The sequence below is a fragment of the Poeciliopsis prolifica genome, unplaced genomic scaffold (genome assembly GCF_027474105.1).
Source record: "Poeciliopsis prolifica strain line A6 unplaced genomic scaffold, Auburn_PproV2 SCAFFOLD025, whole genome shotgun sequence".
Lineage (NCBI taxonomy): Eukaryota > Metazoa > Chordata > Actinopteri > Cyprinodontiformes > Poeciliidae > Poeciliopsis > Poeciliopsis prolifica.
In genome coordinates this window covers 5,777,356-5,889,531 of record NW_026562400.1, presented here as the reverse complement: position 1 = coordinate 5,889,531, position 112,176 = coordinate 5,777,356, and the positions used below count along the sequence as shown (strand labels likewise).

The 112,176-nt window shown below is 37.8% G+C and overlaps 4 protein-coding genes across 8 annotated transcripts; 2 read left to right on the top strand and 2 right to left on the bottom strand.

Moving 5' to 3' along the window:
* Window positions 1-3,730: 3,730 nt before the first annotated feature.
* thrap3a (thyroid hormone receptor associated protein 3a) lies at window positions 3,731-22,016 on the top strand. 2 transcript variants are annotated; one of them, XM_055047358.1, is made up of 11 exons: window positions 3,731-3,994; window positions 9,805-9,933; window positions 13,651-14,529; window positions 14,743-15,423; window positions 16,314-16,486; window positions 16,941-17,052; window positions 17,357-17,441; window positions 19,798-19,955; window positions 20,052-20,235; window positions 20,504-20,647; window positions 20,750-22,016. In XM_055047358.1, exons 2-11 carry the CDS (start codon window positions 9,818-9,820, stop codon window positions 20,939-20,941), a joined length of 2,724 nt encoding a protein of 907 aa, XP_054903333.1. In that variant the 5' UTR covers window positions 3,731-3,994; window positions 9,805-9,817; the 3' UTR covers window positions 20,942-22,016. The 2 variants fall into 2 exon arrangements, with proteins under 2 accessions (XP_054903333.1, XP_054903335.1); XM_055047360.1 differs by lacking the exons at window positions 3,731-3,994; window positions 9,805-9,933 and adding an exon at window positions 11,265-11,339.
* A 4,454-nt stretch (window positions 22,017-26,470) lies between these two features.
* Window positions 26,471-40,853, top strand: sh3d21 (SH3 domain containing 21). Of its 2 annotated transcripts, XM_055047361.1 has the most exons (17): window positions 26,471-26,625; window positions 27,200-27,366; window positions 27,460-27,517; window positions 29,428-29,537; window positions 30,148-30,238; window positions 30,314-30,375; window positions 30,459-30,498; window positions 31,004-31,098; window positions 32,936-33,037; window positions 33,303-33,354; window positions 36,418-36,468; window positions 36,574-36,688; window positions 37,466-37,634; window positions 38,892-38,966; window positions 39,772-39,971; window positions 40,156-40,219; window positions 40,356-40,853. In XM_055047361.1, the coding sequence occupies exons 1-17, from the start codon at window positions 26,622-26,624 to the stop codon at window positions 40,386-40,388; spliced, it is 1,488 nt and encodes a 495-aa protein (XP_054903336.1). In that variant the 5' UTR covers window positions 26,471-26,621; the 3' UTR covers window positions 40,389-40,853. The 2 variants fall into 2 exon arrangements, with proteins under 2 accessions (XP_054903336.1, XP_054903337.1); XM_055047362.1 differs by lacking the exon at window positions 36,418-36,468.
* Window positions 40,854-47,461: 6,608 nt separating this feature from the next.
* Window positions 47,462-62,559, bottom strand: eva1ba (eva-1 homolog Ba (C. elegans)). 2 transcript variants are annotated; one of them, XM_055047365.1, is made up of 4 exons: window positions 62,285-62,559; window positions 51,526-51,674; window positions 49,464-49,555; window positions 47,462-49,374 (listed from the first exon to the last, which is right to left on the bottom strand). In XM_055047365.1, the coding sequence occupies exons 3-4, from the start codon at window positions 49,528-49,530 to the stop codon at window positions 48,950-48,952; spliced, it is 492 nt and encodes a 163-aa protein (XP_054903340.1). In that variant the 5' UTR covers window positions 49,531-49,555; window positions 51,526-51,674; window positions 62,285-62,559; the 3' UTR covers window positions 47,462-48,949. The 2 variants fall into 2 exon arrangements, with proteins under 2 accessions (XP_054903340.1, XP_054903341.1); XM_055047366.1 differs by lacking the exon at window positions 62,285-62,559 and adding an exon at window positions 53,354-53,496.
* Window positions 62,560-91,574: 29,015 nt separating this feature from the next.
* stk40 (serine/threonine kinase 40) lies at window positions 91,575-109,320 on the bottom strand. Of its 2 annotated transcripts, none has more exons than XM_055047363.1 (11): window positions 109,095-109,320; window positions 105,411-105,537; window positions 104,876-104,961; window positions 104,564-104,707; window positions 102,966-103,190; window positions 102,682-102,734; window positions 98,063-98,178; window positions 96,509-96,653; window positions 96,101-96,220; window positions 95,853-95,937; window positions 91,575-95,511 (listed from the first exon to the last, which is right to left on the bottom strand). In XM_055047363.1, exons 2-11 carry the CDS (start codon window positions 105,526-105,528, stop codon window positions 95,293-95,295), a joined length of 1,311 nt encoding a protein of 436 aa, XP_054903338.1. In that variant the 5' UTR covers window positions 105,529-105,537; window positions 109,095-109,320; the 3' UTR covers window positions 91,575-95,292. The 2 variants fall into 2 exon arrangements, with proteins under 2 accessions (XP_054903338.1, XP_054903339.1); XM_055047364.1 differs by lacking the exon at window positions 109,095-109,320 and adding an exon at window positions 108,020-108,086.
* Between the last annotated feature and the right edge of the window lie 2,856 nt (window positions 109,321-112,176).

Below are 112,176 nucleotides of genomic sequence, written 5' to 3'. Positions count from 1 at the left end.
CTCTTTTATCCAGTCACAGAGGGAGAAAGTGGTGTCAAAGGGATTACCCGAAATAGCCCAGCCGGTGTCTTGACAACAGCGATATGATGGAGAGTTACATGAGAGACGGATGAGAAGAAGGCAAAAGGCATGTTCCAAAGCAGAACCTCCCCATGTCAGGCTTTCAGCAGACATTAACAAGGGGTTGCATGAAAGGAATATGCTTAGTTTCAATGCAGAGATATTTAAATGTGTCAAGTATATGCAGAACCTTTTGAAAATATAGATATTCCTTTAACTTTCAGTCACATTACAACCACAATGTACAAAGTAGTATTTCAGACATTTCATATGATAAACACAAAGTAAATCATACTAACAAATGAGATGCAAAAAACATTACATGTTTCTTAACTAAATTTTGAAAAGTGTGATGAGTAGCATATGCTTGTTTTCCTGGGTGTGTCATTAAATTACAGTAGAAATACAGTTGTCAGAAAACATTTAAGAACAAACAGCAGCAATGAAAGCTGTTAAAAGCATTGCTGGATATGAAGATATTTCTAATACTTTTTCACCCACACACAAAATGCAAATGTGTTGATCCGATGGTTGGAGAATGAATACAAATGCATTCCACACTTTTCATATTTTGAAACTCATTTATCCTTTCCCTTTCATTTCACAACTGTGCTCCTCTTTAAACCCTCTATGAAATAAATAAAAGCTTGTGGTTGCAATGGGACAAAAAGTAAAAAAATAAAGGTTGAAGTATATGTGAGACAGGCTGCTAGCCATTAGTAAAAACAGAAGCTCTACGAAGGGGGTTACAGGTACTACTCTTGTGGAGGGGATAACGGACTTTACAGTTTGTTGGGATGCACAGTGTAATTGTTTCATTGCTGCATTGAAAACTGACACGGAATGCTTCCCTTTTCAATTTGGTAAAACAATATGACATTATGGGATGGTTAAAGTTGAGCTAGTTGAGCTCTTCTCCAAAAAAGAACAGGCATGAAACGTTCACCATTTCTGTAGTTCTCACTTTTCCTACATTACCCACCACAAAATGACAAACACACATTGTGTTTTACTTCAGCTTGTTTGATATGTGCATAAACAAAGCATATTCTATATTCTATCTACTTTTTGCGTAGAATGTAAAGTAGGTATCTTATTGAAATATTTTGTAATTAAACTATTTAAGTACTGACATTATCCTTTTTAAAATATACTTGACAGTATCCAAATAATAATAAGCCAGACTGGTAAATTACTTCAAATATTATAACATCACACAAAGCAAAAGTCTCACTAATACTCAACTTTGCCTAATTTCTCATTCTGGTAGCTTTATTTCATTAGTTTCCTGGAAGTAGTGAACTGTGTACCTTTGTGCTGAACAGGAAGGAGGTGGGAGTTATAAGTATGACTCTTTTGATAGGCATGATTTCCAATATACACTACTGCAGCTTGTTATTGATACTCTGTATTACCAATTTATGTTGAGTTGTTTCCTTAAACTTCAGGGGGAAAGCAAAATGGAATGAATGGAATATTTACAGAGTACACTATGAGTTCAGATGAGCCATTTATGTTTCTATGTATTTTTACAACCATTAAAGTGTTTACAGTATTCCACCACAGTAATCACAAAAACTGCCACGACAGTTGTATTCTCGATCATATAATGCCACTGCCTGTCCTCTGACTTTAAAAAAAAAAAATGCTAATGTCTTTCAGTATTTTTTCCCAGGAAGATTAATTTTGAATAAATAAATTTAGCAGGACATCTTGTATGAAAGAAACTGATTTCCATTGCAAATGTTCACTAGACAAAGGAAACCGAGACTCTTTTCACCTGCTTTTTGTGTAGGAAAAAACTGCCCTGTGTCACGATCCGTGTTTTCTGTTGTGTTTATTTGAGTTTTCTGTGTCCTGAGTTCTCCTCGTTGTCCTGTCTTCCCCTTGATTGTCCCCAGGTGTGTCTTGTTCCCTTGATTACGCTCAGTGTATTTAGTCCCTCCTGTGTCCTTTGTTCCTGGTCGGGTCCTTGTCGTATTTTGTTGTTTGTTTGTCGTTGTTGGTTGTACCCGCCTGTTAGACCAGTTGCTACCGGTGTGAGCCCTGGCTTCCGCTCAGCCATGCTGCCTGGCTGCGGACTACCTTGTTATTAAATTACCACCATTCACCTTACCTGGGTCTCCAGCGTCACCCTCACCACCTCCACCTCACCACTTCATGACACCCTGCTTGGCCATTCAAATAAGTTTGCTATATTCTATCTACTTTTTGCGTGTTAAATTAGCTTCAGTTGCAATTTCTTGGTTATGCCATGTCTGAACCAAAATAAGGAGAGTTTATGACTCCAGATACATGTAATTCCTCTCTGCTGTAAAGTATCATGAAAGACGTATTTAAAAACTATATAACATGTAGACATTTACAATGATGATTAATTTTTGTCAAAAGTTCAGAAATCTTTGTTGCAAATTTTACAACATTCTAGTAAAATTAGTGGTTTGGTGCTTCAACTCATGGTAGTTTCTCCATTTAGCTGCATGCAACATGCAACCAACATTCTGGCTGTGGGCACCCCCTTCAGCTAGAGGCACATCGGTTCAGTGTCTTTACTTACTGATTTTACTGCCTCTCTGCATGGTGTTACTTCTGTGGTACTGTTGAAAAGTTAAAGAAGCCTGGATTGCTAACTGCAGTCTTGAGCCCTCTTCCTGGTCGGGTCTTCTGTCTCATCTTTCTATTGATGACACTCCACAGATTATAGTTTACTGTCCAGTCAAGCACAATGATACCATGGTTATGAATCACGGAATAGGTACTACTGGCAGTGTAGACAGGTGCTAAGTCCAACTGGAAAAGGAAATCAGCATGCAGAGCTCTCATATTTCTTAGTAGACCTATTTTGGATTTAGTAAAACTCAGTAGACGCAGATGCAGAGGCTACCCAAAATCATCACTGATTATAGAAACATTACAATGCCTATCTCTAGCATCTTAAATTTCTTGGCTTTCCACCTCAATCTTAAATGCAGAAGTAGCATTACTATTTTTAATGAAAACAAACAGTCTGATCTGTCCAGGATATACTTCACCTCTTACCCAATGACCTCTGGACCACCTTCCTCCATACAACCAAGGATAAGTAAATATATAAAGTGAATGGATGAAACAGTCATTTTATATTTATTTAAAAGTATTTTAATATTTTATTGAAGTGCTGACTGTATGCAGTGACTGACTGACTCAGTCACTCATTTACTCAATTTTCAAATAAATGTATGGGGATACAACATTATGTGCAGCCTGCTTATTTCTCAACCTGTGGAGTTTCCTCTGTGACTTATGGACACTGTAAAGTCACCAGCCTTCTCTATTAACATCGTCATATCATGACTTTTTTGTATCCAGAATCATTGTTCATATCAATCTCATTTAATATTCACCAGGGAACCTGAGTTTAGGGGTTTTTAACAGCTGTCACACAGAATCAAAAAATGAACGTAAATAAAAGCTTGAGGCATTTCAAGTGTGCAATAAACCTATTTATTCAGTCTCTCATTTCATATTGAATTGCCTACATTCTTTCAGTGGTTTTCTGATTTGCTTTCATGTACTTGTCTTATTTAAAAGGACTGATCAATTGGGAGCTCGTGGCTTACGCTCGTGCCCGCTGTGCTGCCCAGGTCGCGTCACGCCAGTGAGGTAAAGAAAGGCGAGGTGTCGGTCTGTCGGTCAGACGGAGAGAGAGCGCGGGTAAGGCGGAAGGAAAGACGAACCTACGAGCAGCAAGGAGCTGTCACTGTTACACCCCCTTTTTTACTTTGAGCACCGCAGACCTCAGCCGAGTCAGACACACCGAGAGGTTGGTTTCAGGAGCACAAACTCGCCCAGAGACGGAAAGAAACGGGCTTTTTACACATTTCCACCATTCTACCATTTCCACCAGGAGGGCTGAATGTGAGGCGGCGGGTGCAGACCGATAAAACGCCGACCGGTTGGTGATATTTTATTTTCTTTACTTCACGAAAGCGAAATATAATGTCTTGTTACATATTAGGCTTTACTATAAAAATGGATATCGCGCTATGTTTTTATCATTCATGCAAGGTAGTGATGAATTTTTGTCAGTTTATTTGGGGATGTTAGATTTTTGGGACAACTGAAACAACAAAAAGTTGAATCTACCATAGCAGAGTGTGTTTATTTTATGTACACGTTATGACAGGGTGTCATGGCAATAATTAGCCTCCCTGGACACCAAAGAAGAATTTTTGAGGCATTGTAAACCATTTATAGGTTTTGGCATGCCCCCTAATACGATTCATTCAGCAGTTTCCACAGCCTGATCATTTGAGGATGCAGTTGAGAGCTTCAAGAAAATGGGCTGTTTATTTTAACTAGTTACATGCCTTTTGTTCTTGGTGGTTAGCCCAGTAAAGAACGTTGTGATTACAGGCTTCAACAAGTTTTTCCTCCCCCTACAGTGAACAGTTTAAATCCTTAACCAAGCCAGCCAGAAGAATTGCATAAAATGCTCTTCTTCTTGGGTTTCCCCGTGTCCAGGCTGAATCTGCTTCTGGAGGAAAACATTTGAAAGCTTTACTCATCCTTATGCAGCAGGATATGGTCTTGAGGTTGATCCTCGTTGGCAAACATCATCTGCACAAAAAGTACACACAGAGGCACTATGAAAGGGCGTGCCTGGCTCCAGTGAAATGGCACAACTCATTTAAGTTTCTTTTTTTTTTTTTTTCCACATATGCACTTTGGAAGTACATGTGGAATATTTCAGCTTGAAAGGGAAACTGGTAGAAGTGTTACTACTGTAGTATTCACCATATTTGTGGTATTCTTTGACAATGTACCAATGAATTCATTGGAGGTTGGAATTTTTTTCTTGATCAGTATATTGGATTTTAGTAAGATTTTGCAATGTGGTACCATGCTCAAATACAAAACCAAAAATTGGTATCAGTCAGTAAAAGGCTTAATCTCTTGCCTGTTTTGATATGTTGTCTTTTATATGTTGTCTTTGTTTTAAAAAAATATAACCAAATTAACCAAAGACCTCAGCGATAACTTGATATTAGTATCTTCAAGGAAAGATACTAAAATCTTCTGGAAAATGATGACTGATGCAAACAGCTATTTTAGAGAAAATAATTACATCCCCTTTTCTTTTTTCAATTATCATTGCGGGCCTTTCGTAACACAACATGTTATCTCCTTTATGGTGAAGGAATTTGGTTAAATACTCAAATTATGCCACTCCTAAACAACCATAAACAGCTATGATGTGTATCTGCCATTATGCAAAGACACCAAGCCACATGAAAGCAAACAACCAAGTGTGCTTTAGAAACATATAGAAGTCATAAATTTGACAGACTGTTCCTCGCAGACCAAAATAGATTGGACCTTCAGCCGATGAGCTCCACCTTCTGTGCAGAAGAGGTCTGCAAATGTGGTGCTGACAGACAGCTTAGGGGTATGTCAGTGTAAGGATGCCTCTGTTACTCTCATAGGGGCTTTAAAAAAAACTATGTAGCAGCAGTAAACTCTTGATTATTGTCATAAAAATGAAAATAGATTGTAAAAGATCCGCACGTCTCACTGCAGTCAGAATGTTGCTGAGGTAAAGGAAGATTCTGACTTTTTTTCTTTTTTCTTTTGACCGACACTCCTGTTGATCTCCCAGTTGTCTATCTTGAAACTACTGTAACTCCCTGAAGAAAAGAGGATGTTAGCTGTTCTCAGAAATCATTAATTTCCAGCCAAGGGAATGATATTGTGCCACATGCAATGCTGCCAGTGGCTTTGTTATTTATTAACCGCTCCAGCATGTACTGAAGTGTCTTCAGGGAATACCAAGAGTCTGCTACATTTCAACAACTAAACATTGCGCCAGTGACAGTTGCTGTGGCTTTTCTGAAATAGCGAGCAGGGTGTCTCAGGGGCACATATAGATAGCAAATGTGATTTCAGCTGCCACTTTGGCATCCCAGTCTTAATGATAGGCTGGCTGATTGAGTGGAGCGTTTCTCCTCAAATGCTTTGAGAGGCGTATCGGGTTGCAATGTCATTGTTGATCAGAGCTGTTTTTGCTCTTACATGAAATAAACAGCTGATGGGGATTACACAGCTGTTCTTGTCTTCTCTGAGGGGAGTCCTAATTAACTGTGCAAATATGTGTGTTAGTGTATCTTGCAGAAAGACTTTTCTTCAGATATGACATCCCTGATTGCGCATTGCTTAACTAGCCATTCTGTGCTTCAGACCTGCTTTTCTAGTTTCATACCTTGTTCCTGTAAAGTTATTTGTTCCTGTTTTCCATTTGCACGTGGCTGTATCTTCCTTCTATGTTTTTATAGTATTGATGACAAATTCAGAAAAACCACCCAAAAGAACCTGGATTGAAAACTTGACAGTCAAATTCCACTTGTGCTTTTTCTTCAGAGAAACAAATGATACTGGCAGGGGGACAGCATTGTGATCTGAGTTCGGATATGGGAAACATTTCTCCTAAAATTAGAAAAATGATACTCAATGAATGATTCTCAGACATGTAATACAAATAAGTTAAGTAATTCTATGTCAGTGTGCTTATTGGTTTCTGAAAATGAAGTTGTGAGTGATGAAAGACCCAAGCTATCCACAGCCTAAAATCTCAGTGACCAGACTGCCGACCACACAGGGAGGAGCACCAAGACAGCTGCAGCCTGTTATCAATGGAGCAGTCGGACTGAAACACTGACTGACAGACTAAAACAAGTTTTGAAACCTGTTGCTAATGCTTCAATTGGCATGATCAAGTTAATCAAGTTTCCACACAATTTGACAGCGTTGACAAGTGAAAAAATTGTTATGTTGGGTTATAAAAGTTGTACAAGTGGACAACCTTATTGCACTTGAAATAAATTCAAAAGCTTTTCCACCTCTGCTCTATGCTGACTGTTAGTATGCAGAACAGGTTAAGAATCAGATTTAGGTCATGAACTTCAGCAGTCAATACAGTCTCTTTTTAATTGTGAATTTTGGAAAATAAGGTGAAAAAATATCCAAGTTATCAGTGGAAATTGTAAGAAATTTATAAGAACAATAATTATGATCATGACTTGTATTGCAATTTGCAATCTGTGTAATCAATTTGCCAAATTAAATTGGCTTTGACTTCAGTTAAATAGCAGCAGCGACTTGGAATTGTGTGTTGTTTTTTCAAATGATTGGACTCAGGTTCTATCCTTCCTAAATTCCAAAATTTCCACAATTTTCTTCCTAATTAAGAAAATTGCAGCAGTGTCACAATCCTTCTCTTTGCCTCACCTGGTTAGCACCTCCATCAACAGGCTTCCATCTCTAATCACACCACATTATGTGCATCCTAACATGCCTGTTAGCTTGCTGCTTCTTCAGTATTTGGACATGCAAATCATCTTTTATATTATGTAAGAGAGAATAATGGATATATTTGGGCTCTATGATTTCCTCAAGAGATGACCGAATTTCTCAAATAGAACATAAATTATTTGCAATGAACTTGTAAGATTTATACTGGAACTAATTAATGCACGTTGTTGTTACATGATGGGATTGTTGTGATGTTGCACAATGTATCTATGCATAGTGCAGTGAAAACAAACCCACAGTCATACGGTTTTCTTGTGCTTCCATATTTTATAGCATTTAAAATTATTCACACCAAAAGTATGTTAAATTCAGATTAAGATTCCATTAAAAATGTCATCGATTGGCAACCTCTTAGACAAGAATCACCGCAAGAAAAAGCACAAAGAACAATTTTTAAATGCCTGGACTTGCCTAGTGAAAGGATGGACATAAATTTGCTTGAAATGCTGAAATTTAAACGTTAAACAGTTTATTCAAGCTCTGAAATTCTTCACTCTGGCTAAAGAAAGAAAGGAGAGTTCAGCAACTTTTTTCTAGATTGATAAACAATTGCTAGTGATAGGAATGCTTAAAAACAGATGTATCTAAATGTGCCCCAACCAATTACTAGGGTGGGGCACATAAGGTCATTTTTTCTGACCTTATGCAGAAAAAATGCTTTTTCTGCATAAGGTCAGATATCCTTTTTTTCTATTGATCAATCAATCATCTGAAAACTGGATTCTCAATTTGTTTATATTTATTTAATGTTAAAATTTGTTGGATTTGAATGTGGTTCTGTAGTATGAAGAAATATTTGGTTCTGAATGGCACAAAATAGGACATTGTTGAATTATTTCGTTACATTTTCCAAAAGCATAGCAAGGTTCAGTCTGACAGAATTAAAGATGTACAGGCAAATAAATGTGAAGTTTCCCTAAGACTCTAAATTGTTTCACAGTCTAGTACAGAGCAGATTGTTCATGCTTATTTGTTTAAGAGAGCATGTTTTGATTAGTGGCGTATAAACAGTATAGAAAGGGGTGATAGCAAAGGGTGAAATTGCATAAAATAGACCAAATGATGATTACCCTCCTAAAACAATTATATGCACAGGAGTCCATAAAAGATAAATTGCTGATTTACCTCTTTGTCAGATAGAAATGCATAAATTAGGAAATTGGCCATTCATAATGCAAAGGGCCACATCTGACCGCCTGTCTTGAATTCTGCAGTTGACTAAAGAAACGGTCTGTTGAGGCTCTTCTGCAGGAAATTGCTCTTCTAGAGCCAAAAACAACAAACCTCAACGTACAACAGGAGTGGAAAGTTCACTGAGCATGAGCTGGAGGCAGGAGACAACAAAACCATTTCATTTTTTTACCTAAATAGTAACGAGAATGCACCACAGGACCACCATGCAATTGTGCGTGATGCGCTTAAATTCCCCGTCACGTGTATTCTGCAATATCCTCCCTCCAAAATCCCTGAAGATGGCTCTAATAAGAAGAGATCAATTATTTGATCCCTGGCTTGCATGTACACTCAATTGTTCCAAACAAAAAATGCCCTATAGACATTGGCAAGAAATAGAAAGTCTTACTGTACTAAAGTATAACTTTAGGGGTCTTAAAGGGAAGTCATGAGATAAAAATTTATAGTTGAAAGTTTATACAGACCTGTTTTCTTGCAAGTTCAGGAAAACTCTTTTCTGGTGTCTAAATAACAGATTATTAATTTACAGAAGACCACTTGGCATTGTCCAGTGGACAAGCATTTTTTGTCCACTGGACAAGCATTATTTGCTGGTAAAACTGGTAAAAGTTAAACATTTACCCGTGGCCTTGTCAGACCTGATTTTAACAGTAACCTTTAACCTTATCTGATGACTAACCAGATTAGCCCCTTTTTTTTGGGACAGAGAGGTATATTTCTATTCTTTTCTATTTTTTAACCAATATTTTAGAAATGGGCAATTTACAGTGTCAATACAAGTGGGCAGGCTGGAGAAATCTAATTCATATATATGTTGACATTAAATGAATATAAATTATGCAAAATCCATGCAGCATGTTGTGATATTCCAAGTTTTGTAGACCAACAATATAAGGAGTCAGATGACTGACAGGAGACGGCCCTCTATGCAAATGATCAGCAACTAAATAAAACCGCCTTTGTTTGATCTGCTCGACATACTGCCTTCTTCCTTTATACCAGCTGCTCAACATGGACTTCAGATCATGCTTTTTACATGCAACGTGGATGATTGGAAGCTTTGTTTTTGAGGAATTTAATCTTCAGAAATGCTTTATTTTCTTTTTGCTGCAACTTCAGATGTGAAGAGGCCTTTTTAATAAACTTTACAGATATTTTATTTATAGAGTGCCCTGATTTCCCCACCATCCTTCTGTGTGACAGCTTGAGCACAGCAATGTCCAGGTCGACAAGATCCATGTCGAGATCTCGGAGCCGTTCAAGGTCCCGATCAAGGTCCCGTTCGTCATCACAGTCCAGAAGTCGTTCCCGGTCCAGGAAGCACCGGTACAGGTATGAAAGGTCACTCTTGTGTTTGTGGTGAAGGTCAGCTGTTTATTTTTGTGATTGTTGAATGTACTGACACACTATTAGCTTTAACATATTATGACCTCGTGAAGAACAACAATTACATTTAAATACATGAGCGAAGAATGCACTGATTTAAGTGTAATTTTAAGAAAAAAGAATCACAAGAAGCGTGCACTAAATTTCCTGATGCCGTCTTTACCTTTTATGTGCTCAAAGTTTTATATTCTGTTGTAATTTATGTAGTAGTGGCAAAATGATTTGGATTTGTAGCTTTTCTTGTTGTCCGGATATTGAATTTCTTTCATGGAGTATTTTCAGAGCATGACACCCATATGAAAAGAGCAAGAGGAAATTAATGTTTAAGAGAGTCTAGCTGCTGATAAAAGCTCTTACTCAGGCCCAGCTGCACTGGCATGACTTTGAAAATATTCTGGAAATTACTTAAACTGATGGAATAATCTTAATGTTTGTCAAACTTTAAATTTAAAAGCTAGTGTTTGTCTGTGCTCCCGGAGCAGAGAAAGCAGTAAAGCCCAGTCAAAAGGGTGAGCTGTGTGTGTCTGGAAGAAGCTGTGAACCTTCACTGATGCCTTTGCTGTTTCTGGCAGAATGACTGCCACTGCAATAAAAAGGCAGGGTTGCTAATTTCCTGGCAGCGCCGCAGCTTGTATTAAAATTAGCCTAAAGAAGAGACATGGAAGGAATCTCATGCTTTATCCTGTCTTTCTACCTCAAGCTTTAACAAACAGGAACTGAAAATGGATAGATGAATTTATATATTTACAAAGTTAAGTCTAATACATATATAAACAAACATTCTTTTGAAATATCTGTGTTTATATATATAAACTGTGTATTTTAATTAAAATGCGGAGAAATATTTTCTCACATTGTTTTACTGCATATATTCCACAAGTCAACTTAAAACCCCCCACAGATTCAAAAAACATCGAAACTAGAGTGTTTTGTGTGGAAAAAATGTATGGTGAAAATATTTTCACAAGCTGTCAAAGTTGGCAAAAGGATCTCCGCTATGAACTCTCACCTCTAACAATTTTATATATTAAACACCATCACTTCAGTCAGCGACCAGGTAGGGGGGTCACTAACTTGAAGCATTAAGAAGATCCAGAAGACATTAGAAGTTTTGGTGGAAAAAACATTATTTCTTAATAACATTTTAAAACTTTAGGAGCCTTTGTGAGGCACACATAGAGTCAAACAAGGATAAAAGTAGTTTTTTTTTTTCTTCCTTTATACGGTCCATGTGACTCTGCTGTGCTCCACCACAGCTGTCCAGAGTATCTGTAGCTTGTAAAGTGTGCAGTACTGCTCAGAGTGCTGCCTTCTCTCTTTCGCTCTCTTAATGCAATGACAAAACATGCAGGGTGAGTTATATTCTTTTACAGATTATATAGATTCAGAATGTATTTGCATGTTCTATGGATCTGCTTTCCCCGCCCATTTTGACATTGTGCTCTGCGGTATCTTGCATGCGTTTATTTGGACTTAGATGAATTTCAGCATGGTTTTACTTATTATATTTAGCATTGAATGCTTGGCTGTCACTTCCAATTATAGCAGCATAAAAAGGCTACAAACAATTCTGCTGATTAAATCTCTGAGTCGCTAAAGAAAGCTGCTATCTGTCTAAAATGTTAAACTTTCGTAGTCTAAAATATACAACTGAAAAGATGCAGATAAGCTTTCTAGTTTATACGCAACTAGAAAGCTTGTGGATAACTAACTACTTTTTTATAGAGTAAAAAAGTTGTTTCATCTCAAGAAAGCATGTTTTGCATGAAATTACTGCTTTAGGATATCAAGAAAGGCATAGAAACATAACCCCAAGACTGTTAAAGCCTCAGGTTTGTGTGCTGCACATTTGGAAATGCAGCAGAGCCCCCTTGTGGACATGTCGGGCTCTGCAGCGTTTCTTAGAGGAATTCTGCCTCTCTCCTATTGGACCCTCTCCCAACATGAAAACACAGATGTTACATACCAACATGTGTTTTGTCACTTTTAGCTAACACACAACACAACAAATTTTAATCACATCCTGCAGTTTAAAGTTTTAGGAAGGGTGTTTGTTTTCATGCCAATGGTAAACATCTTGAGCCTGTTAAAGCTTTTATTTGACTAGTTTTACTCATTTTATGTCAAAGCTGTTGTCTTTAAGAGTACGGATGTGTCAGTCAGCAGTATCCAATTTAGAAATATAAAGCTTTGATGTGCTAATACATAATTTTGTTAATTTGGATTTCTGTAAGAACTATACATAAAAATGTATATATTTTTCCACTCTTCAAGCAAACTTAAACTTTAACTACATTAAGAATAGAATGTTTATAGTCAAATTAAAATAATAATTTCTGAAAAACAGCCCAACATGTCAGAGCAACACGTCTGTTTACATCACCCCAGGTTATGGTATCAACTCCGAGGAATTCATAAAGATAAAACCTCACTAACCAGCTTTACAGCAGAGCTCCTTTTTATGTCTGCTAGGATTTGGTGCTGTGTGAATAATTTGAATTTATAGATTTTAGCTGACTCTTTGCACACTCAAAAGTGTGATATTCATGACATAAGATCATTCAGTTACCTTACAGGTGACTATCGCTCAAAAATAAGAGTAATCGTTTTGCAATCTGAGCGCCTGGGCAAGGCTCTTAACCACAAGTTGATTACCAATCCATATATCAGTGTATAAATGTGTGTATATTTGCAAGTGCAATTAGGTTAGCGTGGTCCTTGTAGAGCAGTCAGTCATGACTAGAAAAGTGATATAGATAAATCTTAGATTAGATGGGTTGTTAATTAGTCAGGCCATGAAAGCCTGCAGTTGGCTAAATAAGAGACAAATCCAACAAATCTTATGCAGAACAGGAGAATATGCCTCTAATTCTGCAGTGACTCAAAAATAAGGCTATTTTTTGCACTGGGAAAAATGCCATCTTCAAAACAAGTTTAAAAATACAGAAAACAATAAGTTCAATGTTATGAGAAAAATATATTGCCAATAGAACAATATTGACAATATTGTTCTATTTTTAAAATAATATTCAATAATTATTGACCCAAAACAAGCTGCTATCTTGCTATCTCCAGTTTTTCATATTTCATGCATATACAAAGATAAATACTTGATAATATTTTGCGTTTTTGGAGTGTTGCTTACCAGTTTTGGCTTAGCAACGGCATTTCCTTTATAAGATTGATTGGTTGCACTGGATTCGTTTTAGCACCACGACTGTCCATTTTGGGATAGAAGTATTTTCAAAATGTGGATTTTGTGTAGGTATGGAAAAGTACAGTTATTTTTTTATTTTTATTTTTTTCCATCCATCTGATCAGGAGCGCATAGCAATATGTAGGGTATGGGCAGTGCTATGCTAATTTATGATACAGATAACTCTTGCCAATTGAGCCTGGAAAATTGGAAATATGAAAATTTACATGACAATAAAATGTAGGAACAGCATGACAGAAATTCTTGTTTTTTTAAAAAGTGCTGGTTCATTCCGATTAACAGAGCAGCTGCTTGTCTTGACTACTGTAATAAGTGGATCCAAATATAGCTGGGAAAATACTTTCAGCAAACCCATTTGTCCAATCTGTTTAGTCAAAGAGTTCAAAATCTTCATCATGAGAAAAATGTGTTTCCTTATGCTGTCTTTTCTCTCTACTTTTTCATAGCTCTAGGTCTCGGTCAAGATCTCATTCTCCATTTCACAACCGGGAGAAGAAATATCCAAGGGCATACCAGAACAACAGAGAGTTCAGAGGGTATCACCGTGGTTTTCGGAGGCCCTACAACTTTAGGGGTCGAGGAAGAGGCCACTTTAACCGTGGACGCTACCACCGTGGGGGTGGTGGCTACAACAACAATAACTTTCGTCCGAACTGGAAAAATTTCAAACAATACCCTCAAAAACAGCAGCAGTATCAACAGCAGCAGCAACAGCAGTTAAATCATTCAAGAGGACGATCACACAATGTGCAAAAACGCTCAGGAAGTCCCCCTCAGGGTCACGCTCAACAATCAGACAGATCGTCCTCTCCCTTGTCCAGACACTCACAGCATTCTTCTTCCTCGTCACACTCCTCCTCTCCAAAACGCAGGGCGGCCTCACTGCTGAATAATCAAAACACCAAAGATGTCAAGGAGAAGCATCTGGCTTCCAATGAAGTCCAAAAAGGAGGAGGGGGAAATGACGAGCCAGTGGAGCATGTTGAGTTATTGGCAGGAGATGCTAGAGAAGGTGCAGGCTGTGGGAAAGCTGAGAGGACCTGGCATAGCCTGACAGACTGCAGTAGTCCAAAGAAAAGCAGTCCGCTTGTCAACACTGAAGCTAATGTTGGGCAAGGCAACCAAACTGTTAATCAGCCAAGTCCCATCAAAATCACAAATGACACCAGAAATGGCTCTCCTATGACAGATGTGGCATCAGGTTCCTCCTCAGTCAGAAAGGCCTCTACTGATGGTCTTAATCCCATGCTTTCCAGCTTTGACTTCTTCTCTACTGAGGAATATCTGGATGGAGATAAAACGGCCCTCTCTATTGCTTTTAAGAAGTAAGGCTCATCTTTAAGTTGTATGTGTAATCACACAAATTTATTTTGTTCCGTCTTCAAACTTGCAACAGATTGCATCAATGTTTGATGAGGTTTAAGCATTTAAATGTTTAATTTAACCTGGTTTTGTTCCATAGATCAAATGCATACTTTTCTACTAATTTAATTGAGTTATTTTTTTGTATGCAACATTTTATCTTTTTTATTCCTTAGGTTTTTGGAGGAGCACAGCAAAAAAGCTAGATCTGCTTCGGAAAATGGCAAAAACAAAGAAGCCAGTGATGTGGATAATGAAAAAGGAAAATCGAACGGGAAAGCTTCAGTAGTTACCTCTGACACTTTCCCAAAACAACGCAAGGAGGACCCTGACAGGGAAATGTCCCTGAGAAGCTTTTTGAAGGCCTCCCCATTTTTGTCTGCTGACTTGGAAGACCAGGATGATGAGATGATCATCAGGCCACCTTCAAAGTCATTCCAGAAAGAGTGGCAAAATGGAGATGAGGCTTCAAAGCCAAAGAGTAAGGCCTCTCATTCAGCCCAAAAACTCTTTGAAAAGTGGCAAAATGCAACTTGTGCACAGTTTGGGCAAACAGAGGTTGATGCCATAGTAAGGGAGATGTATCTCAGTGGAAAACTGGATAAATCAGAAGCTACTGCTGCTGCACTTGGTAAAAGGGAGCCAGCAGGAGATTTCAAGGACATGTCTTCAGATATAAGCTTTAAAATAAGGAAGACAGTCAAATCTCCCTCTTTTCAGTGTCCTGAAACACCATTGAGGCAAAATTCTGACAGAGAGTTGTTTATGGTCAGAGGAGAGGACAAGCCTCTTATGTTAAGAAAGCAGGAACCAATGTGCAATGTAAGGATGGATTTTCTAAGAGATGACCCTATAAGGTGAGTGTTCACAAACAGATTCATGTATTATGTGTTTGACTGATGAATATTTATGCTCTCTGAACAACTGGTCTCTTTGCCATGGTTTGAAATTTAAATGGTTTCAGATAGAGATGTGAACTGCTGGTAAGCCAATTTGGTAAAAGGGTTGTAGTTATTCTAGTTGGCATAACATTATGACCACTGGCAGGGGAAGTGAAAATGACTGTCTTCTCGTAGCACATATTATTTAGTGGCAACTAGTGAGCACTTTGTCGCCAAACTCGATGTGTCAAAAGTAGGAAAAGATGGAAATGCATGTGGTTTTGAAAGGTTGTTACTGGGGTCAAATTGTGAAGGCTCGATAACTGGATCAGAGCAGGGCCAAAAGTGCAGCTCTTGTGCTGTTCCTGGTCTGCAGTGAACTTAAATGATCTGCTATTAATATATTGATGTCAGGCCACTTTCAGGGATTTAGTAGAGCCCATTCCCTAATGAATCAGATCTGTTTTAGCAACAACCTAGGAACCAGCTCATGGTTTGGCAGATGGTCATAATGTTATGGATAATTACTATACAGAAAAAAGACTTAATAAAAATACATATGCATATCTCAAAAGTGGTAACAATTTTCCACTCTGAAAGGTCAGTATACTTTGGGTAGTTTTTTTCATACCCAGTAACTTCACAAACCTCTATAATCATCATACAAATGATGAGAGAACCTATAAAATTATGATTTGAAATAAAAGATTAAACTTGTTTTCATTTGCATTTTGAATTGCTTTGAATTGCTTTTTGTATTTAGGTTTTGCTCACAGTTCCTTTGTTTGGAGACTGGTGTAGTCAGATACATCGGGCTGCCTTTTCTGAGAGAACACCTCTAATTGACTGCGTTGTTGTCATTTCAGCTCTTCAGATATTTTAGCTGAAGAGCGGCAGTTGTCTCAGGACTTGGTGCAGTCATCGAAAAAGCATCAAGAGTTTCGCTCCATCTTTCAACACGTTCAGGCTACTCAGTCACAGAGAAGCCCATCTGAGCTGTTTGCTCAGCACATTGTCACCATTGTTCACCACATCAAGGGTGAGTCACATGTCTGCTTTATATTTTATTACAGTTTCTACAACTGGTCCAAATTTTTAAGTAATAAAAATAAATGGACTCCATTTTTTCAGAATTTTACTTGAGTCATTGAAGTTCAGAACATGATGAAGCAACAATGAGATAAGAATACTGTAGCATATTTAAAAGGAACCTAAAACAGCAGCAATGGTCTTGAAAAATCTACTTAGGAGACTTGTCTGGACACACAGTACAAGCTGCATTACCCATCACAACTTTATAAACCCAAACAGCCAAAATGGATTGGGTTGAAAGGCATGTAATTGGAATCTATGTGGTTGGATTATACTGGAATGAATTTGGGTTGATTTTGATTGAACTTTCTTGTCTTGCCTTGTCGTGAACTGGCACTGAATGAGAAGTAAATTGAAATAAATATATATAGCTTCTTCTCTTTGAACCTTTACCCTCTCAGCTCAGCACTTTCCGTCTTCTGGCATGACTCTAAACGAGCGATTCACCTTGTACCAAAGGCAAGCAGCAGAGAAGGAAATGATGAAGCCGAGAAAAAGCCCAGAGATACACAGGTAGAGTCGCCTATTGAGTGACCCTCTCACCTTCAGTGTGCTGTGGCTTCACGTCCTCTTTTAACAGCTGTCAGGTATTTCTTTCACCTTTCCTATCTGATAATCAACAGACTTTCATGGATTTTATTTTCTTTTTTGTTCTCATACTTGGTGGAGGTCAGTTTTGTTTTCTGACAGTTCTTTTTCTCTTTGTTCCATTTTATGTTGCTTTCTTGATCCAGCATAACTTGCTGTTTATTTGGTGGCTATTCTAGTGACCACATGCAATCTTGTTTTTGGTCTTAACTGTGACTCTTTCCTACAGGCGGATTGATGTTTCACCAAGTGCTTTTAAGAAACACCCTCAGCTTTTCGAGGCGATGAAAAGCTCAGAGGATGGGACTTACAAGGTGACTGAACACTTTGCTGTATGACATTTGTTGGAAAAACTGCAGCAGACAAGCGAGCAAGCCAGAAGCCTTAGACTGCACCCTCCTAAAGCCCCTGGCTTTCCATGAGGGAAGATGGTCAAAGTCTAAAAAAAATGAAAAAAAGGCACTTTGGCCTTTTTGTTTGTTGTATCACCTCACATGGTGATTTGTTTGTATTGTGGGCAAAAGCTTGACTGAGGCTAATAAAGCAATATGGTCAGGAATGGAAGTGCCAAAGCCTGTCCAAGGGACTCTTAAGAAATGTCTTTGTAAGTATGCTCTAAAAAATAATGAAAAAAAATATTAACAATAACAAAACAGAAACTAAAATAACCAACATTACAGTGTATTGCAAAAGTACTCGTATCCTTTCACCTTCCCCACAATTTTTTGCATTAAAACTTCAAACCTTAAATGTATTTTATTTGTTTTTTATGTGACCAAAACAAAGTAGTGCATAATTGTGAAGTGGAATGAAAATAATACAGGGATTGTTTTATTTATTCATTTTTTTTACAAATACAAATGTGAAAATGTTTTGTGCCTTTATCTGTCCTGCTAAGTATGTAGCATTTAGATGCAATTACAGATGCTGGTTTTTGGGAAATATCTTGACCAACCAGAGACTTTAGATTTTCTGTCTAAACATCAATTGATCCTGCAACAGATTTTAAATTAGATCCAGGCCTACACCTTTCTTATAAAACTAACATGTTTTTGAATTAACCATATCATTGAGGCTCTGTCTTTATTTTAGAGTTATTGTAGGTGATGATCCACCCAAGACTTTGCAGATTAACCAGTTTTCTTTAAAGATTTCCCTGCATGTAGCCACATAAATCTCTCCAACAATACCAACTTCCCTACTCCTGCTGTGGAAAAGGCACTTTAATAGCATGATGCCACCACCATCATATCTTAGGGTGAGGGTGAGTTCAGGATGTTTGTTTTACTTCACTCATAAAATTTAGCAAGTCCTTCAAAACATCCTGGTGTTATTTATTAAAGAAGAAGAGCATAGCCCCAACCCATACATTTTGTTCTAAACACTGAAGCCTTTTGATGCTAAGGGTCAGGTTTGGGTTTGTGCCTCTAGTGGGAATTCTATTTAGGAATATAAGGATAAAGGTGCTGAATACAAATGCAAGCTCACTTTTCAGCTTTTGTAAAAACATGTTTTAAAGCATGTGCCATTTTTTTCCACTTCCATTTTGTGATCATTTGTGTTTGGTCACAGTAAAATACACTGTTATTTGTAGTCGTAACTTTTGCAAAGTACTGTAAGCGCTTAATATAATTGCACTTCGCTCCACACATGATTGATCACAGTTTCCTTTTCAATGTGCTCTGACACATTGAGTCAGCTTGCAAATGGGAAATGCAAACTTTGTTAGGGTAAACATTAACTATTAAAATTGGAAAAACACATTGAATAGATTTTGTATGAGTTGTGCATTTACACTGTGTGATTTCCTAAAGCTTACATAAACATTGAGAGTATTATGTGGTCTTTATCTAACTGGATCAAATAGATTGAATTGACATAAAGTATACAGTGTTTTCTTGGAATTATTTGTATTGGACCAAACAGAATCACAAACAGAGCCTTGCTTATTGTGAATAAATTGGGTCAAACTTAATCAACTATAATGAACAGAGTTGTATTTATTTGGATTCATTCTTAAGTTGTACTTCCGCAAAATGACTAATGAAACACTGAGAAACCAGTCATTTAAATTTAAACTCCACCTTCCATACAAGCATGGAAGGTGGAGTTGTTAGTTCACCGTTAGTTCACAAATTTAAATAAAGTGAAGTTTAGCCGACAACTAACAGGAAATTTAGCCGACAACTTTCTCTCAAAGCACTTTGAATGTGGCAATCAACATCAGAAAGCACAGTGAAACATAAAAGGCAAGTGAAGTGTGGAAGATATACTGGTGCTATTTGAAGGGTCAACATTTATAAAAGCACAAAAAACTTTGACTAGAAACAAGTTGATTTGAAAAGGTGCATCTGCATCATTTGAAAGGTGCAACTGTGCATCTGAGAGAAATCTTACCCTTTTCCAGTTGATTTCCACAAAATACTGAAAATGCCAAGTCAAAAGCTGCTAAAATAAGTACTCATACTGATTCGACCCAGCACTTACTGGTAGTTTCATTCTGAAGTGACTTGGTCTTATTCACGTCATCTGTGTGAGAATGATGCATTCCTCCCTCCACCTTTTTCTCACCATTTAGTGCACAACCCATTGATTGACAACAGAAAGACAATTATCTTGCTAATCCAAAGTCTGTCCACGACGTTCTGTTCTCTGTTTTGATTTGTCCAGGACGGTGGGGAAAAACTGAAGGATGACCCAATGGATCTTCGTTTGGACATTGAGCGTCGTAAAAAATATTCCATGCATGACAGAGTTACAGGAGAGTCCCAAGATTTTGGTCAAGAGAAATCAGAGAAAAATTGCTCAAAGTACCACAAGACATCAAAGTACGCGCAGATACCTTGTATTTTAGAGTTGTTGTTTAATTCTGGTCCTGGAGATGACAATTTATAAATTTGTGAATGTTTTACTTCTTTTTGCAGAAAAAGTGTCAGGAAACGCTCTCGCTCCAGCTCATCCTCCTCTTCCTCATCCTCCAATTGTCAGAATGATGAAGATTTAATGCGTGGGAATTTAGAGTCTAAAGATGAAATCTTTAGCAAGGCGCGGGTTGGACAGAGGGAACCACCTGGAACAATGGAAGTAGCACGAGCACAAGAAGAATTTGTGAGTTTATTTAGCAGCATGGCTTCAATTATTCCCTCAATAACATTCATTTAATTTTTTTGTAACTCAAAGAACAAGTCAGCCAATCACAGGGAAGTAACTCAATGCATTTAATTGAGTGAGTGTTACCTGCAGAATTTAAAACTGATAATCAGAATGGAAAATACAGGGTATTTAAGACACATTAAACACATTGTGGTTTTTGATGCCAAATTGACCTGGCTAGTGGGTGGGTGTTCCTAGTTTCATATTTTTTTGTTAACTCCAGAAAATCCAAATCCAAAGAAGGAACTGGAACAAAAGCAGCCATCAGGGAAACAGCTTGCACTGCGACCAAGTGAATATGGCAGTAAACACAAAAAATGAAGACTGGAACTCCAAGTTCAGCCCCAAAAGCAAAACATACTTTATGGTAAGGATTCCTCTGTTTCTAAAGTTAAATTTTCCAGTTTCTTTGCTAATTTTCATCACTCATATTTCTTTGTAATATCGTCTTTGCTTCCTAACTTTGTAGCATGACGAGAGAGACAATGAAGCTCCGTGGATAGAAAACCAAGAGCAAGGTCGGGGAACCGTTCCTCCTGGAAGGACACGATTCATCATTCGCAAACCTACTGGCAATGCTTGTACAATTAGTGCGAGATGGGCTGTTAATAAAGAGGCAGATCAGGACCACAGAGTGGAAGAAATCAATGGACAAACTTGAAAGATGGAGAAATCCAAAGACGAATAATCAGTTGTGTGGAATCCATATATGCATCAGCTAGAATGGGTTAATTGATGCTGATTAAAATATTTCAAGACAGCAGGATGCCCTTCTTTCACTATACATTTAACATCTCCTATTTCAGGTTGCACTTTGTGACTATTAGTAGCACTGTTTAAGAAGGTTTCTTATAAACATCACATTTAAATGTCTATTTTGTGAGTTCTTTAATGCAGCCTTTTTTTTTGCAACATTTCATTTCTCATTCAGGCCAATGAAATCTTTGCTTTTTTTATTGATTGTACAATTTAATCAAATAAGTCTTTGTAAAAATAGAAGTAAGTTGACTAAGGTGGAAATATTACACTGCCAGTACTTTCATCATGATAAAAAAAAAAAAAAAAAAAAAACATATTGTTTGCAAATAACCAGAGATGAACATCATGTGACCCTGATCTGACAATGGGACCAAACTGTGCAGGGTTAAAGCTTAAATAGCACAGTATCATGGCATAACATCCAACCAGCGTTACTCCAGTCTTTCTTGGAGTACTGAACATTTAACATGAGAATAATGGTTTCAAGTATTTCTTTACAGTTTGTTTTGGTTGATCTTAAAGACTTTGGATTTGCAAAATGGGCAAATTAAATCCAGTTTATTTAACTGGGAAGGCTGGCTTTTAATATGATGGGAATAGAGAAAATAGTTTTTATTACTTAAGTCTTTGATATATTTCTATGGTTTGTGAATGTCTATTAAATCTATAATATCCAGATATGTAATTTGTGTGAACTTTGCTCACTTAAATATTATAAAAGTAAGTGAATTTGTCCTGCCGGTCATTTGTAACAAACAAAAAAAGATTCAGTGCTTGAATGAATGTATTAGTTCTGTGGATTGTGCCTTTTTTAAGTTTAGATAAAATTCACCGGTCTTACATGTATGTTACAGGCCAATTGATTTAGATGACAGTTTGACTGGTTAAAGGTCATCTTGTTACAGTTTTTTTCTGGTTTTCAATGTGTTTCTTTTTCCTCTGTGGTTCTAAATTAAAGAGACTGATTACCTAAGTGAGTTTGCTGACTTGTCTTATTAAAGTGAGCTTATGTAAAGCAAGCTTTTGTCAATTTAAATTAAAAACAATCTTCCAAGTAACATTTAATAGAATTCATAAAAGTTTTCTTCAATTGATTCTTTTAAAGACTATCATAAGGCCCGATGGCATAATGCTAAAGACTACTTAAACATTTCAACCCTCTTAATTAATTAAATACCTTACAATGAATCGCACTCAATGTGAGTTTATTTTAGCAATCTGTTACTATAAAAAGGTATAACAAACACATTTTATACATTTAACATAGAAAAATATATATTAAAAGTATTCTGATTTTTTTTTTTCAAATGTGAACAAATTTGAAGAAGCTTGAAGAATAAATGTGGGTTGAGTTTTTGCTCAGGACAACAACAAAGTTTGGGACATAACCAGATTAAATAGACAGAAAACTACAGTCAGAGTTGTTTCCAAACATAAATTTGATCAGTCATGTAAGGTTTTTGTCAGGAAATGGTGGTGGTGAGGTGGTGAGGCAGACGCTGGAGACCCAGGTAGGTGTATGGTGAGTAATTTAATGAAAATAAGTCCACAAAAACACAGAGTCAATAAACAATAGTCCGCGGCCAGGCAGCACGGCTGAGCAGAAGCCAGGGCTCACACCGGTAGCAACTGGTCTTAAGGGCGGCACAAAAAACAACGACAATCTGACAAACAACGACAACGACAAGGACCCGACGAGGAACAAAGGACACAGGAGGGACTAAATACACTGAGGGTAATCAGGAGAACAAGACACACCTGGGAACAATCAAGGGGAAGACAGGACAACTAGGAGAACTCAGGACACAGAAACTCAGAATTAAACACAGAAAAACACAGAACCTGACAGTACCCCCCCCTTAAAGGGCGGCTACCAGACGCCCAAAAACAAAATCCAAAACCCAAAAACCAGGGTGGGCGGAGGGGCGACGGAAGGAGGGCCAGAGTCCAGAAAACAAAAAACTACCCACAAAAGGTGGGCGGAAACACAAGGAGGGGCCAAGAGTCCAAAACTAAACAGAAAGAGGGCAGAGGCGTCGAGTGGGGTCCGGAGGGCGTCCTCGGCGCCCGCGGCAGACCCCACGGGGGAGGTCCGGAGGGCGTCCTCGGCGCCCGCGGCAGACCCCACGGGGGAGGTCCGGAGGGCGTCCTCGGCGCCCGCAGCAGACCCCACGGGGGAGGTCCGGAGGGCGTCCTCGGCGCCCGCGGCAGACCCCACGGGGGAGGTCCGGAGGGCGTCCTCGGCGCCCGCGGCAGACCCCACGGGGGAGGTCCGGAGGGCGTCCTCGGCGCCCGCGGCAGACCCCACGGGGGAGGTCCGGAGGGCGTCCTCGGCGCCAAGGAACACTAGGGGACTCGGGAGGAGCACTAGGGGACACTGGAGGAGCACTAGGGGACACGGGAGGAGCACTAGGGGACACGGGAGGAGCACTAGGGGACACGGGAGGAGCACTAGGGGACACGGGAGGAGCACTAGGGGACACGGGAGGAGCACTAGGGGACACGGGAGGAGCACTAGGGGACACGGGAGGAGCACTAGGGGACACGGGAGGAGCACTAGGGGACACGGGAGGAGCACTAGGGATCTCGGGAGGAGCACTAGGGATCTCGGGAGGAGCACTAGGGATCTCGGGAGGAGCACTAGGGATCTCGGGAGGAGCACTAGGGATCTCGGGAGGAGCACTAGGGATCTCGGGAGGAGCACTAGGGATCTCGGGAGGAGCACTAGGGATCTCGGAAGGAGCACTAGGGATCTCGGAAGGAGCACTAGGGATCTCGGGAGGAGCACTAGGGATCTCGGGAGGAGCACTAGGGATCTCGGGAGGAGCACTAGGGATCTCGGCAGGAGCACTAGGGATCTCGGAAGGAGGAGTCGGATGCCCGGAGCGGAATCCGGCGGAGCAGGAGCAGGAGCCGGAGCGGAATCCGGCGGAGCAGGAGCAGGAGCCGGAGCGGAATCCGGCGGCGGAGCAGGGCCGGAGCGGGAGCGGGCGGAGCAGGAGAGCAGGAGCCGGAGCGGAATCCGGCGGAGCAGGAGCAGGAGCCGGAGCGGAATCCGGCGGAGCAGGAACGGCAGCCGGAGCGGAATCCGGCGGAGCAGGAACGGCAGCCGGAGCGGAATCCGGCGGAGCAGGAACGGCAGCCGGAGCGGAATCCGGCGGAGCAGGAACGGCAGCCGGAGCGGAATCCGGCGGAGCAGGAACGGCAGCCGGAGCGGAATCCGGCGGAGCAGGAACGGCAGCCGGAGCGGAATCCGGCGGAGCAGGAACGGCAGCCGGAGCGGGGTCCGGCGGAGCAGGAACGGCAGCCGGAGCGGGGTCCGGCGGCGCAGGAACGGCAGCCGGAGCGGGGTCCGGCGGAGCAGGAACGGCAGCCGGAGCGGGGTCCGGCGGAGCAGGAACGGCAACCGGAGCGGGGTCCGGCGGAGCAGGACGAGGAGCAGAGGCTGGAGCTGGGGCTGGGCTGGCGGAGCGGATGTCTGGCCTGGGAGGCAGAGGTTTAGCATCCCAGGCCGCGAAGGCTGTCTGGCGTATCTCCTCTGCCTCCCGCTGCAGCTCCACCAGCGCGGGGTGCTGGAGACGTGGAACCCAGTAGTCCAGCAACATACCCAGGCGTATGGCGAACCCTAGCCGTCTGAGGGCGAACGTGGACGTGCTCTTTGAATCCTCATACTCCTGGATCGTTCGGAGCAGCTCCTCTACACCCTCTGGGTCCATGATGTTAAAGCGTGCCTCACCGTATTTTCAGGTCGGGTCCTTCTGTCAGGAAATGGTGGTGGTGAGGTGGTGAGGCAGACGCTGGAGACCCAGGTAGGTGTATGGTGAGTAATTTAATGAAAATAAGTCCACAAAAACACAGAGTCAATAAACAATAGTCCGCGGCCAGGCAGCACGGCTGAGCAGAAGCCAGGGCTCACACCGGTAGCAACTGGTCTTAAGGGCGGCACAAAAAACAACGACAATCTGACAAACAACGACAACGACAACGACAACGACAAGGACCCGACGAGGAACAAAGGACACAGGAGGGACTAAATACACTGAGGGTAATCAGGAGAACAAGACACACCTGGGAACAATCAAGGGGAAGACAGGACAACTAGGAGAACTCAGGACACAGAAACTCAGAATTAAACACAGAAAAACACAGAACCTGACAGTTTTTACTTTTTGAGTACTTTGTCAGTGCAAAATGTCTGTTGAAGTAGCTTTAAATCAACCTTAAGCAAAATGGACATACCAGGTAAATGTGATACTTGCACAGTCACTGCATGACCCGATAGTGTAATGTCAGCTTTTCTGGCTATTTTCAATGGAAGAAACATGTCCAATCACGCGGTTGCTGATCACTGCAACAGTGCTGGTCAAAACTAGTGCAGAAATCGCTATCAAAATTCAACCAGAATTTTAGTTTTCAGGTCGAAGAATTGATGGTTAATAACAGAATGCTTTTAAATCCCTCCATAGGTTGACAGTTTGTGCTGATCTCAGTTGACTTTTCTTCTGACTTTTTCTTCCTCACTGGAGAAATTGCCATGTAAATCTTCACTTCATGACCTCAAACTGCAGCTGCAGACTTTGTTTTCACATTTCACATGTTCAGTTGATATTATCTTATGGAGTGAGTTTGGCATTTCAAACATAAATTCATCATTCTTTGGTAATTTTCAGCACCATTCTCAGTTTCTTTGTGCTTGATTTCACAAATGTTTACCACGTGTAGGTTTTGGACAACAATAAAAAAAAAAACTACAGCCCTGAGCACAATTGGAAAAAGAGTTCAAAATACTACCATTATCATGGTTAAAGTGGTTTTTATAAAGTTGCAAACATGTCATAAGTCTATATAATAAAACTGCAGACTCAGTTTTCCAATTTGAATAATTGTAATCAATAGCAATGATCAAAAGTATCATCAATTGGATAAACAGTTGTTGCTTCTGAACTACAGGCAGGTTATACAAACTAGGTAATCTAGGCTTTGTCTTCAGACAATCAAAGAAGGAAATGCAAGTCTCAAAATCTGCTGAGATTGAGGAGGTTTTATAAGAAAAAGAAAGCATACTTCGAAAAAGTATTTTTTCGAAGTATGCTTTATAGTGTTGCTTATGCATTATAGTGTTGCTTCAGCACCAAGTTCAATGCTGTTCCACCTGAATTCATTTAATTTTATTTAGATATTGAGTAAAATGCAAAAACTTATTCTTTTTATGGCCTTACAATTTAAGTTATTGTCATGCATTGAATGGAGCACATATAACTTCTGTTTTTTGTTTTGTTGTTGTTGTTTTTTTTTTTTTTTACTGTAAACCCGTTGTACCTGTTTGTCTTATTTTTTTCTCCTCCAGTACAGCCCCATGTGAAATCCGTCCTACTCCTTGCTGCTGACTTGTCATGACTAGCCTCAGGACAAGTTGCTCAATGTTAATGTTTGACAACGCGGAAGAAGGGCCTTGAGTTCCATTTATCTCAGTCAGACACCAGAACCACAACCTTTCGATTCTGCTTTTTCTTAGCTGCTGTTTTACTGCTTTGTGAAGGAGTTATACAGTTCAGTCGCAGGGAGAACAACAAAAAGACAACATGGGTGAGTCAGCTTTGCCATTTATGCCGATGGGATTTTATATGTTTCTATTTATGTTTAATAGTTTGTAATAGTTTTTCCTGGGGTGTGGGTTGACCCTTATGCATGGAGAACCACAGTTGAGGAATAATAGAATAAAGTTGCTTTGTGCCTTTTAGAAGTATTTCTCATATAAGATAAGCACTTTAATTTGACTAAACTAAAGTCTTTAAACTGTAGGTAAATGCCACTACACCTTATTACATTACCTCAATACACTTGTTTGTTTTTGCCATTTCTTAAACCTTCATTCCAAAGATTATTCTCACTGATATGTTTGAGTATTTAAATGTGTCATTTGCATTAAGTTTTGTTAATGCTGCTGGAGAATAGCGCTGGGGTTAGGGCAGAACGTTAAAAGTGAGTTTTGTAAGTAACAAAAAAGAAACCTACAAACTCTGTCAACTACTCCACACTGACTCCTGTGTAACCTCGAGTGCTTAAAGAGGTTTGTCTAGTTATTGAAGTGTCAGCATGCATCAGTTGTGAGGCCCCAGCCTTTGTGAGACGCCTCTAATTTTCTGCCCCATTTGTGAAGTCTCTACAGAGGTGCTGGTGCTGGTCGACTTTGAGGCCACCATGAGTGACGAGCTAACAGTGAAGATGGGCGAAGTGGTCACAAACGTCACCAAGGCCAACGAAGACGGATGGCTCCAAGGAGAGCTGAGGGGGAAGAGAGGCATTTTCCCAGCAACCTTTGCCAAAGTATGTTGGGTCACTGGAAACTGTCATTTTGTGTGCATGTGTTTTTTTACTGCACATGTACTAAATATTTCTTTTTTGTCTTTTCTAATGCAGGATATACCTGTCTATTTGATGGGAGACACCATGAGGGAACCACGAAGCATCAGAAAACGTATGAAATTAAAATGTTCTACTTTTCTTGCAAACACTTAAATATTAGAAAAATAGAAAGTAGTTTTTTGATTTTCTCTTTAAAATTATATGTCTACATATATTTGCTGTGGTCAAAAGCAGATGAGCAGTAAATTAAAATTGGTATGTTTGTCTTTTAACATTTGAAATTATCAATGTGAGATATGCTAGCAGTGTTTTATATTTATATTGTTTATAATCACCTAATTAAACTGACAATACCACAAGAGTTGTGTATTTATTCTGTACATACAAGAAGCATTGTCTCATAAATGTCTTCATGACAGGACAAAAATAAAAAATATGGAACATAAAAAAAAAACATCTAAATTTATTTTTTGTTAATCTTTTGACAAGGAGCAATTTTTAAAATCCTGCTTTTTGTCAGTAGCAAAAGCAGAGATGGGTCTCAAATGTTATTGAGAACCATCTCAATAACATTTTACTTATAAATTGACCATGTTGTCCAGGTTGAAGCACAGAGGGCATCCGATTATAAGAAAATAGCTCAATTTGTTGTTATGGCTTTATTGTTTTAAAATTGTTTTTTTTTTTTTTTTAAATAGTCAAACCAAAATCAAAGTTCCTCCTCTGAAGTGTTTGCCCCTCAACAAGAAATATGGCTCTGTATCTCAGTCCTATGTTTTGTTTAAATTAAATACTTAGTTTTGATTTTTTTAAGTGGTTCTGAAAGCATCTGTGGCTTTTCTGACTTTAAGTTTTATACTGTGCTTTTTTTGCCTTTTGATCCATTTAACTAACATTGAGTTTTAAAAATGAAAACTATTGCAATAAAAACATAGATATGCCCAATAACCTTGTTTTGAAACATGAAAATTAGGACCTATTACTGTATCACCTGTCTGGTGTGATCAGGTTGCATGTGTTTCCCACTTCCCCCTGTTTTGTCAAATGACAAAAATTGAAAGAAAGCAATTTGTTTAATTCAAATTTACTCTTGGTTAAGCATTTTAACACTGCCAAAACAAAATGTTCTGCTTTCATTTTTGATTTCATAGTGAATCAATCAATTGAAGGTATTTCTACTGTTGATTGAAGTTGGTAGCAGAGCTCCAGGTGACCTAGTTTTTGTTTTTTGAATTACCATCCAGCGGGTTTAGTCAAACAGATAATTAGTTAAGACTTCTGACTGTATTTATCCACCTAGTTTACTGAGACTAGTCAAATGCAAAGGCTTTGAGGATGGAGCATTCCTGTGAGGTTACAAATCTCTTTGTTTGGACACTACCTAGAAATAGTCTCCTGACAGACAAGGCTGACAGACAAACCCAACCGCCTCAGGCACTAATGCGACTAACACAGACATTCAGCAGAGAAAACTTCAAACTTGACAATGGTCAAGTGTAGATATTTGATATTAACTAGTAAAAAATGGATTTCACTTATATGAAGATTTTAAGATTGCTTTAAATGCGAAAATAAACTAAAACAGGGATTTATTGCCTTTACTGCAAGCCCTCTGTGACATATAGTGGAAATATTAGTGATAATTTGACAAAACCTAACTTAACATCTAAACTATCCCTTTCAGACAGTTTTGAAAGATTTAATTGATTTCCCAAAATATGCCAGCTTTCTAAGTTTGTACACCAGTCAACTTAAAATAAACCAAGAAGAAAAAGCAGTAAAGCTGTTTGTCTCTTGCAATCTAAAAACAGACGTGTTAAACACTGTGGTTGCTGCGGTGAAGGATAGTAAGCCATCTGTAAATACATGCAGCCACGTCCGCTCACACAAAGGCCAATTATAGTATGTTGTATAGAGAAGTTTGGAGAAGATAAAAACAATCAGTAACTTTGAAGGATTATTTTTTAAATTAATCTATGATAACTCATATGGCTTCTTGTTTATTATTTTTTTTTTTTTCAGCAAAGAAAGTGGTTCAGACCAGGAAATGTGAGGTTGCCTTTGCATACACTCCCCAAAATGAAGACGAGTTGGAGCTGGCAGTTGGTGAAACCTTGGAGATCATCAGAGAGGTATACTGATGTTTTATTTCTGCTGTTATGATGCATTTAGACTGAAATCGCAGCCTGTCTTTACTGAAAGATATTTTTAAGTGGATGAAACCTTGCCCAAATCTTTTAATTACTGTTTAGCTGCCCAGAAAAAGAACAATTATCAAATGAGTTCCTACAGCAAAATCCTAAGCATTTCATACAAATGTTATGTGTCACTGGTATTCAGCTGTTGATTATTTTCTCTATGGAAGTCCAAAAGTGCTCAATGTAAATAAGTAAGTCCTTTAACAGTGAAGTGGCAAGTGATTGAAAAGTGATAGAGTCAGTGTTTTAAAATAGATTGACGTAAGTCTTTTAAATTTATTTTCAATTCTATAGTAATTATAACATAGGAAATTGTGTATTTGTATTTTAACAGCTTTAAAAGTTGATACTTTGTATTCTTAAGTCAAAAGCATTTTTTTTTTTTTTTTGACGTTTTCAAGTCAAATCTGGGAATCATCAGTCAAACCTGCTGGGACAGATTTTAATCTCTGGAATGCACACAAGATATTTATCACCAATGTGGGTATGTAAGATTGATCAACAACATTTACCTGTTCCCTTTCTTCCTCTTTTTAAATGACAGATTGAAGATGGATGGTGGATGGGCCTGAAAAATGGCAAAGTGGGAGCATTTCCATCAAATTTTGTCAAAGAAATTTTTGTTTCCCCCAAAGGTTTGTAGTAGAACAATTTACCTTGTTTTTTCTTTAACATATACTCTAAATCTAATTTCAATATTTTTCCAACAGACACAAAGCAAAACGAGGCCAAAGCCAGGCCTAAACTGTCAGAAGCTGTGTTTAATAAAGAGGTATGCTTACCACAAGTAAGATCACCCAAACTTTTGTGAACTGTCATTCTGTTAATTATTATATTCCTTCTTTTCCTGCAAAGACATCCCAGCGAGCCAGTGTGAGAAACAAGGCAAAGAACCGTGAGTTCCCACCTTTCCTAAATCTTCCCGGCTGCCTAAAAGCTTTTCTTGAACACACTTTCTATTTTGAACACCATTTGAAAGCAGCTCAGCAGGCTATTTTTTATTTTATTTACCAAAATATTTTATTGAGATTTTCCACTTTAGACATACAATCATGTATCTATCTGAACAGGTTCTCTTTGTTGTTGTTACATTAATTATTCTCACTCAACTCAGGGAATTAAAAACCAAACAACAGGTTATTTTTAGTCAGACACAAAGTTTGACAATAACTTCACCCGTGTGTGATCTGGGTGGAGTCATGAAATATCAGAGACGTTGAAGGTTTATGACGTTTATCTGCAGTTAGTCACCAACATTTACTGCCTGAACTGTGATTGTCATGATTCCGGGAGATAGAGTCAGTCATCACTGCTGAAACTGTCGTTTCCTGTCAAATGATTAAAATAATTCTCAGCTTCCTAGATTTGTGATCACGTTATTTTTCGTGTTTCTCTCCAAGGTGTGGAGTATTGCCAGGTTATGTTTGACTATAAGGCCAAAGCAGCAGATGAGTTGGGACTGAAGAAAGGAGATGTTGTAACCATACTGAACAAGGTTTGAACGATGTGTCCTTTTCCTCGCAGAATGTGAACCTGCAGTTCTCCCTTCCTTGCAACGTGGTTTCCTTTTGCGGTAGCTGCTGTGTTTATACTCACTTGTCATGTTGAACAGGAAAAACCAGTTATGTCTCTCTCAAGGAAATCAAACTGGCATCTTTACACCCAGGCGCAGGATAAGCTTGTGATGAGACAACAAATTCTTCTGAGAGGTCAAATAAGATAAAACAAAATAATACCAAGTTTAATATTGTAGAGAAAAAAAGAAACCGTTTCTTTTTTTATAAACAGGTGTTTTTTCCACAAGTCTTTTTTGCATACTGAAATCATTTTAGGTAGTAACCTTTCATAACTGAAGTACTTTCATATTTTTGGCAATTAATCTAAAAATTTTATGAAAATTTACAGGAACCTTTATATTAAAAAGGAAAACATTGCAGACTGAAGTTTTGATGAGGTGAAGACAAGGAAACAAGTCTGTATATAATTTGTTGTAGTAAGTTGTTTAATAAATACACTCGTACACACACTTTACAGAAAGGTGCTACTTTGTGCTTTCACATAAAATAGATATTTTTAAGTTTGTGGTTGCTATGTGACCAAATATGGAAAAGCATGCACATGTTGGGAAGTGTTTTTTTTTTCCTTTTTTGTTTTATTAATTTTATTACAGACTTGTTCCATAAAGAGTGAATGTCGTCTTTATGTGGAAGACACAAGATACTTCCAGATACTTTTATTTTTTTACATTTTTATTTTCTGTTTCCTCACTTATGCTATTTAGCATTTCCATGGTGACAAAACACATAAGACTCTCTAAGTGTTTCCACTATTTAGTGGTCATCCATCTATGATGTGGGTCTAATGATGAGAAGCAAGAAGAAATATTATTTCCTAAACATAGAAAAGTGTTTGCCCATATTTGTGGGACTTGTCTTATGATGGTGGTACTGGTGTATCGCAATGGTATCATGTAAAATAATTCAGAGAAGAGGAGACGGTGCTGTTATTTAAAATGTAAACAAGATGTAATGGTGAGACTTGATTAAAAATTTTAATGAAGCTAATAGCTCGTTACTTGATAGTATTTAATCAAAAACCAAATAAACAATTCAAAACCCTTTTTACTGCTAAATTTTGAATAGACATACTATTATACCTATTAAGCTTTCAAGAGTTTCAGGAATCTCCCATTTTTTATGCAACTTCTCTGAAAAAATACTTATTTAGAAATTGTTGTGGATACTGACATGGCGACATCTCCACTTGCTGCAACATGATAGTATTTTAGGCTTGAATATCTTCTGTGATACACTAACTCCTTTTTGCACAACTTGCACACAACAATAGTCTTTTCCAGTGTCCTATCATTTTTTTGAAGCAAAACTGAATCCCCAGTGCACCAAGAAAGGCAGCTGTGTTGTTTATTGCCATCATTTATAGATGTAGTTTGGGCATCAGATTTAAAGGCATCTCTGAAACACAATAAACATATTTCAGCCTGGGAGTTTTGTACGTGAAAAAATAAAACAAAAACATTCCGTAAAAGTATATTAACATTTTTAACGGATTAAAATCTATTTAATTAATTCACAGAAATTAAAATTTTAATTTTCTGGACTTAATGAGGAACTTATCATAGTTTTGTTATTTATGATTCTCTAAAGCAATCAGACAATTGATTTGTCAGAACACAGTTTTTGACACAAGGCAGTGAGGAAAGTAGATTTTTCTCCTGTCTCATAAAATAATAAGGAATTTTTATTTTGTGCTCCGCGATTTAACTCCTCAAAGGACACCGGGCTCTAATGTGTTGCTTTAATCTTGTTCTAAAGGAAACAGAAGATGATGGCTGGTGGGAGGGGGAGCTGAACGGCTGCCACGGCTTCTTTCCTGACAACTTTGTCATGATCTTACCACCAAAAGACATTCTGCAAGTGAGTGAACACACCATCACAGCAAGCAGATCACAGCTGGTGTGAATTTTTTGTTTTACATCGTTATTGTTTGCAATTGGTACATAATCTCTTTATTTCCATCCACTAAGTTGCTTTAGCAGGTCTGCAGGCCATTATGACTCAGGCATGTCTTTATACTTACTCACTGGAAATTTCCCACTGCGGAAAAACTGTGCAGCTGCTTCTAATAAACTAAAAGACGCAGAAGTAAACCCGTTTTAAGTTTATGTTTCTTCTATTCTAGTCTGGAATCACAAAACAACCACCTGTACGGGGAAACACTATAAAATTGCCAGGTAAGAAAACAGCATGTTTTCTTTTCTGATAGAACCCTGCTGCACAACAGCAGATGAGATATGACACTTTTTTGGAGAGTTGGCATTGATATTTTTGAATATTTTGGTCTGACTGTGGGTTTATTCTTTTGGACTTGGTTGAACTGTTTTCTGAGCAGATGTTATATTTGGAATCAAGAGCCACGATTTGTCAGGACTGTGAACAAGTCTTGACTAACATAGGTATTGCATTCCTTTATTCTCCTAGGAGATGATGTTTTATAAATGTGCAGATGAGACATAGTGCTGCAAGTTTTAAACTGTTCTCTGTACTGATCTGGTTCTTTCCTGTTTGGAATCATCTATAAACTTTTCTTCCAACAATTAATTCATCAAGTATCAAAAACACCATTTTATTTTTGAAAAAGTATTTATAACCTTTACGCTTTCTGAGAATACTTTCTAGAATTTCAAACACAAACCTCAATGCATTTTATTTGAATTTCTCTGATAATCAACACAAAATAGCACATTGCTGAAGTTAGTGGAAAATGACACAAGGAATATTTGTATATGTATTAATTCAGTCTTTACATGCCCCTATCTGAAATTAAGCAAAAAGAACTTCAGAAGTATGTAGGAGTCAAATTGTATGCAGTTTAATCTCATATTTATACAGCTGTTTTGTGATGGATTAGTTTTGTAAGAGAAGGGAAAGCATTATAATGAGGTTCCATTTCCAATGAATCATAATCTATGTGGGAAGGCCAGAGCAGACATGTGGATTAGGTACCCTGATCAGACGAAGGCAAAATAACTTTCAGACCTATATGCAAAATGCTACACATGGAGAACAAACTTTAACATACCATTCCATTAAGAAACATGATCTTACAATGTGGGGATGATTTTCTTCTGCAAGGACAGGGAGTTCCTCAGTGTTGATGATGATAAATGATGATAAATGTATTATAGTCTGTGGTGGAAAAAATAAAATAAAATTTCAAACGTGATGTATTTAAACAGGTTATATAGGTATTATTTTATTGTTTCGTGTTTAGTGAGTTCAACAAAGAAATGAGAGCACAGTCAGACACATTCAAATAAGCTCATCTACAGATTGCATCAAAGGAACGTCAAAGCAGGATGTGTTACAATTTGCCTGAAGACTGCGGTCTTAGTTAAAAATGTACATAGTTAAAAATGACAAATGTGTTTGCATACAAAACCTTTTCCTATGGTAGCACATAGGAAGACATCTTCTTCAAAACATTTGCTAGGAGACATGTTACTGAGTTGTTTTACTCAAGTTTTACCAACTAACTTCTTAAAATGTCATCAAAATTTTATATCTTGCAAAGTGGTATCACAATTTCACAGGATGTCTCAGACCGTAGTAAGAGTGGGGGATGGTTAAACTGACACAGTTCAGGAGTCTTGGAGGAAACAAGGGGGCGGAGGGGAGACGAGAGCTCTGTCACAGAGATTTTTACAGCCAGCTAAAACCAGCGTCTCAGCCACTACTGCGCTGTGGATGACTTGCTTGAGAAGGAAATGTGGCACAATGCTCTGAGCAGTCAAGGTAGGGCTTTTGTCTTAAAACTGTGCAGTCGTCCGCTTTTTATTTCGACTGTTCTATCTGTAAAGAAGCATAATTTGGTCATGCTCAGCAGCTTTTGTGCTTTTGAGATTAACATTTTTGATCCAGGCCTGTGATTAAGTTCTCACCTGAAGTTGTTGCCCACTTAACAATTTGATAGTTTAATTATTACAATAGTTGTGACATATTTCCTCTTGAAACTTATTCTTCTCTTTTAGATTGATCGTTTTTAATATAAGTGGTGGGTAATGTGGCTCACTACCCAGAGTGCAATTCTATTAAGGGGTGTAGTTGAGTATTTGAAACATAATAGTGAGTGTGAACTGCGAAACAGAGGGTGCGTAGTTGTCCCTTTTTTTTAGCGATTTATTTTTGAAAAATGTGCTGCAACTCTTTTTGCGTATATATCTACCATATATCTTAGTTATTTACCTTTGCTTCAAAGTAACTCAAGTTCTGTCAAATTTGGCTGCGAGTCGAACAACAATTTTCATATCCAGCCACAGACCTCAAATCGAGACGAGCTTGAAAACCAAATTAAGCGGCAAATTATTTTAACACTAAATACAAACTATTACTTACAAAATAATTTTGTCCCTTTTGTCATTTTTGTGAATGCAATAGATTTTTCTCGGTGTATCAATTTCTTCTAAATGCTAAGCATGTTCATTGGTTAACAAATAAATAAATTAATGGAGTCAATCATTCAGAAAATCTTCTCAGTTCTATTGGTTCTACTCATAAAAATAAGTCTTCCCTGCAGTATAACACCTGAGTGCACTGCAAAAGTAGTTAGCAAAACAAAAGAAAACCAGAAACATAGAGAATTTTGAAGAGGGAGGCAGTGCACAACCTGATAATCTTACCATCGAAGCTGTTTTCACTCATTTAAGCTTGCAGTGTGTGAAGACATACCGATGTGACATGCTGTGGCTTGTTTGATCATCTTGTTCACCAAAGGGAATAATAGGGGAATAAATGATACATTTTTAGAAAATTTTCAGAAACCATCTATATAATTATTTTGAGGTTTAGAGTGCATAACTTCGATGGTGTGTGTATGTGTGTGAAGGGGGGTTAAAGGCTGGATTGCAAGGTACTTACCCTTTCATGCTGACTTTTAGCAGCTCCAACATTTACAGTATTAAAGCAGTTAACACATAGGAAGAATGGGGAAACACCATGCAGCATTCTATGACCTCTTTGCTGAAAATGTTGGCTCTGTTGCAAAAACATCCTCCAAATCTGCTGGTGCATGCACAGCAGAAACACACCTGGGAACCTAGGAAGATGGCAGCTGGTGGGGAAATACTGTTGAAATAACTGCTAGCGACAAAATTATTTTAAATAGGGGGTTGTTTTCAAAGAAAGTGTATTGTAGGTAAATCAAAATTAAATTCCAATGTTGAATCTTAGCTCAGATCTGCAATGTTGATAGTTGAGTCCTTCCAGGTAAATTAATGTTTGTTTTTTTATTTTTCCAGCAAAAAAAGAAGCAACTGCAATGGATAAAAATGATCAAAAAAATGCAAAAGGACATGTGACTGAAAATTCAGCTAATATAGGATTAGCCCACATGATTTTTGATGATAGGACAATTACAATAGTTTTTTTTTTCTTTCTTTTTTTTTTTTTAAAAGATGATAAGCCAGAGCAGAAAGACTGGAGAAGCAATCCTCCAACCAAAATAAAGCTGCCAACAATCAAACCCTCTCCTCCGCCCGTCAAAGAAAAACCTCACAAGTTTTTACCAGTGTAAGTAATACAGAACTCGTTCTCTTCCATTACTAATTTCGGTGCTAAGCTACTAGAGACTTTCTACAGAAAAAATAGTGAGTAATTGGCATCTTAGGAAATGTCAGTAAGCCATTCTGCTCTTTGGTCTGGCACCACAATCCCTGCTTTTAGATCCCATTGCAAGTTTTTGGTGGCCACCACCAGTTGTCTTGGAGTCCTTACAGAAGAATTCCAGAGTGCTTGCCATTTAATAGCTCAGTGGAAACTCAGCTGAGTCAAATCAGACCTAAACAGATGAAAACAGCTCATTTCCTGTTTCCTGAACAAAACAACAACAGGCACACACGCTGAAAAGAAAACTAGTTCTGCCTTGAAAATGTTTTGACACCACAAAAATGCATCATTTTATTTCTTTAAGAATCCAGTAGTATTTTCTGCCTATCATTTAATGTCTGTACATTCTGGAGGAATTATTTTTCAATATTTGATCAGATGAATCTACGAGCTTAAAGATAAAATGAGTTGCAATTATTTCATGCACGCAGAGAAACTTAACCACATGCATACAGTGAATCTGACACATATGCAAGAATGAGCAAGATGTACTTTGAACCTCAGCTGGTATCCTCTGTACCTGCAGATTGAAAAAAACAATGTCTTTCAAGTTTAGTTTCCTTTAAAAACATGATGATGTCGTAAACATTTTTGTCCTCTTTATTATTTCAGACTTTACAGTTAAACATTTAAACCTACAAACAAAACCTGACTATTTAAATCTTTATCTACTTTATTCAGTAGCAACAACGGGGATCCAGTTGCCATCTCACAAAAGCAGCCAGAGGATGAGGTGGTTGACCAGTTTGATGGGATGGATGTGCAAACTGAAAAGCTGACTCATCCCACCGCTAATAGAGCCAAACCTCCACAAAGAAGGCCACCAACAAACCTGAGTGCTACATTACAAGTGAGTTTCATATTAGACAAATTTTCGTTTTAACAGCCCTTTGCCTGCTGTTATACAAAGGTTTCACAATGAGGCCTTACGCAAAATTCCACATGGGTCGTGTTAACCGCAGTCTGTACAGATGCAAAAACATTTCATGAATATGATCAGCCTTCTTAACGTATCAGTGATAATGAACAATATGTTACCATTTATGAGAGTTTTTAAAATGTCACCCTGTGGCACTAACTGGATCCAAATCAGATTATTCATTGGCAAAAAAAAAGCCATTTGAATATTTTTGAATAAATTAATTTGAAATGAATAGTTTTCAAGTAAAAGTCTTGAGTTACAGATATTACACTCAATGCACTTCATAGAGGCACCTTTCACTGGAATTAAAGCTAGAGACAGACATTGATCCCCATTCCATTCCACTCTTTTTTTCCCCCTTTTGTTTTCAAAAATATGGAAATATTGTGGATTCTAAATTTATTTTCAGCCTGCACTTTCAGACATTCCAGAACATTAATTCTTTGATCTGAACCATTCATTTTGTCTTTAAACATGACCATGTGTTCAGTTCGTCAACACTGACTATTTTCTCTGTCCTTAAGATGGCAAAGCATCTCCAACACCATAAAATGCCACCACCATGTTTCCCCTGGTCAGAGTTAGTTCTCCTCTACACATTAGGTTTGAATATAGACCAGATGGTTTAAATTTGGTCTCATTTGAACTGAGCACCTTTTCCCATGTGTTTGCAGTATCCTCAACATGGCTGGTGGCAAAATGCAAAAGATATTTCTTCTGATTTTCTACTTTTCAGTCCTCCATAAAGACCAGATTTTGAGAGTGCATGACGACTCGCCATTCTATTTACTGATTTTATAGATCATATAACGGTGGTTATACATGGATATACTTTTTGTGTTTGTTTTTGAGGCACTGTTTTCTTTCTCAATTGCTCTACTGGACAAGTTGTCTTTTACAGCCTCTTTAGGATTCTCATATAAACATTTAATATTGATAAAATAACAAATGAGGCAAGGTGTGATTAGAACAGTAATAGCTGTCTTTTCTTCAACTTTTTATGAGCTGCCAACATTCTGATAGCTTAGAGCAACAAGTTCAAGCACGAGCTCTGTGGGTTGAAAATTAATTCTGGGAAATGAACAAAACATTTCTCTGAAGTATCGCCTGGGTTTTAAGTTGGTTGCTCAGACGACATGCCTTGTTAAGATTGAGAGTGAATTTTGGATCAATTCTCTCTTGCAGAATGCGACAGACGTGACGGATGCAGAACCATCACCAAAAATGCCCCCAACTGACAAACTGCCTGTCTTGCAAAAGGTGTGTAACATTTATTGACACGTCTGGTGGATTCTGAATATTTGAACATTAAATCCAACCAGTTTGAGACTTTTCTTCCTGCACTCGTAAAGCATCTGCACATTTTGCATATTCATATTCTGTCATTATACACTCAGGCTCACTACAATTTGCAGACACTTTAATTTTAACACTAGACTCAAAAACAGCTGTTTTGCTTTGGAGGGTGGGATTATCTTCAGTTTATTGTTTTAAATGTTGCCAAGTATTAGTCATAGTATATGTAGACAATAAAATGCTTTATTAATAGTCAAACATGTTGACTTCTGACCATATCGGTCTTCCACTTACTACTAGATAGTGAGACGTTTAACACCCTCTCAAACAAACAGAGCATCAGAATCTATGTGTAAGTTTAGAACAAATCTTGAACAGCAATCTCTCCTTCCACCATGTACCAAATGCTACTGTAATGAGATCTGGTGACTCTGGAGTATAGACGACAGAGAGCTAGTCCGAGGCTATTTAAAATTTGTGACATGGTGCATTGTCCTGTTCGTTGTCGCCATTATGAAAGATGTCGACACTGGTGTCAGATTAGTAGATGTTTTCAAATAATGTTCAGTGTAAAATTTCTCTGAAATACTCGACCTGTCTGTTAAATGGCCTCTCTTCCTCATTCTGAGGCTTTGTTTGGGCTTCACCATATCTCTATATTTCGTAATGCATTGTCAGTTGGTTTTTGACGTTATCTCAGTATTTAATTAACATAAACGCAGTTCCTATATCTTTACACTGTCATAAGAATCCATTTGTATCTTTACAGGTATCAGAACAACCTCCAGTGGTTTCTGTGAAGCCTGAGCTTCCAGTTAAGATTCAGCTTCCAGTTCGACCAGCTTTGCCGAAAGCAGTTGCATGCAATAAAACTGCAAACCATAAAGACGAAGAACCAACTGTTGCAAGCCTGCAAGCAGAGATCAAAGAGCTGAGAATGGCATTAGAGCTGCTGCAAACCCGACAAGAGTGAGTAGTTTTTATGCTCCATAAAAACAACTAAATCTTGTTTTTTAAAAAAAGTGTTCAAAGATAATCGACAATCTGCTCTTTGTTCATAAGTCAAAATATTTTCAGCAAAGTGAGATCCGTCATTGTTGTGTTATCAACTCGTTTTACATCAATAATCTTTGTTTTTGTCCTTTTCATCAAGACGAGACATGCAGGAAGTGAAAGAAGAACTGAAGGAGGAAAGAAATAAGCGACTGACTTTGCAGGTCAGTAAGGCACAGTTGGCATATTTTGCTCAAGTCTGTTTCTCGCTGGTCAACACGAGACAAGAAAATAGAGAAGTTGTGGTTTGAGGTAACTGTAATTTTCCAAATAACTAACCAACTAATTTTCTTTATACAGGAGGATGTCAACAGATTGAAGACAAAGCATTAAATTCAGATGCTGTTTGAGAACTTTGTTAGACACTGGGAACTTCCTTTGTACTACAACAAAGTTGTTGTTTTTTTCTACTGAGACCAAGTAAAGGAAATTGTGTGAACACATTTAAACTGAAAATATACATGTGATGTCTAGACTGGAAACTGTTGTTGCGGGGTAATGGATACGCTCATTTGTTCTGGACCGAGAAGACAGTATTCACAAAGAGACTTTGAAACAACATGCTGATAATTTACACATCTGAATGCTGCAAATCATAACTGATGGTCTTTTAAGGGTTATACTTGGAAGAAATGTTTTTAGATGTCCTGTTTTGGCTGTTGCACCAGCTATTTTTTATTTGTATTTTTTTACTGTAGGCTACTTTTAATACCTCTGTGAAATTTGTAATATATGCAGCTGTACATAAAAATGAAATATTGTGAACGCTAATAAAGAAAATACTGCTGTCAAAACTTAGACTCAGGAAGGAAGATGATACTTTTTTCCATGTAGCTTAGAGTGACAAGTTCTTCAATGTTGCATGCTGGCACACGGATGGACTACTGTGAAGGGAGAGAGTTAAGTAAATAGATTTAGTTGAATGTCTTCATTTTCAGTCATTTTGTTTTAAATCCTCTAAAACTGAATACATTTTGCTTATAACCATCTATGAAGAAATAGGGTTTCAATCCATTCATTGACATGAATATTGAAGGGTTTTAAAATATTTTTTTAATGCACAGATAAAACCAACCACTACCCTAAAGGATTAACAGATTTTAAGTAAACAAGTCAATGCTTCTGTTTGATTATGATCCATCCGTTCAAGCATCTCTGCTAAGCTTTAAGTGTTTTAGCTCTGTGAATGTTACAAACTTCCTGTGTTTGAAGAGATCATCGTGTGGTTTGACAACTTTGCGTTCAAGCCATAACTTGTCATAACCAAAAGTCATCATTACTGTCTTTGTGTTCTCTCTTCCTCCTAGTAAAGCAACACAGCATCTCAAAATCAGTTTAAAATGTATCACAGCTACAGCTCTGATACAGCATGGCAAAATGCAAGTGACTCTACATGTTAGTAGAGTGACAGAACCATCCCACACTCATCTTTGTTATAAGTATAGCATGCAACATTGAAGAAAAATAAAAAAATCTGACACTTTAAAACAGAAGATACATGAGGTATATTGTCAGACTACATTTTACCATATTGTCTTAATCTAATCTACACTGTTTAAGTATATAAATGCTCAGTAAGACAGTCAGGTGAGAACTGGATGAAATCCTTATTTTTACCATTCAACACTGACAGAGCAGATGTTGGATGAATGCAACAGATGTACAGTAGCTAAAGACGGACCTTAGATGAGCACCAGACAAAAACAAAACCAATGCAATGTTGTTTATAATTTTCCTTGTGTTTGCATTTTAATGTTCACATTTGCCTGTCCACATTTTTGACCCATCCAAGTAATTTGAAAATATATCCATTAAAGCTAGTACCACAACATAAACACACGGCAGTAGTGGGAATATGTTAGACCAACATACTGTCTAACATATGTCAGACAGTAACACGTTAGACATTTTGAATTAAATGTCTCATATATTAAACAACATATGAAACAAAACGATCATTTTGTTTAATGATCATTCAGTCATTAAACAAAAACTAGTCTGTGAGTGTACTCGTCTAGTCTTTTCAAAATGTGTGACGACATTAACGTAAGACGTCAATGGCTTCTTACGTGAAATATCAGAAAGCAACTGTGCAATGCTGCATAAATCCACGAGAGGGCAGTCTAAGTCAGTTGTTCAAATAAACAGAATTTTTGACCTTCAGAGTAAATCTCGGATTGACAACAAGGATCTTGTTGCTATAACCATCCTTTAAAAAAATTATAGTAACATGAGAGGATGTGTAGCTGAGTTAAATCTCATCACAGACTGAAAACAAAATCTGTGGCAAATAATATTTGGAGGTTTGCAATTTTGACCAGTTAGAAAATACAATTTATGACTCTGAAAAATTAAAACAGTGAGTCATAACTTTAGCTCCACCTTTAGGAGAAATATTAAGATTTTCTTTTTTTTTTTTTTTTCACCCATCACAGCATGGGAAAAATGTTTCCCTAACATCAGAGTTGGACCAAATCAGCTTCACCACGAGTTTTAAAGATATGGTTTTGGCTCCCAATAGTAGAAATGATTGTGCTCCAATAAGTACGACCCTCTGCCTAAAGTTAAGCACATATGTGTAACACCTGGAGCTTATCAAATGCAGACCACTTCTAAAATGCCCACAGGAACAGACTGTTCTTAAAGCCCATGTTGAAAGTTGATTATTTGCTGCATATTCCTGTCACTCAAGATTTGGAGAAAATTAGTATAAACGCAAAGCATTTGGAAGGACCACTGTAATTTCATTTGCCTCTATGAAAGATGAAAACCACAAAAAAATAAAAAAAAGGTTATTAAAATTGTATTTTCTTGCAACACATCTCCCATTAATTTGTTTGAGAACATTTTTTTCCAAGTTTAAGAAACGTGTGGATGAAATATAACGGTTGCTAAAGAAGATTTCTGTAAACCTATGATGCGCATCCTCTTCACTTTTAGTGGCAACAAGATAAAGCTGGATCCTTATTCAGTGTCTTTGCAACAGTTTCAGCTCTTTTGTATTTTGTATTGCTTTGACTGTAGATATGAACACATAATAGGTGACTGATTTATTGCAGCTATTTTGGATCAACCATTTCAGATCAACCAAAGACATCTTCTTTGAGTCATATTTACATCTCATTGAATTAAACTAAAGGTTTTTAGGTATTGATCAACTTGAGAGCTTCAGTTTTATTCAACTTTAGAAATTGATAAGAGTTTAATAACCTGTGGCCCCTCAGTATTTGGTCAAATCAATTGTATCTCAGGATGGGTCCTTTCTCCCAAATAAATACTCACAATAAATGCTGAGTTTTAATTATACAATTGCAATTAAAGACAATATAATTGTAAGCTCCTTTTTTTGCTAATATTTGTGAAGGTTGATGTGTAGAAAAAGTAAAATTCCTATAGAACTATATTCTCCTTGGATTTTACATTTCACTAGTTTCTAAGCGGTTTTACATTCCCAGCAATGAGGAATGCTGTTGAGCCAACAGGGACACCAATAAATCACAGTAAACATTTTACACATATTTGGCTCTGTCTGAGAAATACTGAAAGTCCCCAAGGATGACAGTTCAGCAGCGATGAAATGTAAAATATTTCAGACATTTAGAAAAAAAAATAAATAAATAAATTCAAGCTGGAATTATTAATGAAATATCTTTTGTATTCAGAACATAATTTTGAAATATGTTTACATAAAAAATAAGAACTATTCCAGTTTACTGCATTATTATTGCCAGTGAACTGACATGAAAGGCCTCAACAGAGAGAACACCAATAAGGCTAACCTGAGCTCAGCAGCTCCTTCAGCACAGTCTATACTTTGTGGATGATTCAAGGCGGGTTCTTGTCTATGACGTATTCACAGCAAGAACTCATGCAATCTTTTCATGCAAGAACAAAACATGTTTCTCCTATCAATATAGCAGAGAGAAAGAACATTGACAAATACTATATACTGATTATTTAGTGAATGAGTGTCTTTGTAAGGCTTTAGGCTTTAGCTAAAGCCTTACAAAGACTTTAGCTAAAGCCTAAGGTATCTGAGCCAACCCTTCATAATTCCATTTCCTGGAAGTCAACAAGTCATTGAAGATTAACTGTGTGCAAACATTTGTTCAGTGTGGGCAAATCATCTGGGTTTTGCAAGTCTATTGGCTGTTTCATCAGTTTGCATCATTTCTGGGACAGATTCATCACATTTCAGTGATATTGGCCTTCGGAGTTCTGACCTCATGATTCCCTGGATCCACCAAGCTCAGAACATCAGAGCTTTGGGAACGATAATGACAAACTCCTCCCAAAACCACATTACAGAGCATGACACAAGTCATTGTGTTGAAACAATGTGTGGGCTGCTCACAAGCTAGACAACAAAAGGAAAATTTAGAGAGCATCATCTTTGTTTGTGGCTGATCTGGATTGGATGAGTCAGACTGAGCAATCACATCTAATAAGAATATGAACTCAGTGGCTCTTGTCCCAACGATCAGTCAGGAGCTGAACTTCAGAAGGAGCACCTGCAGAAGAAATTTTACAATCTATTTGTCAATCGTGTGACCAGCACTATCTTATGAACACTTATTTTGTAGGATGCATTAAAAAAAAAACTGACGGGTGATATTCGGCAGGAGAAGTAATTAATATTTCCACAAACTTTAACATTAGAGTTAAAATAGTTATCTGGCACCAACAACAGAAGAGTAGACAAAGAAAACGCTCCAGTAAACAGACAGCAGAGTGAGCAGTCAAACGTTATAAGAAACCCCCATAAACCCCAAATAAACCAATGTGGTCAGCACTCTGTTTTAATCTGATTGTTGGAAAGCAACCATGCCCAAAAATCTCTTTGTTTTTTTTAAACAACTTTGGACCATTTAACACAAAACAGAATGCTGTTTCACGCCTTGGAAGCAGGCATATACACAATAATATACTGAAAGGATCCATTCAGTCTCTGTAAAAAAAAAAAAAAAACAAAACTGCAAAATAATACAAATTAAACATAAAAGTATTGTCTCCTAGAAGTCATTAATTACTTGTAATTCTTATCTGCATCTTACCAAGGTGTACATCTAGACGAACCTCTATCAAGCACTTCCAACAGCTTACAAGCGTCTAAGAAAATCTCAGATATTAATTATATAAGGTGTTTTCAAAATAATTAGATAATCTAAACTATGGGTGTCAAAGTCAAATACACTGAGGGCCAAAAAAACTAATTTTCTATAAGCTGAGGGCCGGACTGGTTCAATGTTTATTAAAATATATTGAAATGATTGCATATAGGTTATTGAACCAAGACCTAACACAGTGTATATTATTTAATAATTAAAAGAATAAAACAATATTTTGTTATGGCTCTGTCAGTAACCTCAAGTGAAAACATTTTTAACAGGCAAACAGCAAAAAAATAAATTGTTTTGAAAAACATGTTTCTTAATATCAAGATAAATACATAAATTAAAGTGCATGCATTATAAACTGAAAATACATTATTGTGCTGCTCTATATTCTTGTCTTTGTCTGTGTGTTTCTGAGAAGCTTGATAGATTATATTCTTAGATTATTTTCTTTCATTACAGCCAAACTTTCTCTGCACAGAAGACAGATGGCATACTTACTTTGAAAAAGTAACTTTAATCTGATTACTGATTACTACTTGAAAACATACCTTAGATCACTGATTACTTGATTTGGAAAGTAACTAAGTTACATTAGAAGTAACTATTTTAGTTACTTTCAGCAGCTGCTAACAACAGCACTCTGTCGCCTATGAAAATGACATTGATCTTTGCCAAAACTTAATTGCAAGTTATTTTATCATGGTAACATCAACAATGTTTCTCCAGTTGAAGGGGAGATTGTTTCATGGTTACAATAGCACAAAAAAACTTGTGCATGTTTTAGAAACACAATAGAAACACATGAATGTCTCTATTGTCTGGAAAACTATAAATAGGATTTTTCAGAGCAACTTGACCATTCTTTTGCTCCATCGGGTCTGTTTGCACATTTTTTGTACAACATCGCCACCTACTGACATCTTGTTTTCAGTCCTTGGCAAATAAATGATTTATGCTTCCAACACATATTGCATAGGCTCTCCTGTTAAAACTCTAAAACAGTTGCTCTTCTCTGTTTGAACACAGAAAATGTGTGAGTAGAATACTTCACTCACACGATTGTGGTTTGAATGGAGCAAATTGTCATTCTGAGCAGCTTGTGTTCAGTGTAAAATGCTATAAAACACAAACTTCACAAATCTGCAGCTAATAATAGTTAAATAGAAAGATTAAAGCAGTGGATATGAGGCGACTGAGGAAAGTCAAATGATAAACAGGAAGAAGGCATGCTGAGGTCTCCTCATCCTCTTCTCTGCTCTGTAAGTTAGTTTTATTTTTTTAAGCAGAAAAAAGCTCATTATAGACACATCAGCTCCATTAAGAATTCCTCTAGCCCAACATTGCCATCAATCACCTTCAACATTGTAGTATTATTTAAAGCCGCTCCATTCAGAGTTTTAGGCAAAGTATTTAAAGGTTGATTGAACTTTATTTATTGGCTCCACCATGGAGGCCTGTAGCACTGTTAGTCAAGCGATTAATGGAGGACTTTATAAAAATTGAAGTTTCATCTTGTCTCAATTTTTATTTATTTATTTATTTTAAATACCAATTTTAAGAACAGCATTGCAATTACATATTAGGCTCTCTAAATGTAAATGTAACGTTAGAAGGGTTTGCTTATGTCTTGACAGGGCTCTAGTTTTGCTTGGTGAGCTATTGACTGGTCATGATCCTTCAATAGAACCCAACTTCAAAAAGCTGAATTGATCCTTCAAGGTGGAATAAAGTCTTTACAACTAGCTACACGCATGAACCACTTTGGGGGACAACACCTCATCAGTCTTAGGTTGAAACTCATCAGCATTTTTTGTGGCATAGATTCAACAAGGTGCCATAACCAATCATCAGAGATTTGTACGATTAGCACGATAGCATTATTAAGTTACTGCAGATTTGTAGGCTGGAGAAAATCTTCTGCCACATCTTAAAGGTGCTCCGTTGGTTTACGATGAGGCGAAACTTCTTGTCATGTGAAACCAGTTGAGATTTATGACTTGGTGCTGGAGGTAATTGTCAGAGGATAAGTTGCTGTGGTCATATAGGTATGGAAATGGTCGGCACAATATTCAAGTAAGCTGTGGTATGAAAACAGAGCTCAGTTGGGGCCCAAAGTTGCACCAACAGCCTGAAACCTTGATACATGGCAGATTAAATTTATGTGTCTTGCTGTTTTTATTTAGCGGTGCTTGTGGATCAAAGTCACAAGTTCTCATGTTTTTTTTTTTTTTTTGTTTAAAATTGTCTCTGAATTACTAAATATGTTTTAAATATATCAAAAACAACAGCTTAGGAGAGACAAACTTTAGATTTTTTTATTGCTGCATTGTTTTCCTTAATATATGCAAACCTGCTGTTTTAACATTAAGCACCAAATACAGTGGGAAAATAAGTATTGACCATGTTAACAATTTTCTCAGTAAGTGTTTTTAATGGTCCTTTTAGCATGCCATTGAATTGACACCAGATGTCATTTGCCACCCAAGTAATTCATATACAAAAGGAAAGCCAAACAAATAAGCCCACAAATTAAGTTTTGCGTAATAAAATGGAATGAAATGAGAAATTAACCTTGAAAAGGAGAAAAAAAGCAGCACAGAGCCACAGGCAGCAAGAAACCAGTAAAATTTGCAAGCATACAGAAAAAAAACGATGCTTTCTAACAGTGCCTGTTAATGTCCTGCTGGTGTAGTCGATTAAAAAAAGGTTTCTCATTACCAAGGATGTCATGATGGATAAGGACAAAGAGCTCTCTCAAGACTTTTCTAATCCAACTGTTGCAAAACAAACTGATACTATTGGTTACAGATATATTTATACTTTTTTTAATGTTCCACAGTGGACTCTTTGGAGAATAATCCCAAAGTGGAAGGAACATAATTTCAGTATAAGCCATACATGACCAAGTGGTCCTTGGAAGGTTAATGCCCAGAGTTGTCGCTGAAATACTCAGGAGAGTTTTAAAAGAGCAAAGGACCACTAACAGAGCAATTAGCAAGTACAAATGTCACATGAAACCTACAAGTAACGCACCCAACAGTCATGACTTTCACCACTAATGGTGCACTAGGCTCCATTATTGAAATAAAAATGCTGAAGCTCATTTGAAATATTTTGTGGATCATCTGTAAAACATATAGAAACCTTGGGATAAAAGAATCTGGTTACATGAGACCAAAACATGACTTTGATTGTCCAAGCATGTTTGGAAAAGTGGAACTTCACATCACTTGAAAAACTTAAATCACCAGACTTTGACCCAATTAAAATCCATTGAAAATTTATTGAAAAACAGAGTATCAGAGTATGTGAAAGAGGAATTTATGAACTAATTCATTTGAATTTCATTTTATTTTGGGATTACTTGTGTTCCTGACATCTGGTGTGAATTTAGGAATATTTAGGAATATGAACTGAGAGAAAACATTCGCATGTTCAATATCTATATTCCCTCTTATATATTTACAGACTGAAACCTCCACGAATCCTTCCGTTCCTCCATCAATTCCACTTGATTTCCAAAGAGGCCACTAAGACACCTTTAAGTTGAAATACGCATAGTCAGTTGACAGTAATGCATAGTGCTACATAAGAAGTGCAATATCTCAAAGTTCAGCTTTGCCAAAACAAAATATCTCAAATTTGGCACTGATATTCTTATGTCCCACAAGTCACTTTGGATCAAAAAAGAAGCTCTCAAGTTGAAGGGACACCAGGCCCAAATGTTTTTATGTCCAGTCTGTTACAAACTCAGATTTCCTGGAAGCGTTCTGTTCATTAGTAGTAGTGCACTCTTCCAATAGTCCCTGTTCCCGTTCCCAGGATATCAGGCTGGCCATTCCTCCAGATCTCCCGGATGATCCGTTCTCTCTCTTCCAGCCTCTGTGCGCGCTCCAGCTCCTCAGCTGAAGTAAAAACGTTCACACTCAGAGTGCCATCTGACTGGCTGGTATGATTCCCAACAGGGATTTCTGTGATGGGCAATGGAACAGAGGCCTCTCCTTCTTCCCCTTCCTCATCCTCATCATCATCGCTTTCCTCATCTTCCACGCTGATGTCTCTTAAGGGGTTCTTTTCAGGCGTGGGGGCCGCGATCTTGGTCCGTGGCTTACAGGATATGCGGATCACCAAGAGGCAGAGGGTCAACACCAGGCCGAAACACACTCCCAGGACAAAGTAAAGCCCAAAGCTCTCCGGATTGGCTGCAGAGGAGACACAAACAAACCATGACTTTCCAGGTAGAGTGTTTTACATGCTAAATTTTGCTTCTGTGTTTTGTACTGTGAATTACCTTTGATGTGTGCAAAAGCTGCAATGCTGTTGCTAAGGAGATCCATTTCTTTTTTCTTAACGTCCATTTTTTTTGTTTTCAGTTTTTCAAACCTGGAGAACAACAAACATAAAAGACAGCATATTTATTCTGAATCTGTAATATAATCTGACTTAAATCACCTGGACTCCTTCAGATAATTTCCTAATTCCTCTTCCCTTATATCTGAATTCTGTTCAATGTCTAAAGGCAAACCCACAACTTCTCAGGGGTGGGTGGTGTGAGACCTCCAAGTCTTCAACAAAAGCTTCTCCATGGTTTAGTGTGGGATCATTATAATATATTTGGGAAAATTGTCTCTGAACCATGACTCAGGCACCTTGAACTTTTCCAGTTACAAGAACAAACTTCACTGCATTTCATAAATGTTTATGCACAATAATTGCGTAATTTTAAAATGGAAAGAAAACAGTGTGGGTTCCATTATCTTTTAATAACAAAGGAAATAAATCATTTAATTTTTCTATCTGCCTCACTATTATGCATTACTTTGTGTTGGCCTAGCACTTAATATTCCCACAAAATACAATGCAATTTATGACTGTAGTGGGACAAAATGTACAAAAGATTCATTGATCTTCAAAACATAGTAAATCAGGTGAAGTTCATTCTTCCAAGTGGTCAGACAGAATTCCTATGGATCAGATAAGACTCCAAGATGAATTAGAAGTGAAAATGTTGTATTGTTTAGCGTTTGTGTCCCTGACATTCAAGTGGTCTATCCTTCCTGCCAGCCTTTCAGTCTGGCAAACTCTATTGTGTTTGTGTCATTCATTATGTGCTCTCATGACTCTTTACACTCTTTAGGAAGATTTCATTCCTAAAGAAAAATATTCACAAAGAAGCCCTGGAGTCGTGAAGGTTCATTCTCTTTTGACGCACAAATTTTAATGTCCAGCAATTCTGGTCTGGGGTTTTAGTGGAAGTAGCTTTTGTCCTTTTAAAACCACAATGTTAGTTATTTTCACCATCATTGTGTATCATCATTTTGAAAGTGGATCTATTCCTTGATTTTCTTCACTTTGCTGCTGACTGTGGATTTTTTTTTGGAAACTTCACCGTTTTGCAAACAGTTTTCTGACCTGATTACATCACAATCTTGCTCCATGAAGGTTACCAGACAGTCACCTCAAACTGACTTCTATTTCAAAGATAGTTTGTTGAGGATTTACCAGATAAAAGACAAAGCTAATTGACAGCTATGAGGCACGAATATGCAGACGCAGCTTAAAGGGACAAGTTGTTGAAGCATGTTGATCTCGGCATTAAACCGAAGTCAATCAAAAGTTGAAGATTTAATATTACTTACTGCTATTAGGAGCAAGTAATAATACTTTTCATTGCATTTTATATATTGAAACATTATCTGGGTTGCACAGTTTTACATGCTGAACGTTGCTTCATTCTGTACTGTTACTCGACATTGATGTGTGCAGAATGCTGTTGAACAACAGCAACAACAAAACCACACTGATTTTATTAGATAAAAAGCCTCTAAAATGCAAATAAAATCAGTTTTTAGTGTTTCTGTCTGTTTTAAACTTGCAGCATTCATTCTGCATTTCAGGTTTTGGGAAGGTGACAAACCATTGATTTTTCTACTTGAAATGCATTTGCCTTGACTTTATTCCTAGTAAGAGATAAATATAAATTTTTATACTTAAAAAAAAATAGTTCGAGTAACAGAGCTTTAAATCAAACCACATGTCTTAATACCGGTGCGTCAATCAAATGTCCTTAAATTGCACAGACCAAGTGTTTGTGTTTGCTTTCAACTCTTAATTAAAAACTCTGAGAACTTCACTGCTTGATCGCTCTCATTATTTAGCTATTGCTGGGAATTATATTGCACTCAGCCTTATTTGTTGATGTATTCTGGAAAATAAAGGAATTTAAACACAAAACCACAGTTGTAAACCATGTGTAATCTGGTCGACTAATGAACTAAAAACCATGGCAAGATTTCCACAGCAAAAGCAAAGCTATTTACATATTAAGAGTTCAGTTTAAAAATGAAACTCACCACAAAATGGAAACCTAAAGAAATTCCTCAGTTGCGACTCATAATGTAAAGCGAGGCTGCAGTGGTCTCGGTCCTTTCACTCTCTCCCTTGCTGTTGAATCAGGGCCTATGATCTTTGGTCTTCAGGCTAAACAGTTCATTTGGCCACCCTGAGATGAGAACAAACACAGACACACACACACACAGACGTCAAGCTACATTAGCAACAAACTCACTGAGGCATCTGCAATGCAAACATGGACAGGGCTTTTGGAGAGTACGCTACCCAGAATGAGACTGGAGGAAAATCTGCTGAGTTCTAATGTTTGAGTTACTTTTACAAAACATAATCTGCACAAAAACTTCAAATTTGTCAGAAAACTGCATCTGGGTTTGCCAATTTATTCCATTTATTTATTTATTTTTATCTGTAATTTAGTGTCACTGCTCACTACAAATACTACAATTACTTATTACACTGTAATAATAATTACAGTGTAATAAATCACTGTAATAAATCAAAGTCACTGCTCAAAACTGCAGCATCTTAAACATGCTACAATTCACCATATTCACAATAAAATTGTCTGTCATTATAATTCTGAAACAGTACAAACATAGAACTGATTTTAATTAAATATAAAGGCAAATGCTATTCCTGAAATGGCTTGGATCAATATCAGAGCAAAATAAAATCCAGATCAGGACATTGTTTGTAAAAGCTACATAACACGGTACATATCACCAGGTGGAGGATGCTGTGAAATATTCTGAGCTGTGTATTTTTGAACCTATACTCCTGTTTAGGAAACACTCCTCTGCCCTGCCAGTTGCTGTTGGTTTAGGAGAGACCCCTTGCTTTCCTGAGCTGATTTTGATCTTGCTGACTCTCCACACAGTGCCTGAGTGAGACAGTGTTTGGGGAGTGGGAGGGTGAGAAACAGAGCAGCCACTGTGCCAACACGTTTTCCAAGACACCCCCTCCCAGCGCTGATGGGAGGAACACGGAGACCTTTTGTTTCGGCACTGAACGGTTGGGACATACCTGGACAAAGTCTTTTGAGTATTTTTAATTTTATGTCACATTAAAAAAATTACAATGTTCATCTCCACCCATCTTTAAAGTTTATTTCATTCACTGTTATCAAAAGCAGATTTTGAATTGATTGTTTTTTTTTTTTTAATTTTTTGTCATAATCCTTCTTGTGAAGGTTAAGTGAAATTATTGGACAGCTTTAGTACCTCATATGGCCTCTTCTCACAAAGGGATTAAACCAAATTTAGCTTGACCACACAGGAGGAGCTACTATCAGTGGTTAATAACAAATGGAGACTTGCATATGGCTTGTCAAGACTTTTACTAGCTAAGTTGTTTTCTTCCCAGTCCAGGGAATTATTAACAAAGTCAATCTCTTTCTAAGCAACATGTTTAATATCCTATGACTCAACCTTTACTCATTTTTTCCAAGTGTTTATTTTACCATTGCAGACCTGGCCCTACCTTGCAGACTTAAAATTAAGGCATTCTCTTTCACAAATGGTTATGCCTAAGTGACTTGATGAATGTTTTTTGTTATATTATTTTTTGATTATTAAATCTGGTAAATGCTATGCACAAAAAGAATAGACCTTCAGGTATTTCAGGACAGAAACATAACATGCTTATATAAATTTAAAAATACAAACTACAGCTCGGCAAACAACCACCTATAACTGTGCATATCAGGTGATATAAAAATGGCAGGATTCTGAATTATTCTCAAGTTTTAGAACTGTTAGCACATAATTTGGTTTTGAATATTATTAAACGTGAACAGAAAGAGGAGTGGAAACATGATTTTCCAATTACCTGGTCAAACGTGCAGCAACACAGGCTCTTGTGCAGCAACGTCCTGTGACGATAATGTTTTTTTTTCCCGGCTAGCTTATCATCTGCTCTTTCCTGATTTCACATCCTCAGGTCAAACACAAGCATCCTCTTCCTGAAGTTTTTTTTTTTTTTTGTTAGCTGCAGACTGTTCAGGAATCTCTTGACACATTGAGATATTTTTTTTACTAAGTCTGAAAAACATGCCATAAAAAAATTATAAAGCAGAAAACAAAATATAATCCTTGGACAAATGACAGGCTTGAATTAGTACAAACGTTTTAGGTCAGAGCTGTTCAGGGGAAACAAACTAGAGCTTTGTTGCTGTGACATGGAACCTGGTCGAAGTCTATTTCTGGCAGAGGCTGTTTGCTTTGGTTTTTTGGAGGAGCAGCATGGAAGAAAAACTCCAAATGTAGCACAGTCTTTTTCTGGTCATCCACTTGAAGATAAACACAATTCCTCTTCCTTCTGCCAAAGTCTGTCCCTTTTTGAAGGGAACACATTCAAGTCAATAATTTCCTGCACCGTTGGAGCTATTGTCTAAAATTGGGAGGACCCAGTGTCTAAGTTTTCTACTGTATACAACTGTCAGCTGTGATGGTCATCAAGTCAGTTCAACTCATATCCCAGAAGTGCAACTTAAAGTTGTGTTTAAGGCAAAGAAAACACAAGAAATAAATCAAATGAGAAGGGAAAGTAAACAGAAGTAAAACAGAAGTGTGTTTCAGTGGAAAACATGAATCCCATCATTTGACAAAAATATTCAAGGATGAAATGTTAACATTTTTAATAAGTAAATCAGATGCAATAAAAAAAACACAAAATAGTATTTCTGTCAAATCAAAAAATGTTTTAAATGTTACTGATTTAAAAAATGTCAGGTTTTTAGCAATTTATGAGTGATTCAACTTATAAATTCATGAAAAGAAAAGAAAAGCTCTCTAACATTTCCTATGTTGCATAAATTAATAAATCTGAGTGTCATCTGCATAGTGAGGAACATAGAAATCAATTGTACTAATAATACGACCTCAGGAAAAAAAGCCACATGGGTCAATTCCCTAGTGTCAGAGCCTAAACCTTTACAATTATCTTCTTTTTGAGATGCTTCTTGTCACTCATAAATCATAAATTAACCAAGCAAAAGCCTGCAATCGTGAACTTTCAAAGACAAACACTACTCTTCCTAAAACTGGGGTTAAAATGTTTTGAGAAAATCATCCACAGCATTATATTCTGGCACCTGCAGTCATGGCACAAAATCACTTTGATTCTCTTTCTGTTGCTTTCTGATGCTGGGGGTGAGCTTCAGCAAGATGCCATCATGGAGTTTAAATTTCTTAATTTATTTGAGACAACAACATGGTATTTGTTTAGTGCCATGAGATAGGGTGATAAATAAATCTGACTTGGAGTCAACATGCAGAACAGTTGTTTCTGTTTTTTTATTTATTTATTTTTTAATCATTTTTTTTTTCTCCAAAGAGTTTTGCAGCACTAGTGGCTTGTATTTTTGACAGTAGGAAGACAGGAAAGAGGGAGGACATGCGGCAAAGGTCGCCAAGACCAGGAGTCGAACCCGTGACGTCTGCGTCGAGGACTAAGGCCTTCAAAAGTGGGGCGTGCTAACCCCCTGTGCCACCACAGCACTACCTTTTTAAAGTAGATTATCAGTTACAATTGAGAAACTTGTCAAAAAATACAATACAATAATTCTTTATACTTAATTCATAAACTGTCCAAAGACCTTCCACAATGAAGAAATAAAAGTCATAAGCCTTTGATGAATTAACACAGAGAGTCAAGCAACATTTGATTTAAACACAAGATAAAAAGGTCAGATTACACAAGGGAGCCAGTCTTGGCTATTTCCCCATTATAATGACACATGCTGAACCACAGAAGGGGAAGAAGTATTTTTTTATACCTCAAATTTCAGCTAAGCTCCTACAACTGCGGTTAGTCTGGAATGTAACTACACACAATGAAAATAGCTGCATTTCCATTAAATCATATTTTACTGTTTTGAGTCCACACACAAGCGCTCTCCAGTGTGCAAGATCACAAAGGCTGCCATCAGAATTTATAGCAGCTAGTGTCTTCCCACTTGATTGTATTCATTAAAACATTTCTGCTTTGATTTGTTGGCTGCTACTGAGCAAACGGCCTGGACTTAATGGTCCGTGGCATCAAAAGCAATAATCTAGATCATTTATTTACTATTTTCTACTTGCAGAGCACATTCTGAAATGGGCTACATCAAGTTCCACTTAAATAAATATACTTAATCATAGCAATGTCTCAACACTGCTTTTTCAGTCATTCACAATGAAATTCCCTGCACAGCTGAGAAAATGTCAACAGGAGTCTCAAAACTTCCAAAGTATATAAAACCTTATCAGCAAATATCTGGTGGAAGAAATTTATGATACTTTTCTTATACCTATAATCACATCACAGAAAAGGCTCCAAATTGTGCAAATATAATTGAACTTTAGTTCTCCCCATGAGAGTAAGGGTGCATGTATTCCTTTTCATTTTGTAAACTGAAACATAGCCCAGACCAAGTTCTGTGTTTACAGTGTCTGTGAAAGCATTTATGAAGATCAGCAGGGTGAAAGTAATATCCTTCATAAGAAAAATTGAACATTTTGTCTTCTTCAGATTCAGGCCTACTGTCAAGAGGGATCTCTGGAGAATCCAAGGATGCGCCTCCTCCAAGTTCCTTGGTTGGGATCTGTTATTGATATTAATTCTGTTTCCCTCTTGTCAGTGAGGGTTGCTGACATAGACAAAGAGATATTGTTTAATCTGGAAAGAAAACATGAAGGCAGTTCTTATTTAAACTAAGCCTTAGTCCAGATGCTGAGCTTGGCCCTGAACAATCCACAAAGGAGAAATGGCATTGAATTTTAATCTTAAAAATGTTGTGCAAGTTGTTGAAAGCTGATATTTATGGATGATGTCCTGACTCCTGTCTGATTTAATTCCAATCAGATCTACAAAAAATTGGTGAACGTGTTCACCTTTCCATGTGGAAAGCTGTGGGAATACGTTTTCACCTAAAATTTCTTCCACATATTATTGAAACAAAAGTTTTAAGTACAGTTAAGTACGAATGTCAGGTTTTTATTCGTAAGTAAAAGTTAAAATGTACATTTTTCTTTCTATTGCACAATTCTACATTAGTTTGCACGCAGTTAATTTTTATGAAAATTTTGATTAATGAGACACTGATCTAAAGCCCCACCACTCTGTGCAATTTTTTTGTTTACTCAAACATATTCTCTACTGAATCTGGACCTGGAAACAATCTGGCATCATTACATAACAGATTGATCACAGAAGTGTTTGTATTTTCTGCTGAAAGCTGATAAACAGTGAAAATATGTGCATTTTTTCTAATGCAGAGGAATGTCTTTCAGAGTATTATGGTATCATAAAATGTAAACTATTTAATAAATAACACAAAGCCATGAGGAGTGTTATAACACTGAAAATAATTAATAATTAATGTAATTGACCTGCATTTATCATAAACATTGCACAGTGGAACATACAAAAGCACTGCAAAGTCATAGCAGATGACTGCGGTTCCAAAGCGGTTCTTCTAGATTACAATTCAGCAGAAAGGAGACTATTATTACTCACCTGCCTCTCAGTGTCTTGTGTTTTTTTTTTTTTAATCCCTTTTTGTTTTTAATAAACATCAAGCAATTAGTAATTTTTTGTGTGTGAATTTGCATCTTCTGTAAACATTCATAAGGGATTAACACACAGGATCTGCCTCTCAATACTGTGGGCTTCAAAAAACAGTCACCTGATGTAAAAACCTCACACTTATGGTCAAGTGCAGGTTTGCTGAGCTCATGTTTGTTGGAGTAATTATAGTGTGGTTTTCACACCTCTCCCTGGGTAAGTTTTAAGGTTTGCAATGTGAATCCAAAAAATAAAGAGGAGCACCAGAAGAAACTGATCTCTGGCATGTCTTTTTTTTAGCAAGACATGCAAATTTTGCTGAAAGAGATTTTTTATGGTGTTTATCAATACATGTTCAATGAATGGCAGCCCTATTTAATTCTACGTTAAGGGTTGGTGTAAAACCTACAGAAAATCTACTTGGATTTATGACTTTAGGGTACTTGTCCTAAGGGCACAGAATATACACAAAACCTGTGTGTGAGAGTGGTGCAGAGGTGAAGTGTTAGCAATGTATGGTAAAGTGTAAGCAATGTATGGTAAAGTGTAAGCAATGTATGAACCCATGACAGCCAAGGCTGTCATGGGTTCATTTCCTGGCCCAATAACCTTTGCTTTTCCCTCTCTCTCATAACCCACTTTCCTGTCTGATAACTGATAAACAAGTGTCAACAAAACCTTTAAAAAAGTGTGTGAATAAAACACAAAGCTCCATGAAAACAAAAGAATATATACAAAACCTAAAAAAGTCTATATTGTGCTTAAAATCTATAAGCATCTGTAAGTGAGTACTTGTTATAAAAGGTTTTAAACCACATATTAGGGAAAACTGACTTTGAAATTGTTGCCTTGCCTGCTGCCAGTTGCAATTGCAAAATGTCTCAGAATACTAAAGTCAGTCAATTTGCATTTTATTATGTGAACTGGACATTTGCATAATAGTTATAATAGTTAGGGGGTTCTTTTTGTTTATGTGGGACTAAAACATTATTTTTTAAATAATAAACTTTTTTATATGCATTTGTATTCTGCTTTGTGATCTGCTTTATTTGACACAAACTCATGAATAAATAAATATCAGCTTTTCTTTCAAGGGCACAAACGTTTCCAAGAGCAAACACAAAACCAACCAAATCAGACATTCTTTTCTATTTGTCATTTGATTCCAGACTTTGTACCTTTTAGCTTTGCTTGGGCTATGGAAACAACAATTTCTTTGTTGTTAATATAATGCCAGCTTGCTAAGAGTAAAACAAAGAACTCGATCCCATTGTATCCTGAAGGGTGTACCCTAGTCCTGTGAGGACCATGTTTTGCCGGCTGAGGCAGGTAATGTGAGGGTAATAGAGATGGGGACTGAGCCGGGGGGGTTAGGGCAAGTGGTTAATGTCATCCAGATGTGTTCCAAATGTGAGGTAGAGTCTGAATGCTTCACTTTGTAAATCCAGAGGATATACAATGTTTTGTTTCCTTACGCACCTTATTAAGACACTGAATGAAGCTTATATCAGTCCAGAGCCAGATTGGAGCAGATAAACATTTACAGGTGTTGGTGTGGTTGTTGTTGAAAGATATTTGTATCTGCTCTTGTACACTACAATTAATTCTTTTGCATCCTCACACATTTATTGCTCAGTAAATAGAGCTTTGAGCACATTATTGTGATTGATCTGGGTAACTATCCAGAAGCATACAAACAAGAGATCTATTGTTAAATCTATGAACCCACAAAATTGCTTTATCATTCAAAACACATGCTTGCCCTTTGTTTGACTTGGCCCAAAGATATCGGTTTATACTACCTATAAATGTGATGCAATGTCTCCAGATTTAACAAATATCACCATGACAGGAGTGTATTTGTGTAAATAAAGTTAAAGTTGCTGGCATGGTTTAAAGTCCTGTTTGTGAGTGGCTTCGAATGACTTACCAACTATTAGCAGACAGGATAACTCCAGCACTGCCATTTGTTATTAGGACCAATTTATTCAGAATATCTTGATATTTTTTAGAAACCTGACAGAACCATACTAAGACTCAAACCCTAACATTGTAGAGTCATTTAAGATAATACTACCTTTTAATTTGTATTTGAGTCATTTATTTATTTGAAATTAGTTTGTAGCATGTTTTATTTTGTTGAAAAATATTGGAATGTATGATAAATACTTGATAGCATTCACAGTAAAGTTTTTTTGTCATTTGATAAAGAGATTGTGAAAATATACTCCTAAATCAGTTCTCTTTCAGATATCGACTGCTGCTTGACTGCAAACTGAGATCTTTGTGATTATTCCCTATGGAGGAGAACTAAACTCAAGTACTCAATACATTTCCACTTTAAAAACAGCAAATAATTTGGCATATATTGAATTAACTGATGCAAAGCTTTCTTTGATTGTTTGAAACTGACCCAAAAAGAACTGTTTCAACCATTCAACAGACCACAGCTGTACTAACCAACAATGTTTAAAGCACGTTTCTCTTTTTCTGTTTAACTTTGTTTTCCCTCAACCTTTGGTTTCTCATTGCAAGTATTAATAAGCTGACTGTAGCCTGACAGGTTACAGTCAGCCTTTTGTACATTTGTACAGTCCTTGCACCAACCCTGTAACATCAGGGTTGGTGCAAGGACTATTATTCTGTTCTTAATGATATGGAACAAAACACTATTTCACAGTTCCAGATCAGTTTACCTCTTTATTTAGTTCTCTATCTCCTTTGCCAGGTTATGTATGTCCATAATCTGGCAAATACATTTATTTTTCTTACTTTTTGAGAATCTTCATCAATTATGTAGAAAACAGCAAAACAAACCCCAATATCATGTATAATTTAGTTGCATTTCATCTGAAAAATATATAGGTACATAGTACTCACCTATCTTTATTGTTCAACTTTTCTTTAATCCATTTGGACTGATTGACTCTTGTACAACATGCAAAAGACCTGATCAAAGCTTATGAATGTTAAGCAACATCCAGCTGATTAATATTTACACCCAAAGTTGCACAAGTAAAGATGTGAGAAGGAGCAAAATGACTCCCACTGTGGCAAACCAAGTATGAAACAGAGTAGCAGAAGCCTTAACATTAAAGTTTTTGTGTCGTGTTCGAGTCAAATGGGACTCTTGCTGGACCTTTTCAAATCCAGCATGCCGGGAGAAACGTGTTGAAATTTTAGAAATTACTTTCATCCTAAATCTGTCAGGGATTTGACTAAGCCTGGGCTTTTCCATGTCAGTGTTTATATAAGTGAGAAGAACAGGGGTGAATGTCGAGGCAAAGTTTTGGGGTTTAACTTGTCAAACATTTTGTTGAACGTAAATAGGGGATCTTAATAAATGTATGTGTAGGCAAAAAGTTTGAGAAGTGCATGTTGCTGTGACAAAAGAAAGAATAAAAACATCAAAGTTAATTTTACATGCTTCAATATGATCATGGGAGGAATGCATTCGTATCTTCAGTCATTGCACAGAGTAAATATATATCAAGCTGAGGAATATTTTCATACTCTCTGACTTCACATTGGATAAAGCAGCAAAGATGTAGCCATCTTTGAACAGTCAGCAATAAAAACATGAATCGTGCTTATTTGGATGACGAATGTTCACAACAGCTGGGGGTCTAAGAGATCTGCTGATGATCATCTGATGTGGTGTGACTTTCTGCTCAGTTAAGCCAATTTTACTGCATTTCTGCTGCTCATTGGAAAATATGTACTTATGCAGTTTTGTTAGAAGGTTTAAGTCCAGTCCCTAAGTGCAGAATGCTGAGAAATAGCTTTAAAAAATCTAAACAGATACACTGCTCTTAAACATGACTAGAGCTATTGGAAGTAGTGTGATCACAAAACTGATATGTGATAAGCATAATCTGTCACACTGAATTGTCTTCCCTTGAGCTGTTGTGAAATGATAATTACAAACAGCCTTAGTGTACTTTTCACCCATCTTTAACAGGAAGTTGTGTTTATCTCTTGTCTTTGTGCAGTGCTATCTTGAGGTGCCCTTTTCTCTTCGTTTACTTTGACTGAGACTGGACTGAAACTTTGTGTAATCACCTTTCAAACTGGCTGGCACCATGGGAGTTTAGACAAGCAAGTCAAATCAGATCACAGCCTCTGACCTCGGGGTAAATAAAGTACGTTAACAACCAGCCTCTAGACAGATAAGAAATGTCGGCTGATAAATGAGACTATGGGGCTTTGGGTAAAAGGAAAGTCTGCCAACTTGAACAGCCTAAAGAGGTCACAGAGGAGTCAACACTCCTCAGGCGTCTATGCTCGAAGGTATTATTTACCTGACTTTCACACTCATTCAATGAAGGGTTATCAGATTGAGAATAGGAGATGTAGTTAAAGTGCTGCCAGCCTGTTCAGATTGACTGGATTAGACACAGATGAGGAGAGGCCCAATCCAACCTCCACACATCACCTTCCTTCTCCGTCTCCTCTGACAGGAGGTGCTAACCACAAACATTCATCACAGACAGAAGGAGATACAAAACCTGACTGAAGCATATGGGCAGCTGATGTTGTGCAAGAATGCTTGTATAAGATTGTATAAGTTGGATGAGAACTAGAACCATATGAAGTTGTGCACAAGTTTAATTCCTACTTTTAAAAACCTGTATCTGAAAAAAGAAAAAAAAAACTGAGCTGAGAATTTACTCAACAGATTTTTGTTTGTTTGTTTTATCACAACAGCAACAAACCAGTCATTAAATAATGTGCAGCTGCACCGGAAAGCCATTAGCAGGCTCCCCGGTCCCTCTGCTTCAAGTATTCTCTTTGCACCGGTTCACTTATTGCGAACGGAAAACACACATATGAGGGAGGACCACACAATGATGCTCTGTTTGGATGGAAATCCTGCTCAGATAATGCCTGGTTTTGACAAAAACAGTAGTTTAATCTATGACGACATATGGTTGTTATTATGAGCATCACATGTAAAAGCTGAGTGAGTCTTTGTTTCCCAAACTCTCCAAATTCTTTCATATTCAACAGAGCTTGCCAAGTGGAAACAATAGTGGTACAGGATTTCGTTTTTTCTCAAGAATAAGAAAGTTTTCCAACACAGGCACCTCCATAACATATAAAGTTTTAACAATCAGCGACGCATTTGAACTTTAACAGAGGGCTGCATTGTATGTTTCACAGAGGTTTCCATGGTACTACATACACATTGAAGCAAACTGTCAAACTCACTGGTAGGTGATGAGAGGAAAACGTCCCAGAAGAAGTTGTTCAGTCCACTCCGAGATCTTCAGATCAAGTGCAAATCTTCTTTCCCTCCACAAACACATTTACAAGCAGTCCTGGCTGTTTCACGCTTTCTGCTGTCCTGAACAACTTGTGTGTGAGTGTATGTGTGTGCCTCCGCCAGCAGTGCGTGTTCAGAGTCTGGGGAAGAGGTGGTAACTTCCTCTCAAACTTGGAGACTGAGTGAGTAACAGAGTTTTTCTCTCTCCCGGCTTGGGTCTGCAAGAGCAGGAAAAGCTGTCATACTATCCCTCCTTCACATGGAAAAAAAAGAGGAACAGCCTAAAAAGGGCAAACTCAAGGAAGAAGGGAGGGATAAGAACTGTGGTCCGTGTGTCTGTGTGTGTTGCGGTGTGGATGTGTGGGTGTGTGGGGGTGCTTTCCCTTTGTTGTTAAGGAAAAAAGGGCAACCCTTAGGCAAATAAGCCAAGTCTCTCCCTGGTGACTCCAATGTGACAAGGATGAAAAAAACAGAAACAAGAAAGCAGTGTTGTGTACTTCTTTTTTTATTTTCCAAAAGACAAAGTTCCAATGGACACATGTAAATTTATTTTGGAAAATCATTGTTATTTGCATGTTTTATTAGAACTAAGCAAGTTTCTCTCTTCTTTTTGAAAATATCAAACTTGAGCCAGTTGGTAGTATAACAAATAGAGCCTTGGTAAATAAACAAGCCCTTTAAAATGTCAGGTTATAAATACAGTTGGGTCATTTGTAACCTTCAGAAGAAAAGGTTGGAAGGCTTTGTTTAATTTGGACAAATACACTCTCATAACTCCTTCACTAACAGCCTCAAAAAAGCAGAACTGTGCAACAAGCATGAAACAAAGCGCTGTGAGTTTATGCACCATTATATAGTACAAAGCAATAAAAATCTATTGAGGAATGCTGAGAGAAATAAATATGGTCTTACATCTATGAATACAGCAAGGGGGCCTTGATTTTATTGAAATGAAAAAAAAATTACAATGGTTTTGAATATAAGTTTTGATATAAAACTGAGATTTCAAGTCCAAGTTGTGTCAAACAAATTGAGGCATATTCAAGTCCAGTCACAAGTTACTGGTTGGGAGAGACATGTTTATTGCTAAGAATTTAAGAAGCAAGTGCTTATCAGCGCTTAAATATTTAAGAGGTGAGTCCAGGTCAAGTTCCAAGTCTTTGAGGGGTAAGTTCATATTTTTCAGAGGAATGCTATCTGTCTGAAAATGTGAAAGCTGAACCAGTGACTCACTTAATAAATACTCTAAACATTCTATTTATTGGTAAGCTTAAAATATGCACTTTAAAATGTCAGATTGTGAATAAACATAAGTAATTAGGAAGGTTCAGAATAAAAAGTATTTGTTCAGAGACATCACAAAAAAATGTCTCAAAGAATCTTGTAAATAAGTTTGAAGGAGGACAATGTCCAGGGAATCTTTGGGGTTTGCTGGGGCCTCAGCTGGTCGTGTACTTGTGTGGGCACAGGTGGGACAAATAGAGGCTGGTTGGATGCTGGTTCCTAAGACTTGTGCTGGCATGTTTGCGCCTACTCCCCCCTTCCTAATATGTGCAATATGTGTTTGGCCCTGTCCTGCACCTCAATTTTAAAGACCTGCAGTAATGTAGGGGTTTGGGTTTGGGGAGACAGCTCTGATGTCACAAAGCAGTGGAATCAGACACCAGCCACAACCCCAATTCTAATGCACCTAAGACTTACACACCTGAATTCAAAGCAACATCTGCTGTTGAAAATTGGTGGGGGCCATGGACTACTGGGGGACTGCATGATGGGAGATATGACATGGCTGGAGCGGGTGACTCTGTACCCTCCATCTCACAGGGACAACACACAGGGACATCACTTCACTGATGTCCTTGTGTGTTGGACTTCTGGGTGCCTTGAATAGTGCTTTGTATTTGTCTGCTGGTCCAATAGGCTTCCCACAGGAGGGAGGAAGACCAAAGGCTCCAAAAAGCCCCTAGTATGTGTGTGCTGATATGCTCAAATCTACAGAGAATTGCTAACCCACTTCATCCGATGCCAATATAGCATTCTATCATTTTCATGGAGAAAGTCATCTCCTGGCTCCTCAGCGAAATTAGTCGGAAACTGTTCAGTTGAGGTGATGAGGAACACATTAAAGAAAATGACAGAACTTTTTAATGATTGGTTGGCTTGTCTTAAATTGTCTGACTGTATTTCTTCAACACCAAAACTCTTTCTGCATGCTCTTTCTTTTCTTTGCCATTTTTGAAAATAGTGTACACATAGAAAAAGACACGCATCTGGTTTAATATTGAACTTTGTGATGTGTGGTGCTTCCACTAAAATTTATGATTTAAATTTTGGACTTCAAACGTTTGCAAAAGATTGCAGGTCTCACACTACCTCCCTTTGCTACAGAGGCCAGCTTTAATGAGAAGACTGAACAGTTTTGGGGAAAGCAGCTTCTCTGGGAACAGTGTAAACATGTAATCAGCTGCTGTACTGCAGGAGTTGACATCCTAATTGCAAACAGTTGCAAGCTACATAAGAGAAAAATATCAGTCTTCACAACAGATTTTATCGGTGACTGAGCAAACAAGAGGTGACCATGCTGTAAAGTGCATGACATATGTAATATATCTCATTTTACAGCAGCCGCTTTGCAAATGGCTTTAGTACCAACATCTTGTCAGCTGTGTTCTATCTCAGTGGGCGAAGCTATAAATCCTCATGGCAACAGTCTTCTGTCTCGACCAAATTTTATTAAAGCCATGCGCTTGAGAGAACATGGTGACATTTTGTATTAGGGTTGCTTGTATTTTTGGAGGGAAAAAAGGGGAAGAAAAGCAGAGAGTAATAAATTCCAGAGATGGTTTTACTCTCCTAAAGGGTCATTTTTGGAGCAGAGCTCTTATCAATGTTCCAACCTGCTGTGAAGTAAAAACACAGCTAGATCCCACATGTTACACTTATTATCTCCGTTACTAACCTGAGAAGCCAGGCACTGAAAAGCTCTGGATATAGTCTGTTTAGCTAAAATACACACCCACTGGGCTTTCAGGCTCATCAATCCAAATCAAGTTTCCTCCCACTGCTTTTCTCTTGGGTTACACTTCTTTTAAATCTTAGAGACCGAGTACAGCACCTTGCAAATGCATTAGTACTCCTTGAACCTTTCACATTTTGTCACATTGTAAACACAAACCACATTATTTGGATTTTATGTAACAGACAGTGACAACATACATTTGAAGCGGAAGAAAAAATGGCTTTCAGTACTTTCCTAAAAATAAGCTTCTTAACAGCTTGCCAGGCGTTTACATTCAGTCTCCCAAAGTCTTCGTAGAACCAACAGCAGTGGGACATTTCTCTTCCATACTTTCTCCATTTTTCTTTTGCAAAATAGCTCAAGACCAATCAGACTGTATTCAGAACAATCTAACATAGGTAAGTTCTTTCTTCTAAATGGTTGATGATTCTGTTAAATATCCTGCAACATTTGGATATGTCCTTTCTCCAACACACCTGAATCAAATTTACCTCCTTAGTTTCACAGTCTTGGCAGTGATGTCAGTAACTTATTACTTAGTAACATGTTACTTATGTCGGACCACTTTTTTCTGTAACGAGTAACCTGATACGTTGCTATTTCAAATCCAGTAATCAGACTAAAGTTATTGAATTCACTTTGCTTTACTGTTTGTTACTATTATCTTTTGTAATTCAATGTTATTTCCTCTACGTGTCTTGGAGATTTTTTCTGTGCGACATTATGAGTAGCGACAGAAACATAAACAATGGAGGGAGACACGCATTTTGTTGCTGGAAAATCAAGAACTAATTTGAGTTTCGGTGATTATTATAAGCAGCTTTGGTCTTGTTTTTTTTTTTTTTTTGTAGAGTGGCTTGCAAATTTAATGAGTGGCAGGTTGCGCTTTTTGGGGTAGGATATAAGCAGATAGAAAATTTTGAATTAGTCTGACATCCAGTTAGTTTTAGTTAGACTCTCCCTGTCCATCATTTCCCGGATGATCCCTTCTGCTTTGTCTTTGTGAATGCCAAGGCAATATGACGCTACGACAAACTGCAAACATCAAGACTAATCTGGACAGCACAATAAACGTGAAAACAGCCAAGAATTTACTTGTCCATGAAGTTTCCTCTTCAGTTCAATCTTATAAGGGGAGACACATTGTTGTAGTTACCATTATAAAATAACTTGCAATTAAGCATTGACAAAGCTCAATGTGATTTTCACAGATGGTGAATCATTGAAGTTAGCAGCTCTGAAAGTAACTAAAAACGTTATTTTTAATGTAACTTAGCTCCTTTCCAAAACAAGTAATCAGTAATCTAAATAAGTTACTTTTTCGAGGAGTAATCAATAATCCAATTAAAGTTATTTTTTCAAAGTAACTATGCCATCACTGAGTCTTGGCTATTAACCATTCATTTCGGTCAGGTGTGTTGGAGCAGGGATACATCCAAAGGTTTTAGGTTAAGGGGGCTGAGTTTCTGAACAATTTCCATTGTTTTTCTTCTACTTCCCAGATGAAGACTAATTTGAAGACTAACAAACTAATTTGAACTGGAGGATGTATCACATACGTTTTGCAAGACATTGAAAACCAAACCCATTCCGGCGTTGAGGCTCCCTCAGTCCAGGATTTAATAAAATCTTCCATGTCCTGCTTCAGTGATCATATCCCTGCTTGCATCTCTGATGGCTGGCAGACATCTACTTACCCTGGGGCTGATTTGTATTCCCCTGTTTGAGGAATAAGTTAGCGAATGGTGTAAAACATCAGGGGGGAAACGCAGTAAAAGAAGGACACAAATGACAGGGGAAGGGGTAAATATCAGGAATGAAAGAGAAATGAGATAAGTCTAATTACAGGGCACTTGTGACTTTCAAGACACGTTTTCCTGGATTATGTGATGACAAACCGAAGCGTGTAACTAGACAAAAGCCAGTTGCAGAGGCGGGGACAGGCTGGGATACGTTCAGGCAGACTGGGGAGGGTCCGCAGAGAAAAGGGTGAAAGAAGAAGTGAGGTGTGTAAATCCAGAGCTGGTGGCGAGATTTAAACAAGATACTACTCGTCCTCAAAGCTCACTGCTGGGATGAAGTGGAGCATTGCAGGCCAAACAAATTCCATAATAATACAAATTACAGTCTTTCGCCTGGATTAATGTTTGCAGTTCGTGTTTCATGCAAGAGACGCCTCGCCCAGTTGTTTTCTAAAGGTTGCCATGCAGAGCTTTTGTTGGTGGTTTCAATTGTAAGGATGTTGTGTGAATAAACAGCAAATGGACACCTGATAAAAGTCAAGGCCTGGCCTGCTAATACACAAAGCAAAAACTGAACTGAGATAAGAAAGAAATATCTGCAGGTTTGTTTTCTGGAGCCTGCAAGATTACCATAATTCAAAAGTAGCATGAGAGCCAAAGACTGTATTTCACCCTTCTCTCTTATATTACAGCAAATTTGGCTTCCAAGAATATTGATATGATAACACAAGGGTTAATGCAGCTAATCATGCAGCTCACAGTGTACAATCTCTCTGGCATTCACAAACTGCTCATTAAATCTCCAGTGGATGAATGCAATCCAGGTAGGTGTTCTCGTGTTCTTTCCACACCTTCTTTCCACGGCATGAAAACACATGTCTCCGTGTTTGGCCCCCATATAATGTGCACTGGAGGCCTCTGCCAGCAGAAGTAGCTTTAATGGGGCAGATGGGATCTGGAAGCGAGGGGCTCCTGTATGTGCTGTTTGGTTTGGAATCATAACTCTGATCTCCCTCCTGCTGGGGTTTTCCACTCCAGGACCAAATATTGTAACATTTGCAGAAGAGTACTCAAGAAAACACAAAAATAAGATTTTGGATGATGGATTGTCCATAAGAGCAAAAATTATTTAGTTTAGATCAATTTAAGCAAACTATCTGGCTTATCCCAAGGGGCTGAAAATGCTGATCCATTTCCAGATCAGAGGAGGTAAACCAAATCCTCATAGCAGTGATAAAAAAATAAATAATATCCTCAACCTTCTTTGATTTTGAGACAAAGACTCCCTTAAAATCCAAATCTTTAATTACAACTACACTTTTTTTTAACTTTGATGAATCATTGTTCATGCTTTGATTTCTAAGCAAAATGCCAGTAATTATCTTCCTCTCTCTCCTTTTGCTGGTCTTGCTATCTTTAACAGGAGATATGATAAGAAAATAAACAAGTGATGGAGCAAGTTATATACAGTTCTACAGACATACTGTACATGTATTTTGTGGTAGATCAACACAATTTAGTGTTTAACTGTGCAGCAGAAGGGAAAAGAGTCAGTTTTTGTAAAAGCCCTTTTTTAAAATTATGAAGCAATATCCCAAACTTTAAGCATCTTATAGAGAAATGCTCCGTCTATCTTTGAGAATAGAAAGAGTAGCAAAACTGCAAATCAAAGAAATAGCCACATAGCCATTCTTTTAATTTCACAATTGTGTGCTACTTTTAATGTCTACAAGATTAAATTATTTCAAAATGCTATAAAATTAGTGGTGGCAAAATGAAAAATGCTGTTGTGTAGTACATTTGCTAAAGACTGTAAGAATAAACATAGCTTGTTCTCTAACCCATCTAAAATGTTAGACCATGGTAATGTCAACTTAGTTCTTGTTTTCTTTTTAAAGAGTTTTTGAAGTAGCTTAAAATGGAATCTAATATAAAAATAAACACTTTGTGACAGACTGTAAAATCTCATAGCTTTCAAAGAATGTTTGAAGAGTAGATATGAGACGGATTAGAAGCCAAAAAAATATATTTTCTTCAGGTTCAGAAAGAGTTTGAATCACCCCATCCTCCAACCCCAGCATCCAAGCTCAGTTCCAAAAGGACAAATATTTAGAGGGATCACTCACCTCTGCTGGGTAGGGAATGAATCAGGAAAAAATATGCAGAAACATGCCTGCATGAAAGACAGATGAATCAAATATTTATTTTTTTTTATGAAGCAGCCATGTGAAGATGTCAAAATGTGGGTAATGTAGCAAAGGACCCAAATACAGAAATGCAAATATGAACTATGTATTCATCTTTTGATCAATAGATAAGTTTTTCATGACTGGCTTCTTGATGCTCTTGCAAAGTTCATGCCTTATTTTGGGGAAAATTTAAATCTATTATTTGAATTAAAGTCAGTGTAACTGCTGAAGTGTTGGACACAACAAAAGAGTAATAAAAGCAAACAAATAGGTCTAGTAAATTTTAGGCTCTGGAATTTAGAATGAACAAGGAAAATTAATGAACAGCATCACCTTGTATAGATTTGCTCATTTTTTTTCCAAAACCTCAATATTTTTTTAGCGGTGAGAAGTCAGGTGTTGTAAGTGCACAACCAAACTATGAGGATACATACTTCCGAGGAACTCAACTTGACTCAGCACAGGCTTTTAAACTCCAGGATGTGGTGAAGCGATGATCTGAGTGAAACAGTTGGCTGGCAAAGATAATCCAGGACTATCACGCACATGAGTTCTTGTGGGTTGTGGTGACAAGTGACAGATCAAATCAAAGGCCTTGAGTGAAGTTTTGATTCTATAATATCTGATGCTTGAAAATACACCATAACTGATGAGCGAATCATCTGCCACTAGTGTGTTATACACTTCAGAAAAAAAGATGACTGACACGCAAGTTAATCTCAACAATCAAGCCCACTATGTCCCACTGCAGGTTTCCTTTGAGTGGACTCGGCTTTCATTTATGAAAGAGCTAGTGTGTGGAAAATGACTGGCATGATTGGTGTTCTATAAACTACTAGAGGCACCTTAAAAAGGGACTGGTCTTTGTGGCTTTATGACTACAGTGTTTTGTAAAAGAAGTTATTGATTAAACTGCAATCCTATGATTTAAAAATGTTCAAAAAAATAACCATTTGTGCCTTTTATTAGGCATAAATGAACATTTTCTTTATTGTGCAAACTGTTGGCTTAAATTTGTTGATCTCTTTGTCATGGAGAATGTAAATTATATAATTTGCATTATTAAACTAGTATACTTTAGTTCTGCATGTATAAATTATAACATAGCAATCATAGAAACCAAAATCAAAAAATTAATAAATTCTTAATAAAAATGAATTACAAAGTGAAACCCTAGCTCTGCTCATTATATTATTAATATCTAGACTTTAATAAAAATGTGAAAGCCTTCTAACACATCATGTCCTGCAGTTCTGAATTAAAAGAGATTGATGGAAAGGCCTGTTTAGTTTCCAGTAGGGGGTCTGAGACAGGAAGCTGTAAGTGATTGTACTGAGGTAATCCATCCATGCAAACGACAGTGACACCAGTGTTAGCAGAAGGCCCCCAGTGTCTACCCTCACCCCCATGACCCCTGAGCTTCTCTACTCCCTGTCACTCATGACAGAGGGGCTGACTGTGACGGAGTGTGTGGAGGAGGTCACTGCTTGCAGAAGTTTGGGGGTGTAATAACAAATATCTCAACACCTTGGAAATTTCACATGACATTCTCTACCTCCTTAGTTACAGAGCTGTCTCTGACCTCCCCTCCATCTATCTAACTCCCTCTTCTGAGTTTAATAATGAGGATTTAAGCGCATCACCTTTAGTAGAACCCCCACATTTTTTCCACCTTAGCAATTTAAAAAATGATTAAAGACAGCTGCCTTGCTTGTTTAGCATGTCTAAGTCAGTCCTTGGTTCAGAAGGCTACATTTTATGTTTTGCTTTGTTTCCCTTCAACGTTGGTGTTTTTACATATTTAAAACAACCTGTTTAAATATATAGAATAAATTCCAACAGTTTAAAATTGAATCAAAGTGTTCTGAAACTTCTCTTATATACAGCTCCTTGTTGTAGGGATGTTCTTATCTGAACAGCAGCATTACAAATGCATGCTGGAAATCCTTCTTCCTTCACAAATTTAAAAATAGCTTTTGGTACACATCCAACAGATGGAAACTATGTGACAGATCATGATCCTCCAACAAGCCTACAGTTCTGGATACACAGGATGTAGAGGCAAAGCCTACCAGCGGATTCCTTTGCAAATTTAGATTAGATCCCAACGAGTTTATTAGCAGCTAGTCCCAGTAACACTTTGTGAGACTGCAGTAGCAATAAAATAAATGCATCATGTAGAGAGAGAAAAGACCTGCTGAAGCAAAATCAAATTATTTATTCCAATGTCTGCCTTCCCCTTCCTGTAGCAAAGACTATAGAGTCACCAAAACTCCAAGTCTGTTTGTGCAAGAGAAATAATGATGGCCTTCTTCTGTAGGAAACTGTAAAAGATGCTAAGTATATATCCCAAAATAAATAAGAACAATGCAGCACTGTGTTTGTGGTTCTCTTAGGAATTTAAACAAATCTTGATTGGAGAGGCTCAGCCACTGAAACACAGGTTACTATTTTCAGAAGTAAAGCAAAATATTGCTTTCAGTCTGATCATCAGTTTCAGTAGAATCTTCTAGGTGCAGACAGTAGGAAACAAGACAACTAAAATTGATACAGAGGTGTTTTTCTTAATTAAGATTTAAAGTCATAGCTTTATCATTCATACATTGCTTTGTTGTTGATGTTGTTTTTTTTTGAGAAACTTTGTTGGACATCACACAGTGTTAAACTGCAAAGGCAGGAAAGCGATTACAGCTGTTTTTATAGAGCAGTAGAAAATATTATGAGGCATGGCCACAGCCACCAACACTTACAGTTTGAGCTTGAGGCTGACACTAAAAACAGTAAGGGTAGTTATTATGGTTTCACTATGGCATCAATCCTTGAGCGAGCTGGAGCCAGTTATGTTGTCATTCACTCAAACATAAATATGGTACTGCAAAGATTAACAGCAAACTGACACCAACCGCATTTCCATCCAACATGTTCCCATTGAAAATGTTTTGTTTTTGTATCAAGAAAGCAGTGGATCGATATGAACTGCCATCAGGAAGCGCACCAAAGATGTTTGTATGATTGGAAAATAATGTAGACTCCACAGATAACTAGCAAATATTCTAGGGAAAGCTGGTCTGAGTCAGAGAAAAAAGTATTCAATTAAAAAATGGGGGATCACTGATGTCTTGATTAATATATTGTATTGGAATGTGTAAATACATAATAAATAATCTTTCTATGGCGAGACTAAGACAACAGGAACAAACTTCCAGAAAATTGTGAAACAGCTGAAACACTGACTTCCTTTAAATCTCAACGGAAAACGCACCTGTTTAGAATTGGATTTGAAACGTAATCAATTAAAAATTTCATGATGGAACTTTACTTAATGTATTGTTTATTCTATGTTGCATGACTTTGTGTTTTTGTGTTTGTTATGATGTAAAGCACTTTGACATGCCTTGCTGATAAAATGTGCTATACAAATAAAATTTGATTGATTGACTGATTGATTGACAACTCTGAAACAACAAAACAAAAAAAAAATGTTTTTTCGCCTTCTCAAACCCTGATTCACAGACACCAGAAGGTTGTGGAACACCACACATGCATCCTACAATGAGCAGCTGAGTTGCCTTCAGGGCTTCTCAGAGGTATCCACTTGGCTTACATAGAAATGAATTGAGTCCTCTTGCAAAACTGCAGTTACATGCTGTATTAAGTGTTTCTAGCCTACAGTTAACAGGGAAAGTTGGGATGTCTGTTGTGACTTTAGTGAGCTGTCCAATACAATTAAAAATTTAATTAAAATAATTGTCATGATTTAACTTTTATGTTGACCACATTTAACCAATTTTATGTTAACATCTGTTTTACTGATACAGGTTTCTGTTTTGTAGAACTCGTCCTATACTTAGGATGCTCAAATTAAGATTTTAGAACTAATTTACCTGCAAGAAACAAACATCTGCAGGACAATCCTGGAGAAAATCAAATCTTTCCCTCTGAGTTCTCATTAACATTTAGTAAACATTAATAATTATAGTGCAACTATTGAGTAAAATGGGTTGTTCCAGACAGCTTGTTAAAAACATGAAGAAGTACAGAAAATCAGCCTAATAAGATAAACAGTCTCACCAAGACAATGAAAAACAGAAAAATATGAATGGATGACTTACGCAGTGATCAGTTCCTGGGCGATAAAATAACAAAGTCTAAACAGCTTATAAAAAACCTCCAAACACTGAATGCAAGCTACACACTGAATCACAATGACTTGACAATCGTGACATTGAAATGTCACGATACAATTACAATTAAAAATCACAATACTATGTTGCATGACTATGTTGGCAATTCATCGCATGAACCAGATTGGTCATATTAAAATTTTTGAATAAATCATGGAGTTTTATACCAATCACAAAGGGGCCCTAAAGTTAATTCAGATAGACATTAACTCCAAACACACCAGTAAGTGATTAACATCTGGGATCCAGACCAACAAGATTAACTTTATGCAGTGACCAGCACAGTGGGGCAGTTGGTAGCAAAAACCTCAGCTCCTGAAGGTTTTTGCCTTACAGCAAGAAGGTAATGCATTTGATTCCAGGCCAGGGGTCTTTCTGCACGGAGTTTGCATGTTCTCCCTGTGCATGTGTGGGTTCTTGCCCGGAACGTGAGCTGGAGATAGGCACTGGCACCCCTCCCATCCTCACTAGGGACAAGGGTGGTTGGATGTTTGGACGGACAGACAGACAGATGGTCGGACGGATGGACAGTGGCCGGCCCAATCCCCAAAGATTAATCAGCAGACAACAGAAAAACTGTGGGATGAGGAAACACTGTTTCTGAAGCAAAAACAAGGAATGCAGGATAATGGTGGAATGAGAGACTCAATTGTTGATCACTGAGTAGCTAGTCACAGGTACCAGAAGTTGGTCAATTACAACACAGATGTGAAGCAAGGGCATTGCAACTAAATATTGCAGAAAAACTAAAGATTTTTTTTTTCTTTTTTGAAGTTTTAGTAGATGTTTGAGTTTGGAAAGAATAATTAGTTATTTTTTGCCTAAAATATTTTTCAGGCAAATCTATGGAGTGATTGAGAATAAAATTAATATGCCATTGTGTTTGGCTTTAAACTGAAATGTGTGGTGGGGTACAGACAAGAAGGTGACTGGAAGGATGGGTAGTTTAGTATTCCTAATACATAAACACACTGCTGACTCATATTCTTAATAGATTGGAGCTCAAGATGTCTGACAGCAATAAAAGAAATTCCAAGCACTCACTGGTATTTGTGAGCCTTGAGAACAATCTGAAGTGAAACACAAAGTAGAAATGTGGCGAAGAGCGGTTTAATGGTATAACCGCTGGCAATCGTGAGCCCTTCAGAGACGCCAGTCTTAAAAGCTAGTGACATTGTAACTGGCATACACAAGATGTCAACAAACAATCTGCTTCTATTCAGAACTTTCCCACAGTAATTGAGCTACAGTGGATAAAGATGTTATGATTATAATGATACCACGGCTGTGGAGTTAAAAGCTCTACACTGGTTAAAAAAATAGAATAAAAAAAAAAAAATCAGCCTTAAAGATGTAAGTCAGAGTCATTATTCTTTTGTGTTCCCTCTTATTAAAGTTCAGCCCACAGGAGTGTGCTGGAGGAGTGTAATCGAGATAATCACACGGCTCTGCAGCTGCTGATGGAGAGTGTGGACCTGAGCCAGGTTGGAAGTGCGTGTGCTGAAAATCAGTGGACAGGTTGCCTTCACAGCACATTCTGAGGACAGGATCCAACAGGTCAAATTAGACGAGGCCACGGATGTTAAAGGTGAATAAGGTGGCTTTTTGCTGTCTTTGCACACATGAAAGAATGATGATACTGTCTAAAACATGCCAACCAAGCTGTATAAGACAAAAAAAATGAGATGATTAAACAGATACATATCAGACGCTTAAATGCAGCAACATTATGAGTGTGAGTAAAATAAATAGAAGTGACAAATGTACTCATAAACACCAACAAAATAGTCTCACAAACATGCTAAAAGCAGTGTAATTATAGCCACCCACACTGGTGGGTACACATCACTATGTTTTGATCCTCTGAATCATTCAGGCATCTGCTTCCTGTTTGCCCCCTCCCCATCCTAGAAGCTTAGGCTCCACAAAATCATTCGACACCACCGCACTTCCTCTCTTCTGCAGCTCCATCCTGCTGTCCCCCTCTGTAGGGAACTGTTGACTCATGGCTTACTAAGTCAACAGCAGTGGACCAGAGGCATCCATCTGGACAGCAGCCAGGTCTGCTGGTCATTTGCCTCTCCCATGCTAACAAGCTTAGACGGGTCTTCATTTGGGAAGAGTCCCTTTGACTGCAGAACATTGTCAGCAGACTCAAAAAGTTTTCAGTGGAAACCTTAGGTCCCGAAGGTTTTTGAAATATAAAGGAAACATCACAAATGATGTTTCAATCCTTTGAAAAACTGAGCAAGTGCTAAAGGAAGGCAAAGGTTGCATGTCTCAGTGGGAGTTTTAATGCATTCCCTCTTCATGCTTTGACACCATCAGAGTTCACCACTGAAATATGAAATATAATTTGACCTTACAAATGAGGAGCTCAAGCAAGAGCTGACATGTAAGAGGTAAAGCTGATCTTCTTAAACTATAGCTAACCCATATCCAAAATATCCTTTTACTGTGTTTCATTACTTCAGGCACAGCAGAAGGAATATTAGAGGAATTTAAAATGTGGAGGCAATTAGTTTGAAATATGCTACCTGCAGGAGCACAACATTGTAAAACACACACATCATGACAGTCTAAAAATTTTATTTTCAAGGCCTAAATTAGAGAGTGCATGTAACAGCAGACTGTGACTGTCTGTGCATACCTGAAATTTTTTTAAACAGAAAACAGGTGGTTTCCTAGACAAAAAAATGACTTTCTAGTAGGAATGACCCCAGGCTGAGATTTGACCCCAGAATCTTTAAATAGCAAGGCCACTGCCCCCCCACACAGCCCTAGAGTGGATACCTGGCAATATATTGGAAAATTGAGTATTTTTATTTTCCATGAAGATCCTACACATAATTAAAAAGTAGTTGAGATTCAAAAAAGTAAAAGGTGAAGTAAATTAACTTCTCCAAGGACAGTCTTCACCAACCAAGTTGCGCCTTTCTGTTCAAAACATCTTTTGACCCCAGATCGTCACACAGATTGTCAATCCAAAGCTGAGAGACAAGGATGCAACACATTATACCATAATTATGACAAATAGCTCTAGAAGTGAGTCATCAGCCAGGCTATTCAGACCACTGTGTATGCTACTTAAGCAACTCAGGTAAGATAATTTGTTGGTGCACTATTGTCCATAATTATTAGCTACAAGACTTGTTTTTCTAAGTGTCTGATCAGATTGCATATTAGTATTTTGACTTAGTGTTTAGCTTTAAGTGGCAGTTTAGTGCCAAGCAACATAAGAAAACTAACAGATAGATAGCATTCTCAGAATATGGCTTTATTGCTAATTTATGATGCAATAATGACTCAGACATCAATCAATTATGTATTGGAAAAGTGTCACTTTTTGATACTTTGTTCTGTTCACTGCCATAATTTTACAAAACCACTGCAAAGGCAAATATTACAACGTAATCTGGTAGAACAGTGGTCAGAAAAAGTGATCAACTCTCCGTTCACATAAGTCACAATGCTGTTAAAAACGTGACCTGAAAACACCTTCTAAATGCAGTCAGAATTTCTGTTTTTCTTAATTTAAGTTTCTATCAGAAGCGGTCTTTCTCAACTGACTTTGGTTATCACCAACTTCTGAAACATAAATGTTCAATGTAGGATCTCACATTCGAGCGAAGGGCCCTTTTATCCCCGTTTTCATCTCAGGAGGTCATTGTTTGATGTCTGATACCCAAGTTAAGCTACAAGCTACCCTGCAGTCCAAAATCAAAAGTTGTAAATCTAATGGCATGTCCTTTATTCTTTATATATAGTCTTCCCTTATTAATAAGCAATACAAACAATTAATACATTAGTGATTGAATATGAAAGTAAAATTATTGCTGCATAAAAATAAAACAATGAGTGGTTACTCCGTTGCCCATGTGCAGCATGCATTCTTTAGCTCTTCCAGTGACAGGGGAATGTAAAAACAGAACTCCCTTGGAGTTGGAAACCATCTGCTTTGCTTGTAATCAGCTTGTGCAGTGTCAGGGTGTTTACACTAAAGCTGCAGGCTTGGAAGAGAAAAAGAAAGAAAAAAATACGTGCAGGACATCATAAATCAGCTTCCTGTTAAAACACCCACAGTTTATGCAACCTCAGCAGAGTGTGATGCTTATCGGTGATGAAAATAGTCATTTAGGATAGGAAGTAGCCAAAATGAACATTTTACAAGGACTTCTTCTAGCTGGCCTTTATTAGAAATATTTGTAGTTGGCTGCAAAAGGTTTAAACAGGATCCAGGTGGTTGCTGGATTGTTAAGTTAATGAGAATTTTAATTTGAGGGACGAGAAAAAGATATGTAAAAAATACCTGACTATTGGCACTCTCTTATTTTAATATCCTAAGACTCACAACATTCACAAGCACTCCAAGGTTATCTTAGTTTTTATTTCATTTTTTAATTTTTTCTATGAGATCTGATAGAAATCTTTACATAGTTAACGGAATTCCAGGGATGCAGCTGCTGCATTCGGCTACAGAGTCTGACTGATTCCCCACCCCCAACAGATTCAAGGTCTCAAACAGCACATATAGACTCCAGAGCTGTAGCAACAGCCGTAACATGAGTATGCACCCAGCATACTAAACTAGAAGTCAGGAAATTAAATTGTAGGAGTAAAACATTCCTGTTTTGCCCTGGAATAATGACTTCATGGCCTTGCTTTTTAGAGGATTCCAAATCAAACAGTTTTCTGATTTGGCTTCAATGCCGAGTGCCATTCAGAGTTAGAGCTCTGTTATTTAATACTGTATTTGTAGAGCCCCTTCAATTCCAGTTTCTCTTGCTACTTCCATTTTGAGTCAAAATATTTTTTACAAATGCCTATAAGTTAGAAGGATCACTTGGTCAAGATTACTGTGTATGGGTTTATGCACAAGCCGACTCCTCGTTGTGTCACTGTCAGCTTTCAGAAATAGAACTGACAGCCCAGTTTTGCCTGAACAGCACAGCAGAGGGTAAAGCTTTGCCTGGAGGCGCTGGAAGGCCAGATAGCTTGACGTCTGAGTTCACCCCAGGACATATTCAGAGAGAAAAAAAAAAACTATTACAGCCTTACAAAGTGCATGCACTGTAAGCAAGTGAGCTGTTTATAGGTGTTTGTGTGAAAGAGAGAGAGAGAGAGAGAGAGAGATGATGCATGCAAGTGTGTGGGAACAATAAACACAGCTGGGAGCTCTGAACACTGAACTGGGACATGTTGTTGCCAAATTCAATTCATAACTGACCATAACAATGAGAAAATTGCAACAAACTTGCCAGTAAATTCTCACCTGCTGTGAGCAGCCGATGCTGACATGTGTTTTCTGGTGGAGGTATCAACTTTTAATTGTATCATAAAAATATTTACAACTTAGAATGCATGAAAATTTAGAGGGTGGTCAAGTGAAGTAATCTCTTTCCAGGTTTAATCCCCTTTCCTGCTCCACATGGACCAGTTGCTTCAAATAAAAGTGTGGAGTGCAGGAGATGGATGAATGGAAGTGACAAAAGCTTCATAAATAATATTTTCTGAAACCAGTTTCACAGTATAATGTGATCCTTTGAAGCAAGATGTTGCTGACAAAATTATGACTTAATTAGAAGTGAGACTGAATCACTTACACTTTTCTGCATTAAGTGAAAAAAGAGAAGGAACCGCTTCGAAGTACTGGCTGAGTCGCAACCACTCCATGGAGCCCACGGCTTTGAAGAGACTTGAGAGCCACTTGAGAGAGAAACCCAGGAAGTGACCTGCCTGTTTCTGAAAACAAATTTAAGCTTGCACAACAATTTAAGCAGAAACTCTGAAGGGAGCTTATCTTCTTTAAAGCTGAGCGAGACCTCCATCTCAGTCATGCGTTCACCAAAGAATGCAGGGAGCAAATACTTAGTTGGAGGAAGTCCCTGATGAACCCAAAAGCACCGACTCTAGGTCTTGATAAGATGGCGTCCCGCCAGAGGAGGTCAAGGAGAAGGTCAAATATCTGAGAGATAGCCCAGGATTGAATAACAGTTCATTGAGGACTTAAAAGACAAAATGTCTTCTTATTCGATAGCCAGGAAATCAAAACATTTGAGAGTATAGGAATCATGTAAATTAATCAAAAGAAGTGCATTTCCGCTTGCAGCTGACGCAGAAGATGCAAAAGTACCATCTGGAAATTAGGCACTTTGCATGCAAACAACAAAAAAAGAAAAAAATAATAATAAACTATACAAGAAAATAAAACACTTTGTAACAGGCCTAACAGATGTGTGGCTGCTGTTAGGCCTATAATACAAACATAAAAATGGAAAAGTTTTTGCTACAAATACCTGTACAGGAAACCTGGGTGAACTCTTAGAAAGTAAATTACTGAAGCATATGCATGTCTCATCAGCCATCAAGAACAGCCTCTTATTTGGGAAGACTTCTTGTCCAAAAAATTATTTTAAAAAAGTTGTAGGAAGGAAGAAGTTAATATCAGAATGTCAAGGATTGCAAGTTTGTTTTTTGCACCATGACTGTATCACTTGTTTAAAATAATTTAAACCTGACTGGTGAGCTAAAATCTATTATCTTTACTGGTACGGATGGTGTAGTTGCTTAACTGTCTTCATCGATAACTTATGGATTTTTTTTATTCTAGAGAAAAAACATATTTTAAGTTGCTGCCAAATTATCAATTGGACAGAAATATTTACAACAAAATCCAATAAATGATCACTGTTTAAGCACAAGTGGGAGACATCTGTTAATAGGACAACAAAACAATCACAATTTAATGTTTTAGGCATTGATACAATATTCTAGTCACAGATAATGTTTTTGGAGATGTTCCCATTTCTGATGAGTGGATTATCAGGTCTGTGTTGGATATTTAAACTGGGAGCTACATTTTTTCCTCTTACTGGGACAGAATCACAAGTGACAGGTACTAAAATTTCTGTTCAAGTCAGAACAGAATGGATATTGAGGACAGTGTGTGTCATGTATGCTCTTGCACATTCCTTAGTCTATGAAGCCTGCTATGTTCATCCCGGCCCTACCAGTTCAGTCAAAAGGGGGAAGGGAGAGTCATCAGCTCACCCTCTGTGGGGCAATTCCTTCCCAACTGCTTGGAAATTGCTGCTTCCTGAGGGACATGCAGTTAACCATCTGTAGTCACAACAGACAGTGTTTCCACACAGTAAGGTGGGCAACCTTTTTCAACCTGTGAAAGGCCTACCATCTGGTGCAAAGCCCACCTCCCATGTGCCCAAGTGCAATGGCACAGAGAGCAGAAAAAACAATCTGGATGACCAGCTGAAGTTCCCAAGTGTCTGCTGATGCCAGATATACATACATATGGCATTCATCTGCAGCTTTCAAGGAGGATCATTCTCCTAATCTTCCTTTTCTCACAGACATGTGGAATTAGAAATGTTTTTCTGCCTTTTTTTAGGTGCTGGATTTTCGTCAAAGACAGCAAACACATTTATGGTGGTCGGGTTTAATCACAGGTTTTTAGATTCCTAATAATGAAACCTTCTTGTTGCTTTATATATTTTTTACAACATGATCATGAGTGACATTTAACATTAAAGTTTTATTCTGTGTTCTTTAAAACAATATTTTATTTAAGTGACTTTTCCAGTTGTTTCTTTAATGCAATCAATCATCCTTATTAACAGGAAACAAAGTCACATCATGATCTAAAATAATTAATTACTGCTTAAAGTGATCATATTAAAATCCGGCACAAAAAGGCCAGAAGGTTAGAGTTTTCCCAGAACTGAAACAACTCCTTCTTATCTAATTTCAGTAACACAGGAAGAGATATTATCAGAGTAAAATTCAAGCCCCTGTAGCTGTTCTTTATCCATGTTATTTCAGTACTTTACATAGAACAGTCTGAATAACCCTTGAAGGAAAAACAAAAATAATATTCCTGCTGCAACATTTTTCAAATACATTCAGTTTCCCTGGGGAAACGAAAGCCTGTCTGGACTTTTCAGCCTATAAAAAGGACCATGAAAAAAAAGGGCATGTCATTTTTATAAAGTCATAAAAAAGAGCAGCTTCTTTATGCGTTTGCAAAACATAGACTGCACTTGAGCATGCATTCTGTTCTGTTAATGCAGAACAGAATGCATGCAGTAATCTGTATGTATGTGTTCTTACTCTTGAAGGTTCCATATTTTGTCATATGATAAACAAAACGTTCAGTTGGACTTTATATGACAGACCAACACGATGTAGATCTTCTCAGTTGCTAATCTTTTGGCGGTATGTCTTTCAAAACATTTGTAAATCTAAAGACAAAACAATTTTTCAAACAAAATAGCTAATATCTACATTTACATTGAAGATGACATGCTTCAAAATCAGCGAGCAAAGCTGAAAATCTTAATGACCACTGATCTCAGCCTTGACCAAATTTTATCAGACATGCTCTCGCGATAGGACAGCTTTTGTCTTCCTTGTAGTTTCCTTGGGAAAAAAAGGGAAGAAGTGATAAATTCCAGAAATAGTTTCTTTTACTTAAAGGCAGAGCTCTTATCAATACTTCCCCCAGTGTAGAGTAAAAAAACACCTAGATTCCACATGTTACACTTATTATCTCAGTCACTAACCTGAGAATCCAGAGAGTTTGTTTCACTAAAATCACACTGAAAAACACACCGACTTTCAGGCTCATTAATCCAAGTCAAGCTTCCTCCCACTGCTTTTCTCTAGAGTTGACTGCAGTGGATTTAATTAACAGTCTCAGGGTTGAAAAATCTGAATACAAATGCATGCCACATGATTGAGGTTTTTAATTTACCAAAAAAAAATGTAGAACTTTCCTTTCTCTTTACAGTCCTGCACTAGTTCTTGTTGGTTGATCACACAAAGCCCCTATAAACTAAACTGAAGTTTTAAATCAGAGATGGGGCACTTTCTGAATACACAGTATATAGTTTGCTGCTTGAAGATTCAAAATACTTTCATAGAAACAACACATTCTTATCACTGACAAGCCAAACTTCAAAATAAAGCAAGTGCTATAGCTGAAAAGATGCAGCTGGTTTTATGATAAACCCCAGAAATGCCTTTACGTCGTCCTGCTGGAAATGCTCTCCCAGCTATCTATAAAAGCGATGCAAGTCAGCCGCCGTTATGGAACACATCCCAAACCAAACCCCTGAGGAATTTACATCTGGTACAGGATGAGGCTGGAATTTAGCTCAGACATGCTCTCCTCTACGGGTGCCTGGCACCATTCAGGGGAGAGAAACTCGGTTTAGTTTTAGTAAGTGGCACTCCACCCATGCCTCATTGGGGCTAAGGACACAACCGCAAGAATTACACCCTACATGAATGTTTGTCACCCAGTGTCTGCTATAAGAACCACTGTGAACCCACTTAACCCCGACAGAGCTAGAATAGACATGGGGAGCCAGTCAAGCGTTCATCTGGGAAGCCTTTAATGATAACTTTGAGCTGTATTTGGCTTCTTGTGGTGACAATGATGCCACAGAGGGAAACAGAATGAGAAGAATATGTTTCTGGTGTAGATATCTCAGAGATTGTTGTTGCCTTGTTTTTTTGTAGTTTTATGGAGAATCCTGAAGCATAGTACTTTCCATATGAAACAACTGTAGAGCAAATATCCAGTCCAACTCGTCACATCCTGCAGAAAATAAACTACAGAACCAACAAGTAACTTTTAGATTTCACTTCTTTGTGACAAGAGTCACAACTACAATTTAATTAAGACAATTCTATAAATGCATGACAAGCAGTAAGATCAGAACAATGTGATTTTATTGTAGTAATTCAAATTTAGCTGCACAGATCGCAGTTTAATTCTGCTTTGAATTGACTGCAATCAAAATCAGTTTATTATGTCTATTGGTAAAAGACTCATCTGAAGAAGCTTTAGTTATTGAATAAACTGAAAATAACATGGAGAATGTTTTAAGACTGGATGTCAATTTAATGTCATTCAGAGTAAATGGCTGACTAAACAGTTTGTTCTTTGGATGCTGTTGTCCAAAGAGGGAAACCTGTCATGTCTGAGTTTCAAAGCAGAAAATAAAGAAGCTTTTATGTCCTGAGAACAGGCCTATGTTTTATCAACTGGTTGGTTTCATCTTGTCTTATCAATAAGTACAGCTGAGCATCACTAGAATATTTATTCCAGACTTTCTGGTAACTACCAAGTTGAAGAAAAGCCAAGTTAAGACAACTCCCCTAAACCACTGAACCCTGTGTACTTCATAACTAACTCTGGTCCAAAACAAAGATTAATCATTAATATTATAAAACTGTTGAGTGTTTTGATCCCAACAGCATGTACACACTTTTTCTTGTTATGGTTTTTAATTTATGCATTTTCTTGGACTTGAGTCGCCTTTATTTGACAGTTAGCTGCCAGGAAAGTGGGCTTCAGAGAAGGGCAGGACAGGCTAGGATTTGAACCTGTGTCGGCCGTATAGGGGACTGAGGTCTCCGAACATCGGTCACATGATTTAGCGCTGCTTCACACCGCGCCGTTGAAGCTTTTTACATTCAATATTATGAACAGCTGCATTGAAAAGGATAAGTACAGACACAAAGGTATTATCTGAGACGATTCAAATTTCATTAGTGCTGCTTTAGTGCAATGTTGAGCTCTGAAACCTGGTTGAAACTCTTCAGGCAAGCCAAGAATTCTAGATGAGGATTAAGTATGAATCTTATTGATTAGTTGATTAATTTCTTGCACTGGGCCCAAAAGTATAATTTGTTTTTTTCTCCATTTGAAAATAAATGACTAAATATTCTGTCACACAAGTACTTTCAGTTCATAATGAAAATAAAAATAAGAAATATGTCTGTTGACACCTCTGCTAAGTAAAGCATTCTCCCAGCACACAAAGAATTTAATGTGGTCTCATGAGACCAGAGCATCCTCCCCCATATATTCTCTGTGTCACCTAATTGAAGGGTTGCAAATTTTCGAGCAGGAAGTTTTATAGCTTTCTTCCAACAACTGTGTTGTCCATGCCATGCCACTTCACTGGCTACTTTTATAGAGTCATGTGGCGTCAGAGTGCACCACTTTGAGTTGTTCCATCATAAAAAGTCCATTAAAAGAAAAAAAAAGATGCCAACTACGAGATGAAAAAAGTTTTAATAGCTTTGGTAGCCATTGTAATAGAATACTTTTTTCCAGTAATTATAATGCATATAAAACATGATGTATGTGAAGAACTTCATTCATTTAAACTCTGCAGCAACTTGCATGATTTTAATAAGAACGTTTCAAGTTGGAATTTTTAATTTCAAAGACGTTCCTGCAGATTTTTATAAGTTGGGAAACAGAATCCAGAATGATGTTCAAATGTGCCCTAATTTAACAATTTGGGGATTTTTTTTTTATTGAATTGATTTTAACCCGGTTGTTTTCAGAAGTTTCTAAGGGTTTGTCGTCTCTTCACTTTTCAATGTTCATTGGATTCCTTTAAACTTTTGCTTATATTCACTCCATTGATTTCAAGTAATCTCTCCTAAGTTGTGATATTGATGGGTGTATCATACTTGTATGTACACACATTTCAACTGAAACAAAGCGGGAGACACATCCACCCGTCTTGTCTTAACTCATCTCCTTCATCCTGTGCTTTGATGTGAGATTTAGTAATCTCTTAGTGGCCTTCCAGAGATTAAACCACGCTCTGAAGCCTGACTCTTTGATTGGAGAACATATTTACAGCATGCACAAAGAGAAAGAGACATGTATTAATCACCCACACCATAGCTCACTTTTGAGTAAGCAGGGTGAGTAAATCCAGAGGTTGTTTGTCACCACAAGATACGAGACGACGGAGTAGGAGGATATGAAAGGCAGAATTTATTTAGCATTTAGGTAAATCTGGTATCTTTACAGGAATAACTGAACAAGGAAGACTTGTGGGTTTCCTAAGACAGTGCAGTACGGCAGAATTTCCTGTAAATGATTCAGAAGGCAGACACCCACAGAACTCATGCCAAATGCTTGTGTAATGTATGCAATTGTGAAATGTTCATTGTGGACACATCTCTGTACTATGGTCAACAGCTATTGGTTTAAGGATGTGCAGCTCAACAACAGGATACTGTTGTAAAAGATATTTCTAATCTCAAGGAGTTTTTTTTATCCTGCTTAAATAAAGGATGAAGACAAGAACAAAATCAAATGTTTTGCTGAAGGGTAAAAGTCTTGATTGTTTTGTACAAGAAATAACCTCTTGAGGTAAATATGCAGAAATATCAGATCAAGAATCAATACAACACATGACTGACTCTGGAGCACAAAAAAGATTAATCATTACTCACTATTTTGGCAGGTATATGTGTATAAATTGAAATTTTGTAAATATAAAAAAAAATAAAAAGCATAATGTTTTGCATCTCTGGTTCTCAGAAGGGCTATCTCTTGACACCAAGCATCAAAATCTTGGAGTAAAGTTTAAACCAAGGGACTAATAGTCGAAGAAGGCATGTGTGTGTTAGACTGAAGAGCAACAGCTGCAAGAGTTCTGACCCTGCAAAGCAGTTCTTTTCCCACACTCACACTGTCTGTGTCCACTATTGGTTACCATGGGAGTATTTAGTGCTTTGGTCACCTTTTTGGGTCTATTTGGATTGCAGCTGTTGGGAAATTACACTGTCATGCTTTTTGACTTGCAAATGTCAAACCATTACAACTGCACACTTAAATGTATTTTACAGGGATTCATATTGTGCATAATTATGCATAATTGTGAAGTGGAAGAAAAATGGGATTTCAAAAATTTTATATGACAAAAATATGCAAGGCTTGGCGAGCACTTCTGTTCAGGATCCTGTACTAGCATATCCCTAAAAAAATCTAGTGCAGACAACTCTGTTCAGAAGTTGTCACCTACTTAGTGAACAGAGTTAACCTATCTGTACATTAATCTCAGTATAAGTACAGCTGCTCTGTGAAGGCCTTGGAGGATTGTCAGGACATCAACAAATAAATAGCACCATGAAGAACACTAAGGAACACAACAAAGAAGACGTTTAGGAGGAATATGAAGCCAGGTTAAGTTAAAACAAAACAATATTGTATGTATTGTGTGCGTATGTGTGCGCGTGGTCCAGTCAAAGTCAAGTCTTCTTTCTGTCCTCCTAAATATATGATTGGATTATATTAGAATTAATTGCATTGAACAAATCTGAGCTTGTAGTTACATAAGAATTTGGACTTATTTGGGAAGAGAAAGACTAAAACTGAATTGCTATGCGACAGTCTTCAGGATTGCAATTTGTCAATATTTTCTCAGTTCATTTTGTATACCTATACTGTGAATTCAAGACTGAACAATAAAATGTTAATAAACTGGTCTTTCTGTCAGTGAGTAAAACAATTGCAGAGTGACTAGCGTGGAAACTATGTGACCTTCTTTCCCCCACTTTTCTCACAGCTCTGAATTAATTAGTAAACAAGTTCCATCTGCTGATTTAAAACAATAAAACGAAATAAAGAGAATGCTTTAACCTTTCTCCTCCCTTTATCTTCTATAAATCCAGTCTTGTCAATGTCATGTCAATTAAAACTCTAAAAACTGCAATGTAAATATGCAATTAACTTTTTATTGATGGGTTAAATTGATCTGACCAAATAGTGTTATTGCACATGTTTCGTTATTTCCGTCCAGTTCCACATGTTGTTTTACAAGAACTTTAAACGGGCTCAAAGGTCTGTTCTTTGATCATACAAAACAAACAATAACATTTAGCTGGTAATTTTGTAAAAAGAAAGTAGAGAACTCTCCATTCACCCTCACACACATGTATGTGCACACGCAGAGTGTTTTGGAGTTTAAATGATGCCAGTTAAAGATAGTTCCAGTAGAAACAGTCAGTCACCACACACGCTCATATTCATAACACACACACATGCCTTCATGTTTACCTTGAGGTGGGTTCATCTCACAGTGGGTTGGGGGATACAAGGCTCCCATTGAAAGCGTTGCTCCCCTCCCTCGAGGGACCAGATGTTCAGAGTTAGAAGGCGGCTTGAAAATCACTCGCTCAATGCTGCGCCATGTTGGATTTCCCACTTTGCTCCATACGGAAGAATTTAGTGAAGGGAGCACAGTTTGAAATAATTTTTCTTGAGTAGTCTGTAAGAAAAAAGTATGATTCGGGGGGAAAAAAACCCACACACCTTCACAGTTCTCCGCTGTCAGCTGGCCTGGCTCGTCTCACATCTGTCTCACTGAGATATATGACAAGAATTGTATTTCTCAACCCTGAATAAAGCCATGTCCCAGCAAAATAACTTTAAGCTGACTGGGCTTTCCTGCAGCACTGAAGACACATGAAAAAACACATTAATGTCCCATAATGTCACCTGAAACAAGATAAAAAGCAGAAGTGTTATTTTTAGAGAGCAGCGCCAGGTCAGAAAGAGAAACAGGGCAGCTGTGAACATTCTCACGCAATGCAGTTTTATATGATAGCTTAGACACGGGTTTACATGAAGCCTTAAGAATGTATAACTACATTCAAGTCTGTGACCCAAGAACAAATAGATTTTCTTGAAGGTGCTTACAAGCTCTCTACTGTTTCCCAACATAAATGTCCTTTGCGAGAAAATAGAAGATAGAATAGGACAAAGCCAGAACCAGACTTTCCCAAATGAAACATAATGACTCTAAATGGATCAGAAACCTAAGTATATGGCACAAACACAAGGTCCAACATAAGACATTTGTAGCATCCCCCTACAGTTACATTAATGTGACATATAAGTAAGTCCCTTTCTGAAATGTCATTCCATAAAGCTACACATGCTGGGATTAATGAGAAGTTCAAATGAAGGCACACAGTCAGACTGTATTGGCTGTCAAATATTCTTTCATTTGAATCAAATATGAAAAAAAACAAAAAAAAACAATTACAGTTGAACCGATTGACACAATTGTACTGATAATAATAGGAGAAAGAAAAAAAATCACTGTTAAGATGCATTTCCTCATCACACAACCATCTTAAACCAGTTTAAGAGTTTTCTTTCGAAGCAGAACGGCTACAGTGACTCTCTTCAAGTTGTGACATGGATTGAAAGAGGTCTGTCATCTTATCACTGAGTGCTACATCATTGCTTGTCAAGCTGACACCTCACAGCAGGCCAAAACACCCCAAGGCGTTCCGGTGCTTAAGAGGCTGTCATCATGTCAGACGATGGTCCATGGCAGGAGATAGGCAAGCTTTGATGTGAAAAATTAGCACCGACATCTAAAACTCACAAATGAACATACTGCATATTAAAATGTATTGCCAAAATGTAGCAGTTTGGCAGTACACAACAATACAAGCAAGCAGCCAAAACATTTTGATGGAAAAAAAGGCCTGGTGGTTGAAATGCTCTCCTGAATTTGACCAGACCATAAAATACTGTTCAAGTTACCCGTGTCTACCACTCAGAGAAAACAAGGCATAAGATAGAGTATTATGTAAAACTGAATTCATTGATCTTTTTATCATGTCACGTCATTCTTCATAAAAAAACATTCCTGGAGTGTTGCCTTGATTCTTTCATGCATGTTTGGGAAATTCTTGAATCTCCTGCAGCAGCTACTCGGAGGTGCCTAAACAGTTGAGTATTGTTGGTGGTGAAAGGTTATTCTGTGTTTATCAAAAACTAATGATATGCTGGGACTTTGGGTCACAACCATCTCTCTAGTTTAGACTTATAGGTCCAAAAAAGGAAAAATAAAAAATATCAAGAAAGTTGCAGTGGTGTGGGTGAAAACATGGCACACTGATGCCCAATCTTGACGGAATTGTTCAGTTTCTGATTCAGAACCATAGCCTCAGATTTAAGAGAGCAAACTCTCAATTGCAGCAGTTTCACATTAATCTACAGGCAACTCCAGTTTACCAAACATTATCTGCAAAAAGCAAAGCACAGAACGTCTTAACTGTGCTAGATTTAGCTCTGCTTTTTAATCCCGTTGCTGTTTGATGTGTACGTGACCACACTAAAGCCTCTCACTTCTCACACCAGCTTTGCAGTTTCAATAAAGTCTCTTTTTGTGGTGTTGTTTAGGCTCTTTTATTGTCTTATTTCTAGTTACTCTTTTTACTAGTACATACTAGGTCTCATTCAAAGAAAGTAGCTTCAAAATTAACAAAAACGAGACTGGAAAAATTTGGACATATTCAACAGTTCTTTTCCTGTGGTTGACAACAACATAAATTCATTTTCAGATCTCCTGTTTTACCGCTTGTTTTAAGACAGAGGAAAGATGTAGAGTAATTAAATAAAGATCTTTTGCAGATGTTCTCCCTCTTTGCTCCTCATGTGGGGGCCAATGTCTGTTTTAGGGGCCCCTTTTGTAGATCTGACAGCTCGCCAACAAAAATGAAGTCAATTCAGTGTCTGTTATGCAAACCGTAATGCTGCTAATCTCATCTCCTCCAGACTCTTGGGGGTACTCGTTGGAAAAAAGGAAGTGCCAGGTTAGGGCTTTGTCTCAAGTTTTAGATGCTGCATGTAGTATCATGTTCCTCAGCGGTTAAACCTTTTTGTTTTTGGAAAACGGCTTCCCCCTAGCTTCTCTCTCAGGCTCTACATATCATTAAACTTTTTGACACTTAGAATGTTAAAAGTTTTTGGGTTCAATGTTAATTGTTGTGCAATTCCACAAAGACGTTTAAAAAAAACACTATAGAATTGTATAACCAGCATTTTATTACATGTGGCTTTCCCATTGCGGTTGTCTCAGTAGCTGATACCTTAAATATAACACATTTTGGTCTTGAGTGTCTAGCGAGGAGACGCTATAAACCCTCAGCTGGAAACATATTCACACTCAATATCCATAAAGCACTCACTGACAAGCTGTGGCAACTGTGAACTCAAATCTCTTGTTTCCAATCTGCTTTTTAGAACCTCTCCCAGTAAATTACTGACAAAAAGCTGTAACAATACTGCTCCATAAGTGCATCTGGAAAAAAAAGTGGTTTCTGTTTATCCATGTCCAACTAAATAATTTGTGCTCTGTCCTTGTGAAACTGAATATGTAATGCTCTCTGAGGTAATTACACCAGAACATAGCAAATGTCTGACGTAGTCTTCAATGAACACTTGTTTTGGACACTAGTGAAGCTGGAAAGGCCCTCAACGGCCAGCTGGTTGTGATTTCTGAGGACAAAGCATCTTTAGAACTTTGACCTCTAAAATCTCTGGACTTTCCCCTCATTCTCCCATGTTTGAGAGGTTGGCTGGGTGACCAAATAGAAGCAGATGAGAGCTCAAGGACAGATTCAAGAAATATTAGAAACTATTTCACTGAACTTTTATCTATCAGGTATTGGCAAATTAATATTGATATTGTATCATTATTGCATTCATCGCAGAACAAGACAATCTTTAAATTTAAAGTACATTTCTTCCAGCTGTTAAAAGTCGGTTTCAGTTTTTATTTTGGTACTTCAAGAAGTACAGCTAAAAAAATTATCTGGCTGTAAAATATATTTGCATATAAAACTGATTGACTACTGCAAATTTAAAAAGTTTTCATTGCTTCTCCGAGCTGCTCCTAAATACTGAAATCACTGAAGATTTATTTTTTGTCAAAAGAAAAATATCTGTTTGTCAGGGATGCCCATGATAAGGGAGTGTTGATTTCCTGGTCCCCAAACCAGCTGCCAAAAACAGTATGCACCTATGGCAAGGTATGCGTGTGGGGGTTTGGGGGTCTGTGTGTGTGGGGGGGATCAGTAGTGAAACCCCACAGGAAACTACTGTTAGTCAGCAGAGGGTTTCCTACTGTTAGTCAGCAGAAGGTTTCCTGCTTGAGGTTTGCTTTGTTCTGACCCATAACTGGACCCACCAAAGAGGAAATCTGTAGAGATGCACAAAGACTCATTCATCTTGCCCTCTCTTCACATTTTAAACCTACCAATGCAGTCACTGACAGTTTTCACTAAATCATCTCATCTATTTGTTTACTTCTTCAGAAGGAAACATAAACAAGAACATTGTCCTGCAGGTACAAAAAAAGACAAAAAATAATAATAACCCGTAAACTGTTTTTACCTTGTAAAATGTTTTTAAGCATACTGCACCACCTAGTGGTAAATTATCAAAGTTCAGTGAGGACAAGACAAAGTTGAACACTTCCATATCAAAGTTTATTGCTGACATGCATGTAGAGATCTGATGAAGTAGAAAAATATGTTGTTTTTTTTATACAAATGCGTTTATCTGTACAGTTAATCAGTTTTCCGTATTTAGATGCCCATATCCAACCAAGCAGCTCACAACACTTTGTGACTCCATGTTTCACATCCCTGCATTGAATATACAGTTGGATCAGTCAGTAATATCTCAAATATGTACTGACAATTTTAACCAACACATCTGTACTACTCACCCCGCTGGGGGAAGATGATCTGACAAAGTGTTTTCTGGACTCGCCTTGCACGTTCTGAGTTTTACTAATTTACCTCGCCGTACAAAGTATTTCCAGATTAAACATTGAGCATAGTACAATCTAATAATCATTGGGGAGAGTAAATAACAATTACTGATGTGTATTGGTTTCTCGTGGTGATTGCATCAGACATTCCCCATAAATACCCCCTAAATGTTAGCATTCAGTGGTGGCAATGGAGTTTTCTGATGAACCTAGACTACTACAATACTGCTGAATACCCACATAATTCACATTGAGATGGGAGAAAGCCGACGGCTCTCTAAGTTTTATTTTAAACTCTGGATGTGATGTTAGACAGCCAACGTGGCCCAAAGAACAAGTGGATCACCATGTGCTGAAGCAGAGCTGGTAAGTCACAGGGTAGAGCTTTTGTACATAAAGTCTGACTGTCACAGTCATCATGGTACATTATTTACATACTGACCAGAGAGTGCAGCCTTGGGTTGGGGTTTTAGGGGTTAATGGCAACAAAAGATTTTCACTACAAAAACCCCTCCCGTAAATTAAGATGAGAAAATCCATTTATTATTATCATCATTTCTTTAAAAAATAGAACTATGCAAAAGTCAGTCTTAATATTAGTGTAGCTTAAGGTGACCACAAGAAAATTATTGAGTAATTCTAAGAGGAAAGGAAATGCTACTCTTTCACAAATGTGTCTGAGAAGGAAAAGGATTTGGATTGCCGAAGTGGAACCACTGTTTAAAGCTGAGAGAGCAAACAGCTATAGGGCCTTGTTTTAAGGAGAGTTCTTGACTGTCTACAATCAATGTCTGTGATACAAGCACCAGTGGTTTGGAGAGGGAGGATCTACACAAGTGAATAAATAAATCAACATGAAACTACAAGGAAAAATAGAGCAGTAAAAGACATTTGAAGAGACTCTATGTTCATGCAATTTGAATATAAATAGGAAAAAAAAAAGCATAGAAAGCCATAAAGCAAGTACCAATATGCAAAGGCAAGATGCACAGTACAGATGCCTAACAGTCACTGGTTAGTAGCATTGCCATGGTTTCAAAAATAGTTCTGTAAAAAACAGAATAATGTATCAAGCGAACCCAGAAACTGCACTTATAGACCTGTGAGTTTGTATTTTCATTTAACTACAGAATATTACAGTAATATTTATCTGCCACTGGCTGGGGCCCACATAGTGAGATAAGAAGAGCATGTACAAGGTGAGTTTGGGAGAGAAAAGTTACACTGCCTTGCAGACGTCTTAAAACCCCGAATGTCCTCACATTTCATCAGGTATTTTAATGAAATTACGATTGGGATATGTGACATACCAACACAAAGTCCATAACTGAAAAGGAAAAAGGTTTTGAAAATCACACCATGTATTTTAAGTTTCCTGTACCCTGATGTGACTAAATAAAATTTAATGCAATGGAGTTTGCCTTTAGAAGTAATCTAATTTGAAAATCAACCTTTGTGCAACTTAATCTCAGTACTAATAGGGTATACTGCATTCTTTGATGGCTTTAGAAGTTTGCTAGTAAACATTGGGGAACAATAGCACCACGAGGACCAATGGAAACAGCAGACAAGCCAGAAATAAAGAATATTTAAAGCACAGCATGGCTTCAAACAATATCCCGAGATTCTAGTACAAACAATAAAGGATTGGGTGGCAAGACTGATGAAAGACAGGGCAACACAACAAAGGGGAGAACTAAAATTTGGGCTTTTTGGACTGCGTGTAGCACCAAAATGTGGATATGGTGAATATTAAATTAGGGAGCTGAATCCAAATGTATGTCAAAAGGTCTAAGATTATTTTTTCTCCAAATGTATCATTTAACCTAACAACAAAGAACTGCTTTAAAGAATTCATTAAAGTGTATAGATTTTGTGTGAAAAAGAGGTAATAATACGTCTGAAAGGAGATGTTATGATCTTTTTCAATTTTAAAGCATTCACGTCATTCCCCCCGCCAAAAAAAACAAAAAACATTCAGTCAAGCCCCACCTCAGCAGAGCCTGGTCTGTGTTTCACAGTGTCTGCCACAGAGGCAGGCCAGATAACAGGACACAACAATAAGTGGAAGATAGCTTAAAGGGTCAGAGTTTCAGCTTCATACACCCTTGTTTGTCTGGCCCCAACCTACACACACAGCACGCACACGTCAGGATACTGCAGATTCATCAAAGCAAAGAAATGCCTGCTCACATTCACACTGAGAGAAAAAAAAAACAAAAAAACACTTGTCCCATGATTGGTTTTGATAAGAAGACATAGGCAAGCTACCTGGAAGTCAAACAATTGTAAATGAGTCTGAAAGTACCAGTTTCCTTGGCTAAGAAGAAATTTAAGACAGGATTTTTGGCAACGGAAACGAGATGGTGCCAGATAGTCATTGTAGCGGCACTAAGGAAGAGTCACCATCATCAATATTACTTGGCCTCATTTAGTTCTTGGCATTGGGACTCCCAGGTACCTCACAATAGCTGCCGAGGTGCTAAAAAGATTTCCACAGGGATGAGAAAGAAGCAGGAGACGATGCAGAGCGTGAATTTCAGCGTAAGCTTTGATATTCAAATCTTTCTTCAATGAAACTACTGAGATAAAATGCTACTTATTCAGGTAAATACAAAGCTTATTCAGATTTTTAGAAACCGTCGAAAACGGTTTTAAAGCAGTTTCACTCCAACTAAAAACATTAATGCTTTATGCCACTGGTGGGTTGAGACTCGGTTGTTTCAATCCCTTGCCTCAGAACTGCGAGTGTGGTTTAGAAACAGACCGACAGAGATGGAGAGGTAGATTGATTTGAAGAGTTATGGTTAGAACAATGCAGGAAAGAAATCAAGGAGAGAGAGAGGGAGCGAAAGAGAGAAAAGGGAGGTGGAATGGAGCTGTACATGAATGACATCTGTGATCAAGTAACTGGACTTGAGAAAATTCCAAACCATGGTGAAAAGAGTGGGGGGTTGCTACATGATTCTGGACCTGTATTGCTCAGGGAAGCCAGAATGGATGGGGAAGTTTTACATGTGCAAGGAAGAGGCGTCAGGGGTTAATAGTTTCTTCAACACTGCAGGCAGAACGTCATCAGCACTGCGACACACCATGGTGACGAGTTTGATGCACAGTGACTAACAAGTGGGCAAAGAACCTTTGAGTCGGGAGTTTCGTGTCTAGGCCAGAGATGATCCAGACTGGGAAAGTGAAGCTCTGAGATGTGAATCTGCTCTGGTACCCGACTATACGTCTGCTCCACTTAGCTTACTAAAACCCCAGTATGCATCTGTCTGTTTGCTGGCTCAAGAAGGTTTTCCTGTATGCCAGTTCCGTTTTGGGTATTTTTCTCCCAAGTTCTCACTGGTCTCCATGGGTGTATTTAGTTCCCAGGGAGGCATAAGAGGTTGGTGTGGCTGGTTGAGGGTTATTTCCGGAGGAATCGTTGAGCAAGGGCAGTAGCGTCGAATGGACTGACCGGTTGGGCGTCGTGACCTAGACGTCTGACAGGTGGGATGTTGCCAAACTGCCGCTTGGTGAGAAAGCTCTTGGCTTCATGAATAGTGTTCTTCTCTTCAGCCAGCAGCAGCTGCTGGCGCATGTAGTTCTCAAATTCGTACTGTGAAGACTCTTCGATTGCCTTGGCCTGTGTTGAAAAATCAAATTCTGCTCAACGTGCTGCAGTTAGTGCATTGATACACATGTAAAATATGTCTAAAAAGTGAACCATTTGTTCATTTTAGTTATAGATAAAAGCTCCCATTGAGCAAGATTTAAAACTCTGACATTTTCTTCAATGTTTTTACATTTCGTCACATGAAAACCAAAACGTTGCAGCTCAAGCTAAGATTGCTTGTTACCCTGCGAGTAAAGCAAGGTGAATAAAAGCTCTGTCTCATTTTCAGGGTTTCAATCATCAAAAATTGCAAATCATGCATGACTTCCCTTCCTCACAATTAAGGACTACATTTTTTTTTTATATCTTACCTCCTGTAAATGTTCTTGGTTATTGACCTGATCGTCAATATCTGGAACTACCTGTAGAGGGCCATTCATCGATGAAACCGACTGCCTGTGATTGAAAATAAACACCACAATATGATTAACTAATTAACAGAAATGAGAGTTTAACATTAAATATGTGAATTGCTATGATAATGGCCATGGCGTATAGTCAACCCCAAAATGCAACACATCCTGAATAAATTCAGACAGCCAGCAGGTGGTGCAGTTACCATGACGCAATAATGGCACTGAGTGACTCCAGCACTTCTCCTGCAGCCAGCCTCTGCTGAGGGTCCAGCACGAGCAGCTTTCGAATGAGGCACACCGTGTTCTCAGACACACGACCATCTCTGAGGTGGGGAGAGAACGTAAAAGGCGGTTATTTTAACCCCCCAAAAAAATGTCAGACTGAGGAAAAACATTAGGAAAATTCTTCAGTGCTACAGACTGCAAATAGAAATTCTTAGTAAATCAAGAGCTTAGGAAAAGAACCTACAAAAATAAACAAGTCATAATTTAGTCTTAATGGGAGATATTTTGACATCAGTTTAAGAGAATTTATCATTGACTTGACTTGTTTGAAGTTGTGAATGAATGGATACAGAGTTCCCTCAGCTCTGCTTCAAATTAACACTCACTCAGGAATAGAGTACTCTGCAGCCTTGATTTTGCGGAAGAGTTCTTGAGGTATGCTGTCATAAAAAGGGAACTGGCCATACAGCATGGTGAACAAAACAACGCCGAGAGCCCACATGTCGCTGGGTTTACCGCGGTATGGGCGACCTGGGGGCAAAAAGGAGAGGCATTTCAGTTTTTGTCAAAACACACACATACATACAAATAAAATTATCCAGACACACACATCAAAGAGGGTGACATTTTACTGTAATGACTGATAGCTTCCTATTTTAACACAGGCATGACCAAACATTCAGTGAGTTCAATCCCTGACAAGTCACATGGTTTTAATGATTAACAAAATTGGCAAACACGAACTGCATGACTCAGCTTTTATGATGCTTCCTTGAAATCAGCAACTTTTTAAATGTGGAGAGCTGCTTGTTAAAGCAAACAGATGCAATCAAGCAGCTGTGTATGTGGAGCTGATGAGGTTGTAGCATCATAGGCTGTGCTTTACCATAGGCGGTGTTGTTCCAGCCAGAGAGGCGGCAGCAACAGCAGTCGGCAATTATATTCAAGCTTGTGTCACACATACACAGGCGGGGGATGGGAGTCGATGGGAGTAGTTTCCCTCTGGTGAGTCATCAGTGGATGAGTCACTGAAGCTCTGTTTAATTGTGTGCCTGTCACGTTATGCTGATATGTATGCAGCGCTTTTATCTGCTGTTTGAACTGCTGGACAGGCTGCAAGATTGATATCATTCTAAATTCAAGACCACATCCAGGATGTTGATCAGGAAATGAATATTCAAACGGATGCAACTATGGTTTTCTACAGGAGAGCGTGGCTGAGCACTGATGTTGCCGATTAGGAGTTCCGGAGCTTTTCCTGATGTTTTTCTGTGTATGCAGATAGCTTCATGTGGGGAAAAATGGGACATTTCCATGAATACAGAAACAAAAACAAAAAACAAGACAAAAACTCATTCTGGGTATCACAGTTCACAGATTGCAACACAACTTCCGTGAAACTGCTTAATAAACGGAAAATCATGCAGAGTCTTGATATTACGCAATTCTATAACAAAATCCCGGGATTGTTTTGTGGAATCTCATTCGTTTAACTACAATATTTGATTGACAAGGATCCAGTACATTTCAAAGGCTTTTCTAGTTAACACATTCCATTGTAGTTTGATTCACCAGTAACAGCAGTGAACCAACAGTGTAACAGATTTTTATACCATGTAGGCATTCATGCTATATTTCAATTTCAAAATTGATACACAATTTTTTTTATGATTTCACAAATACAGTAAAGAGGATCTGCCCAGTTGAGATTTGTTATCAATTTTCTCCCCACAAATCATAAAACTGTTACTCAGCACTGTGGCAAAGAGCTTTTCACAATAAAACTGCAGAATACCAAGAACAATCAGAACTGTTTTAGACATAGGTTATCAGAATATGTCAAACCCAATGTGTACACTGGCAGCATTTATTTCTTTGCCAGAAATTAAACAGCAACTTCTTCTAGCAAGACTTTACATTAGACATAATTTTCCACTTACCACTTAATACATCAGGACTAATGTAGGCTGGGCTGCCTCTCTGGTCTTTCAGCAGGTCATCCTCACTCACCAGATGCTTTCCCAGGCAGAAGTTAGTGATGGTAATGCGGTGTGTCCTAATAAACAGAAAGGAACATTTTAATCAAGCTTTTAAATTCATAACTGAGCCAACATAAGATAGTGAATGTATTAGAGAGCACAATGACCTTTCATGGTACACAAAAAAAGCCACGATCTATGACGCTGCAGTTTCAAAACTGCCAGAATACTAAACCTTAAGAGCCGTATGATGGAAAAATCATTTTAATGAGGTGCCAGTGACTGAAGTTTGTGGTCCCTGTAGTCTATACAGCCACATAAGTACTTTACAAATCTAGTAAAGTTACCAATCTACTTTAGTAGATTAGTAAAGTGCTGCAGTTTACTAATCAGCAATTTTTTAAATGGTACCAATCTAGTGACATTTAAAGTTACCAATCTACTTTACAAGGTTAGTAAAGTACTGCACTTTACTAATCTAGCTACAGCAAAGATACATCTAGATGAAACTGAGCATCAGAAGAGGGAAGAAAAAAATGCCTTCAATTCAGAACCACCAAAAGTGGACAATAACAGCCTGGAAAAATATTGCCTGGTCGCATGAGTCTCATTTTAGCTGCCACATTTAGATAAAGCTTTTAAATTCATAGCTGAGCCAACATAAGAATTTGGTGCAAAGAAGATGAAAGCGTGGATCATTTTAGGGCTGTTTGTGCCAATTAAGTATCTTTTAACCACACTCAACCTGAGTATTAATGCCAACCAGATCCATCTTTATAACCACAGTACAGCTACCAATCATCTAACTGGTTTCTTGTGAATAACAGAATTAAACTTCAATGACCTCCACAATCACCATCACATCTGCAGCAACTAAACAATAACATGTCAGCATGAACTAAACTGTATGAGAGAAAAAGTTGTTCTAAAGGCAAATTCAGAATTGCCATTTTGGCAATATTAGCAATGTGTACCTAATAAAGTGACCAATGAGTGATCTTTCACCGTACATGCTAGTTGAAATCAAAAGACAAACTGAAACTATCTGAGCTTAAATTGCTCTTTTAAAGTTAGCTTCAGTTCTCTGTGACAAAGAAATTTTTGTTTTACTCTGTTTCTCACAGTATTAGAAAGTACTTCATGTGTGTGACTAACATTATAATTAACCCATTTCAATTGTTTTGATGCAAAGTTTTACAGAAGTGCAGAGTAAGACATCTTGAATGAACTTTAAATTTACAAAGAATGTGAACTCATATTCTGATGTATGAGGCTTTGTTATTATGCTCCTCATAGTGTAAAGTACATTGACTATCAAGAGTAAACCAAATTACTGGCTGAATTAATAAAGGACAACGCAATATAGTGCCTTAAAACTGATAAGATTTTCAGTAATTTGGGGTCTGCTGAAATGTGTCACTAGGAATTGAATCAAAGTAAATTTACTTAGCTCATCATCGAGTGAAACCTGACTATCTTGAAACTTTTCTGTAGAGGGAAAAAAAGTTGCACTCTGACAAACATATGAGTCAACCTGTGGCTTATGATAATTGCTGCAATGACTAAGCATGCACAGTGATGTGTTGGAAACTGATTTTATATAAGCTGCAGAAGATTTGAAATGTATACACAACCATGCAATATGATATGCATCCATAATCACTCCCATGCTGAAATAGAGCACGCTGCAATGGTCTGAAAAGAAACACACACCAAAAGAAGAAGAGAAAAAAAAAAGGCTGCCTGGGTATTCTCCACATCACGCTTTTCACCCACATCCGCTTTCTAAAAAGCCTGAGGTCAACAGCTTCCCCTATTCTCTCTCACTTTCACACCATGGTCCATCGCACACATTCATTGCTCCCGTAAAGGCACCTCGATCCCAATCCCATCGAACACCAACTGACAACATAAATCTCATTGTGGAAAACTTGACAGTACGTGACAGTAGTATGAGATTCACCTCTGACTATTTTTGCAATAAATGCTTCGAACCATAGATGGCCTTATGAGTTAACCGAGGAATGTGCAAAGCTTCAAGGACTCTCCTTTATGAACGAGTATCTTCAATTGTGCTTTTGTCTGCGAGCATCACGACCCAGGCTTCTATTCTTGCACCGGAGATTGGATAAATGAGATTGCATGTTCGTCTTGTGAGGCAAGGGTCCCTGAGGACAGTGGATAGACCAAGCCGTCTCCGCTTCCTGGTCACATGACTCCGGTCAGGAAACCAGAGACCTAAACAGCCCAGATGACTTCTCCTTTCCGGCCCGTAATAAAAATACATGTGACGAGAAGTGAGGTTAATCACAGGGCAGCTTCTACAGCAAGCATCAGTTCTCAGAACTGGCCATCGCTTGAAGGGTTTCAATGACACTCAGGCTTTAGTTGAGCAACAGCCAAAAGAAAAGGTACCATCCCAGACATAGTCAAAAACCAGCATAATTTCATGAAAAATGCATTCTTGAAATTCATTTGAGACTTAAAACATATGTACCAGAATATTATATAATATATCCAAAGGAATTAAATTTTTTGTATCGGAAGTCATTAAAATTTAAAAATACCCAATCGCTGGCTGTGCAGATTGATTTATCACATCCTGCTTTCACAACAGCTGGCTCTGGGAGAGGAAGTCGCATCATTTCTTGCACAAAGTGCTGATGTTTTCTGATGCCTGTGGTGCATTTCCCAGAACTGTGTCAAACAACAAGGGACGCGAGTGGCGTTTGATTGAGTAAGCCTCTAAATGGTCAGTTTTCCCACACCCACTGTTCCTTCACACATACACACTCACGCACACGTTAGTTAGGAGAGTGTAATACATCGTGAGAAAAAAAAAATAAGGAAGGCAGAGAAATTGGGTGGCTATGTTAAAAAGAAAAAGCAAAACACAGAGGAACGAAATTATGACAATTTGTGTGCACACGTAGGTAAGTGAGTTCATGTGTCAGTGACTTCGCCTGCGGTGAGTCAGCTCTGAGCTATTGAGCCTTTGGCATGTCTCTCCTTTGTCTCCAGCTGGGACAGAGTGTTCCTCACATCTACTCTGCTCCCTTCCACCCGCATCTCCTGGCCAAAACACTATTGCCGCTACTTCTTACTACCACTGCAGGTAGGAGGAACCAGGATAAAAAGGGTTAAAAAAAATAAAAAAAGACCTTGTTGCTTTCCAATGCAACATACCAATGAATTTATATGTATACATAGTGCATGCACACATTACTTATTACAACTCTTATCTCTAACAATAACAATTAGCATAATTCACCACACAAAGAAGGAATTTGACTTCAGTTACAGTTTGCTCTCAAATACATATAATACATAAAAATGCAAAATAAAAAGATAACATTTTTCATTCTGGCTTAGAGCCAGAGAGAACATTTCAGTTGGAAGGATGAATATAACACTGCAAAGTTGTTGGAATGTTGGAATATTTATATTAAAACTGATGTTTTAATAATATAAGACAAATTAATCACTGAGGTAAATGATGTTAAAAATCATCAACTCGTTTTTTTTTCCTTTCAAATTCTTTTTTAAAATTCAGTTTACAGCGGCAAGAAGTTACATGCTTCTGATATGAATAGTTAATGATTGATAACAGCAGTAAGGCTACAAAAATATTTTTCTGATCTTTTATAACATTTTATATCTGTTCCAAAAAAAAAAATTAAACCAAGAATCTAAACGAAGCTGTAAGGAAACCTCAACAGAAACCAGGGTGGTAGCTCCCTGTACACAGAGCCACAGACAGACCAACACAGTAGAACTCCTCACAGTGGCATAGGCTTTTTGTGTAGGTTGAAAATACATTCTACAAAGAGGTATAAATCAAGCTAATGTGAGCGTAGGAACAAAGCGAGTGTGTGTCAGCTTTAGTCATTCAGTTATACCAAAGCAACACCCTTATCAGTTAAAATGAAGTCTGTAAGATCATCTACTTGTTTTTGAAATGAAATCAATGTATATTTAATGCAAATTCTAATTGTAATACTTTTCTAGCATTTATTAAGTAAATGGCAGCCAAATTTAGAAACATTCTCACAGTGAGGAAGAGTAATTCTCACCATTTGAATACAAGCCTTTCATATCCCCTGCGGATGAGTTGGTTGGAGGGAGTTTACAGATGAGTAGTTTTCCATCCTGCACGTCTAATCTGAGCTGCAGCACTTTAACCTCAGGTGCACTCAACAGGGTCTTCTGTGCATTACTAAATTACTCATACACCCCCAAACCCAAACACTTTCCCACTGACATCAAAGCAGAGGCATATTCATTGTTTTGTTTGGCACCAGAGTCCATTTTCAAAACTCTGACCATGGGGAATGAATTATCTATTGTTACTCAACACCCAGACACATTTGAGCACAAGAGAGCAAGACTTCAGGTTTGTGAGTGTAATTTCACTCATAGTCCAAGAATATGGCCTCTGTGTCAGTTTAAAGCTTAATACACACACTGAATCCAAATTCTGGGGTCCAGTCGGCTATCAGGCACAATACTAACTGGCTGAAACAGCAAAATTGGCACAAAAGGCATCGTTATTTAGGATGACTGACCGAGTGTCAACTTACCGTTTGTTCAGCACCATATTTCCCAGCTTGAGGTCTCTGTGCACAATGTTTTTCTGCAGGCAGGAAAAAAGAAGTATGGTCACATTGCACTCAATGAATCATTGACAAAACAAGAATTAGTTTCTGGGAGTGGCACACGAGCCTTGGAAATGAGTAATCAAAAAATGTGTATCAAACAAACAACAACAAAGAACACTGTAGTATGAAGATTGTCTACATTGCTGAAAGATTGAAGAAAGTAAGCCAATTTTGTACATACTCTTTAGTAGTGTAATAAGACCAACCTTATGGAGGGCCTCCACCACACGCACAACATCGTAGAAAATGACAATAGCTTCACGCTCGCTCAGTCTCTTCTCTTTTATGACGTAATGCTGGAGGTTTATTAGATCTGCTGTCTTGTCACTGAAATCGTGAGCGCAGAGGCAGTCCAGGACAAGGCAGATCCGCTTCTTCATCTTACGAACTTTGTTGGCTTCCATGTCCTCTACTATTTCATAGGCGCGATCCTGAATCCAGAAATAAAATAAATGTGGGAAATTAGTATTGTGAGAGTGTTCATTTTATTTAATTTGACAGAACAAAATTTGAGATTGATTTATGGGATGCAATCAATACAATCAGTGAGATTTCTCAAAGCAAGTATCTACGGTTACATAGAAAAGTCCTTCATTTTGGCTGGTGACCAGAATCTGACTATTCTTGGCTAATACAGAAAAGATGGTCTGGTTTATTCTAATAAACATTCAACCTGTTTGCCAAGAGGATATTAAGGAAATGTCAAAGGGAAGTTAAGAGTCTAAATTCCCAAGGGAATGAACATATATAATGCTGTGTTAGTAATGTAAACCACACTAATCACTAAAATCAGAAGATATAGGATAAACAATAAACTCCATGTTTATTGTTCCCCATTTTCTAAATTATCAGTAAAACTTGAACAGGGTCTCCTCTCTCACACAACACCTCTGGTCCTTATTTAAATCATTAATAATTGTCCTGGACAGGAATGCCAAAAAAAATATATTTTCAATCCTGCTAATATATCTTATTTTATTATTCTTCAAGAACAATCTGAATCACAAAAACTGCATGTCTAACTTCTGATAAGAATAAGACATCTCCACAGTCAGTGTGAGAGAATATGATATAAAAAAGATGAGGAAGATCATTCCTATTTTTAAAACTCAAGCTAATGTAGACTCACCATTTGTTTCCTATTGATTTCTGTATCAGATTTTTTTTTTAATGCAGCCAGCATCTCTGAAAGAATGAACAATGAACTGGTTCACAGACAGCAGAGATGAACTATAATAATCTAATCAATATGGCAGACCTAAATGAATCAGCATGCACGCCTTAGTGCTGCTATTATAAGGATGCTGAAAGTGAAACGGAATGTGAATGAAAGACAAACGAGGAAGACTGATGGAACAACAAAGTTAAAGGAGAAGGCAGATGGGGCAGCAGGTGAGGAAGGGGGGAGGGTTGCTGTGAACAGAGAGCAGGGGATAAATATAGCTTCTATTGTATTTCTACTTCTCTACTGAAACAACCTTTATAAGGAAAGTACAGGCAGCTGGCTTGAGCTTGTTTCTGCTAAAGCTGAACTGATAAAATCAAACTGTTACTTGCTCTGGTGTTGTTAAATATATTCATAAACAAAAATGAATGAAAAGAAGCTTTTAATCACATATTATTAAGAAAACAATAACTTTTTCAGATTGCACAATCTGAAAAAGTTCAGATTATATAATTTACACATTAATTAGTACACAGTAAGCCCAGGAGAATTAACCTTCATAGAGGCAAAAAAGGTGATTAATTAGTTTTTAATTAACTAAAACCTGCTAAGATATGTCAGTAAAGTGAAAAAGTCTACCTGAAAAAGGCCATGATGGTGAACTACACCATCCTGGTTGTGCAGCAGAGAAAGGAGAGAGTATTCTGTATGCAGCAGCATCTTCCCCTGCCGCTCCTCCTGGGTTTCCCCCACGGAGTCCACTCGCTCCTCCAGGGTCAGGATCTGCAGAACAGAGCAAAGATTTAAATGGATTCAATAAAATGAATGAATTAAATGTGCCCTGTGAAAAGGTCTGAAGTTCAGATGCTTAAAATCTGCCATGATAATGAGGGTTTTGAAATAACTGCAATTATAGGAGAACATGAAAATACCTGAATATAACAGACTTACTTTGAGCTGATAGAAGTCATCTGTGCCATCTTTCCTGGCCAAACACTGAACTATACTCGGTACTGGCGAGTTGCCCAGGCGAGGTCCTGCAAAGACGAGAAAAGGAACAGCTGCATGACCAAAAGGCATTCTACGCCGCTGGTCTGTTTGCTCTCCCCAAAACTCATTAAGGTCAGTGTGTGCAGGTATCCATTAACACCCCAAGTGCAATGTTTTCTTGACAAAGTATCTGGTAAACAATGCAGGAGTTCTTCTGCAGAATGCACATATACTTCAGAGAATAGGAAAGGAATATATGATATTGGAGGAAAGAAAGAGCCCCAGCATAGACTCCAGCTTTTCTGGCTGATGTCATGAGGATCAGCAAAATTCTTCAAATTCTTGACTCAGGCGTGTGTAAGTCCACAGTGTACTCACACAGGGACCCTGCAACTTATGCACAGAGAAGGTTTGGCTGAATTGTCTGTAGGTTATGCAATGTAGCTTTACACACTGTATCTATCAATTCCCCTTTAAACAGTAGTAACGTCTGTACCGAGGATGAAAGGGCCAGCTCTCTTGGCGTTACTGCCAGATATCCCAGGACACTGCAGCTTGCTGGCTCTGCCTGATGTCTCTCCAGCCCCCCTCTCTGACGAGCGCCGTTTGGACATACTGGAGCTCTGCAGGAAACAAATCTGATTAGTTCATGGGATAAAGATAGCCAAGTAAAAGGGAAAGTACACACATGTGACAAGAACAACAACTCTAAAAGATTAAGAAAAAAAAATACAAATGAGCTTTAATAAACGGCATTAATAGTTCTAAAAGTAAGCATATTTTGAGCTTCAGGGAAATGAGTTAAATGAGAGGACACTGGTTTATAAAACAAGGTTAAAAGGGCTAAAGTTCATGGCAGCTCCACCCAGTCCATTTCAAATCTCCCTCCCCTCACATTTACACACCTTGGTGTGAATGTGAGGCCATAACAACTCCATTTAGAATAATGGCTGCTGGTGTGAAGGCCATCACCTCAGATCCAATCTCTACATTAGGCAGTGTGCTTGTCACAATCTGCAATTTAAAATAGAAGGCCCTTGAATGCAAACACATGACTCTAGCAAGACAGGAGCATTTTAATTTGCCTCTCTAATCCTGAGCTTTTTTCTTGCAGCAGTTTAGAAAAAAATCCCCATGCATTTTAATCTGCACGCTTTATTGCAGAATCTGTGCAAAGAGCTTATCTATTCTTTAAACATGAATGCATGTTTTAACATGACCAAAAAGTTAAAATGCCAAGCCATTGCTCAATAATAATGAATAAGGAAGTAAGATTCAGATGAACATGGTTTCCCATGTTCATCAAATGCGTGATAAGTGACAGTGACACATTGTCATTATACAAACTACTCTAACCGACACAGCGGTTCTCATCCACCTCCCAGAAATCAGAGAGCAAGAGGTATGCTGTGTTTACTGATATCAAGGGCCAATGTGAAGAAATGCCATCTGTTTCCCGTAATGGGGAAGTAGAGCCTTTACTGAGAGGAATGATTCATCCTGCTGTCGTCCCAAGTTTTCATTGAACAAAAACGCTTCAATGTTCAGATAATAATCCTCCCAAAATGTCAAACAGCTTCCCCATGCATTCCCAGAAGGCACAGGAAGCTACATGAGAGAAAACCTAGCATGTATTGTCACACACAAGATGATTTAAAGGTGCGGAAACAGAATTTGACAAAATTCTGAAACTGTATTGTATAACTGTGCAATCCCAGAGTTTCTTTACTGATAAATTAAGAAACCTTCCTGTTGCAAAACCAACAGTGCACCATTTTCTAGTTGGGAATCTGGGGCATGGAGGAGATAGGACAGTTGGCTGTTCAGTGAGGGCTAGTACAAATTCTCACTTCCATGAGGCTTTTTGTGATCCCAGACAGCAGACAGTGTCATCATGTCTCTCTCCCATCTGTCTCCGTTTCTGCTAGTCATCACCCACGGAGTCTGATGAGCTGAGGTTTTCTGACAGTGTTTATGGCGCAAGTCAGAGTGACACCGAGTCACGCTGGAAATAGTGGGATGAGATATTACTCTAGAGGACACAAAGAAGTAGTTCAACAGGTAGGACGCTTCATGCTGTTGCTTTACTGTTTAATGAAGCAGATTATGCTAATGATCAGGTGACTATAGACCCAGTGGACTTCGACTTAAACAGAGATGGAAACTGGAATCAGAATATTTTTCCCAATTCTTCAATTTAAATAAATGGTTTCCCATGTTCATCAAATGCATGATAAGCAATTAACATCTTTCTCTCTGAAACATTTTTACTCATTAAAAATGTTGTTTCATTTGTGTTAAAGTACTTAAAAATTACTACTGGAACCAATCAGAAGGAATTAAACATGGAAATAAAAATGCACCAATCAATCTGGTATTGACCAAAACTGGCAGGTTTTTCCCCCAAATTGTGAAAATGTTTTTTTCCCCTTCTCCATAATGCACACAGACTAAAAAGACTCCCATACTACAAACACATAGATCAGGAGTATGTACTTTAATGTAATTTATTTAATGCCTAACAGAAATAAAGGGTGGGGGCAAATGCTTTAAGGCATCATTTTGAATAATTTCCAAAGTCTTGATCACGGAACCTGCAGAACATTTAGTCGTCTATGAGTTAAAACCTTTCCATCAGACATCAAAGGAAAGCACAAATCTGTATTGGTCAGAAAAGACCCTCTCCAATCTTAAATGCAAGGTGGGCAGTTTCATTTTATTCACATGATTATTTAATAAAATTTAGAGATGCAACAGCGAGTCAGCCAGTTGAACTGATCTGTGACCTGTAGATTATGGACTTGGATTTTAAATTTTTGCCAACTTTAATAAAACTAAAGTAAAGGTCAGAGCAATGTGCTTTAAAGTATAAATAGGGATCATCTTCAGAGCTGCACATTTCTTCTCTAATGTGTCATAGTTCCTGTACATGCATGTCAATCATTTTCCTGGATTAAAAACAACCAACTCACTGACATAAATGCATAACACAAAAGACAGGTTCATTTTATGCCAGCGACAGAACCTGCTGCAGAGTTGTGAAGCCAAACCTAGACACATATGAGAAAAGCAAAAGGTCGATGTTACCAACTCCTGCATACTGACCTAAATGACATCAGCTTGATGACAGCATATTCAGCTATCCTTTTCTAACACTGCTGCAACTCTCTGCACACAGCCAGTGGTCTGGCAAACAGGACTGGCTGTGACTGTACCAGAGGGAGGACAAGAACAGATCCAGCCTCTGAATCATATCACACGAAGAGGAGAGGAGAGACACGCTGCCAGTGCCCACAAGAAATGTGGGCTTCCTTAAATAGTATCTGAACAAAACAACCACGTATGTGTCTCACGACTCACCTACTCAGACTCAATGCCATGTGTCTGGGCACTGCAAGAAAAAAGCTGCATATGCACACATGAGAAAGAAACACGTTTCAAGTCAATAAATCTCAAAATGTGCCGCTTTTGGATCTGCACAGAATGCCAGCTCACACACTTTTCCTCAGCTGTAGACCCCATTCATCATTCCAATAACAATGCCCTTGACCACAACGCCACGCAAAGGTCACGCCATAAAACCACTTAACAAAATGATTGTAACAGCACAAAGGCTGCAATGCATTGCTTGGTGCCATTTTGGGTCCACAAGGTCTGGACACTCTGTTCTGGCAGCGTGTTGTGTAAACCGAACGAGTCGTAGAGTAAAGCGCCGACGTTACGTCTTGCAAGTTGGACACAAGCAGCTCACAACTCGAACTGCAAAGTGTCAGGGACCGATATTAAGTATAGTTTATATAATAAACACACGCCGTGTTTAATTTGAGTAAAATATGAGTTTTACTATAATTAGTGCATAAACGAACTCAGGTGAAGCCAATTCCGTTCCTCGGCCAAATACGTTACAACAGCACGGGACTCACGAGCCACACAAAGGGACATAGAACACAACAAGGAGCAGGGTGCAAACCTCACACAGCCGTTGTTAGCATAAGTACGTTTGATTTCAAATGCACCGTGGAGGTTTAAATATGGCTGTTGGCGAGTTACGTTCCAGCCAAGTCAAAGCTGAACTCTGTCGGGGTGCTGGGAGGCCATTTAAACAAAGTACGTTCAATGTTACAGCTGGCTTACGGTGAGAGACGAAGCTAGATAGCAACGGAGTCGCAGCTTCGCTTACCTCAAAGCCAAAACCGCCGGCTAAGATCTGCGTTGTCCTCTTAAAATATCATCATTTCTCGGGCGAACGCTGTGGTGGGTGTACGGAGCTTCTCTCTCAGCCGGGAGAAGCTTCGGGGGTTTTAGTTTCGCGTTGTTTAGCCTCTATTACTGAAATGAGCAATTAAGGAAAAGCCTCCGCTTCTTGCTGATCGCATCTTTCCACAGCGACAGCACCACCTGACAACGGAAATGACGCACAAGAACGTTTGATTGACAGCTCGGTCTAACCAATGACAGCCGTTGTTTCTCTGTGAATGGCCGTGCCCTGATGATGAAATTCTCAACAGAATAAAAAAAAACGTTGCTAAATGAAACCATGACATCATGGGACTTCTTATTAGAGCTATTTGCCAAAAGTAATCAATTTTAATTCAGACATCATTTGTCCTTTCTGACACAACAAATCATGATCAACTTTTCTGTTTGAATTTTGATATTTTGTTGCATTGTTTGAAATGAATTCTTCTTGCTGTTTTTGCTTTTTGCTCACGTTTTTAAACAAATGTTTATTTTAAAGAAGTTTACTTGCATTCTGTACATACTCTAAATGTTTGAGCAGTTGTTTCAAGTAAATTTAACAATAAAAAAACACGTTTGGGAGGAGAGTGTCTAAAATTTCATTATCTAAGATCTTCAGAAAATGATCTTGTCTGCTCAATACTTGAGGACTCATCCTAATTGCTTAAGTGTAAAATGACTTGCCTTTGGCATTCCATATGTCATCCAAAACAGTTCTCAAGATTGATGTTCACATTTATTTCTATATGCCTTTTAATGACATATGTCATTGGATACATTCTGATCAAAATTAAGGTTAAGATTAAGATGATTTTTAATTCACAACAAGGTTTCCTGTAAAACTGATGAAGAGATACATCCTAGTAGGGATCTTAGACAAAGTATGGCTCAAATGCTGTTGAATTTTCTGAAGCATAAATCCAACTTTATTCCTACCAGAACTTTGTGAAAATTTGTCAAGATTTGCTTTTTAACATGTTTGGTAATGCCAGAACAAGGGGATTTTTCTTTACTTCAAGTCACCTTCTAATTCTTTTTACTAAACCTGGTAGAAAAAAAATCCTCATCACCAAAGTTTTTTTTTTTTTTTTTGACAATATATATTTGTTTGAAAAACAATTACTGTTTGGTATTTTTTTTTACATTTTAACACCTAAATAAACACAGCTTGCAAATGCATATTTCAAACAATTAAATTCAATAATTATCTTGCATCTTTTACATAAAAGTACAATACCATGTTTGAACTGAAATAAAATAAAAACAAATCCACTCACTTAATCCTCACTCTAAAGGAGTATACATTTCACAATTTACTGAAAATATAAACAAACATTTGAAGGAAGTTTTTATGTGCTTCAAAAGCACATGCTTTATTATTATTATTATTATACACTTTCCTCCAAAAGGAAAACCCTGAAGATATCACATAAATTGCAAGAAATGTTTTACCTTGTTAATTCTGAACATCTGTCCGCAGCTAGCTGAGTCTTCTCGGAGTTGGGGGCTATTTACCATCCCAGAATGGTAAATAGCAAAAAAAATATTGGAACATGGACACAAATTCTTCATTGTCTTTGGATCATTTACTATAAGTTTGCAATATGAAATGCCTACTGTTGTAATGAGAGTTATTTACTTTAATACTTTACTTCTTTTTTAATCTAATCAAAACCCAGAACATATATTCAAAAAAGAAATGATTTTCTCTAGTGCGCTTTTGGAATAATGGTCTCAACGTTGATGAATGGCCTCTCTTACCAGGATCTTTCCAAGGTCTTTTGAGTTTGCTTTGGGGTTAGTATTCACACGTTCATTTTATTATCAAGAAATTGCTTCCATTCTCAGTGAAATGATTGGCTGCATTTTCCTATAATCTTTGAAGGTATGCATAATTATTTTACCAGAATAATGGATCATTATTCACATGGAAATTGTATCCATGGACAATTGAAGAGGTTGTCCATTGTTTTTTCAATATTTTGGTTGGTTTCTTTTTGATTTTCCTATCAGATGAGACAATAAAGAAATTTATTTAAATTAACTTACTAAAAAATTAAAAAGCCATGACATCAAAATTTTAATACAATTAATCTAATTCATGCATGTCTAAACAACAAATTTAGATTTCATATTCAACATACAATACTGAGAATATTAAATTTCAATGAGGCATCTACAGCAAAATTCTTAAAGTAGGATAACTTTATATGAGTCAGTGAAACTGTATTATTGTGTTTAGTCACTATTTTATCAGATATATACAAAATATCTTTACAATGCAGAAAATATCAACTCAGTGTAATTCATGTGTGTTCGAAATGCAGTCTTTCCACAAAATATTCACAACTGAGTGCTCTACAAAGTTCCTTTAGTCTGCAAGCCTGCATTTGAGTGGCTGACATTTTGCAGAGCCCACCTATCCTCTTAAATTAGACTTACTGATTAATCTGATATTCCACCCACTGGTAGCAGTTTCCAACCAGTGGGCAGATGCGACAGACAAGGAGAGAGCAAGTTAAATGGCAGTGCCACATTTGAGTTGCACCAGTCTTCCTGCCTTGACTCAGCAGAGTGATCTACCCCCAGCCACATGAAACATGTCAGGCTGTGGCTTTACAGTGTCCTGCCCACAGTCTTTAAAGAGGAAACTGAATCAGAACTAAAATGCACAGATGAAGAGAGAAACCTCTACCATGTAGAGAAACCTCTACCATATATATAGTATATATATATATACTATATATATATATATAATTACTGAATGCACATACATTAAAAATCTATACTTGATTAAATGGAAAGTAGTTTAGCTGTCTTAGCCTTTCAAAATGACTTACGAAAGCTGTGGTTTCTGTTTGTTTTGTAGGTAGGCCGTATCCTCAGGGTCTTGAGGTTTTTTGTTTCTTACATTGGGATCTCATTGGGAAAACCTCAACAGAAACCTCCTCCACCCGGATCAATTCAGAGAAATGTCTCGGCATGTTTGCAGCCCTGGAATGCACTGTGTTCATGTGTGAGGG

Coding starts and splice junctions, on each gene's coding strand:
- thrap3a (XM_055047358.1), top strand. CDS start 9,818: ATGTCCAGGTCGACAAGATCCATGTCGAGATCTCGGAGCCGTTCAAGG. Junction 16,487..16,940: donor CATTGTTCACCACATCAAGG/GTGAGTCACATG, acceptor TTACCCTCTCAG/CTCAGCACTTTCCGTCTTCT. Junction 20,236..20,503: donor CACGAGCACAAGAAGAATTT/GTGAGTTTATTT, acceptor TGTTAACTCCAG/AAAATCCAAATCCAAAGAAG.
- sh3d21 (XM_055047361.1), top strand. Junction 33,038..33,302: donor CACCAAAAGACATTCTGCAA/GTGAGTGAACAC, acceptor CTTCTATTCTAG/TCTGGAATCACAAAACAACC. Junction 36,689..37,465: donor CCTCACAAGTTTTTACCAGT/GTAAGTAATACA, acceptor TACTTTATTCAG/TAGCAACAACGGGGATCCAG.
- eva1ba (XM_055047365.1), bottom strand. CDS start 49,530: ATGGACGTTAAGAAAAAAGAAATGGATCTCCTTAGCAACAGCATTGCA. Junction 49,375..49,463: donor AGCTTTTGCACACATCAAAG/GTAATTCACAGT, acceptor TCTCCTCTGCAG/CCAATCCGGAGAGCTTTGGG.
- stk40 (XM_055047363.1), bottom strand. CDS start 105,528: ATGTCCAAACGGCGCTCGTCAGAGAGGGGGGCTGGAGAGACATCAGGC. Junction 104,962..105,410: donor AGCTGGCCCTTTCATCCTCG/GTACAGACGTTA, acceptor TCGTCTTTGCAG/GACCTCGCCTGGGCAACTCG. Junction 103,191..104,563: donor ACCATCATGGCCTTTTTCAG/GTAGACTTTTTC, acceptor TTCTGGATTCAG/GATCGCGCCTATGAAATAGT.